The following is a 121,896-nucleotide window of genomic DNA, read 5'->3' as shown; positions in this document are numbered from 1 at the left end:
GGTCGCCCTGTTGTTTGTGGAAGGAAAATAATACCTAGTAGAAGACTGGGCAGTCATGTAGTCACACTAGGCCAAGCTCCAAGAGCCTTGGCTGGTATGAGCCTCACTGTGGTGCCCTGTCTGTCTCTGGGCCTCCAAAAAAATTGCAAACTAGTAAAAAAAAAATCACACTCTAAAAAATAACATAGGCACTTTGAAAACAACTTCCTACACATCCATGAAAGGAGGCAGGAACTGCTCCAGAAAGGCTCCCGTTCCCACCTCAAGATTTGAGACAGACAGACAGACAGACAGACATCAGGCTCTCATATGAGTGGAGCTTCACATATCAAGCCTTTCTGTGCTGTCTTAAAATATTTTGATATCATTTTTATGATAAGTTATTATCCAAGAATTAATGATGACCTGTCAAGAGGGCTCTGGTTACAAACACACACACACACAAATACACACACAGATGAGAGATGTGAGACATGAGTGATGGGTAGATAAACAGGATGTGTGTGTGTGTGTGTGTGTGTGTGCATTACCATAGGTGAAAGATAGATTATAGATATCTGATAAATTATAGATGACCAATTTATATAAGCAATAGAGATTACATGTGATAGATGGCCAGAGATAGATAGATAGATGATAGATAGATAGATAGATGATAAATAGATAGATAGATAGATAGATAGATAGATAGATAGATGATAAATAGATAGATTCAATCAAAATATGTCCTGTACCTTGTTGCTATTATGGAACTTTCTAGAATGTCACTTTTGATACACATCTCTAAAATCCTCTGTGACACAACTCAGCCCACAGTCTCCCTCAGATGGGGGAATAAAAGAAAGCAGTGCTATCATCAGAGAGTCGGGGAGCCACCTCATAAGCAAGATCAGAACTGCAGAATGCTTTAGAAAAGATGAGCTCTTGAGTGGCAAACACTTTCCCCTTCAGTGTGCTCCTTTTTTCATCATAAATCCAACATTTAGGAGAAGGGCTTTGCTTCACATTGGTCGGATGGAACCCAAGACCTTGCTCGTGCCAAACACTCTCCAGCTAAACTAGACCCCCAGCCCAGCTTATTTTTATTTTTATTTTTAGGCAGGGACTCACCAAGTTACCCATGCTGGCCCAGAACTTTCCACCCACTTGCTTCAGCCTCCCCAGTAGCTAGGATGATGGGCCTCTGCCCCCAGGCCCAGCAGGGAGCAGAAGCTAAAGAAGCCAAGAGTGTTCTATTGAAAGCCAACCAGTGCCTCTGAGGGGGGCTTCAAGCACAGCCACCACAGCTTCTGCCCTTCCCAGGATACAACAGGAAGGAGAGTGACCTAGAGGAGAGTCATAAGGAGTAAGAAAGGGCAGGACTCCTGTAGCTGTTGCACCCTACCTCACCAGACCACATCTAGAACAGGATGGGACCCCAGTTGTAAGATGAGAAAACACGTGCAAACATCGTGCTCTCCAGTCCACCTGTGGGGAAACTTCTAAATTACAAAGGCTTGGGGGAATATGGGAAAGCACCAGTTCCAACGGGCACGTGGCTATGAAGGCATGTGCACACTACCCTGTTTTGCTTAAATATGAATTTAATGAATCAGAACACTGTGTCAGGCTGTGCGGGTAGTGCAGGGAAGTGGCCTCACATCTGGGAAGCCGCCTCCAGCAGCAATAGCCTGGGAGACACTGATAGCAATAACTTAACATTCATGATTGCAGGAACGTCCAGACATCCTGAGGGGAGGAGTCAAGCAGGGAGGATTTCAACGGTGGCCAGTCCTCGCAAGGCAGTGAGGAACTCTTGTCAACAAACCACGTGCGACACACAAATAGATGAGGTGGGGAGGGGTGTGTGTAGAAAGGCTGTGTACACAAACAGTGGGCTGTCTTTGAGACCATCAACACAACTGCTGAGTCTCCCTGCAAGGCCAGTCAGATCCGTGCTGTAGTCATTTCAGCAGATAGCCAGTGACAGGAGCTGAAGAGGACTGGCGCTCTGCAGGCTGCAGGCTCCTGTCCCCTGCCCTGTGTGTTTGCAGATGTCTGCTTGCAAGCCTGTGAGATGCTGGCTGGTGGTCACTGGTGAGGAAGGGATGAGGGATGCTAGGTTTTCTTTTCTGTGGGCGTCTCAGACTCGGGGGCCTTCACCGGCGTGGAGTTTGTCTGAGCCCTGCCTTTCCCGAGGATTGTTTTCTTGGGCTTCTGGCTGCTGTTTTGAAGGGATTTCAGCCCCAGCATTTTACAGTACTTGTTACACTGGTGCAGCGCTCTAAACTGATCGATGAAGGTCATGGAACAGTTGCCCTTAAATCCTTTGTACCTGTAAGAGGGTGTAAAAAGAAGTTTGTTTTTTTTTTCTTAAAAAGAAGATGTTTTTACCAGTTTCAAAAGAAATATTTGAAAGAGAAACTAAGGGTGCATGGAAAAAAACATTTATTCTTATTTTTGGTAAAAAAAAAAAAAGTCACATGGCTGGCAATAAGAAAATTAAAAAAAAAAAAGAGTGTAGAATTCAATAGAAACAGAGAGTCATTGGCAGACACGGTACATACAAATCTCCTCTCAGCTGTAATAATGAGTGTGGCTGTACTTGCAAGGCACCAGCTGTGGTTTGAGTCTGACAGGTCCCCATGGGCTTATGGGTGTGTGATCCCCTCCCACTTCCTGTCTTACTCTGCTTCCTGGTCGGCCATGGTGTGAACAGCCTCTGCCACACACTCCAGCTGCCGTGATCTGAGTTGCTCCGCCATTGCCTTTCCCATCAGGGTTGGAAACTCAGAAACTTCAAGCCAAAAATAAGCCTCTGCTTTCTGTTCATATTGGGTATTTTGTTACAGTGTCATGAAAACCAATTCCTAGACTATCCTATCCCACTCACAGATTCTGAATAAAGAACACTAGAACTTCAGAAACTGGGATAAATTATTTAGTATAGACCCTTTTATTTGTAATTGAAAGGATTCAGTCTGCGAGATGAAAGGCCCGAGGAAACAAAGCCGTATGATGCAGAAGGCAAGATGCAAAGGCAGTTCTCTGGGTCCTCCTCACAGGACGGATCTCACTCCCATGACCTCCCACCTGTCCTCGGAGGAGAGGAGCCAGTCCTCCTGGGCTTTTGTCTTCAGCTGGCTGTAGGAAGAGCCATCTGATGCCTTTCCCAGGAGGACTCTTGGGAGGTACTATTTTGGGTTGGGACAATTAGGACTTGAACTGTAACTGACTATGGTTTACCATGCTAAACTTGGCAGGTCAGTGTGCCCCTCAAATGGCATAAGCATAGGCCCCAAAATGTCCCTGTCCACTTGTTGATGAATAAGACTCATCAAGAAAACCGCTTGTAAGGTTGGGGATGTAGCTCAGTGGTAGAGCACGTGCCTAGCATGCATGAACCCTAATTTCAATGCCGAGGACTGACTACTAAGGGAAAAAGAAAGACACTGACCTGAGACTGACTTGACTTTGGACTGGGGTTATGACCCCGGCAGTAAAGTTCCTGCCACCTAAGTGTGAGGACATGAGTTCAGATCTGTACAACTCTGTAAAAAGCTACAGGGTAGCACAAATCTGTGACTCCAGTGCTGGGCAGTGGGATGAAGTTAGCTGGATCCCCAGAGCTTGCTTGGCCAGCCAGCCTAGCCAATCAGGAAGCACCAGACTCAGGGAGAGACCCTGTCTCAAAATATAAGGCGACAAGTGATACAGCACAACAGACATCAACCTCTAGCCTCTGCACATGTGCACATGTACACACACATACACAAGCACATATACACTATATAAACACATATGCACACAAAAAGGAAGGAAAGAATACGGTCATGGGTTCTTTTGGGCTCTTTTGGGTAGGAAGGTGCACTCTTTGATACCAATTTTGTAGCTAAAAAAATGATCCTGCAGATCTTTCATTAAGCCACCCCAACACTCCAAGTTCCATGTACCGACTCAATTTCCATTCCTTAGAAGTATTGCTGAGCCAAGAATAGTACATTCAGCAGTCATGAATAGCCCCCAAGATTGGCATACAGGCTTGTGTGTGTGTATGTATGTGTGTGTCTGTCTGTGTCTGAGTGTTAGGAAGAGACAGTCCAGGGCATGCCTGTGTAGACACAATACAAATTCAACTAGAGTTTATCTGGTTGTGGCTAGGGTGTCTAACATAGGCATGGTAAATGCAGCCTTGCACAGCCTGGGACATGTTTCTCAGCTCCTGGGCTCTGCAAGATCAGGCTGAGGGCAGAGTCCCTGGAACCTACTGAGCATTTTCCACAGTGTGAGAATGAATTCCCCCCACTCCTGTCTCTGTATCTTCCTGATGACCTGATCCACATTTAGACATAGGAGTCTATAGCCATATCTCTCCACAGGTGTCATCTCTCCCGAGACAATGTTTTATTTCCAGGATTCCTGTCCAGAGGAGGCTTTTAGTACGAATGTTCAAAGAACAAGTAAATAGATACCAACCCCACCAGCAGGGCTCTTTGATCTTAGCCCAGATGGGTTCCCACACCACATTTCTGAGTTGCTTGTTCTGTTTGCTTTTATAATAACAAAATACTCAATGCTACCCAGATGTAATTTAGAAAGAAAAGGGCTTTATTTGACTCATAATTCTGGTGGCTAGAGATTCCAAATGTGACCTCCACATCCTGGTGAGAGCCCTCGGCTATACTGCACTATGGTAGCGTAATGGTCAAGTACAGAAGGCGTCAGTACAGAAGGGGCCAAGTGTGTGCTGTAGCCTTGTCTTGTAGGCCCTCATTCCATGAGACCAACATCAACCCTTTCCTGTTGCTCTCCCCATAATCTGCCTTCCACCAGGCCTTAGCCTCTTCCTCTTATTAGAGACCAAGCTTTAAGCATACAACCCTCCAGAGGGCATACTCAAACCAGAACACACTTTGAAGCTAAACCCAGGCAATGCTGAACCCTGGCATCTGACCCGCTTTTCCAGATTCATGTGTTTTTTTTTAGGTTCTGCACCTGGTATCTACAGAATGAAGATTCCTCCTCTCTAAATTTGTGCTACGTCTCAACGAGGATCAGGCATTGCCCTGTTGTTCTCTCAAACTGGCATCGATTACCATGAAATGGGTTTTGTATGGGAAGAAAAACAAGGCGGCATCCATATGTTTCTAGACCAATTAGCCACAGATGCATTCAAAGGACGTGAGTGTAATTCTACCAAGCTGTCATCTGTCCAAGTAATGGGAAACAGTCCTCAGCTTGCAACCTGATTTGCAAGCCATATACCATCTGCTGCCCTCGGGCTGGGTGGAGACCACGGATCTAGACTTTCGTGACATCGTTTCAATGTGAAAAACCACTGTGGAAACTCACCACTATGTTTCTTGTTGGTTAGACATACAGACTTGCATAGTAACTCCAAAACTCTGTCCTTCCAGGAAGCCCAGCATGTGATATTATTTTTAAATAACGGCCACTGTAGATCCAATGACTTAAGATGAGATCCTATTGGAGCAAGGATGCACCTTTGATCCCAATATTCCTGATATTTATGTATGAAGAGAGAAAAGACACAGGCACACAGGGATGCTACTTGATATCTGAGGCAGAGTTCTACTGAGGTATCACAAGTCAAAAACCAGCAAGGATTACAGTCAACCACCAAAAGGTAGGGGACAAGCATGGCACAGACTCCAGAAGGAAACTGACCCAGCTGTGACAACTAATCTTGATCGTCAACTTGATGCTATCTAGAATCACATAGGAGAAGGGCCTCCCAGCAAGCTTCTGTGGAGTTATTTTAACTTAAATTGAGGTTGGGAGGTCACCCACCATGGAAGGCACCAGTCCCCGGGCTGGGATCCTAACCGTGCATGCGATGTGGACAGCTGCTTCAATGTCAATCGATTTGCTTCTGCATCATGATGGGCTCTACCCGTGAAGTATGAGCCCCAATAAGGCTTGGCTTCTTGCACAGCCTTGGTCATACTTTTGTTTGTTTTTAAGTCACAGCAACAGGAAAACAAAAAACAAAACAAACTAAAATACCTGTGGGCACCTTTCAGGCTTATAGCTTTCAGAACTATGAAACTATAAATTTTTATTATTTGAGGCATTTACCTTGGTGGTAATTCTTAATGGTCAGCCTAAGAATCTAGCATAATGGGATAAAGAATGTTGAATTTGCCACTTTTTTTTCACGTATTTTTAGTTTTAGGAATCTTAGCCATGCTAGATCTAACTTACTGGATCTTTGGTCTTTAATCCTCAGTTATGATGATTTCCCAGTTAACATTATATCACCTGGCCTTCTACTCAAAATGTGCAAAAGTACAATAACTGATGGACAGAAGGGAACACTACCCAGTGTGTCTATTAACAAATACCACCCCACCCCAATGGGCGTGGCCTGTGTAAGTTGCATGGGAACTTGCTAAAATGCTGATCTTGGCTCATCGTATTTGGATAGGGGCTGAAGTTCTGCATTTACTAATATGTTTTTGAGTAACCCAAACCACTCTGTTCAGAATCTCTAATTCCCACATAGCTTTAGAAAAGTCTTCATATTTAAGTGGAGATATAGTGTGAAATTGATTCTTGAAGCCCGTGTTCAACAACATGATAAAACCACAGTGCGTTTATACCCCAGGAAGGAGCCGGAAGCTGTTTCTACAGTCTTGCCCTCACTCCACTAAGATGTGACACTCACTGTGTGTCGAAAACAGTGCGAGGTTGATTTCTTACTTCAAAGGAATCCCTGTCTCCTCCCATCAGGATCAGACATGGCTGAGACCTTTAGACTCACACGAATAGCAGCAGGTGACAGCGGGCAGCTTCTAGAGTTCTTTCTTCACAGCCTCCCTGTGTGAGCTACTGCCTCCAAACTCACCCGGAGAAGGGGGCTGGTAGAGCAAACCTGCAGAAACCTCCAGCTCTGCCTGGGCTACAGCCACACAAGGGACTGTTTAAGGAACACTGGGTAAGATCAGAAAAAAAACCTAAAGAGCTGTTTCCTCACATGTTGGTAATCCCTGTAGAAGCAAACTAGAAGCCATCTATGGTTCTTATAGCTTTATATCACTTTTGGAAAAAGTATTCATGGCTACAAGGATGAGAAAATCAACTTGAGGTCCTAGTCTTAGGTGTGTGTGTGTGTGTGTGTACACATGCATGCACATGTGTGCTACGATTTAGATCTAGAATGTCTTCAAAAGGCCCATGTAGTAAAGGCTTGGCCTTCATGATGGGCCTAGTGAAGAAAGTTTACTGACCAGTTGGGTATCTTTGAGGGATACCCTACCTTCTGCCATGAGGTTTTGTATTTTCCTCTGTCATTTATTCAAGCTGTGAACTATTGACTCATCATAGGCTCGGATGAGGGCATTGATGGAAACTATGAGCCAAAACATCTCTCTCTCTCTCTCTCTCTCTCTCTCTCTCTCTCTCTCTCTCTCTGTGTGTGTGTGTGTGTGTGTGTGTGTGTGTGTGTGTGTGTGTGTGTGTGAAAACAAAGCCTGGATTTGCTCATTAGTTGGTCTGGCTGAGTCTATTTGCTGGCCTTCTGTTTGGACAGGTGACTATCAAGCAGCCAATCTCCACGAATCCAGCCACCCCTTCCCAGGACTGCTGAGGTCTCACTTCCCACCCAGTCCAGACTATCTCGTCTCTCACATGCACGCCAAGTGTGAGTCACATGGTCAAGCAAGCACTCTAATATCTCAGTTTCCTTAGAACAAAGTCAACCTTTCCTCTCTCTAACTCCTGTCCTCACCACCCAGTCCCTCCACTGCCTCCATGCAAGTCATTCCTGTTTCTTCCCTGACAGCAATTCCAGCTGGAGGAAAAACACTATATGCATTCTCCCTTTGCCCTGTGTGGCCTGCCGTCCCACACTGCACTTGGTTTAGACTTTCCTGAAGGCACTGAAAGCGTCCTTCTGGACAGCTCAGGCCTGGTCTCGGTCCACTCCTGCTCTGCTCAGGTTCTCTGTGGCCCTCCTGCTAGCCTTGAATCCCTGTCTCTCTCCTGTTTCTAGCCACTGGCAGGAGATGAACAGGAGTCCACCAGCCTTTTCTTTAGGAATGTTTTTGCTTTCAGAATTGTCCATGGGGCCAGATAACCACTGACCAGGACTTTACCCTGGAGTTCCCGGGATCCTGTAAATGATCAGGGTTTTGATCAAGGAGGAACTCTAGACAGGAGTGAGAAGACGGCCATGATTCCCTACTCAAGTCATTTCAACAGAGCTGTTTTTTAATAAGATTTCTAGGCAGGGGCCAGAAGAACTCCATGCTGTTTCTACCTGGTAGAGAGATGTGTTCTGTCTGGCTTTGCTGGGCCTTGGAGACCCAAGCACACACGTAGTTCACTGCTATAATGTCAGTCTTGCCAAAACAGTAAGATGATCTCTACTTCCTCGAAAATCTCCAAGCAGCCTCAGTGATAAGGACTGGTCAGATATATCAACTAACTCTATGGCAATGTGGCTTGATCAAATAAAACTGGAAGGCAGGCCACCTTCCAAGGTAGGTGACAATGACAGCAATCTGGAGTAGATATTCAGGGTGTTAAGGTACCAGTGTATTAGGCCTATGAAGTCTCAGAGGCCTGGTGTTGCTGAGACATCTCAACTATTTGGAATTGTACAGTGGCATATAGGTCCTTCTGTAGGTACATTCAAAAGATGCTGGCCAAGTTTGATCTAAGTCTCTTTGTTTCTGTCCCTGCCAGCAGAGCTGTGTATTGCTTTAAGTAGTGTGGCCAGTGTTACATACAAACCTTTCTGGGGTGTGGTACTGATGAGGAGAGTCTATCCCTTCCCATATTTAAGTCACTGTTGATGGTTCCTCTCCATGGGCGCTCGTGTGTGACACTGGACTGGGTTAAGTGTCCAGGTAGCCCTTGTCCCTTCTGCCAGTGGACACATGAGGGCTCCGTAGGGTACTCCTCCTGATTCCAAGGGAGGAGCCTTTTCTCTCAGAGTAGCTGAGCAGACCTGGCAGGCAAGCAAACTCCGGGCCAGGCAGTGAAAGCAACTACCCTCAGCTACATCTGCCCTTCCCGCTGCACTTCGGCCCTTTTCAGGGAACAAGTCTGAGTCTCTTACATGTGCTTTCCATGGCAGAAACACCTGAGAGCCCTTGTTCTTCCTTCCAAAGGTAGAAAGGACGGCCATGTTGGGCAGTCAGGGTGACCCTGGTAGCTACTCACAAGGATCTTATTTTGGCACAGCAGTTACTGATAGCTGACTGGAAGATCTGCTCAGAGTGCCTCTTTGTTTTAATCTGAACTAGCCATGAATCCTTTTTTTCTTTAAGAGAGAGAGAGAGAGAGAGAGAGAGAGAGAGAGAGAGAGAGAGAGAGAGAACAAAGCATTGCCTCTGCTGCCCTCTAGTGGCTAAGTCACAACCTCCACTACTACTAACAAGATGCTTGCAGAGCCCGAGGTAATAAGTATAGCTCTGTTGCGCCCACCTACATGCCTTGGTTAAATTTCCAAATCTCCATTTATAAGATTGAGTATCTTTCCTTGTCTCTCTCGGAGAACTCAAGGTGGCTGAGGAACTCAATTCAGAAATGTGATTCAAGAACCAGTTCAGATCTGCAGTCTACCTGGAGGGCAGATGACACTAAAGGCCCAGGAGCCGTATGACTCAGGAAAGTCTAAAGGACCACGCCAAATAAAGTTAAGATAAGCATAATGGCTCCTTATCTTTATGAGATAATGAATAGATTATTTATTCCCCAAATAGAATCTCAATCTTCATTTGAATATCTCTAGCTTAATTGGAGAACCAGACAGGTTGCATTTATTGGGTGTGAGATATATATATATATATGGTGCAGATTGAGACATAGGGAATATATATATATGCCTGCATGTGTGTGGGCATGGAGGACAGAGGACAGCCTCATTGTTATTCTTCATGTGTTGGCCACTTTTGCTTTGGAAAAGCAACCGAGGGCTTGGATTTCTTTTTGAATTAGGAGGGTAGTACTATTTGGAGCCCTCTGGTTCCTGGAAGCTGTTTGTTTGTTTGTTTGTGTTTGTTTTTGAGACAAGGTCACTCAAGGGCCTGGAACTGACCAAACAGAACAGATCTTCTTGTCTCTGCCCCCTCCATCCCCTCACCCCCAACACTGGGATTTCAAGTGCCAGCCACCATGCCTGACTTCAGAAACAAACAAGCAAACAAACACATGAATCCTCAGAAGGAGCTTAACTCTTCATGCTTGTACATACAGTAAGCCCTTTACCAAGTTTGCTTCTCTCCTTCACCCCTTCATCCTGGAGATATTTTTAAGTGATGCAGAGGCCTGCTTTACACAATGCTGTCCTCTACAGCCAGGCGCTGCCAGCATCAGCCTTTCATAGAATTCACTGGTCTCCCTGTCCATCATGAATAAGCTCGGCCTGCTACGAATAAGAGAGCATGTGTAATGGATCACCCACGCCCACACCCACGCCCACACCCACTCCTGTACTCTGAAAGTCTGTCACTCTCCTCTTTCCTTCTCCTGTTCTGTGGCACTCAGTGTGAATGCGTTCCATCCTATCTGTTGTTGCACCACGTGTGAACATGTCTGTCCCATCTGCGTGGCTCCCTGTGTGACCACGTTCCCTCCTATCTGCAGATCACCTTTGAGCGTGAACTCTTCCCCAGTTCGCCGACATTATTCACACTCCTTCACCCCTTCACCCCTTCATCCTGGAGATATTTTTAAGTTTTTAAGTTTGTAGCTCTGGCTTTGAGGGAAACATTTCTTCAATCAAATCTTGCTTTCTACCATTGGAGATCTACCCCAGCACATCAAGGGTTCTTAGCCTACCTCCCCCTCCCCCACCCCCATCCCCACCCCTGCCCCTGTGCACCCTCCTTTATGCAGACAATGCTGCTGACCCTCCCCTTCACACCCCCTCCCCTGCGTCATTGCTGGCTCTGCCCCAGCTCCAGGGTGGGGGGGAAGGGAGGGGATGGGGAGGGGAGAGGAAGGGGAAGGGAGTGGAGAGGGAAGGGGAGGGGAGTGGGAGGGAAGGGGAGGGGAGAGGAAGGGGGAAGGAGAGGGGGAAGCCTGGACAGTGGGCAAGGTTGTCACAGTTCACTCTGAGAATAAGGATTTGTAAGGAAGGGCAAACTCCCTCACCCTCTGAGAGGGTCTACTTTTATCAATTTTTCTAATCAAGCTTCTAATGCAAAGCTGAAAGAAAGAAAGAAAGAAAGAAAGAAAGAAAGAAAGAAAGAAAGAAAGAAAGAAAGAAAGAAAGAAAGAAAGAAAGAAAGAAAGAAAGAAAAGAAAAGAAAAGGAAGGAAGGAAGGAAGGAAGGAAGGAAGGAAGGAAGGAAGGAAGAAAGAGTGACTTTTCTTTACACTTCTAAAGCAAACTTTAAAACCTGGACACGATGATCTGTGTCTTCTCAGAGCTCTCACACACTGCACAATTCCCTTCTCACTTCTCCTTGGGTGGGAAAGCAGGCACAAGTAACAACACTCCACAGGCGGGGCTTCGCCCTTGGCTCCTCCAGCCTCTCTTCTAATGGGTCTTGGGCAGCTGTCCCAGGCTTGAAAAGCAACATTAAAGCTGAGAACAAACCCGAGGGCTTGGATTTCTTTTTAAATTAGGAGGGCTGGTGCCATTTGGAGCCCTCTGGTTCCTGGAAGCTGTTGACATGCTTCTAAAGATGTCGTAAATCACCACGCACTTACACATAACTTGGTAAGGGCTTCTTGGGCAGCTTTGACTTAGTTGAAGGTTTTTCCAAGTCAGCAGTTCTCAACTGCAGGTTGCGACCCCTTTGGGGGTTGAAGGACCCTTTCCTAGGGGGTCCCATATCAGATATCCTGCATCAGATATTTGTATTATGATTCATAGCAGTAGCAAAATTACAGTTGTGACGTAGCAACAAAATAATTCTATGGTGGGGGGGGGGGGGTCACCATAGCATGAGAAACGGTATTACAGGGTCCCAGCATTAGGAAGGCTGAGAACCACTGATGTAAGTTATGCTGTGGAATTTTGCATCTTCTGGCATTAGGCTGAGGCGAGGAAAGGGAACTTCGTACAGCTCACACCCAGTGGCAGGGGCTCGAAGTCGACGATGGGGGGGGGGGGGTAACTCAGGAACTCACAGGAACTCTGGATGGGACTCTGGGAAGCCAAACCAGGTCCTGCTGAAATATAATCTCAAATATAATTTGTCTTGTTCTACAGAAAACAGGGAGTCGTAACAGAGGACCCCATTTGGAACACTGCTCTGACAATCAAAGGTCTTCGTAAGTAGGTTACCACAGGTTAACGGAAATATTCATCCTGGACAGCTGCTAAAGAGATTGGCTTTTAAGGACCTCTGGCATAAAATAGCACCAATAGGAGGAAGCTGAGCCCACCACTCACTGGACAAATGGCACCATGAAGCAAGCTACTGCCAGGAGAAACAGGTAAATGACCTCGCCCAGATTTGGACCAAGCCTCCCGAAAGCTCCTGCCTCTCCCCCCTCCCCCCAGTAACACCATAACCCCTCTGACACATTCTATTTGCGACCCCAGTGTCATGCCCAAATGACACAGCCATCAGGGCTCTGGTCAGTGCCGTGAAGTGAGTGTGAGAGACGATTGCAATGTAAGATTTTATCATCGCAGAACAGGTTTTCAAAAGGAAGAGAGCAGGGGAAGATATCCAAACCGCATCTTGGCTCTCATGTGACATGGAGACAGCTGGGCTATCACGGGTCCATGAATCAAACCTATGGCCTTCCACTACTTTGCTCAGTACTATAGCAAAATTCTTGACAAAAGCAACTTACAGAAGGAAAGGGTTATTTTGGCTCACGGTTGACAGGTACAGCCCATCATGAAGGGTCCCTGGGGAAGGTGGCAGAAGGGTAAAGCTGTTGGCCACATTGCATCCACAGGCAGGAAGCAGAGAGATGAATGTGGGAGCTCAGGTTATATTCTCCTTTTTAATCTGCATAGAAAGGCACCTCCCACCTTCTGGATAGGTATCCCACCTCCACATGGGAACTTTGGCTGGATGTTTGTACATAAACACATGCACTCTCTCGCGCGCGCACACACACATATACATTCACTCACAGAAAAGAAAATATGTTTTAAAACAACAAAGAGGTCATGAATAGCCACTTTTTCTTCAAAGGGGCTCAAGCGAAGCAGCAAAATGGGACGATTTGTTAGCAGCTTGGTAAATGGTCAGCCGAGCAAACCATCATTCTTGCGCTCAACCAGAGAAACAGAATCAACAACAGCAATGAGAAGTAACCAGTTCTAAGTATTTGATTTTTGTTTTTTGAGACAGGGTTTCTCTGTGTAGCTCTGGCCGTCCTAGAACTTACTATGTAGGCCAGGCTGACCTCGAACTCACAGAGTTCCACCCGCCTCTGCCTTCCAAGTGCTGGGATTAAAGGTGTGCACTACCACCAGCAGCCTGAAATAGATATTTTTATGACTCTTGTAATAATCTCTTGTACCTGTGAGTCACACAAAGGAGGTTTTGGGTTGTTTTGTTGTTGTTGTTTGGTTGGATTTTTTTTTGTTGTTGTTGTTGTTGTTTGTTTTTGTTTGGGGGGGGACAATGAACTGAAATATGTATGTGTAATTATTGTACCCAACTGCAAAAGACAAAACAACAAAAACTTCAATAAAGGAGACGCTAAATGTAGAAACTGGGGGTTTGGAGCCGAAAGGCATCTCAATGGTGCCAGAATATTCTCTTCCCACGACACTCCTGTGAGTGGCTACTCTGGAAAAGTGTTTGCCAGCATTCTTGTTTGCTTCAGAGTTAGGAAGCAAACGTGTTCCCCTCTGAGAACAAAGTCCATAAATATTTTATGTAAGTGAAGGAAATGAATTGGATTCATCTCTAGGTCATTTGTCTACAGCAAAGACAAGAAATCCACTCTGTCCGGCAGTAGCCGGCAGCCTTTGCCAGAAGCCCAACATGAGATGACACCATTTCATTTTTTTCCTACTTACCCTCTAGCTAGTGTTGCTATGCCAACGTCGGTTAACTTCATTCCCACACCTGCGGAAGAAGAGAGCAAAGACAGAAGTTTGAGTTGCTAGGTGAAGCATGAAAGGATTGGTCAGATACTCTCCCAGACTGCTGCTTATTGTCTTTCTGGGTCCATGGGGACTTTCTTCCCCCAGAGCCTCAGGAGACTCACACTCACACCTGTGTCTGTAGAAGGGGTTAAGGAGGGAGGCGGGCAGACCTGTGGCTTGGGCAGTGGTACCAAGTCAGGCCTCCTTCAGGTTTATCCTTGCCTCAATTTGAATCTTGGCACATTCCCCATGAGCTTTCTCCCACAAAATGCTGTCTCTTGGATTTAGGTTTGGTCCCCTGCTTCTCACTGAAGCCCTCAAATAGAAGGAAACATGGCCAAGGACTGCCTTGGTCAACAGCAAGCAAAGGTAAGAAAGGTCAGGGCAACGTGTTCAAAGCCAAACTCCACCTGTGCAATTTCTCATTTCCGCAAAGAATTTCCAGATTCTAGGAAACATTCATAAGTTTATGGGTAGACTTTTGGCCATTGGCCTGGGAACAGTAACATTTAGAATCCATGACCTGGCCATTTAAGATTTTTAATACCGTGGGAGCCCTACTGGAGTTGGGAAGAACCGAACCCAAAATGATAAAAGAGCTACGGAGCGTTCGACTCTGGTTCAGTGAAAAGCCAGAGGTCCTTGCTAAAAATCCAGGCACACAGGACCCTGTCCTCTTTGCTACTGTCCTCCCAGGAAGGGCAGCTGGAAAGTGGTTAGGGATCCAGAGGTGTAAGGGAAATAGACCGCCTACTGTCTTCCGGCATGAGGAAGATGAGCATCCTGCTACAGTTAAGGACCACCCACTCTCCCCCTCCCCCAGGCTCAGCCATTATCCTTAACCACTCCAGTGCTAGCAGTTGAGAAGAGCACCAGTTCTCATGCCCAGAGTGTGGAGATCCCCAGGCCATTGTAGCATCTTCTTGCTCTATCCCTGTATTCTTTCTGCTTCTGACTTTCTACAGTGGCGCCTCTGGGCACTCACCCTACCTCAGGGCATCCAACAGTGACCCGTTGGTCCCCTGTGACATACCTCTGACTCTGGGATCTGTATAAGCTAGGCTGTAAGCAGTGATATCTCTGCCAACAGGCAGGTAACTTGGCCATAGAGCAGCGAGGTAGGTGATGATAGAGGGTATGGAAGAAGGTTCCAGTTCTCTCTAAAGCCAACTCTGGAATAGGATTGAATGCTAACCTGGTCCCATGACTCTCCATCCCAGAGACCCAGGGGAGGCAAGCTGAACACCGAACACGCTGGCTCAGTAGTGTTCACCCAGAGCGTGGCAAAAATGCCACATTGTTGCCATTGGGACTGGCGAGTCACCCAGAAGCAATGGGCTCAGCTTTCGTGTGTGCACCTGTGAGCGAAGCATGGTTCTTTGAAGATCCCAGGGAACGGTTTTAAAAGCTGAGTCATCACATTCATCCAAAACTACTAATAACTCGAATGTACAAAGGCCTGCTGTGTATTCACTTTGTTGTAGGAAGTACAATAATTTTTTAAAAGATGTCCAATTGCAAAGGCCCCTTTGGACATCTATTTTCATGGAAAGTCCTGTCTAAACACTACAGCTCTAAGTTCTGGTAACGTTCAGTTTTCAAAAGTCGTGTGGCAACGGGTGCTTGAACTTGGGCAGAGCCGCCCCTTGCTCTCAGGTGACAGCTACTATGTTGGTTTGGAAAAGTAGAATGCCAAGATTGGGGGCAAACATAGGGATGTCTGCAGTGTGCAAGCATGAGGAAGGACAGAAGGCGTGTGTGTGTGTGTGTGTGTGTGTGTGTGTGTGTGTGTGATCTCAGAGCACCTCTGGGGAAATGGGAGGCAGAGATGGAGCATTTCCCAGAGACTTAGCTCATTTGGATTTTTTGTCAGCAAGTCAACAAAGGTTTTCAACAGTCACTGGAGGGGCAGTACTCCTCGATCTGATGCGTGCCTGGCCAAGTGAGGTGAGGCTAAGAGTGGCCTATGGGTTGGTTCTGACAGGAGGAAGAGCAGGAGTCTATTCTCAGAATCTCAGTTTATGGATGATTCCTTAGAAAGCCTGGTGGTCTCGACGGGTCTCAGGTCTTAGTTCCAAATCACAGACCCACCTCTGACCCCACAAACCTGAAGTCTCACTGAACCTCTCAGCAAACAAAGGCACCCACGAGAAAGGGGACAATCAATCGCATCTGGTTTTAGTTCTCTCATCGTTAATCCCAGTGCGGACAAAGTGGAGGCGTTACTTAAAGAGTGATGTGTGTGAGAGCTTCTGCCACAATGGAGACAGCAGTGAAGAGGCTTCCCCAGCAGCAGACGGTAAATAGACACTGTTGTGAAGCACGGTGCCAACACATTTAAGCACACACATCATTTACAGAGAGATGTGATATTCCATTGCAGCGGTTTACTGGTGCCTGGAAGCAAAACTAACTGTGTGCGAAGCTCCAGGGTGCTGTTTTTCAGTAGACAAAATATATTTAATGCAGAATCAACTCTGAGGGTAAGTACTTGGGGGGTGGGGGGAACAATTGTACAGCCAGAATCCAAACAGAAAAAATAGCTCTCTGTTCAGAATGGTGTGTGTGTGTGTGTGTGTGTGTGTGTGTGTGTGTGTGTGATTCCTGGGAGGGGACAGGCATTGCTGCCTCTGCAGACCGGCTCATCTGTAAGACAGAAGTCTTTTCTGACCCAGCTGACTCACAGGTGTCCCTCAGAGCCCTGTAGAAGATATTCACCCATCAGAAGCTTTTAACATCAGAGGAGCCTTGAAAACACTGGGAAGTAAGTCTACTACAAGGTTTTAGTTTGTCAATCTTGTGCAGGGAGTGCGATATCCAGAGACTGAAAATGTAGGTGGAGTCTTGGCCCATCGACAGCCATTGAGGGCAGGCGCTACACCGCGGCCCCTGCCCCTCTGTTCTCTCATCTGGAATATGGGGAGCGTCATATACTGTACACAGACTGAACGAAAATCATAGAAAAGTGAATGCACGCCAAAGGTGGAGAGACCTAGTCCCTCCTGTAGTCTAGCCACTCTGGTGGATCTGTGTTCATCTTCTTGCTATAATAATGTGCAACAGGTCTGTGAAATGAGGTTATTAAACAAAGCTCCGTAAAGACTACGTGGGCACTTCTCTGTACATTTGTATAAATTCTGTTTCTGTGTGTCTCTGTCTCTCTGGCTGTTTCTGTGTGTCTCTGTCTCCCTGCCTGTCTCTGTGTGTTTCTGTCTCTCTGCCTGTCTCTGTGTGTCTCTGTCTCTCTGCCTGTCTCTGTGTGTCTCTGTCTCTCTGCCTGTCTCTGTGTGTCTCTGAGCACCCAGCCTCAAGCACTGAGGAGCACCTGGTTCCCAGCCCTTAGGTGTGAGACAACTGTTGTACTATTTTAACACAGGCTGATTTAATAAATTCTAATATATACATGTATATGCATGTATATAATTTAATAAGTTCTAATATATATCTTGAGTACACAAAGCTCATTTGGGAGAGAAGCCAAAAAACAGGAGAAAAAAAACAAAAGATTGAGTGAGTGCACACAGTCAGTAGCACACGGATGAAGACCCAGCTACTGCCACGGGCTACTGTGCTGTGCTGGAAGCCTACACTGAGCGTGCTTCCCAGAATTCCCTGCCCATGGACGGAGGGAGCAGGGCCGTCCTGCCCATGGACGGAGGGAGCAGGGCTGTGAGCACCCACAGCTCCCATCAGCACCAGGCAAATGCTGCTCATGGTGGGAGCACTGACTCCCCTGTACAGGCCTCTTGCTACACAGGCAAAGCATAAAGAAAGTTTTTAGGCAATTTGATACCGGCAGGTGAAACCAGGCAGAAAGGGCAAGGGTGAGTTACCTCAGCTTCCGTGCACATATCTCCCGGCTCCTTTTTATTTCCAAATAACTATACTGCTCAGAAAAATCTCAAGTCTGCCAATCGATGACTATTAGGCATTGTCTCATACTAAACTCTAGTGGTGACCTCTAGGATTCCATCCCCAGCACCATCATTCCCTAGAGGTCAGTCTTTGGGTGAGGAAGTCACCTCCCCAAGCCTCATTTGCAATGGGACATGAATAACATCTTGGGGAGAAGATGCTTATTGGTACCTAAGAGACCCCTCCTCCTCCTCACTTCCCCTCCTTTTTTCCTCCTAACCTTAGGAACACCCCAGGCCCACAGCCCCTGCAGAGCTGGGCCGTCTGTCCCGCTCACCCTGCATGTCCGTGACCAGGAGACAGCCACTTGTTTTCTGGTATACCCAGTGCTGGAAGGTGCAACACTTCTGACCAGCCTCCGAATCTCGTCTGAGGAAGTTGATTTCCTTCCCGTCTCGGATGGAATACTTCACGAATTCTCCAATCAGCTCCTCTTCCACTGTGGCATAAGGGATGTTGTTCTCAGGCCGACGGATAAGGAAAATAGGAATGATCCTGTCAGGGAGGAGGACATGATCTCGCATCAGGATTTCACACAGTGTCTGGGCATTCCAGTCACCTGGAGCAGCAGGGCACATGGTCAATTCAGAGCCCACTCTGCATTTTATCTTATGTTTTGCAGTGCCCTCAGCTATGATGTAATGAACCAGAAGATTCATTTCTGCTTTTGTTCTAGAATTGGTTTGAAACTCATCCTCCTCATTACTTTTAATATCGTTTGGTTTTGTTTTCTTTGAGACATTGTCTTACTATCAGCCCTGGTGTATGGATGGGTGGATGGGTGAATGGGTGAATGGGTGGATGGAAAGATGGATGGATGGATGGATGGATGGGTAGAGAACTGGGTGGGTGAATGGATGGATGGATGGTAGAGAGCTGTGTGGATGGATGGATGGATGGATGGGGAGATGGGTGATGGATGGATGGGTGGATGGAGAGCTGGGTGGGTAAATGAATGAATGGATGAATGGATGAATGGATAGGTAGTTGGGTAGATGAATCTACCCACCCAGCTCTCCACCCACCTACCCACCCATCCATCCATCTCCCACCCATCCATCCATTCATCCACCCACCCAGCTCTCTACCCATCCATCCATCCATCCATCCATCCATCCATCCATCTACCCATCCACCTATTCACCTGCTCAGCCACCACATCTATCCCTCCCTCCCTTTTTCTCTCCCTCCCTTCCTCCCTCTTTTCCTCCTTCCATCCCTTCCTACCCATCCTTCTTTCAGTCAGCAAACACTCATCTTCAGTGTCCTCTCTGTGCTAACACTCCCCAGACACTCGTTCACAAACAGCAGTAAAGAGAAGAGAGGCTCTGCCTCTTCCCATGTGAATCTTACATATAAATGGAGGTAACACACAGAGGGTAACTACATGGAGCTAAGTGGCAGGCAGAAGTCTAATGCAGTGGCTGGCGAGGAGATTGCGCTGTGGTGGTGAAGGACCTGTTATTTCATTTGAAGAGCTCAGAAGCCCTTGCTTATTAATAAAGGTCATCTGAGTGAGACCTGCAGGGAGCTGAGGGGTGGTCACAAGGATATCTTAGGAGAGAACCTTCCAGGTGGATGGAGGAACCATTGAAAGGCTCTTAAAGCAGCTCCACCCCCCCCCATGATGGCTTCTGCATTGTGTTACAGAGATATCTGGGGGGGGGGGCAGTCAGAAGGGAGAGGCCCATGGAGCTGTGCCCTGCTGCACACCCCTAAAACATAGGCTGGCCATCAATCTTTTGTCTGCCTGTCATGCTTTGTCACATCTGCAAGACTCAGAGGATCTGCTGAAGACTCCAATGAGCCAATCTCGCACTGTAGGAGTTCAAGGTTTGTCTGGGTTCTCATTAATTCTGTAGCCTTTGGGGAATGGGGAGCCAGAATGTAGTCTGGGCATCATTCACAATCTCATTAGCCTGGTCTCTGCCTAGCTGGAGTCATTTGCATAGACAACATGACGCCATTGATATTCATGAATTCGAAAACAAAAACTACAGGGAGTATTTTCTCTTCAAGATCCCAAAAGTTCCCAAAAAGAAAACTGCCTCAGGGGCCTATTTCTGGAAGGAAACATGGAGTGTGTGTGTGTGTGTGTGTGTGTGTGTGTGTGTGTGTACATGCACACTCATGCAGGGGTAGTGGGGTGGAATAGTACCCACTGTGGGTCTACTGCCCCCAGGTCCTAGCACGATGGAATTCCCTGGAAGGCTAGAAGTGTGCAGGGCCAACCCAGGGCACACATGCATGCATCCTGAGGCAGACTTCTCAGATTTAGGTCTAGCCTCGACTTCCTTCAGAGAACACTTACTTGCATATGCTATAATCACTCATGTGGTCACAAAGTCTCCCATTTTATGGAATTAAAACCCGTGTCTGATAGAAAAAAAAAAGTCTTCAAATATCTTTAGAGTTGTGGCTTGTTTGCTGGATATGGAGGGAGCCAATTATGTTTCACTCCCTCCTTGGCACCGCCCTTTTAACTCCTTAGCCCCTTCTCCATGTTCATTATGCATTCTTTTCCTTTAAAAGGGCCCCGGCTGGGCAGTGGTAGCCTGTGATCCCAGCACTCTGGGAGGCAGAGGCAGGCAGATTTCAGAGTTCGAGGCCAGCCTGGTCTACAGAGTGAGTTCCAGGACAGCCAGGCTATACAGAGAAACCCTGTCTTGAAAAAAACCAAACTCAAAAAAAACAACAAAAATAAAAATAAAAAAATAAAAAATAAAAAAATAAAAGGGCCCTGAGCCATACTAGAGTCAAGTTGCACACAACGAGCGTCTGCCCTGCTGGAGGACATCACAGCTCGACATGTGCTAGATGAGTTACTGCTTTATGACAGGCACTTAGAAACTACTTTTGAGGGTCAGTGAGATGGCTCACTGGGTAAAGGTGCTTGCCACCAAACCTGATGACCCGAGTTCAAACCCCAGGACCATCATGGTTAAAGGAGAGCACTGTTTCCTATAAGATACCCTCTGACCTCCACACACTCACTGTAACACACACACACACACACACACACACACACACACACTACATTAAAACGTAGTGAATGAATAAAAAGGACCTGCTTTGATCGAAAGCCTTGATCCTTCATTTGGGACAAGGTAACCCAAAGCAGACTGAAAGCAGCTCTGCCTCCATTTTGTCTCCTCCTCCTTTCTTCTGGGCCAGACTCTTGCTTGATTTTGCCTAGGCATGTTAAACGCTCCAGGAGTGTCTGCCTACCGGACCTCTTCCATCCCTGCTTCAAGGCTGAAGTCACAGAGATAACCCACCCCCCTAACACTTGGATTCCAGAAACAGCAAAACCTCCCAAGACAGACCACTCCCCAGATAGGTCAAGTATCCATCAGGACAAGGCTGCACCCTAGAGCAGCAGGGGGAAACAGATCGTGTCCTCAGGGTGACAGCAATAACAACTCGGGCTCATCTTGCAGAAGCAGAAGAGAGCGTTGTTTAATCATGCATACCCCAGCCCTCTTCATTGCTTAGTTATCCGTACTTTTGCACATCTAGTTCCCGTTAGCACCCCAAGGATGAACTAGGAATCACTGAATCCCTTTCCAACCCTCTTCCCAATGCATGAATTCAAGCTCTTTCCACTGGTTTTCACCATCACTGATCCTACTGGGACAGGTGTCCATGCCTAGCCTGTTGCAATTGCCAGAATGTGGCCTTTTGCCCTAAAACTTTGTTATGGTTTCTACTTTTCCTGCCTTAACGCAGGTGAACGTAAGAGAACAAAGGCTGGAAGAAGAGAGAATGAGAAAGATAACAGGAAGGTTCCTACAGTATGAAACTGACGTCATGCCAACTGCCGTCTTCCTGTTTAACAGGAAAGCGTTGCATCTTTGCCCTGTGCAGCACCTTGGTTTTGCTAAAGTTGCTGCGGAGTCTTCTTGTACTAGACACTCGTGTGGCATGCTTCTCGGCAGAGAGCAGGAAGTTCTGGACGTCCTACTGTATCACACCAACCAAGGGAAAGGTTTCTGAGTGAACAGGAGCTCACAGACAAGAACTGCTTCCTTCTTCGCCCTCTTCTTTCGCTAATGGACAAAGGCTGCTGTTTCTGCATTCCGGCGAGTCCTGATTTAGCCCTTTCTCTTTTGCATGCTTTCTCCTACTTAGCATGCAAATATGACCTTATTATACAAACAGCTAATAAACACAGGCTCCAGACTCTCAGAAATTTGCTGAGGCCCAAGATACTTTCCATCCAGAGGATCATGGGAAGTAGATTCTGTTTCAATGTTCCTGATCTTCCCTACTGTGTCCACCCTTTCCTACTGTGTCACAATAGCGTATGCTTCTCAGGTTAGTTGTATTATGATGGCCTTAATTCCCTTGTATTTGTTTATTTCTTTAACAAGGCACCACAGGTGAAATCTATAAGAGGGGATATATCCGATTTTCTATTTAACTTGGTAGATACCATAGAATCTATTAATGTGATAGCATCCATTAATCCATTCACATGTATATTTACTTAGTAAGTATCAGGGCTGGTGAGGTGGCCAAGCAGGTAAAGGCACTTACTCTGTAAGTCTGATGACCCGAGTTCAATCCCTGGAACCTACATAAAACTGTAATGATAACCAACTCTGCAGAGTTGACCTCTGACCGCCACTGTGTGTGCCTCGGCACACAAGCCTCACTGTGTATATGTATGCACTTTCACAATAATAATAATAAACTTTTTAAAATAACGTGGTTTTGCTTTATGTGTATGCGTGTTTTACCTGTGTGTGTCTCTGCATCACAGCCATGCAGTGCCTTTGGAGGCCAGAAGAGGACGTCCAGTCCTCTGGAACTGAGTTAAGGATGTTGTGATTCACCACATGGATGCTGAGAATTTAATCTGGGTGTCTGGAAGAGCAGCAAGTGCTCTTAACCCCTGAGCCATCTCCACAGCAGCACAATAATTTTTTTTTTAAAAAAATGATTTATCAAGGGACAGAAGAAATGGCTCAGTGACTAAGAACACTTACTCTTCTTTCAAGGGTCCCTAGTTTTGTCCCCAGTACCAACGTCTGGTGGCCCAGCATCTGGTGGCTCATAAACAACTATAACTGCAGCTCCAGGAGAAAGATAGATGCCCTTCTCTGAAGTCTGCATCTGCCCTCACATGCCCACATTCCCTCACAAAGATGCACACAGGTGCACATAGTTACATTTTAAAAATGAACATATTTTTGGTACAGGTATTATGCCTGCATAAGTACCTGTGCACCTCATACATTCCATGCCCACAGACGCCAAAAGCAGGCATCAGAGTGACAGACCAAAGGGCTGGAGTGACAGACAGTTGTGAGCCACCACATGAGCTGAACTGAGCCCAGGTCCTCTGGAACAGCTGCCAGTGTTCTTAGCTGCTGAGCCATCTTTCCAGCCCCACATAATTTTTAAAAAAATTAAAAATATAATATTTATCAAGCATTCCTTTACACCTCTGGAGATCAAACAAGAACAAGACAGAGGCCAAGTGATCCCTCACAGAGTTTATAGTCAGATGACATCAAACACTTGACCCTTCTCACCCTCGCACTCGCATCCATAACAAATCAGAGTTAGCAACACATGGAAGCCTCCACAAACTTACTCCGGCACCTCCCCGAAGCCTTCCAGAGGCTGCGCTTCAGCGGCATAGATCTTGGCGTAGTATCTGGCGGTATTCTGAACGTAGCATTCCTGTATCAACCAAAAAAGAAAAAAAAAAGAAGGTAAATCCGAGTGATTGGAATTCAGAGCATTGCTTAGCAAGGTGATTCATATTTCTAGGATTGCTCAGATAAATAGATCTCTGGGCTCATCATGGCTGGCTGCCATCACAGAAGCATCTTTTCCGTTTGCTTGTTTCAGTGCTGGGGACCCTGACCAGGACTTTGTGAGTTGGGTTAGGTGCACGTCCTGCCATTAAACTACACCCCAGGAACAAAACTTACAATGTGGAACTGGCCAGCGATAAAGGTGCGTTGAGACCTGAGTCACAGAACCAACGTCAGACAAACGGCCTCTCAGGCACAGTGTCTGGGATCTATAATATTTCGAGAAGCAGCATGGAAGCAGGTTGTCCCTGATCGAAAGAGACAGGCCCTTCAGCGTGATGTCAGACAATGGTTGGTAGGAGTAGGACTGGTATTTCCCAAGATCTTCTGCAATTCCCTTTCAGAGGTATAATTTGAATAGTAAATAGTGAACATTTGATAGGATTCCTCCTGAGGAAAAGCCAAATGAATTGATTGTGCTTTCTGTAAATCCTGCTGACCAGAAATAGGGATGCTGTGGGGACCGTCCGTGACCAGGTCGCACTTGAGAGGAAAGAAGGTAAAGGGAGGACAGGGAGAAAGGAGGGAAAGAAAAGAAGAGGTTGGCTTTCGGGTGGGGGGGGGGGGGGAAGCAACACAAGTAGAAAGCTCTGTCTCACTCGGAGTGCAGGAGTTGCCCTTATCAGCACACAGTGCCACGGGACATTTCCACCCTTGACCTGGGTGGTCCGTGCTTGATGGGACACGAGAGCCTCACCAAGTCCTGCCTACTAATTCCATGGGCACACTGGGAAAGTTCTTGACCTGACTCTAGCAGCTTGGCCACCGCTGGTGACAAGGTGAATCACAGGGTCAAGGCTCAGGTAGGGAGAAGGAGCTGCTCCTCGCTCCGTGAACCCCTCCCCTTCGTCTGTCTTTTCTCTTGTTTTAGAGAGAGGGAATCTAGCTCGTTTGCTCGACCTCCTTTTAGAGTTTATAGGCAGACTTTGAACAAACCCAAGAAAGCAAGAAACAAGATGGCTCCTGACCTTTCTGAATGTCAGTTCCCTGTCAGTTCCCCTTCCCCACTTCTCCTCGCATTCTTTTTTTTTTAATTTTCTATATTCTTTGTTTACATTCTAAAAGTTTTCCCCTTTCCCAGTCCCCCTCCCCCATATGTCCCATAAGTCCTCTTCTCTCCATCCATTCTCCTATCTTTCCCCCTCCCTTTTCTCTGTCCTGGTACTCCACTACAATGCTGGATCAAGCCTTTCCAGGATTAGGGCCCTCTTCTTCCTTCTTCATGGGAATCATTTGATATGATAATTGTATCTTCAGTGTTCAGAGCTTCAGGGCTAATTAACATCCACTTTGTCAGCATGCAGGAGAATGCGAATTGATCCATTCTTATCTCCTTGTACTAAGCTCAACTCCAAGTGGATCAAGGACCTCCACATAAAACCAGACACACTGAAACTAATAGAAAAGAAACTGGGGAAAACCCTTAAGGACATAGGCACAGGGGAAAAGTTCCTGAACAGAACACCAATAGCTTATGCTCTAAGATCAAGAATTGACAAATGGGATCTCATAAAATTACAAAGTTTCTGTAAGGCAAAGGACACCGTCAAAAGCACAAAACGGCAGCCAACAAATTGGGAAAAGATCTTCACCAACCCTACATCCGATAGAGGGCTAATATCCAATATATACAAAGAACTCAAGAAGTTAGACCCCAGGGAACCAAATAACCCTATTAAAAATGGGGTACAGACCTAAACAAAGAATTTTCGCCTGAAGAAATTCGGATGGCCGAGAAGCACCTTAAGAAATGCTCAACATCATTAGCCATTAGGGAAATGCAGATCAAAACAACCCTGAGATTTCACCTCACACCAGTCAGAATGGATAAGGTTAAAAACTCAGGAGACAGCAGGTATTGGCGAGGATGTGGAGAAAGAGGAACAACACTCTTTCACTGCTGGTGGGATTGTAAGATGGTACAACCACTCTGGAAATCAGTCTGGCAGTTCCTAAGAAAACTGGACATGACACTTCCGGAGGACCCTGCTATACCTCTCCTGGGCATATACCCAGAGGATTCCCCAGCATGCAATAAGGACACATGCTCCTCTATGTTCATAGCAGCCCTATTTATAATAGCCAGAAGCTGGAAAGAACTCAGATATCCCTCAATGAAGGAATGGATACAGAAAATGTGGTATATATACACAATGGAGTACTATTCAGCAATTAAAAACAACGAATTCATGAATTTTTTAGGCAAATGGATGGAACTGGAAAATATCATCCTAAGCGAGGTAACACAATCTCCTCACATTCCAATGCTGGTTTTATCTGTGCTCAGGGATCCCAGCATCTACTGTCACTTAGAACCCCTCCCTTTATGTCACCCCTTGTTTAAGTGCACCAACATGACCCCAGCCCAGTGAACCCCAGGTAAAAAAAAAGGAAAGGTGTCTCTGGGCTAAGCCTCAACTTCTTATGAGAAATGAGGACCTCCAATCAGTTAGCTTAAATTACACTCTGGAAAAAAAGTCAAATGTCCTTGTAGAAATACTCTGACTCAACTCTGAGTCTTATTTTCCTCTCATGTCATGTGTCAGTCTCCCACCCACAGAGACACCCAAGGGCTCACCGACCCACCTGGGCAGCGAGTTTATAGTTCCTCTGCACAAGTTCGTCATTGTTTCTGGTCCCATGGGCGACAGCATTGTGCACCTTGAGTACGCATGCGTGGCCGGGCTGGAAGACGGGCATGAGGCCCTGCATCACCGTGCTACGGAAAGCTTTGCGGTGCACCCCTTCACCAAAGTGAAACTCCTCGGTGGAGATCTGGCCGCGTAGGTGGTCCCCGAAGTAGCTGTCATTGAAAACATCTTCTTTGAAGATAAGCTGGCTGAATTCAATCTCTTCACATCCTAAAACACAGTACAGCTTTCAGTGAAAGGAGTCATTTCTAGCCCTGGCCTTTGAGTAGCTACTTTCCCTTTATAAGGATAAAGACAGAAGAGACCTGTAGAACCCAGAGAGACAGATCAGGCTAAATGCCCCACAGAGACACAGCTAGCAGGAAGTGGGAGTGAGGGGGGGTGAGGAGAAAGGCCGAAAGCAACTCTAAAAGATGGGTAAAGCAGGAGAGGGAGGCGCACCGTTGAGAAGACCCAACAGCACGTACTCAATTGTCTCTCCTTACGGCTTTTCCAGGGAGCTTTTTTTTCTAGCTGTTTCATTTCTAAGTGCATTCACGTGTACATGCGTGCACACATACACATGCACACACTGCACACACACAAATATATTAACATACCCTACGTGTTTATATACAAGAAGAGCAAAATTTCTCATCTTGCGTTATACTGCTTCCACCAAGAAAGGATCACGCATGCACAAACACACACACACACACACCACATACAGCAGGCAAGAGCTGAGGTGGCTTCCACAAGAATGTCTTGAATACCTGGTCTCCAGTTGGTGCAAAAATCCCATCTCATGATTTTATACAGAAATATTTTCTTGGTGGAATATTTTCAAATCACAGCTTTAAAAGCAACCCAGGGGGCTGGAGGGACAACTCTGTGGGTGGACGTGGTCACTGCATAAACATGACTTGAATTGTGATTCCCAGCACCCATGTTAAAAAAAAAAAAAAAGACAGGCACGGTGGTGTGTGCCTTCAGTTCTAGCACTGGGAGGGGGTGGGTGGTGGAGAAAACAACATTCCTACGACTTGCCAGTCAGTCTAGCAGAAATGGTGAAGGTTCTGTGAGAAGCCTTGTTCCAGAACACTAGAAGAAGACACCCATTGCCAGCCTCTGGCCGACATTCAATGAAGCACCTCCTCACACATACACGTGAACACACACACACACATACACACACACATGCATGCATGTACAAGCAGCCTATGACTCAAACTAGGTATTAAGACTGTGAAGAGACAGGGTTATTCTAGAAGATTATAGTCAGAAAGCAAAAACAGCAGGCAGGGGTGGGGTGGGGGGTGGGATCTTCAGACTGAAGAAGCAGGTAAGCAGCTGAAAGCTGCCAAGGGAAGAGGAGAGGCAGACAGGGAAGAGGAGAGGCAGACAGGGAAGAGGAGAGGCAGACAGGGAAGAGGAGAGGCAGACAGGGAAGAGGAGAGGCAGACAGACGCTCCAGAAGGCCAGAGCCAGAGAAGAATGTGCGGTCTCATTAACAACAAGGACCGCGGAGCTGAACCCAGCCAAGACACCGCAGACTGGGGCAGGACCAGTCTGGTCAGCAGCAGGCCATGCACTCTGTCTCCAGCACTGCCCACAAGCAAGGCGACTTGGAGAAAACTCATCAAATGGAGTAAAGGGGACATTGCCTGCAGAGCAGTTCTCTGTGGGATATTAACAATCCTGACGGGCTGGAGAGATGGCTCAGCGGTTAAGAGCACCGACTGCTCTTCCGAAGGTTTTGAGTTCAAATCACAGCAACCACATGGTGGCTCACAACCATTCGTAATGGGATCTGATGCCCTCTTCTGGAGTATCTGAAGACAGCTACAGTGTACTCACATATAATAAATAAATACATCTTTTAAAAAACAAAAGCAACAAAACAATCCTGACTATAAGGTCTAACGGGAATGTCACTTTAATGAGGATATAACCATGAGAGGGGAAATTAAAGATCTGAGGAGTGGCTGCAGTCTCTTGAAATGCTCTAGAGGGAAAGAGCTAGCATCTGTTGGAATTGCCTCCTCTGTGAAGACACCAAAAAAATGCCCTCTACAGTGACACACCTTAGCAGATGAATTGTTTCAGTCGGATCTTGCTCAAAGTGGGAGCTGGCAAAACTTTCACTTTGACTCGGGTAGCAGTAGCAGAGACATGGGGACTTTGGGGACCCTCAGGAGAGACAAGAATACAGGGCACAGGTCACGGGCTGGGACGAAGCTGCAGTTTTCTCCAAAGCCTGGAAAAGGCCAACAGCGTTCCGTCCGACTCATGCTCTGAGCTGCCTCAACTACCTAAAGGGTGGTTCCTTGCTGGGAACAGCGCGGCAGTGGACCAACCATGAGACTAGTGTGTAGACTTTAGATTCCCTCACCTGGTTCTTGCTACAGAGAAACTGTGTGGCTGCCCAGCAGCCAGGACTGCTGTGAGGTGAAGAAAAGCAGTCCTGAGTGTATTAATAAATTTTTATAACATTGGGCCTGTAAGGATGGCCCACCAGGCAAAGGTGCTAGCCTCAGGCCTGAACAGCCTTGGATTCCTGAGACCCACATGATGGAAGGAGAGGACCAATTCCCAGAAGCTACACACACACACACACACACACACTTTAATTTGTGCTACTTTGTGTTTTATTTGGCGTGCCATTTGTTTTAGATTTTCTCATGAGTTTAGTTCCTTTAAATTAGAGGCCAATTTATAAAATATTATTTGTTCCCCATAGCAAGAATTAAATGAATAAAATTTTTAAAAATAAATAAAGAGAGATTCTCCTGTGTAAAGCGAGTGCTGCTCAAGTTTTTCACCTGAAGGTCCAGGTTAGGACAGGTGCTGGTAGCCCTGCACCTTCATGTGGATTTGCAAAACTGGGGTCTCCTGTTGTAGCGGGGCAGCAGGAGATGCCCGCGAGGTCCAGACCCAGACTCTGGCTGGGATCACTGGACTGGTTCTTGACTGCTGAGAAGCTGCAACTGTGGCCTCATCTGTCCAGAGCGGCCTGTCGCTTAATAAGTCACTTATTAGAGACTTTTCACTAAAGTTTCGTTCATGTCTGGAAAAAAGAACCTTAAGAGACGAATCCATGCAAACTTAATTATTAAAGTCAGCAAGCATCCGAGATGTGGACAGCGACCAATGGTAGGAGGCGGACAGAGGACAGCTGCTGTAATACATGTGAGACAGTAGAGGGCAGTGTGTGCACGTTGAGAGACGTGGGCCAGACACAGGGATAAAGATTTCAGATTTCAGATCTCCGCACAGGAACATTTCAGAGTGAAGACGTATATGTAGTATTGGAATGGAGTCCCAAGAAACTTCCATTGAGTGTATTACTGTTTTTAGAGATACATACATACATACATACATACATACATACATACATGTGTGTATACATATATACATATGTGTATTTATACATATACACACACATAGATATTTTTTCTCCTCTCTCCCTTCCTTCCTTCCTTCCTCCCTCCCCCCACCACTCCTTGACAATCATGCTATGTGTCCAAGCTGGCATGGAATTCACAATCCTTCTGCCTCAGCCTCCTAAGTACTCTTGTTATATTTGGTAACTTCACAGAGTTTGCTAGACCATTTCCGAATCATGATTCTAGGGATTTTGTTCTTGTTGTTGTTTTGTTTTGTCATCTTTTGAGACAGAGTCTCGTGTGACCAGGCTGGCCTCAAACTACTGACTATGTCTCTCTGTCTCTGTCTCTCTGTCTCTCTGCCTATCTCTCATGCACACACATACACACACACACACACACACACACACGTACACACGTACACACGTACACGCGCACACACACCAGAGCTAGGGTCACAGATGAGGCCCTCACACCCAGAACATCCTCAGCCTCCTGTTTGCTGTGTACTAGATTGAGAGCATCTTGACTCTCTGTATTGTCTGGTTTCCCAGAAATCTCAGCTACTTTGTTTGCTTTAAAGACCATGAAGCACACCTTCTAGATGCTCATCCAATATAACCACCAGTGCACGACTCTCCTGAAATTGGCCAAGGATGCTATGCTGTGGAAGGGTTGCCTGAGCGTGTGGTGATAAAGGGCTGGTGGCAAGGGTGTGTAGAATGGCCTTGTTGCTGTGGGCAGTTCTTCCCGGTGCCACATCTTGTTAAAAAGTGGCTGTGTGGCGGGGGTAATTTAGATCACAAGAATTGGGAGACTCCATAGCCAAGAGCCTCCCCACTCTCCTAGAACAATGGGTAGGGGTGGGTGGGGCAGGTGGACAAGTCATTTTCCTTAAGAGGGAATAACAGAAAACATAGCAAGCTCAGACCGTGCCAGGTTGTGGAACCTCAATGCATAACCTCACTGTTGCATGAATGGCTAAGAACTGCAGCTGTTATACTATAGAACGCCATATGTACCAAAAGGCAGCTCACATCAATCAAATGAAGTCATATGTTGCTCAGCTAGTCAAACTGAAGAGGATATCGGAAAATCAAAACGTAAGCATCAATGGCTAGAGAGCCCCATGCATTTATGTCTAAAGAAAGTCAAGTCCAAATTCCCCTGCACAATTTCCCAAGACTGCATGACTGCCGTTCAACCTTCTCCACAAATGATACACTTCTAGGTATTTGCAATCTACTGGAATTCTAGCCGGGGCAATGGCCCTTCCAGCCTCACGGAAACAGATCCTGAATCAGCACACACTCCCAAAGCCCTTCCTGGGTGATCCTCTACTTGGTTGCAAGAGGGCACGGAACAGTGAGCGTTCTTCAAGGAGCTGTTTCGTGATTGGGTGGGGAGCCCAGTTCCGGACAGGCTGGCTCGTGTCACTTACCTCTGTATTCCGTGTGACTTGAAAGCTGTTTGAGAACTGGAAGGAAACAAAGAGAATGTGGTCAGGACAGGCGTCCCTTCGGGCTGGCAGGGGCCCAGGGCTTTGACGAGCAGAGCAGCCGAGAAGCCGAGGTTTACCTTCAGCTGTGAGGTTAAACTCAGCAGTGACTTTTCCATAACTGTTCTTGATGCAGCAGTAATAGAGGCCCTGGTCCTTCTGACCAGCTTGGACGATGGCCAAGGAAACACTGGAGTTGTCCCCTGCGCTGGAATAGGGGACATTAACATTCACGTGTTTTGTCATTCGGAAGTTCTAACGCTCTCGAGAAGGAAGGAGTTAATGTCTTCCTGCCTTGTTCTTTTGGCCAACAGGCTGGGCTGGCTGGTATATAGACTAGAATTCCCCCAATCAGCTGATTTAAACAATGGATTCACACATAGAAAGGATTACTGCCTTGCGGTTTCACACTCTTACTCTGACACACAACATGAATACGCAGAAACATTCTGAAGGGTTAATTGGCATCTGGAAAGCCAGGAGCCTTCAGAAGCTTCTGGAAGCTGCTGTTAGCATAATCCAGAATTACACTGATGATCCAGGTATCCTGTGCATGAGGGAAATCAATGACTTTCAACCCAAATCTAAACGTAGATACAGTGAGAAGCAAAAGAAAGAGGCTCCGACCTTTATGTAAGGATTCAGAACTTAGGGCTCCCATCTGGCAGGTGATTTTGTTATGAGATGGAGATCTTACTATATTGGCCTCGAATTCCAGACCCCAAGCAACCCTCTTGTCCTAGTCTCCCTATCAATATGTTCAAGGCCCTTTAAATAATGTACACTTTAGTGAATGCGTCTACCCCTCCATCGCCCTGCCCAATATTACTAAGTACTATGAATACAGTAACTGACGGTATGGCGGGTAAAAACAATGAAGATGACCACAGCTACAGCAATGGCTAACCTGCGTGCTTGCTATGTATCAGGCACACACGAACTCATCATCACATCATCCTCAGAACAACTTAAGAGATCTATAATTACTGTACCCAGTCCACAGATGGGGGAGCTGAGACACTAAGACATCTAGGCTGGACCTTAGACTGACCCCTCAGGTAGCTTCTGATTCCTGACCTTAAGATGGAGATAGTTATGTCAATGTTTAGGGCTGCACTCATTATTCAAAAATTGGTAAGAATATACATTGCTGCAAAACTAGACAAAAGTCCCACTGCAATTGTGTCCTTATATGACGACTGTGTAAATGTGCACTTTCCTTTGAGTTTGTCTTGGTTTGACAACAAGCATCCACTGATGTTGGCTTGTCTCAGTGCAAGGCTTTGTTGTTGGCTGGTTACTTTTTTTTTTTTTTTTTTTTTTTTTTTTGCCAACAGACTTCAAATCTTTGATTTATTCTGCCTCCTCGGGAATTAGACCAACGGTCTAAAACAAGGTTCACTAAACCATACCAGTTCCTCCACTGTTTGGGACTCTAATCGTTATTCTGATAAAAGATTAACTCCAGACATGAACAGGTTCACATCTAAGGGGAGCATTTCCTGGCAGAGTAAATGCCAAGTGAGTCCCAGAGAGTGGTAAGGTGTCCTGCTCTAGGGATACAGAGACCAGCACAGGAAGAGTCATAGAAAGCGGTGTTAAGATTCCCCCAAAAAAACTGGAGCCAAAATCAAGGAAATTATCTCGTGAGCATCTTCCCTGGGATTCAGTAATTCTCTGATTCTCCGTTCAGATTCAGGAAAACCCCATCCGTCTGTCTTGCTGCCCTCTCTTCATTTCCCCAGTTCCTTCAGAGAAAAAAGATTGGAAAGTCAGAAGGTCCTAGACTCCTGTGCTGCAGAGAGGGTCGGACATGTTGCTTAGCTATGCCCTCGCTTTCCAGAAAAAGCAAGGTTGCTTATGGACTGCAATGTGAGGAACGGCAGACAGCAGGCACCTGAGTCGTGCATGAGGCACAAAAGGTCTCACCTTGTGAATGCCCATAAGCCTGAAAGGTGGGGTTCGATAGTGTCAGCGGCTCTCTCCATAAAAGAAAACTATGTCTTTATGTCCTCAAAAGGGCTGTTACATGTTAACTCAAGAGGATTCAGGGATGGGAAAGAAAAGTAATCATTCAGCCAGAAGATGCAACAATGTTACTATGGAAAGTCAACGAGGATCCTGCATCTTGAGTTCCTATCCTATTACTCTGTAAGTTAGGAATCGCTCTATCTTTAGGACAGTACGGCTAAGTGTGGGCAAGGCTGAACACAGCGAGATGCTTAACTGCGAAACTGCGTCAACCAACCCCAAAGCTGAGGAACCAGGGACAGCTGGCAGCATCCACTCAGCACCCAAGGTGGGTTGAACAGACCTTGGTTTTTCCTCCCCATGATCATTCAATGGGAATTTATCTTCAGCAGCAAGCAGCTCCTTCTTGTCTAGAGCCTGGCAGTAAGACCTTGCCCAGCTATCAGCTGGACCACTCCGTGTGCACAATACTTCTTTCAAAAGATCATGCTGCTCCAAAGTGCCTATTTTTCCAGAGAGGAGAGTCGATTCCTAGTGGCCAAAAAAATTTGGATGGCTGCAATAGCCTTAGAGGTTGCCAACTTGAAAGCTCCCCAGAACCAAGACATAACACCACACACACACACTGCATGCCAATGCATTCTTCTTTGTAGACTCTCTGGAGAAAGTCTACAAGTCTTGCTCTGGACACAAGACAGCATTTTGACTTCTAACTTCCAAACTGTAGCTTGTTAAGGAAATTACCTAAAACTCAGAGGTGATGGCATGTCCCTGGTAGGGTCACCTCTTAACAGGCTCACCAAAAGGTTACTTTGCTTATAATAAAGGACTGCCCCAATGCTTGATTCTGCTGTTTATTGTCTAAAATAGAACACATCCAGCTCTACGTAGTGGTGAATGCCTGTACTGCCGACTATGAGGAAGGTTGAAACAGAAGGAGTACAAGTTCGGGGCCAGGCTGGGTGACTCATAAAACAACAACAATCAATGCAACGACCCATGCAGACAGTTTTGAGTCATGTATTAACTTGAAGCTTTCTGTGCAGAAGAAAAGACAACACCCGAGTTTAGTGCCTGCTAACCATAAGCTGGTTTTTATATGTATTTGAAAACACATTTTACATATCCCTTTGCCTATTTCAAGTGCCCATTTGAACAGTTTACCATCTAACTGATTTCTTTCTCAGCTATCGGGTTTAAGACCTTCGCTACATGTTCCTAATCACCTTTGAGGGAGTTCAGCTCTTTAAAATCTATATCTTAGCAAGTGCTATAGTTTGGGTGTTGGTTATCCCCCCACCCACAAAGTACATAGGCTACAGATTTGTCCCCAGGTGGTGCTAGTGGGTCCTTCAGGCAGTGGCACATAGAAGTTGGTCTTTAAGTTATCTATGGCATGTCCTCAAGGTGGGTTGTGACACCTGGGCTTCTACTCCCCAGTTCTGAGGTCAGCATCTCCCTCTAATACAGACCGCTCTCGTTGGCATCTGAAGCCCCCACCGCAGACCCAAGGTGACAGGTCTGCCAAGTCACAGATGACTCACTTAAATGGTGAGAAACTAGGCTCCCTGTGAGTTAGTCATCTCGGGTTATTTCCCTACAATGACTGAAAGCCAGCTGGCACAAGGCACTGAGCTACTTCAGGTCGGGACACATGAAATGAAGTACTTTCATGGAAGGAAGGGTGAGAGGAGTTTGAAAAGGAGAGGAATTTGAAAAGCCATGGGGGGGGGTGGAAAGATGGCTCAGAGGTTAAGAGCACTGATTGCTCTTCCAGAGGTCCTGAGTTCAAATCCCAGGAACCACATGGTGGTTCACAGCCATCTATAAATGGCATTGGATTCCCTCTTCTGGTGTGTCTGAAGACCGCAACAGTGTACTCACATACATTAAATAAATATTAAAAATAAAAAAAGCTGGGCAGTGGTGGCACATGCCTTTAATCCCAGCACTTGGGAGGCAGAGGCAGACAGATTTCTGAGTTCAAGGCCAGCCTGGTCTACAGAGTGAGTTCCAGGACAGCTAGGGCTACACAGAGAAACCCTGTCTTGGAAAAGCCGAAAGAAAGAAAGAAAGAAAGAAAGAAAGGAAGAAAGGAAGAAAGAAAGGAAGGAAGGAAGGAAGGAAGGAAGGAAGGAAGGAAGGAAGGAAGAAAGGAAGAAAGGAAGAAAGAAAGGTCATCTGAAATCATGCAAATGAGCCATCTACAGACAAAAAAGTTGTGACTTAGAAACTTTCTCAAGCATCAGTAAGAAGAAATCAAACTGGTCTGGGACCAAGTCATTTCTAAGATGAAACAAGCAAATGTTACAAAGACATTAAAGGTCTAGAGAGCTTCCTAGTGACATGTGGTCCTTGGAGGGAGGTTGGGTTTGGGGAAATACTCCTCAGATGCAAAAAGACCTGGAAAGTGCAATCACTAACCTCCGATTAGAACAAGAAAAAAAAATCATCAATCATACATTGCTGGAAGTGCTAGTTAATTGTTCTGAAATGACAGTTTCAGAAAAATAATAAAAATCAATGAGTACTTTTAAAATAAAGCTCTAGGGAGATGCCTCGATTTAAAAGTGAGAGTGCTTCTTCACTCTTATAATCATTTTTAAACCATGCACAAGGCAAGCAGGGTAATGGAAACCTATCTAGCCAAGTGGTTAGTGAGCAATTGTGTTTAGATTTTTCTGGAGTAATTCTGATAGACCAGAGACTGCAGCTCAAGTCTTCATGAGTACCCTTAAGAGATCATCTCCAGACATTTGTTTCAAGCAGGAGTATTTGACTGAATAGAGGAGCTTCTATTTCCCACTTTTCCAGCCTATTTTCATTAAGATTACAACGATGGAAATACCTCCAAGAACTCGGGGAGCTGGCTGGCCTAAGACCTCTCTGGGTAGAAACAAGTTTCTGGGAGATGCTTAAGTTACGGTGATCTCCACTGATTTGTTCCGAGGGCTGGTCAGTGAACCAGGACTTCACCTGTTTTCTTGAACATTCGTTACTGGAGCTGATTTGGGGAGCTGAGTGGGTTGTCTCCCATGTGCCGTTTTCCAATGATTCTTGTGCTCGCTCACCTCTGACTCTGATTCCTCCAACACCTTACGTACCCAGATTAATGTGCTCTTTCCATCTTAAGTGATGTCATTTGTTTTCCTCGAAAGCTTTACTTTTCTGTGACCCTGGGACTTTCCCCCTGTTGAGTCTCCTTAGTTCTGTTTGATCTTTGTTAGATTAACTGGGGAGCAGGGGAGATATTGAATCAGAAAATACCTACAAGTTCCAGAGAGTTTTCAAACCTTAGGCCCCCACAGCTTAGAATATTATTCACTCTGTATCCTGACTTTAAAAACTGATTTTAACCAGAGAGCCTGCCCTTCCTAGGAACACATAACTCAGAGGTATCAGACTGAAGCAAGAACTAGTCACCATATGCCCCGTCCAGACAGCTGGGTTCCATCCTTTCTCTTTTTGGATACTGTGTTAGTCTTTCTTCACCACGACAAAAATATCTAACACTGACTATTGAAAAGGAAGGAGGACTTACTTTGGCTCATGGTTTCAGCCTATGGCCAGTTCAGTCTGTGTTTCTGGGCTTATATCATGGAAGAAGGACATAGAGGCTGAAACTCCTCACTTCCTGGCAGCCAGGAAACAGGCAGCCAGGAGCCAGAGCCAAGACACGCCCTTCAAAGCACACCCCAGTTAACCCACTTCAGCCAGGCCCACATCCCAATTTCCACCGCCTTTTAGTAATGTCACCAAGTTATAAAGCCATCAGTAGATTGACCTGTTAAGTCAGAGCCCTCACATCCTCGTGTTCTCATTGGTTCCCTGAAGTCCATCCATCATCTGTCAATCAAACAGTAAGCCCATGAGCCTTTGGGGTTGGGGTGTTGGGCACTTTGTATCCAAGCCTTAACAGACATTGGATATGAAATCTCTGCTTCTACTTGCTTCTCGTTTCTTATTATTTCTTATTTTATTTGACAATTACACTAAGAAGCAAACCAATAAATGATAAAAAGTAGCATCCCACCTTTTCTTGACCTGGGCTATCGACTTTGAATCTTTCGTCCAGCAAACGGTAGAGTCTTCATGAATTTCTGAAAACTGGCAGCTCAACTTTATATTTCCAGAGTGCTTGGGAGCCATCTCAGCCTCGATCTTCTTCAGTAATACGGGAGCTAGAGACAGATGTGCAGGTTAGCGTCAGCAAAAGGTCATCTCAGTCACTGATCCGCAGCAGTCACGAAAGACAAGGAGAACGTTCCTAACTCATGAATGAAGCAGCTAAAGAGCCTGAGAGGAGATGCGGCAGGCTCAAATGTAACAGTGGGGAAAGAAATGAACCGATCCTGCTCTTGCTGAGTGCTGGCGTTGGAGGACCCTCCTTGCTGCAGATTTACCAACAGCATGAATCAAGAAAAGTTAGCCAAACTTCAAGTTCAGGTCCAGATAGGGGGCAAGGGGACAGCTCGCAGGAAGAAGGTGGTACACAGGACAACTTCTGCTGGTGACGAAAAGCTTCAGAGTTCACTAAAGAAACTGGCTGTGAACAATACAGCTGGTATTGAAGAGGTGAACATGATTAAAGACAGTGGAACAGTTCTTCATTCCAACGATCCTGAAGTCCAAGCGTCCCTCTATGCTAACACCTTTGCAATTACTGGTCACGCAGAAGCCAAACCAGTCACAGAAATGCTCCCTGGGATATTAAGTCAGCTTGGTGCTGACAGCTTACCGAGCCTTAGAGAGTGAGCAGAACGGTTCCCATGTCAAGTATTGGACAGTAAAGCGCCCAGACCAGAGGACACTGATAAAGAGGATGATGATGTTCCAGATCTTGTAGGAAGTTTTGATGAAGGAATGAAATTGAGGCTAACTAAAATCCTCTGGGTTTGGGAGCTGGCGTGGACTAGATTTAACAATCAGCTCTGCTGTTCTGAAGTTTTACAGACACAGAGAATGTCACCTGTTATTGGTTCAGTAATATAAATATTTTTATATTAATGATACCATTTGCTCAGCATTTCTCAGTCATTTGATTTTGCATTTTGCACTTCTTCCCAGGATCTATTCTTTTGGTCAAAATATGAAGTATTGGTACAGTGTGAGGGTGTTTTTTGTTTTGGGGGGGGGACTTTTAGTGTGTATGTATATGTATGTCTGTGTACACAGTGGACAGCAGTACACAGATTGGATCACAATTATATCTATCCTATTCTTTCCCTCAATAGAAATAAAAGAAATCTTTATATTTGAAAAAAAGAAAAAAATGAACCGTTCTAATAAAACAAAACAAACAAACAACACTTGTTTTCATTATGTAAATTCTAAAGGTTTATAAAGCTCCTGGAAAAACAGAACTCAAATAATTTTGATTGTTTATTTAGATTTATGTACATGCACCATGGTTTTGCCTGGTGTCTGCAAAGGTGAGAATTGGGAATCAAATATTTTAGACTGGGGGTACAAGTGGTTGTGGGCCTCCACGTGGGTGCTGAGATCTGAACCTGGGTGCTTCCTTGGCAAGAGCAGCAAGTGCTCTAGATTGCAGATCTCTCTCTCTCTCTCTCTCTCTCTCTCTCTCTCCAAATGTTTGTTCTTTAAAGGAAGAAAGTTTTAGCAACTATAGAGGCCTTGTCCGTAAGATTTGGGTCGAGTAAGATGCTGTTATAGAATCACCTAATCAAAACAAGAGCTGGTGAGCGGGGGTAGAATAAAATCTGCATTGTTCAGGTAACTGAGCTTACGTTCTCCAAATGTAAAGGACAATTCAAATGAATTGTTTGTTGAATGAAGTCCACACACACACGGTGCAGTTGTCCTTGTGAAGGTGGTCTGGTGGACTGGAGTAACGTGTCTTACATCCATCCCACTGACAAGAGTGATGTGAGTATGAAAGAAATCCGCATGGTGAGGAAATTACCCCCATGGGTTGGTCTGTCTGTGATTTGAGGTTGCCTCTTGAGTTTAACCAGAGATCAGGGCCTTATGAGCAAGTGTGTAATTGGCCAGAGCAGCCACCAGGTGACAGTATAGGCATTAGAACAATAGGAGGCCAGAGCCCAGTCTTATGGGAGAAATGTGGTCAGCTTATTACAGCCCAGGTGGTAACACAAAAGAACACATTATCATAGGATGCTGTCTAATCCACAGGCGAGCCAGAAGTACCAATTCAGGGTTTTATTCACTCGGATGCCTCAAACTTCTCTACACTGAATGCATTGTGTTAATGGCGTTCCAATGTTTCTTTGACTCCACAGATAATAAGATAGCAGAATAAAATATAAAATCGGACTTGGGCCCCAGGAAGTGGCAATGGGCTGGTTGAGTCACAAATCCTTCAACCAGAGTCTTGCAGAGGTTTCTGTCAATATTATGGGTGCCAATTGCATCGCGGGATGAAGAGAAGAGCTTAAAGCAGGTGCAGAGCGCAATGGTGGATTCTGGGAAATGTGCAGTCGGCCAAGACCCAGTTCATGTGGCGGGGAAGTAGAAACGCCGCTTATGAGCAAAGGCGTGGGAGTGCCGCTGGGTTTATCTTCTGCCCAGCCTGGTTGAGGGAAGATTTAGGAAAAGAAAAAAATCCTCTGCTACAGAGTCCCAGCTTGGTGGGTAAGGGCACTTGCTGCCAAGCCTGGGCCCTGAGTTCAATCCCCGAGACCCACCCGGTGAAAGAAAGCTTTGGAAGCCAAAGAAAGAACACTCAGCGTCCGTTTCATTTCTCCCAGGATCACCTGATCACGTTCTCTTGATGCCCATGCCGCCATGACACGGGAGGAGGGCATTGAATCTGGGCTGCTAGTAAGGACAGCAGCAGGCGGCTGGGTCCACGCAGACAAAGCGGAACCTGGAATCACGTGACCCACCCATTCTAGAGAGAAGGAGCCGAGCCTCACAAAGCTCACCCTGCCACCCCACTCCACCCCACCCCCAGCAGGAGTAAGCACTTCTAGATTGTATTTTTCTAATGGTCATGTTAAAACAGCAAGGAACCAGAAAGAGGGAATGCTGCAGAGCTAAACAAAGAGCTTTCTGAACGCTCACTGGTGAAGTAGATTCTTAAAGCTATCAGTCTCTGGTAGAAGCGCATGCGTGTTAATTAGAAATAACTAGTTACAAGGAAAAGGCCGGCGCTTGTCCAGGGCAGAGCCTATGAGCGCAGACATCCCATAATAGTAAACCATTTTCCAGGTCACTGATCCTCATCTGTGTGTTGGCTCATTAGTGTCAAGAGTAGGTGCTTACTAAGGAAACACACACTAATTATCACAAGTAATTGGGGTCGACCTATAAAAACAACTGTTCCTTTAGGAAACCAAGGGTCAGGCGGTCAGCCAAACCAGGGAAGGGCCTGGGGCTGATATGAAGGTAGAGCAAGGAGCTGTGAGCCTAAACCAGTGAGAGCTTGAGTTTCTGTCTCCTTCTCTTCAAAGGAAATTGCTGCTCAAGAGGAGAGAGGCTGGTGTAGTGCTGTCTTCTCCCCAGCTGCGAAAGACCAGCCAGGTAAAGACCAGTTCAGACCCGGGCAAATCTTCTTGAAACTTCCTCCTAACTGAGGACTCCAGAGGCGGTCAGGTGAGAGTCTCTGGTTCTCTGGACCCCGATGGCTCCACCCTCCTGTAAGGACCACATTCTTTAGGGATCAGATAAGAACCACTCTGCCTTCTAATTTTAGCTTGGCATCGACCCTGTGGTGTCAGTGACCTGGGGCTTGAACTGAGTTCTCCATCCCTGTGCTAGGTGATTCCCATTGTGCTGTTAGCACCTCCAATCTACAAGTGAAATGCAGTCCCTCACACAACAACACTGTGTTGCTGTTTCTTCTGAATTGAAGTCAATGAAATTTAAGGTAAACTCACAAGTCTGGGAAGCTTCTAGGGCCTTTGAGATGCTCAGGCCCCATCTCAAGGTTACATAAGCAGCAACGGTTGCTGGGGAAGTCCCAAGTCAGCCCGGACCTCCCTCCCAAGACTCAGCCTTCAGAGCTTTGAGACGTCTGTGTGTTTGTGAGTAACCCCTTGTCCCCTTGTCCCCTTGTCCCCTTGTTCCTTGTCTTGTAATTCCAGTCCACTTGTTGGATCGCCAGACTTGAGTCAAATCATTTCTTGGGTGTGTCACTGATGTGCTGCCTGGGGTGAATACATGTTTATTCTTGTGCCCCTAGGAAAAGTCACACAGCAAACTCCCCTAGAAAATCTTAATCCTGAATCTGCCTCTCGATGGCTTTCATGGTCCTGACTGCTGCCCTGAGCTGCCCTAGCTTGGAAAAGCCTTGTTTGCCACCATCTGGAGGCCTCAGGGGAGGCTGTCTCGGGACATGGCTGAGCCTAGGTATTTGCGAACCATCCAGAGTGCACCCCACCTTTCCCCCTCCCTCTCTCTCCCCTCCCTCTCTCCTTCTCTCTTTCCCCTCCCTCCCCTCCCCCTGTCCCTCTCCCCTCCTTTTTCCCTCTTCCCCCCTCTGTCTTCCCCTTTCCCTTTTCCTCTTCCCTCACTCTTCTCCCCATCTCCCTCTTCCCTCCTCTCCTCATCTCCCTCTTCCCCTCCTCCTTTCCCTCTTCCCCTCCCCCTCTCCTCCCTCCCTCTCTGCAGCTTTTGTACTTGAGGAGGTTGCACTGAGCTTGGTCTAAACTTACCCACAGCAGCGGCACTCAGAACAGTCCCTTTCCCACGTGTAACGTTATGGATGAGAACACCCACTGTATTATTTATGGACTGAAACATTTTGTTGTTGTTTTGAAGCAGTCTCATTATGTAGTCCAGGCTAGCCTTCAACTCACAAGCTTACCTCAAACTCACCATCCCTCTTCCTTAGCCTCCCAGGCGCTGGGATTGCAGGTGTGTGCTACCACACCTGGCTCTGAACCCACTTCTGAGACCCTTTAACACATTTCTCTATAAATATGTTTAAATTAGCATATATGGACAAGGGATTAGGCCAACAGAGTTCATGCCTGGCAGGCACTAAATCCTGGGTTCTATTCCAAGTACCATATAAATGGGCTGTGATGGTGCATCCTGGGATACACAGACCCTGGATGTATGCACGTACTAAAAACTTGGTACTTCCATACTCTGGTGAGTGACAATTTATCTATAACCCTTTCTGTAATAGGGGTTAAAGGCCGCGCATAGGAAACCCCTTTCCAGCCTCCAGATCAGGTACTTGGTTAAGACTGGAGAAAGCTCCCCTGCTCTGTTCTCAGTGGAGTGAGAACCTTCTGCTCTAGACACAGGATCCCTGTGCCTTCTCTCAGAGACTTCTGCAGGGCAGCGAGGGAGAAGATAACTTGGAAAGAATGTCACTTCTGTGAGGCCCTTGGGGGAGCAGGGCTGAAGAGGTCCACTTAGCCCAACAGAAGGAATAATGCCAAAGTCTTTGATGCCTAAAAGGACTGAAAACCTGAAGCAGGTTCAGGTACCTGGAAGAAATTTTGCACATTTAAAACTGAAAACGAAAACAAGGATCCCTTAACGCACACTTAATGAAGGGGGAAAACAGCAACACTTAAAGACCATCTCAAACTGTGCCCAAATATTTTTTATGTGCCCTGCTCCGCACGTGCTCAGTTTAGTTTTCCAGATTAGCTACATCAGTGACTCTGCTCATCTGTTAGAGGAAAAATTTTTTAAGATGGGAATTAAACTGAAAAGCGTCTTTGCCAGACCCCCTCCATCAAAGAGCAGCAGGCCCCTGAGATGAGGGGTGCTCAGGTGTTTGTGTATCCGGCCAAGCCACCTGGGAACTGGGTACAAGTGTGGATTCTTGAGGACGCCCTGCCGCCGCGCCCCCCTATCAGAAACTCCGCTCAGAAACCTGCATTTGTACAAGCTTGCCCGTGAGTGAGCCGAGCCTGCTTACGTTTGAGAACCACGGGGTGCTGGGCATCCACACTCGCCTGATGCTCACCTGAACTGACAAGGACTCAAAGGGACACAGGAGCTTTGTGCTTAGCCCTTCAACGATGCTAGAGGCTCACCTTTCCCTTCGGCTTTGCAAGGGGGCCTTTTGGGGTCTCTTTTCTCATCGGTTCGGGACAAGGACCTTTCGAACTTAGGAGTCTTCTTCCCAATGGCGTTCTTCCTCACGTTTTCCTTTTCCTCAAGCCGCAGCCTCAGGGCTGCCACCCTGGATAGGATTTTCTTCTTTATCCCTGAAGTCAAGTGTCCACTCCCGGAAGCCTCTTGCTTCCTCTTGTCCTCCTCCAACCCAGCCAGTGCTGATGGGTCCCCAGGTGCCTTGGGGATCTGGGACACCACAGGCCTCCGCTGTTCCTCTCTGGACTTCTTCCCGCTCTCCAGGGCAGAGCCCTTTGGACATGGGTCCCTAAGGAACGAGCTCTCGGGGTCTTTCTCTGACTCACATTGTCCTGAAATGAGAGCCGAGGTCATTGTTGGGGAGGCAGAGGAGTTGAGGGGTTTGGTTTCTGCAATTTGAAGCTCCCCTGATTTCAGTTCCTCCATGTCACGGCTTGTTGACAAGCGTGTGACATTTCCTTTGGGAGATGAAGTACAAGATGTGTCTGTGAGATCGTCTGAAGAGGACACATGTTTCCTACACTTGTTTTCGAAAGTTCCCTTTTTCTTCTTCATAGGAATTACACTTTGGTGGGTTCTGGGCTCAGATCTGCCGTAACTGTGGCCTGTGGAGTTGTGGGTATCAGCCTTGACAGATGTACTCGTCATTCCTGTGAGACAGCTAGAAAGAGGAGACACAGGAGAAATGACCTCAGTCTCATCCTTTCCCCTTTGCCCAGCCTCTCCTAGGCTTCTGTCGCCACCATCTTGTGTTTGACTCATGAGGTATACGCTTGGAATTCCTTGTCTCTCTTCACCAGGACCGTGGGCTTGCCAAATGGCAGCGTTTGCTTCTGCTTCTGCTTCTGCTTCATTATGCTGACTGGCTTTGGCATCTACCCGCTCTCCGTCTACATGATTTTGGTTGGTTGTGTGTTCGTTTGGAATGATTTCCCCGCTGTCCTGGGGATGTGGGATCTGTAGGTTAGCAGGTTGGATGTCTACCTTCTGACACATGTTTCCAGCAATGGATTCATCTCCTTCTTTGTTGGAGTCAGAGGTCTCTGGCTTCTCAGGCCAAATACCCTCCATCTCACCCCTGTCATCATCAATGGGGTCCACAGAGGATTCCAGAATCCTAGGGGAGTTCATAGACAGGTTAACAAAGGCGGGGTGACTCAGTGTCTGCTGGGTTTCCTCCTGTTCCTCATTCATTGTCTCAGGCATTTCTGTCTCTTCTGTTTTGGGAACCTCTAATGGAGAGTCCATGACATCTAACTCTCTTTCCTCCACAGGGTCTACAGATGACTCCAGGAGTCGGGGTTGGCCCAGACACTGGGAAGACAGATTGGTGCAATATGCTTGTCTGTCTGGTGTAGTACCTACACGGGTGTCCCTGTTAGCTCCAAGGCCCCCGAGAGCATCGGCTTGGGGGCTGGGAACCCATGTTACTACTCCCAAAGCACCTGACTCAGGCCTGGTGGCACCCGCTCTGAGGATGTCAGACAGAGCCCAGCTCCTACCAGGAGCTACGAGACCAACTTCTGCCTCCTTGTACCCAGAATGTGTCACTAGTTCCGGTGGCCAGATTTCGAAGACGGGAGCTTCTAGAGTTATGATCTTCACTTTGCTGCCCACAGGCCAACCTTCTAGGCCAACGTCATCTTTCTCTCCAAGGAGGATGTCAGGGAGAGCTGGGACACTGCTGACCAAGTGACTGTCATCTCCCACAGTCTTCTCAGCCACCCCCAAGACACTGGTCCTCGGGTCTGAGCTACACTCAATTTCTTCCCTGGAATCTGCTAGGGAGTGCTCCAAAGGTTGCACATTGGCCTCCTGCTGCATGGCAGGTATGGAGGGCAAAGTTTCTTGGAAATCATTTGCAGAAGGAGAACCCCCGTGGGATGTGCTCTGTGGCCGGATGCAGTGCTTTGTCCCACTTCCCTTTTCTTGGAAGTCCTCTTCAAGACCTCCGCTGCGCGCTCCCTCCACAGCCTGGCTCTGACACCCAGGCTGATTATCAATCTGAAGAGACCTGCTACACAAACCCTGTCCCTCAAGTAGTGAGAAGTGACCATGAGCTCCTGCATTTCTGGGTGCTGGGACAAGAGTCTCCCCACTTGCTTCCCCTGTGGAGCTACTTAATGAATGAAGACATTGGGACTTAGCTTCATCTCGTGCGTCACATGAGACCTGGTCAGCACCAACATCAAAGTCGCTGTCCCGGGGAACAGAAATGGAGTGGCATTTGATGTCGTGGACTTGAGTGACATCAGTTAATACACCCTCAGTCTCCCTGGTCACTTGGTGACAGTCCACGTTAGCAGTTGATTCCGCTGACTGCTCTTTTGAGCACGCCCTGATTGAACTGTAGCTGGCAATCGTGTCTGTGGCAATCGGGATGCTGAGATTGGAACTTCCATAGCCTCCCTCATTACCGTTTACAAAGGAGGTAGTCTCAGAACAAAGGGGCTGAGTCTCCCCAAGCCCCCTTTCATGGTAGGGTAGTGTAGAAGAGAAGATGGAGAGAGAATTCCCCACATCAGCTGCTGTCTCCCCCACAGCATCTTCGCTGGCCTCTTGTGCCGTGTTCCAGGTGAAGGTACTGTTAAAAAGAGGGCCCTCGGCTGACTCGCCAGGCTGACTGCGCTTGTGTGTGGACTGTGGAGACTCAGAACCTTGTGTTTGTAGAACAGCCAGTATCTTGTCAGGAGAACATAAATCACATACTTCTTCGCTTTGACCTTCCGTCAGCTCCAAGTTCTCGGGGCAAATTTCTTGAGGCAAATATTTATCAGCTGGTGCTCCAACAGGGAGATCCATGGTAGCATAACATGTTTCTTGGTCACCAGCTTCCAAACACCCCATCCCACATGCAGCTTCTCTGACCCTTGACCCACTGCCCACATTTTCCAAGGGGAGGGAGGGAACAGCGGGCTGAGAGAAAGCATCAGAGAGAGCCTCTGGCTCCCTGCAGTGGACATCATCACCCTGAGGGAGAGCCACTGAGGCTGGAGCCTGGGACACTTCTTCCCCATTGTCTTCTAGGGGACTCAGTTCATGTGCTGCTGATTCAGCCCAGAGAGCACCGGACATGTCTTCTTCTCTGTTCTGTCCTGCTTCCTGCTGGGGGCGTTGAAGACAGCTTTCCAGCCCCAGGTATTGGGCCAATGAGGAATTTTCCCTGTTGATCTCACTCAAGTTGGAGGCAAAATGTGTTGTGGCTGTGGAAAGGGCTGGCATCTGGTGGTGATTACTCCTCTCCCCAATGGTTTCCTGAATTTGCATCTAGAAAAAAAAATGAAAGATGATATGAATAAATTGTTCCCAGGAGAGGCCACAATAGGACTTATCTGCAATCCCAGGGGTGCTAATCCTTGACAACTTTAATGAGGGACAAGGACCATAGCTGTAGCTGAAATGACTGAAATCTGAACATGAATCCCCAAACTCACTCGGGCTATTAGAGACTTCCTGGGGAAGCTGTGAATTTCAATCTCTCTGTGTTCCAGGGGACTCAGTGCCTAATCTCATCATTATCTGCAAAAAGCTTCCTGGCAGTCCTCACCCATTTAATGATACTCCCTCCTCTCTTCAAGGACAAGAGATGGAAACAAAGTGAATGGTAAACTCATTTCTGAACAAATCAGTCCCCGCAAGACCTATGGACAGCTCTCTGCACCAAGGACTGTTACATTGTCATGACAAATGAATTAAACACGGCTTGCAAAGTGGCAAAGGGCAACTTTTATCCTCCAAATATTATGGCCTACTGGTTAATAATGTCACTGAAAGGCAGAGAGAAAGAGAGTCAGATGTGGTGTCTGCCTGTTATGTTAGCTCTCCGGGGGCCAAGGTACAAGGCTTGCCTGAATTAAAAAACAACCCAGGTGACATAGTGAGATTTCAGCTAACTAACTAACTAACTAACTAACTAACTAACTAACTAACTAACAGATAGATAAATTATATATGTACATATATTTGTTATTATATATATATGCACACACACACACATACATACACACACACACACACACACAAGAGAAGGTGAGAAAAATATGTTCTACTTCTAAATGATTTAAGCTTAGAATTCCTTCTTTCCCCCAGAACTTCAGAAAACACAGCTGGGAAAGGGCAGAGCTAGGCCTGTCTTTCAAGCCTGTCTCCAACACGGTAAGAGAAATCGGACTGGCCACCAGAATTGCCAATCATTTCTGACTCAGAACAGATAAAAATTCTGGATTTTTCAATGAGACTCTGGGACAAAAGCCACCTTCCCAAGAAGTAGGAGATTATTATGTTGCTTGGAGAAAAGGAAGGGAAAGGGAAGAAGGGGGAGGGAAGGAGGGAGGGAGGGAGAAACCCTGGGGTCTGCAAACTGAGCCCATCTCAGCACTGAATCCTGGGTGGTGTTGGGTAGTAGTTCAGGAGAAAGGAAACTCCTTGACTGTCTTCTTGTCTCTTGAAACTTTTAGCCAACAGCTGTTTCAAAACAAAACCATGTTCAGCCAAGAAGAGTAGAGGTAAAACTTCAGTAAGCCATGCCATCTTTGACCCCAGGACTCTTGTCCCAAAGAGCTCAACCCCAGTGCGCAGGGGACCAAGAGCTAAGGAGGTTGCTGTCACTCTTCCAGCCTATAACAAGATGGACCTGCAAGGCTTGTACTCCTGGGAAGCTCCTGTCCAGAGTCTTACCTCCACAGATTCCATATGAGAACAGATCTTCTACCTCAGGGTTCATCCCTGCACCTACCGCCAGCAGGAAGTGGGGACCAAGGTCACCTACGACTCCTTCACGTGCTCTCAGGATGCTTGCTGCCTGCCAGCCATTTCTCTGTCATCTTCCTTTAAGTGTCTCTCATGTCCACTGAACTTGGATTTCATTGGCATAAAAGTACAAACTGAACTCCGCATGGACGCAGACAATTTACTGATTCAACCAATGGCCACTGAGCTCCTCCAACACACTAGGAAGTGATGCAGACGAGGAGAGGTGACAGGCAAGGGCTACTTAGAAGAGTTTGAGGCCAGATTGAGCCACATGCCAGGCTGTCGCCCAGAGGGAGAAAGGTGGGCCAGGAGGCTCTAACCACAGGCATCGTTTGATCAAATACTGATGTTTCCAAAAAGAAAGCTATTCCTCCTCCTTCAAGTTGTGACAATACACACTGGTTGGTAGGATACGCTGAAGGATGTATTTGCCCTTTTTTCTAAATCCTTTTATAAAAATCATCATAGTAAGAGAGAAAATTGAAAACAACAAAAATAACTCAGAGGAAGTGAAGAACAAGGTTTTTATAAAGTGTGCAAAAGTTTCACAACAGATGAAATACTTGTGAAATAGCTATGAGCAATCTTGGTCCCACAAACCCACTGGGATGGTTGGCTCCCTGGGCCTGAGTACCTGCAAATATGTGGAGAGTATTCTTTTCATATGCCCCTTTGATTCAGATTTTTATAAAGAACTACAGTATACACTATTAAGCACAGAAGGTATGGCAGCTTCTGGCCAGGAATGAGAACTTTAGACACTGCCCAGTGAAAATACCACACCCCCGCTCTCAGGGCTCTATTCTACCTGAACTCCCATGACCCATGCGCTCACCACCCATGTCTCTTCCCACATACATCTCCCCAATTCATGTCCACTCCACCCATGTCCTTTCTCACCCACATCTCTAGATCCATCTTCCTCCATGTCCCTGACCCCCAACCACCACCCACGGGCCACATCCATGCCCCACCCATGCCCCACCCATGCCCCACCCAGCAATAGTCCTTCATCGTAAGGTTTTGCTACCATCACAGTATCATTAGCACCAAGGGACATTCTAGAAGTAGCTGCTGCGGGAAGAACTCGTTGCCCGACACTCTGCCATTTCTTCCAAGGGGCTCCATTTATATGGATTGTTTATTCCTGCCTTCACCTGTACAACTCTTACATCAACAGAGCAATGGGCTTACTCTAAAATGAAACTAACACATGGATCTGACCTGCTGGAACAGGCCTGCGATCCAAGCTACAAAGGAGACTGAGGCAGAAAGATCACAAGTTCAGTACCAGCCTAGGCTACATAGTAAAGTTAAGGCCTGGGTAACTTAGTTAGCTCTACTCAAATCAAAAGGTAAAAGATAGCCTGGATATACTGTGGTGGGACCAGGAGTTCAGTCCCCAGGATTTCGTCAACAACCCCATGTCTCAGAGAATGGGACAGGGATATTCCAGTTCACACAGCTCTGATCATAACCTGTGTCATGGCACACTTTGACGTTTAAAGTAGTTAGTCCTGTGGCAATGTACTCATTCCTTCTATGTCCTGCTTTTAAAATAAAATCCCACACATACACACACACAGACACACAGACACACACACACACACACACACACACACTTCCACAAGTGAAGAGCACTTCCAGAGGACCCCAAGGTCAGTTCCTAGCTCCCATATCAGATGGTTCACAATGGACTGTAATTCCACCTCCAAGGTATCTGATGCCCTCTTCTGACCTCTGCAGGTACTCACACACATAGGGCATACATGCATACGTACATATACATACACACATACATGCACACACACATACATACACACATACACACACACAGACACAGACACACACACACAGACACACACACACACACACACACATACACGCACGCACGCACGCACGCACGCGCGCGCATAAATAAACACAGGTACATAAACAACAATAAATCTTAGGGCTAGAGAGACGGCCATGAGCTAAGAGTGCTTGCTGCTCTTGCAAAGGACCCAGGTTCAGTTCCCAGCACCCATATCAGGGGGGTCACAGTCACCTGTAACTCTAGTTTCAGGGGATCTAACACCTTCTTCTGGCCTCTGCAAGTATCTGCACACACAGGGTTCACACATGTGAAAATAATAAATAAATATAAATAAATAAATAAGTTTATTTTTAAAATCTTTTTTTTTAAATCTTACTTTAATGCCCCCGTTCTAGCAAAGCACTACATATGATGACAGAAGGTAAGACTTTGTGTAAATTCATCATCTGAGGATGACATAGTAGGCACCTAATGAACCCACATGTCCTAAGAACCTTAGTGGACACATAAAATGTCTGGACTTCAGAAGTTAACTCCAGGCAGCAAACTGTATGATGCAATCAGATGCGAGGTCCTATAAGGATCTCTCCAGTCCTTGAGGATGAACGTCTCAACAGAGCCATGGCCATCTTGAGTTGTGTCTGGCAGTGCAGACCTGTCGTCCCTGCTGTGAAGGAGGCGGGAACTCACAAGGTTCTTCTCAGATTGGAATATATACATACATACATACATACATACATACATACATACATACATTACATATTTTAATATAATTATTTTATTAAATGCACTGGTATTTTATCTGCATGCATGTCTGTGAGAAGGTGTCAGATTCCCAGGAACTGGAGTATAGACAGCTAGGGGCTGCCATGAGGGAGCTGGGAATTGAACACAAGGTCTTCTAGAAGAGTAACAACCGGTGCTCTTAACCCCCGAGCCATCTCTCTAGCCCCTCAGAGTGGAACCTTAACATCTCACTCCCAATGTCTTTGAAGGTGTATAGCGTCAGCTCAGAGAGAAAGAGGGCCCCATCTCAGTCAGAGGTCAGTTCTGAGGGAGGGAGACCAGAAGCTCATGCCTCTCAGTGAGTCAGACTTTTCCTAGTTGTGTCATGATGGAAAAGGTCCAACAAATGGGTATCTGTTGCTAGCTGGCTGAACCATCATCAAGTGAAACTCTGGGGTAGAGAGGGAGAGTTGTCATGTAGTAAACTTGTTCTCATTTGGATGAAAATGAAGAGTGTTCATGGCTGTAGGAAGAAGCTCACCATCACTGTGCTATGTAGACAGGTTGCCTGGCAACCTGAGTTAGCCTTCACATAATCCACTGTGATACACAGGACCCCAGGTAACCACTGCAGCCACTCTGACCCACTGTCTCCTCCTCTAAGACTAACCACATACACGTCAGCCCAGAAGACATTGACATCAGTTTCCCTTGTTCTGAGTGAGGAAAAAAAAAGTAGCTGAAGCAGAGAGGAAATGGAACAGCCCTGGTGAGCAGAGCCCTGGGCCTTACAAAGGGCTCCTCACTTGACCTGAAAATAAACGTGAAGAAGAGATGCTACCACTTCTTTTAATTGGTGGGTGAGTAGCCTGCCCCTGCCCCCCAGGAGATAGAGCCATACAGTGGGCTCTGGAGAGGAAGTATGGTATAAAGGGCTCATAGCTAGGATGCAGGACCACTGTAGGATGAAAGAAAACTTTCTGGTGTCCCAGCACGAAGGATGTAATAGAAGAGAAGCCTGGGTGGGAGACAGGCCAAGGTGGAGATGGTCAGGCCACCAGATAACACAGACGTTCATTGGATTAGTCAGGCCAGCGCTGCAATGGAATTGCTGGGCAACAACAAAAATGTCTTCCAAGTTCAGGCAGGGACTAGGGATCCTGTGCGGTGATGCGCAGGAGTCCTAGCACTGGTGAGGGTGGAGACTGAGGCCTCAGACTGGGCGGGGGTCATGTGTAGCAAGTGGGGAATCTTCAGAAGGATCAGTCGACCTGTGTATACTAGCCTACACATATAGGCTACACATACATGCATACACATACGCATACACATACACATACGCATACACATGTGCATACACATATATATGCATAACTGTGCATGAGCCCTGGGGACACCATGTCACCAGGTGTTGTCACATGCACGAGGCCTTTTTAATGGACCATTTAAGGCCCCAGCTCCCTAACAGAGCAGGCTGAGGGAAGGTCATCAGCAGGCTAACCACAGTTGTGGATGGACCAGGTCCGGGAGCCATATTCACAGCTAGGCAGACTCTGATGACCACACACCACGTCATCTCTAACCGCTCATGTAGAATGGCATCTCCTTCTCCCTCCACTGCTTCATCTGTGCCGAGAAAGCCTAAGGCTGCGCTCACTTAAAGGAGGTGATGGAATTTCACTACCATAGACCATAGAATGAAGGATACATTCAGAGCTGAGAGGTACCGGGACTGCAGCGAGCTCGGCAATGCTCAGGCATCAGAGGGCTCCCCCGGGTCCCAGTCAATGGTGTCGCCCTGATCTAAAGCCCTGTGTATCTGGACACTGAGCCGTCTCCAACCCAGATCTGCTCTTCCTTCAGTGATGGCAATCAAACCCAGAACCTCACGTGTGCTTCACCTTCAGCCCCCAACAACTCTCCTTTCCCTCTCCTCTCTTCTCTCCTCCCCCTCCTTTCCCCTCCCCTCCTTTCCTCTCCTCTCCCCTCCCCTTCTCTCTCCTCCTCTCCTCCCCTCCCTTCTCATCTCCTCCCCTCTCCTCTCTCCTCCCCTCCTCTACCCTCCCCTCCCCTCTTCTCTCCCCTCCCTCTCCCCTCCTTCTCCTCTCCTTTTCCCTCCCCTCCCCTCTCTTCTCCTCCCCTCTTCTCTCCCCTCCTTCTCCCCTCCCCTCCCCTCTCCTCTCCTTTCCTCTCACCTCTCCTCTCCTCCCCTCTTCTTTCCTCTCCTCTCACCTCTCCTCTCCTCTCCTCCCCTCTTCTCTCCTCTCCTTCTCCCCTCCCCTCTCCCCTCTCCCCTCCTCTCCCCTCCCCTCTCCTCTCCCCTCCTTTCCCCTCCTTTCCTCTCCCCTCCTCTCCTCTCCCCTCCTTTTCTCTCCCCTCCTCTCCTCTCCCCTCCTTTCCTCTCCCCTCCTCTCCTCTCCCCTCCTTTCCTCTCCCCTCTCCTCTCCTTCTCCCCTCCCCTCTTCCTCTCCCCTCTCCTACCCTCCCTTCTCCTCTCTCCTCTCCTCTCCCCTCTCCTCCCCTCTCCTCTCCTCTCTCCCCTCCTCCCCTCTCTTCTCCTCTCTTCTCCCCTCCTCTCTCATCTCCTCCCCTTCTCCTCCTCCTCTCCTCTCCCGATCTCCCCTCTCATCTCCTGTCCTACACCCCCTTCTCCCTCCCATCTTCTCTCCTGCCATTATCTCCCCTCTCTTCCCCTCCCCTCCCCTCTCTTCCTCACTCTTTTCTTTTGCTTTCTTGCTTTAATACAGAATCCCTTCATACCCAGGCTGATGTTGGACTTGCTATACTGCTGAAGAGGGCCTTAAACTCCTAATCGTCCTGCCTCTTCCTCCCAAGAGTTGAGATTACAGGTGTGCACCACCAGGCCTGGATAAACCCAGATATTCTTATTACAGACTTAGACCAAGCTGAACCATACCACAAGCTGGACATTTCCCTTCATATAAACCAGAGCTTCTGAGTTCTGAGACTTAGACACCACAATAGTCCTCCCTGCATGGAACATGGCCAGATTTGTCTTCCTCTCCACAGGGAAGAGCATGGACTCTTGTTAGCCATTTCTGAGTCTCCAGAGCCTCGCCTATAGAAGGTACTTAAGCAGTATTGCTGAATGAACGAACAGATGATTCCATATAAGGAGAGAAGAGCAGTAAACTAAAATTAGAAACAGTTCCAACCCCCTTTTTTGAAAGCAGAAATAAGCTTGAAAACTTCGAGCGCTTTTCATGGGAAACTCCTAACAAACACATTATTTTCCCTTGTCTGCGTCACCCAAATGCTGCCTCCTAAGTAAGCCTGCTGTGGCTCTCAAGGGACAGGTGCTGCCTCTCTGTCCACGCCATGATGTCCCAGGCTGTGTTCCCCATCATTAAGGACACTGTTCTGGATGACAGCAAAGGGCAAGATGCTAATTTGAGTCCCCAACAACAGAAGGTATGAGGTAAGATCCCTGCTCTCAGATAGCTTATAAACAGAGACACAAGATGGATGGGAAAAGACAATGTCTCTTGGCAAGTTAAGTTGATGGCAAACTGGATGGACCCTCATGCTGCGGGACGGAGCCTTGAACTCTCCTCTAGTGATGTGATTCCTACAGTGCAAGTAGCAGGGGCTGTGCTGGGGTGCCGCATGCATCTATTCTGAGAAAAACTCCTTCACACTTCACACAAGTATCTGCCCTTGGAAGGCTCTTCGGTCTTGATCCGTGGGGGGTTATGGTAACTGCAGCTGACTAATGTCACAATACCCACAATCCCTTTCTCTCTTGCTACTTCCAACTGGTGGAGACAGGGAAGCCATGTTACCCACCCAACCACCCCAGACTCCTACATTGCCAGACAGGACCAAGGGGTCAGTCTGTCTAACTGGATTTGGTGGAGAATCTCACCAAAGGGCTTGTATAAGGTATTATGTTAATCTGTTATCTATGGCCATAAAAAAAAAATACTTAGGACTGGTCGTTTATGAAGAAGCCTGATTTGGCTTCTGGTTCTGGAGTCTGGGAAGATCAAGAGTGTGTGGTAGCAACATCTACTCAGAACCTAATGAGAGACTTCTTGTGCATCGGAACAGGACAGGGGGTATCACATCATTGAGATGTAGCAAGCGCATCTCTTTCTACTCTCTTCAAGTCACAAATGTACATTCTCAAGATCTCACCCATTATAATTACCTCCCAAAGGCCCTACCTCCATATATTCCAACAAATGAATTTGAGGATTAACTTTCCAAGTCGTGAACTTTGGGGGACACATCTAAATCACAACAGTTACAAACTCAGGTAGGAACCTTGTTTCTTTCTCTCCTTTCTTTAATTAAAATGTGAAACCTATCGCCCCCACCCATCGATGGTCTTCCAGTCCTGGGGTGACCAGAAGGAAAAGTTATGACTGTCAGGTGGGGCAAGAAGAAAGAACTTGGGGCTTCTGGACTGGAGCAACATGAATACCCTTTGCTCCTGGACGTCTTGTAATAAACAAGGGTTCTTACGTTTAGGTCGCTATTATTCTGTTAACAGCTAAAGCCTCCTGATGGGTGTGAGGATGGCATCTTATGGAGGGATGAAGGTGGCATGTGAGATTCACCCGTAGTACTCCAGAGGCTCCGGGCAGCCCCTGGTAGAGATTAGCTGGAAGGATGGAGTCACAAAGGGCAAGGGGTGTGGCTCCCAGGAAGGGAACTCAAGGGCCTGGTAGAACTGCCAAGGGATCAAAAGGGCCCGAGGCAAGGTGAACTTGAGGTGGAGTCAGGCAGGAGGAATGGAGAAATATGAGAAGGTGGATCATCTTGGTTCTGAGAGCCAGATACACCTCACAAGGCCAAAGAACCAAGCCCCTAGGGCACTTGCTTAACCCAGGCGACACTGTGAAGTGCCAGCACGTCCTACAGTGCCGTGATGGTCTCCCCCAACTCCTTTTTCATTCTTCTCTTAGCGTGCTTTTACCCTTCTGTCCTTACCTGGACAAGGCCCAAATAGCACTCTGTCCTCCAGGGCTGTCTACACGCCATCCACTTCTCCAGTGGTTCCAGGAATCGCTAAATGAGACTATCCCCAATCCCCCCGCCCCCAACATAACCAGGCTACTGTGGCCTCAAGACTGGCTCGATGTCATTAGGCCATTTGTCATATGATAGATCAAATCCATACCACCTAGGGCTGCAAAACTGAAAATAGACAGCCCAGTCCCTAGCCAAAGAAAGCTTAAAGGCAAACCAGAATGTTTCAGGACCTTGAGTTTATTTTTAGGTGTTGCCTGTTTGCCCAGAGAGAGGCTTCACTTAAAGGCTTTGAATACTGAAGTAGTGCACAGAGAAGTGGAGACCGCTGTCTTGTCTTATGTGATGCTGTCAAAACCCTCAGTTCCGAAACCAGATCCCAAACACTCCTGTCCCTTCCATGGCTATTCTGTCCTCCTCTCCCCCAGAGAGACAAAGCTGCGGCCACTTGGTGTTTACTATTCCTGTCTTGACTTCTTGGGAAAGTTATAGAGTTTATGAAATACCAGTCTGGTCTCTTGTTGGGAGAGGATGGGAGTTCCATGACTCACATGCATGTCCTCACAGTAAGGTCTTTACCTGTTAATGTAGTGTGGGCATAAGGGACTGGAGCACAAGCCAGCATCTGTCTGTGTTCACTATGCTTCTTACATGAAATGTGAGTGGCGTTGGGACCACTTGTACTGCTGGTCACTAAGCCATGTGCAGCCCTCAACACATGCTAGTTTTCTGCTAAGTAGCTTAAATCCAGATGATGCTGATAAAAATGGTACCTAGGGTAGGAGTTGAGGGCTTTGGGATATGGATTGTCAGAAGACTCCTATACTTTTCCCTACAGAGAGGATGGCATACTAATTGACAGTCTCACTTAAGATGGGAAAGTATCCGTCAGGGCTGGAGAGGTGAGTATAGTGTTCTCATGAAATCGAGAAGCCCAGAGTTCAAATGCCCATCACCCACATAAAAGCCAAGTGAGCACTGAGTCTTGCCTACAATCCCAGAACTCGGAAAATGCAGACAGGGGAATCCCAGGAGCAAGCTGGTCATTATCCAGTTTGATGAGTGAGGTCTTGCTTCAGGGAGAAACTCTGTCACGGTAAATATAATGGAGAGTGCCTGAGAAAGACACGCAGAGTCATTCTCTGGCCTCCTTACCTGATTTCACATGGGCATGCACATCCATGCATTCGTAGGCCCGCATACACGCATGTACATACACATGACAGAATGCAAGAGAAGAAAAACCATTGTCTCTCTTGATTATCCTGCATCTGGAGTTCACTATAAGACAAAAGGAGCTGGGCGGTGGTGGCTTATACTTTAATGCCAGCACTCGGGAGCAGAGGCAAGTGGATCTCTGAGTTCAAGGCCACCGTGGTCTACAGAGTGAGTTCCAGGACAGCCAGGGGCTACAGGACAAAACTCTGTTTTGAGGGGAGAGGGAAAGAGAGAGAGAGAGATGGAGAGAGAGAGAGGGAGAGAGAGAGAGAGATGGAGAGGGAGAGAGAGAGAGAGAGAGAGAGAGAGAGAGAGAGAGAGAGAGAGAGAGAGAGAGAGAGAGGGAGAGGGAGAGGGAGAGGGAGAGGGAGAGGAAGAGAGAGAGATTGCCTTCCTCAAAGCACAAGCACAATTGTGATGCACTCGAGCCTGCGGGAAGATGGTGCTAACTCCACTCTGCACCTCTGAATAGTCTGAATAGTTGGAATCCCTGTTTGCTCTGTTTTTCTTCTGTCTGGACCGGATTGGGACTTGATGAAGAGGTAACAGGAAAGTGGAGTAAGGGAATGGAAAAAGGATTGGAGTTCAGAACCCCCCATCTTGTTCTGGACCCGCTGACACATGGAAAGATGCACATGATCTCAGTCTATTTTTCCTCTTGGTGACAGCAGTTTTGGTGCCCTGAACCCTGCTGGTAAACAAACAACAAAATGAACTCGAGCTTTCTTTGCTTCTAGCCCTCATTTCCTTTTGCAACTACAAGGGCTGTAACACGTTACCATACATGGATCCATCCAAGTATGAGCAACTGGAGTCCAGGGCTGTACCGAGGGCTACAACAGGAGTGAGTTCCAGGCATGCACCCTGTGATTTCCACTTCTGCCTCTCACCTCTGCTTCTCTGCATGCATCTGCTAGCCCCAGCTCATCGCTAATCTGCACTGTTTGGGCAGAGTCTTAATGCTGGCCCTGCTATGTTCTAGAGACTGCAGGTCCAGAGGCAGTAAAAACTACCACAGTTGCAGAATAGAAGATCAATAGCCAGGGCCCAGTTTCATTTACTCTTTGTGGAGGTGCAGACTGCTTTGAAAAGCTCAGGAAAGTTAGGGCTTGTCAGAAACTTTGACTTTAATGAGGTAGCCCCATGCTTTCTCAGAGGCCTTAAGACCTTGTTGGCCCGCACAGAGCCTCAGAAAGAATCCCACCTATAGGCTTCCTAGCCTGGGTGAGTAGAACAGCAGTGTTTACTTCCCACAGGCCAAAACTTCACTGCAGATAAGATACTGGATAACAAGTGGAAAAACTAAATCTTATTCAAGTTCAAGGAGAATGTTTCCAAATCAATACCTCTTTACAGTTTCTAGAGTCTGAGCAAAATCAAAACCGAAGCAGAGACTATTACCGTACTACACCGACAACACCTCGTACAAAGCAAATTCTTGTAAACTTCAGAAACAGGAAATAGTTGTCACAGTTACTATGCGTGGTCCGCTTTGCCTACTCAGCGTGGGCTTCAAAGTGTACAGTACAGATGGCATCCGGCCCTTGGAAAATCTGAACACAAACACAAATATTAGATAGGTTGCCTGCCCCATGAGAGGAGCTTGCTTTGCACGCTCAACCTTAAAGCAGTCTCCATGTGTCTCCTTCGGTAGGTCAACGAGAGAGTCGTATGTCCTCAAGTGTGGTTGTCTGACAAACACTGGGTCTCCATAGGACAGTCACAACAGGGTAGGTCCTGAACAGGCAGTGATGAGCCTGAGGAGATTTTGAGGTAGTTTTATCCAGCAGAGTTAGTTCCTAGGTCACCGAGTCCCTGGGGAAGGAGGACAGAGCTTGGTGTGGAACGCATGGTAGGTGCTAGAGAATGAATCCACATGGGAGAATGTGTCTAGTTTGACCTGGGCCCAGGGTTTCTTTGCTGACAGAAAGAGCAAGGCTTGGCTTTTCTGCTCTGTTCACTCTTTCACGAATTCTCTTTGTGTGTGTGTGTGTGTGTGTGTGTGTGTGTTTTCATCTCTCTATCTCTCTGTTGAGTCCCTGTTGAGATGTTGATCTCCCTCTTGGAAAAAATTCCCCCCTGGGTTGCATGCTTTGATCAAAACTCTTCATAGATGCTAATATATATGAACCCTGCCTAAACAAACAAACGTTTAAGTGTTTTAACCCTAACTCTCTAGCTGCGTCTTGCAACTCTGCAAATCCATGCCCATCATGACACCAAGATTAGCTCTGGGTTCTTCTGGTCCCCGGAGACCCAAGCTGAAGCTTGTACTTTCTTTTGAGTAGAGAGCCAGGGACATGCTGTATGGCTCTCTTGGTCTTGGGAAGCACTAGGGACTCCTGAGGCTGCCAACATGTAGCACCCAGAAGACATCACAATAGGAGTGCCAAGCACTGAGGGTGGCTGTCTTGGTGTCGTGATGGGCATGGATTTGCAGAGTTGCAAGACACAGCTAGAGAGTTAGGGTTAAAACACTTAAACGTTTGTTTGTTTAGGCAGGGTTCATATATATTAGGGTAGCCTTATACCCACCGTGTAGCCAAGGATGACCTTGAACTCATCATCCGGACACCTCTTTCTGAGTGCTGGCACAAGCCGTCATGTCTGTTTTATTTAGTGTTAGAGACTGACCCAAGGTCTGGTGCATGCTAAACAAACGCCACATCCCCAGAGAGGACCAGAGAGGAGGTAACACTAAGAATTTAGAGTTTCTTTAGGTAAATTTATCCACACAAACTGCCCCTTTGTAGAGGGAAAAACAGATTAATGATTCACAAAGAAGCTTCTGGAAATCTGGTAGGTGGGGAAATGCTTTGGAACAAAGAAGAAAAAAAGTCCCTAGGACTCAGTGGTGCCTTGTGCCAAAATCGCAGTGAACAGTTGTTTGCATGTGATAACTTGAACGCCCTCACCCTCAGAGGAATGCATCCATGTGAGTCCTTGATTCTATCTCTGGAACCAACCTTGTCTTTATCAAAGGCCCCAATCCCATGCAGGGATTTGGTGCATGCCTGGAGAATAACAAAATTTCCCTCTAATTAAGCCTCCTTCTGATCACTCCCTCGAACATCCTGAGGGACCATTTCCACCCTCTTACATACTATTCCTGGGCTCACCCCCCCAAGAGCTGGGAGCTGGTAAACATGTGGCTAGCTCCTGCGGCTCAAAAAGGAAGTAAGGGCAATTCTCCTGGCGCCACGGATTCCCTTAGCCTGTGCTGACAAGTCTGATACTAAGAAAAATAAAGTCAGCACCCTAGAGCCTGTCTGACCCGGACTCTGTCCGCTCCCTCCTCCTAGCATATTCAAGGTGAGGGCCACCGTCTAGTCAGATCTTTCCCCCTACCCCACTTCCTGAGAAGTAAGACCTTCTGAGCTACCAAAAAAAAAAAAATGAATGAATGAATGAATGAATAAAAGGAAACAAGCAAGCAAGCTCAGCTGGAGAGAGTATTGTCCTTCTTAACAAAGCCAAAGCCAAAACTCAGGTTGTTTTGTTTGTTTTTTCTTTTTGTTTTTTTTAGGTTTGTTTTGTCGTCATCATCGTCGTCGTTGTCGTTTTGCCACTTTGCTTTCTGTAGTGTCACCTCATCATCAATCCTTTCCCTGTGATACTCCAATTGCCATTTCCTACTCTTTCTATGGTGCCTTTAATCTCCCATGCTGCACTAGAAGAAGGTTCTAGAGGCAAAATTGGGGGTGGGGAGGCGGATCTAACCATGACCTCTTCACACCATTAGCAACTATTATGTCCTCTAAAGCTGCCGTAACAAGTGACCACAGCACGGTACTCTAAACATTTGTTCTCTCTCTTCTGGCGGCCAAGTCTAGACACCCAGAGTCCCCGTGCTCCCTCTGAAGGTGCCGTGTAAAGGCTCTCCTTGATCCTCTGCCCTCTGTGGCTCCCACAGTCTTTCATTGCTCCAAGCACTGCCTCTGTCTTCACAGTATGTTCTTTTTATTTTCTCTGTGTCTCCTCCTATTCTTAAAACGATACAGTTCCCAGATGAAGGCTCACCCTGACCCAGTATGGCCTCACCTTGACTAAGTATAACTGCAAAGGCCTTAGTATTAGTTCCTTTTAAGATTCTAGGTAGACATAAGCTTCCAGTGGACACTTCAACCCACTACCCTTCTCTTCACAGTCAGCCTGCCCAACTGTATCTCGCCCCACACCCATTTATCCATCCCCACCCAGTGAGTAAATTTGAGAAGATCCCAGAATGATATTCTAGTGGCTACTCTGCTCTAGAGGCTAGGCCTGTGTCTATAGAGAGTGAAGCCTGTCTTGAAAGTGGAATCCAATGGACCAGGAGTCACCATCTGGTCACACTTGTCACCATCTTTGCCACTAGCATAGCCCTGCAGCTATGCAATCAGAAACAGACACTCCCCGGGTTCTTATAAAGTACCGCTAACACCCGTGCTGACCGCTCCTGGCTGCCAAGGGAGACGGAGAGCTTCTGAAGTTTGTTTTCTGATTTCAATCCCAAGGTAGGAATTGAAGAGAAGAAACTCTAAGATGATGATTCTTTTCCTGTTCGGCCCTATTGAATGGGAGATATGAAAGCACTTGTTTTTAAACCATCCCTTTAAAAAAAAAAAGCCCCAAATCTCAAGACAGTATCAAAATACCTGTGCTGACTCAGAAAGATAAATTTTCAAACATCAGCAGAAAGGGGAACTTACAGAATTTGCAATTTCACCTCCTACCCCAACTCTTAGCCTCCCCTCAGCCTGACAGATGTGGCGGCAGCAGTCAATTGGAGGGGGGTGGGGACATGGCTTTTCATGTTCCTGTCTTGACTCTTTAGCTGGGTTTGGCTCAAGTCAACCCATCTGTCTAGACCCTTCAAAGATGAATCAGACTCATTGTCTGTCTCCGCATAGTTCACAGAAAAACATCCCGGCTGAGGGAACACTTGACTGTCCTGTACAGTAAATGCTTCGTGGAGACAGAAATGACACAGTGTGGGGAAAATTCATCCTAGTTCTGGAAAAAAATAAAAGGAGGAAATGCATCAAGTGTGTGGAGAAAATGCAGAAACAGATTAGTCTCCTGCCTGTGCATCTCCATGTACTAATCCCTTCACCTCACGATGAACCTCTGTGTGCTCCAGGCATTGCCAGAGTATATCAGCTGTTTTTCCTGTTGCTGAGGCAAAACAGAAGCAACTAAAGAAAAGAAGAGTTTGTTCTGGCCCGCAGTTTGAGGGTGCAGTCTATCGTGGGGAAGTCGAGGCAGGCATTTGAGGCAGCTGGTCAGACTGCATCCAGAGTTAGGAAGAAGACAACAACAAATGCTTGTGCTCAGCTATTCTCCTTTTTGTTTTTGTACATAGTACAGGATCAAAGCCCAGGAGATGAAACCACCCTCCTTTAGGGTGGCATTTTCACCTCAACATAATCAAGAGAATCCTTCTCAGCCATGATCAGAAGCTAACCTAATCAAATCGTACCTCCCAGGTGTGCCTGGACCCGGTGTATCTCCTAGGTGATTTTAGAACCAGGTTGACGGTCAGTGCTAACCATCTCTCCTGGGGAATGAACAGCACCAGGAAAAATCTATATTCTTGGAACTCACACTCTATCTTAGGAAGGTGGTCAAGATGTAGGGTTAGAGTTGTCCTCCATATACAGAAGAATGATGAAAAGGAAAGCTACTTCAGGGCCCGGATAGAGTTTAAGTACACTGGTCGCTGGGGACACAGAGTGGACTGAACCACAGTCCCCAGAAGGATGTGTTCAAGTCCTTACCCCTAGCATCCCTGAGCATGATCTGATTTGGAAATGCAGTCTTGCAGATGTAATCAAGTGAGGCTAAGGTCAGGCCGGAGTAGGTTGGTCCCTAATCCGATGACTGGTGTCGTAAGAAGAAAGAGATCTGCTCTCAGAGGTTTATGGGAGAAAGGGGGCCATGTAAGGCTGGGGTCAGACTGTGGCATGGTGCAGCTATGAGTGGGAGAGCATCAAGGACTCCAGCAACCAAAAGAAGCCAGGAGGCAGGAGTTCTCAGTGCTTCCGAAAGGAACCGAGTCTGCCAACACCTTGATTGCAGACATTCGTCTTAAGATATCAGGAGAAGACCTGTCTCTTGTTCTAAGAAACCCTGTTTGCTGTAACTTTATAACAAATATAGACCAGAGATTCAAGCTCAGGAGATGCTCTGTGGGGAGGATGATAGGACTGGAGCCTCGTTAAGACCAGTAGTGCATCAAGGCTCACTCTGGAATCGGCTCAGAAGGATTGGTTATAAAGCACTCTCTGGAGGACTGAGGTTTGGTTCTTGGTGTACTGTTACCTTTGGGACTGTGAGGGAAGCACTGGACAAGTCAGTCCTTGCCCCCAAGTGCTACACGGTACAGCTAGTAAAACCAGAAGTTGCTCTTACCAGGAGATACCTAGTTCTAAGAGAAGAAAATGGACTCTTTTCTGTCTTGGCTTGGAGGGTTCCCAGGAAGTACACTGGCTGTGTCATCACTATGGGATAGGATGAACTTCAGGGTCCATTTTGCTCTCTGTCACCATACGCTCTATGCTGAACTCTGTTTCTGAAGCCAAGACCATTATACACTAGCATATCTGAGTAGATATTCAAAACTGGTGTGGCATTGCCCCTTCCCAGCTGCATGCCAACCTTGTGTTCCTAGTGGTACAGCATCCCCAGCTTCTGAATCACCTAAGGATCCTGCCTGAGGTCAACAGGACCAGCATCTCTGCTCCTTCATGTCAGCCACAGGTACCTTCCATCTTCAGCGGCTCAGCAAAGTGAGCATCAGTCAGCCTTACTTATCTAGTCAGTCAACAGGTACAAACCACACTCGATACACACTAAGAGGGTGGTGCTACCCTTCCCGTGTCTTCTTGGCCTTCTCTGGTCCTTGTCCCTTTGACAAAATATCTGGGATGAGGACTTGGCACCCAGAGTAGCAGTATCTCCTGCTGTTTTGAATTTTGACTTTCTCTTAGCTCAAATCTATTTATATTTCACAAGCTAATCCGGTGAGCCTCTGGGTCCCCATAAAGGTAGAACACACCAAGGCACACGATTAGCTTATTCAGGAACTCCAGGACTTTATCGTCCATCAAACTTTGTGTTATATCACTTCCACTACTGAGAGTCCTCCTACAGGCAAGATGGCTCCCATAGAATCACCATGCACAAGTCTGAGCAAGGGGTGGGGGGATATGGGGATTTAAGGAACAGTGAGAGACTACAGAAAGTGTGACACAACTTTTACACACCCATGTTGAACGATGTTATGCCCTGGTCTCTCTCCTTGGCTTTCCTTTTCATTCTGTCTCTATTCAAGAAGATAGGGAAGTTATTTCTTATCATCGGAGATAAAGATTGGAAGAAAATCAGCCTGCATTCCAGGCTCTCAGCTCTGGGGCCAATTTAGAAGAACTTAAAATTCTTTCCAAGATTAGAGCTTCAAGATGCCAGACACCCTTCCTAAAGAGCAGTCCCCCACCCCACCCCCACCCCCCACAACCTCTGCTGCTTCTCCTGCTTTGTCAGCATTTGCAGTGTGCATCCTGAGCTGCTGCTACAGGACACCCCTGTGTCCATAAAGCCTCTCTCTCCCATGATTAGGACTTGGTTTTGCATACTGTTGCATGCCTACCACACACAACCAGCTCTAACCCTATCAGGTAGCCAATAAGTTGGATGAGCACAAGAAGAACCATTTTGTCCAGAGACTTGAAGGAAGAGAGAAATCACCATCCCTGGGAGGAAGGAGGACCTCCCACTGGTAGAGAAACCACTGGCCTGACAATGAAGGAGAAGAAAGCAGATGCCTGCCTCTACTCCAGCTTCTCTGTGATTGCCATTTGAGGACAAGGCTGCACAGTGTCTTGAAAGATGGGACAACAGGCTGCTCACATTGAAAGAACAGGATGTCGGACGGTGGTGGTGCACGCCTGTAATCCCAGCACTCTGGAAGGCAGGGGCAAGCAGATTTCTAAGTTAGAAGCCAGCCTGGTCTACAGAGTGAGTTCCAGGACAGCCAGGGCTACACAGAGAAACCCTGTCTCGAAAAAACATAATCCAAAAAACACAGAAAGAGCCGGAGCCAGACCTGAGGACACAGGGGTCAAGACAGCAGCCACCTCTCATCAGTGACCTAGGCATACCAACAGCTCAGGGGCAGTGCTTACGCATCTTGTCATACTCTGTGCGTGTGAGGATCTAGAATAAACTCAGGTGATTTTCCTCCCTGCAGTCTGCAAAGGGTACAGCTCCAACGGTCCTTCGACCTACTGTAATAGTTCTCATTCATACCTGAGTGTCACTCAAAGTTTTTGTTTTGTTTTGTTTGTTTTTCCAGTAACTTCTGTGTGGTTTACTGTATAGGCACCTAAATTCCCTTTGCCAACTACTTAACTGCACCTAGAGGAACTAGGTAGGACCATAGGATGCTGTGCACACGTGGACTTTGGGGCTGGTGTCTTCCCACACTTTAGATCACTGAGGCCCTGCCAGCTTCTTCCCTACCTTGTGTTATTATCTCTAGGCACATCATGTTTCAGCTATTTGGCCTTTGCCTTCCCCTAAATATCTCTAACGTGGGCATTCTCTATAGATACAGCTAATTCCATCAGGAGTTTATCTGTTTGGTAAATACCGGTCTATGGCAGAAGCTGTCCTTATAAACTCTGCTTAGCAATTAGGTCTGAATAGTGTGTGGATCGGGAAGTGATGACCCACCACTGTTTTTAGAATTTGTGTTCAAATTCACGTTTTAACAATCGCAGCAGACAGCTTAGGTTAATGAAATGGTATGGAGGTTTGAGTCACATCTGGGTAGCCACAATGCCCTAATGCAAATTTCTTGTCTTGTATGGTTTTATCCTCCTTATTAATATGCAGTATGCAAACGATGAGCAGTGTATAATTAGGACCCAGGGCGGAGCTGCCTGACAGGCAGAAGTTATCACACTTGGCCACAAACAGCTCTGTTTACCAACATTACCCACTCATTTAACTGTTACTATAGAGGCCTCCTACTCACTGAAACTCCTCTCCAACAAGGTGGTGTTGTCATTTCTGTCATGTGTCAGCTGGTGGGGAATAGGAGACTGGCCTTGTGAGGTAGTGGCCAGGGAGGGGCCTCTTTCATCACCCCTGCCCTGAGTACTTGCCCTGGGAACAGATCCAGCCATTGGATTGTGATTGTGAGCATTGTAAGCTTGGTGTTTCTTTGTTCCTTTGTTTTGTTATTATTTTTTTGAACCCAATCAGATATACTCAAATGAGTACTATACACTGTTATCATTTGCAGCTGAAATGTCCCTTACAGGCTCATGTTTTGAAAGCGTGTTCCTTAGTGGATGGCAATATTTTGGAGGCCTGTGGGTGCTTTAGAAGGTGGGCCCTGGCTGGTGCAAACAGATCACTAGAAACAGGCCTTTGAAGGTTTAGCCTAACCCCTGATTCTGGACTTTTTCCCACTTCCTGGTCCATGAATCATCCCTGGGATTTTTTTCCTCCACTGTTAATTTCTCCCTGCCTTCTCCATCACGATGGACTGAAATCTTACTAACCCATGAGTCAAAACAAGCCTTTCCTCCTTATATATTTTATTTGTGAAGTACATTATTACAGTAATGCAAAAGCCAATAGCGTGTTTCTCATCCCCTGCACCTGTCCATTACAATATAGCATCTAGTGAAAGAATACAAGGTGGTAACTACGTGCCCTCTTAGTCCTCCTTCAGAGACGACCAAATGTATGGATGGGTTTTAACTTCCAAAGAGAGTCAAGGAAGTCAGACCTAAAATGAAATTAGGGATGTTCCTCAAGCCAGTGGGAGAATGGGAAGGCATCTGGCGGACTCTGCTCAAAGCAAGAGCCCTATGGCAGATGTGGAGAAGGATGGGGTTTATCTGGAGGGGCAGTTTGAGAGGCAGGAATGAGCTCACCCAAACAGAGGGCTTAGCACAGTGCCCAGCACATATGTGCACCCACATTGTGTGGAGCTCTGATTAGTGACTGGGCAATTGGGTGGGATGGAGGAAGCCGGGGACTGGAAGAGGAAGATCAGGCTAAATACTTTCTGGGGAAAGCCCTAAGCCCTTGTTACTCAAGACACAGTCACTGGAAATCCCTGGGAGTTTGTTAGAAACACACCCCAGGCCTCCCCAGACCTGCTGAGGCAGATGCCGCGTGGTGACATAGCCCTTGGGAGAAGAGGAAGTCTCCTGCATGATCCCCAGAAACTACAGATCCCTGCCCAGTGAGAGAGGGACACAAGGCTGCTGTTCTTTGCCTCTACACATCACTTGGCATGATTTAAAAAAACAACAACAACAAAAAAAAAACCCACAGTACAAAAAACGGTATCCTCAACCCTAAACCCATGCCTCTCCTGCTCTTCCATATCTGACTCCTCAAACCCGATAACCTGCGACCTCAAAGTCCACGGGGAAGGTGTCCTCCTTTGTCCTGCGGATTACGGGTAACCCGATAGACAGCCCTAGGGCAGGGTGGCATGTTGTTTTTTTTAAATGACATAAGAGACACACTGGAGCTTGCCCAACGAGCTGCAGGGCTGCCAGGATGCCAACTGGGATGCCTAAGCCTTGGCAGCAAGGACTGCCATAGTCAGTGCTGGTCACTACAAATAAGGTCAAGACCGAGGGCTAGGAGACCCGGGGCGGCTCGGGGCCCACGCTGCTGCTGCGTGACATTTGCATAAAACCAGTAGGCGTGGCTAAGAATGCATAGCACAAAGGAAACAGTCCTTTAGAACAGAAGCACTAATCAGAGTGGTGGCTACGGCTATTGCACATTTGCTGTGCCCATTTGCTTGTGTCACATCAAGAGTGAGCCCTTCAGGGAAGTGGTGGTGCACTCTCTTAATCCCAGCACTCAGGAGGCAGATGGAGGCAGATCCCTGAATACAATATGAGGTCTAGGAAAGTGAGGGCTACCCAGAGAAGCCCTGTCTTAAAAATCAAATATATCAATCAAAAATCAAATAATAATAATAATAATAATAATAACAATAATAAAGTATGTCCTGAGGAACATTGGGAACTGTGAACCCTGGATGGCAGTGGTAAGGCTTCTGGGGTGGGAGATGGAGGGTTACTGCTGTCCAGGGATGCTGCCTGACGTTTTACAATTTATTATTTTAGAATCCTAGCAATCTGAAATCTATCACGGGTGAGCTGAAGTCCAGGGGCCCACAAGGCTGTGTTCTTTCCAGGGGAAACATTCTTTTCTTTCTCCAACCTCTAAGGAGAACTGGCAATCCGTCATTGGTTTGTGGCACCTTCTTTACCTTCAAAGTTAGCAAAACAGCATCTCCAAATCTCTCTCTGACCCTTTCTCTCATTTTCACTTCCAATTACAAGGACGGTAGTGATTGCATAGACCCACCCCAAAGTTCAAAATAATCTCAAACTCAACTACCGCAACCTCATTCCTCTTTCTAGCATAGTGACACCTTCATAGCCTGTGAGGCCTGGAGATGCCTTTGAGGAGGACTGCAGATGCCTTTGAGGAGGACTGCAGATGCCTTTGAGGAGGACTGCAGATGCCTTTGAGGAGGACTGCAGATGCCTTTGAGGAGGAGTGCAGATGTCTTTGAGGAGGACTGCAGATGCCTTTGAGGAGGACTGCAGAGGCCTTTGAGGAGGACTGCAGATGCCTTTGAGGAGGACTGCAGATGCCTTTGAGGAGGAGTGCAGATGTCTTTGAGGAGGACTGCAGATGCCTTTGAGGAGGACTGCAGATGTCTTTGAGGAGGACTGTAGATGCCTTTGAGGAGGACTGCAGAGGCCTTTGAGGAGGACTGCAGAGGCCTTTGAGGAGGACTGCAGATGCCTTTGAGGAGGACTGCAGAGGCCTTTGAGGAGGACTGAAGATGTCTTTGAGGAGGACTGCAGATGTCTTTGAGGAGGACTGCAGATGCCTTTGAGGAGGACTGCAGAGGCCTTTGAGGAGGACTGCAGAGGCCTTTGAGGAGGACTGCAGAGGCCTTTGAGGAGGACTGCAGAGGCCTTTGAGGAGGACTGCAGAGGCCTTTGAGGAAGACTGCAGATGCCTTTGAGGGCACCATGCAGCTACCACAGAAGTAAAGTGGGTCTGGACAATCAGCTGGTGGGTCTCTTAGCTGCACTCTGCAGCTTTCATTTCATACAGAAAAAGAATCCAGAGTTTTTGTTTTTCTAGAGTTGAAGAATTCACTCAGTGGTAGCTTGAATGAGATTGGCCCCTTCAGGCTCAGATATTTAAATGTTTAGTCAACAGGGAGTTGAAAGGATTAGAAGGATAAGGAGGTGTGGCCTTGTTGAAGGAAGTGTGTCACTGTGGGAAGGTTTTGAAGTTTCAAAAGCCTCTGCCAGGCACAGTCCATATCTGTCTGTCTCTGCCTCTGTCTCTGTCTCTGTCTGTCTGTTTCTGTCTGTCTCTGTGTGTTTCTATCTACCTGTCTGTCTGTCTGTCTATCTATCTATGCCTACAGATCAGTATGAACCTACCTGTCAGCTCCTTCTCCAGCACCATTACTGCCTGTATGCTGTCACGCTCCCCACCATGATGCTAATGGACTGATCCTCTAAAACTGTAGGCAAGCCCCCAGTCAAATAGAGTTACCTTGGTCATGGTGTCTTTTAATAGCAATAGAACAGTGACTAAGTCCCTCTCTGCAATCTGAGTTTTGAGGAACTTACCTACTGACTTTTCAGGTTCTAATTCTCAGTGAAGTCATGCCCTAGAGTGGTCTAAGTAGTTTATAAAGCACTCTTATCATACTTATGCCTCTTTCTAGTTTAAAATAAATGAATATGATTCTGATGCTTATTTTGGTGGTGTTTTTTTTTTTTCAAAGGTTCTGAAACTGATGTCACAGCCTTTTACCATGTTGACAAAATAGATCCCACGGTGATTTTCAGCACAATATTTACCCATCTCTCCTCACTGACAGGTACTGGTTGTGCCCAATAAACCCCAACTCTTACTCACAAGGAATTTACAATCCATCTGGGACACAACCCAGCATACTGTCATGGGGGGAGGGATTTACTGCAAAGACTCCAAAGTCAGGAAAAAGAAGCTATAAAAGAGGCAGGAGGCTATAAATAACAGCTACACAGTCATATGGGAGATTAGAATATCAAAATGGTTGTGAAATAAGGAACACTGGACATTAGACATGCATGAGTGGGCCAGCATCCTTCAAGGTCAACCCTTTGAAGGGAACACACTCATGGGACTATGAAGGATGTAGCTCAGTTGACACCCAAAATACACGGATCTGTGGGCACCATGCAGGATAGTAACACACGCCTGCAATTGTAGTGCCCAGGATGTAGAGATAGGAGGATCAGGAGGTCAGGGTCATCTTCAGTTATACAATGAATTGGAGGCAATCTAGTCTACAGGAAACCCCATCACAAAGAAAGGAAGACCCCACCCCCAGTCTTCTGGGCTATGGGAGATTCAGCCCTCATGAAAGAGTTTAGGAAGTCTTCCTTAGAATCCCTTTCCAGCAAAACACATCCTGATATAAGAAATTAGATGTCGTTTGTTTGGGAGTTGATCCTAGTAAACAGGGGGCATCAGAGTGTGAGACAGAAAAACAAATACAGCTGGTACATGGTCATGAATGAGTATGCCACTAGGGAGGGCAGAGGGAAGAGTGGGCATTGCCTTAGAATCATTCCCTGAACAGGGGGGAGGGGCTAAGATATTATCTAATGATTCATACTCTTCCTTGGTTAAGAATTTTCCTGACTTCCAAACGTACTGGTCAGTGTGGGCAAGCAACCTCCAGATCACAAAGGCTCTTGGGCAGTGGGGAGCTGTCAGCTGCTGGCACTGCAGTGGATCAGGAACTATGGGGCAGGCATTATCCTCAGCACTAGAAATAACTAAGTCGCTTCCTAAATGGGCCAGGCAATAGGATCTTTTTACTTGAATGATACTGTTCTCTCTCAGTCATAATACATCAGGGCTATGATCAATCCCAGACTCTACTCTCTGTGGTCTATGATTACCTGACTTTCTTATAGAACTTGAATTCCAGTTTTGCCACTTAAAATGCATACATTCTGGTCATGTCAATTACACTCTTTAAGGCTAGGGCCATACAAAGATTATGCCCTGCATATTTTTGTGCGGTTGATAACAATACTTGTACTTTCATCTTCAGTGCAAACTCTGACCAGGTATAGAAACTGGGAAATCATTTCAACCCCACCCTCTTTCCCTCCTCCAAGAAAGAAAAAATTATGTGTAGAAAGCATTTTTAAAAAATAAAGTAAGAGACATTGTTTGGGATGCTGTTGTCACAGAGCCTCTTAACCATACAAACAACAGGACATCTGACTTACTGCTTGGTTCTAGTAAATACACTTATTTCAGAAAGATACTTATTCAGTTGCCATTTAAATGTCATGCCAGGAACACAGTTTTAATATTTCCATCCATAAGAACTTAGGGCTGCTAAGACTAACTCTGCTACAAACTAGATGCATATGAAACTCTTAGAGGTTGTTTGTCTGATAATTTTATTTGGCTTATTACTGAGCCACCATTCACATTTTAAGGATATTGATAAAACTTGCCTCTTTGCCAGACAGAAAAGGCATGCCAATATGTACACCCACCAGTAGGGCATTAGAAAACCTGTCTGCTCATGGGCTTTTTGGGCTGCCATAGCTTTCAGAATAATCTCTGAAAACTGAAAAAAAGGAACAAGGGACAAAGGGAAGAAGGGAGAAGGAAAGAGATTGGCAAATTTACATATCTTTTCATGAACTGCTTGGGAATTGTGGTGGTTTGTAAAAGCTTGACCCATGGGAAGTGGCACTATTAAGAGGTGTGGCCTTGTTGGAGGAGGTGTGTCGCCGTGTAGGAAGGCTTCAAGGTCTCCTAGTGCTCAAGTTCCACCCAGTGCAGAGGACAAACCATCCTTCTGGATCCCTGAAGAAGACAGTCTCCTTCTAATTGTCTTCAGATCAAGATGTAGAACTCTCAGCTCCTTCTCCAGCACCATACCTACCTGGACTCTGCCATGCTTCCTGCCATGACAATGAACTGAACCTCTGAAACTATAAGCCAGCCATAATTAAATGTTGTTCCTTATAAGAGTTGTTTTGGTCATGGTGTCTCTTCGCAGCAACAAAACACTAAGACAGTCACTTCGTCCATTTTTAATTTTTGTTAGGATTTATTATTTTATGTGTGCTTTGCCTTCATATATGTATGCGCACTACCTGTATGCAATGCCCTTGGAGGACAGATAGGGTGCTGGATCCCCTGGAGCTAGAGTTATAAACAGTTATAAGCCAAGAGCAAGGTTAGGCCCAGGTGTAGTAGAAATAGTAATTTCAGAATGGGGTCCCACTCAGCTAGCGTGTCATCCGTGTTTAACAGAGGCAGGCAGATCTCTTAATTCTTTTGCGATGTTAAAAGAAAATGTATGCTTGCTGTCTTCTAAGAATTAAGGGGATGGGGTCAGAGGATGCTGATTCATAGGGTAATCAAAAGGAAACCTGGAGTAAATGACTGGATTGATATGGAAAATAAAAAAAAAAAAAGCTTTTGATCTGCAAGAGATGAACTATCCAGAGAATTTTTTAGAATAGCCAGAGAGAACTGCTTGAAGAATGGGCATGAGCAGAAGAGAGGGTGGGAGTGGACACTGCTGTCTGGAGGTCTACAGAAAAAGCAGAAGAGAGAAGAAGGAGTCTGGAATGCTGTCCCCAGCAGCTTGGACCCACGATCTGACTTCAAGTCGTCTGGTTTTGCCACTCCCAGATCACAGAACCCCCTCTCCAAGCCAAGGCTGGTCCTTGGAAGCTGAAAATGACTTTTTTTCCTGATCTTCCCACCTTTACCTGTGAAGCAGTAGGATTACACCCAGTAAATCACTCTACATGCTTGGCTTTTGTTGCTAGATGTAGGCTGTGTCGGGGTTTGTGCAAAATGTTTACATCTTTGCATTTCCCCATTGTTTCCCTCAGAAAGGTTTGCTCTTTCCTCCACTTTCTTTGATAGTCACTTTGGCAACAAAATCAGGAAATTCTTGAGATTTGGTGCCATGGAAATTAGAGATATTTATGTTTTGTTTCCTCCACTGAGGAAAAAGGGGCAAGCTACTCAAGGCTGTGCTTGCTCACCAGAAATAACAGCTCCAACAAACATTTTCAGCTCAGAGTTTTTTCCCTTTCTAAAGAAAGAAGAGAAGGAAGGAAAGGAAGAAAAGAAGGAAGGAAGGAAGGAGGAAGGAAGGAAGGAGGAAGGAGGAAGGAATTTCTAGCTCCAAGTTTTGTTTCCTTAAAGAAAATCTGAGCATAGTGGAACAACCCAACCCTTTAATCCTGGTAGTTATGAGACAAAAACAAAAAGGTTCAAACTCAACTTTGTGAGTTCAAGAACAGCATCATCTATTTAGTAAACTCTAGGCAAGTAAGATCAACATAGAGAAAATTTCTAAAAAAACATTTAATTCCATCTCATTAAAATATTAAAGCATTATTAATACTTTATCTATCATTGTATACTTACATCCTTCCCAAGAGTAATCACATCTGTCTTTGGGTTCATACCCAGTTGTCTTAGTTAGGGCTTCATTGCTGTGAGCAGACAACATGACCAAAGCAGCTCTTATAAAGGACAACATTTAACATTTAACATTTAACATTTAGCATTTAGCATTTAGCATTTAGCATTTAGCATTTAGCATTTAACATTTAACACTTAACATTTAACATTTAACATTTAACATTTAGCATTTAACATTTCACATTTCACATTTCACATTTCACATTTCACATTTCACATTTCACATTTAACATTTAACATTTAACATTTAGCATTTAGCATTTCACATTTCACATTTCACATTTCACATTTCACATTTCACATTTAACATTTAACATTTGACATTTGACATTTAACATTTAACCTTTAACCTTTAACATTTAACCTGGCTGGCTCAGGTTCAGAAGTGCAAGCATGGCAGTGTCCAGGCAGGCATGGCACTGGAGGAGCCAAGAGTTCTATATCTTGATTTGAAGGCAGCCAGGAGGAGACTCTGATTCCACACTGGGCACAGCTTGAGCCTAGGAGACCTCAACCCCCCCCCCCCACACACACACACAGTGACACACTTCCTCCAACAAGGCCACACCCACTCCAACAAGGCCACACCTCCTAATGCTATTCCCTGTGGCAAGCATTGAAACACATGAATCTATGGGGGCCAAACCTATTCAAACCACCACACCAGGACTGTATAGCTGGGTCACATGCAGTTCTATTGTTAGTTTTTAAAGGAACCACATTGATTTCCATAGTGGCTATACCCGTTGATATTTCTACCAGAAGTATATAGGGATTTCTTGATCCTACCCACCCCCAGCACTTATTTATACTTGGAATATAATCCAATGAGAGATTGACTTTGGAATATAAGCTGTACCATGTGATATGTATTAGTTTGCAATGTGCCTATGTTAAATTGTTATATATCCATCATTTAAATGGTCTATAGGTACTCTGTTTAGACATTTCTCTCAACATTGCTTTTGGGGCATATCTAACCTGTGGCCCACACATATTGCTGTATGAAGCTTAAAGCCATTATGAATGTGACCAAACATTAAATCCTAAACTTATTTAAAACAGTATGAGATGTTTTGTGATCTATTATTTGTTTTGTAGCTGAGTCACAGTTCTTGATCATGAACTTTGCACATAATGGCATCGTGTCAGAATAACAAAAACTTGGACACGCCTGCTGTAGATTCTGGAAAGTGAAATTGCTCCATCATAGGCAACAGTTTTCTTACCCTTAAAACAAGATGTGAAATTACACAGCAGCTGCTATATGCCTACATACCAATATCTCAACCTTATTTGATTTTTTTCTCTGTCCCTGTCTGTCTCTGTCCCTCTGTCTTTCTCCATGTCTGAAGTGACTGTGCCTATGTCTGTGTCTGTCTGTCTATCCATATCTCCTCCTCTCCCCCCACCATGTGTGTATGTATGTGTGATTTTTGTCTCTGTCCCTGTCTGTCTCTGTCCCTCTGTCTTTCTCCATGTCTGTCTGTGTCTGTCTGTCTGCCCCCCCCTCTCTCTCTCTGTCTCTCTCTCTCTCTCTCTCTCTCTCTCTCTGTCTCTCTCTCTCTCTCTCTCTCTCTCGTGTGTGTGTATGTGTGTGTGTGTGTATTCCACATGTATGCAGAGGCCAGAAGAAGGTGTTAGAACCCCTGGAGCTAGAATTGTGAACTACCTGATATGGGTGCTAGAAACTGGACTTCAGTCTGCTGGAAGAAGAGCAAGTACCCTTAACTACCAAGCTATCTCTCTAGCCCCATAATTTTTTATTTATTTTATCTGATGGGTAAAAAAAAAAAAAAAGCTTTTCAAAGTTTGTATATTCCTAGTTGCCAGGAACCATAGTATCTCCTCCTGCTTAAAGATCATAGGTCTTTTCTATAATCTGTGCAGTTATCTTTAAAAAAAAAAATGTATAGTTTGGTGTCCACTGGGAGGTGTTGCTGTTTCCCCGTATGACGCCTAGTTGCCAGCGTTGAGTATGTTGATATCTCCTAAAAGTTGAAAGGCTGCTTTTATTGTAAACCCACTTTCAGTGCAGGGCCTGAGTCTATCTTCTCTACGCATATCAACTCATCAATGCTTTGGTGGTGGCTGGCACACTGCTCTGATTGCCACACATTTATCACCTCTCTATTTGTGATCGATTAATTGAATGTCCTTATCCCAATCTTGCTTTAAATATGCAAGCTCAACTTCACTCACAAAAAAACCCCAAAAAAGCCAATAAAGCTTATTTCTGGCATCTAGTTCCAACCAAAGGCAGCAGTGAAAGATGAGTTATGGGGACCCTCGAGGCCCAATGACCCTTCTCTTACCAGCTTCTCCTGCTGCCAGCCCAATCCCTGTTACTGTACTTCTCAAAATAAACTCAGCTGCAAGTGGCACACCTGTTCTGGATTAGTTACAATAAACCAGGCACTGTGTTTATTTCAGTCGCACAGACAGGTGAGGGGCTCTTACTCCTCCGGGGGTGAAAGATTAAACTTTACAAGCCCCAGTCTTCCCGTTGTTATCTCCATACTGGACAGTTTTCACAGAAACAGCCCAGACTGCAGTAGTCACCCTGGATCTGACTACTTGAGCACATGGTTTCTAAACAACACTGCTCTCAAGAGCCTCTCAGGGAACTTACTAAAAATGCAGCTCTGATTATGCAGAGGGAGAATCTAAATCTGGGGTCTCCATCAGGTCCCTCCCCTCAGAGATAGGGGAACCCTGTAGAAGGGGGCAAGGAAAGATTCTAGGAGTCAGAGAGGGTGGAGGACTTTAGAACGTGGCTCACCAAATCAGCAGAGCAGGACTCATATGGGCTCACAGACACTGAAAGGACAAACGTGGGGCTTGCATGCATCTGTGTACCTGTCATGGCTGTTAGCTTGGTGTTTTTGTGGGACTCCTAGTAGCAGGAGTGGGTGTCTCTCTGACTCTTTTGGGACAATTTTCCTATTTGATTGCATCGTCCAGCCTCAGTATGAGAGCTTTTGCCTTGTCTTGTTGTATCTTATTTTGTCCTGTCTTTTAGAGGCCTGCTCTAAGTGAACAATCTGATTACCATCATTAGAAAAGTGGTGTTAAATAATCTATCCTTCAGGTCTCCATACCTCTGCTCAGCAGAATTGAACTTGGAGTCCCCAGAATGACCCTGGCATCCACTCCACGAGGGCTCGAAGACTTTCTTTCCAGGATGTGTCTTAAGCTAGCTGAGTTTCCATAAGGGCGCCCATGCCCAAGCCCTACCATGGGACTAGTGCGCTACCATCAGAATCTCTGGGACATGACTTGGACCTCTTTATTCAGAAGGTACCCCACACAGTTCTGCAGCACAGCTTGACTCTTGCACCTTAGAGATTGAAGAATCAACTGAAAGCTTTAATAACTCTCAAAACCCAAGCTTCACTGCAGACCTGATGACAGTGGACTCTCTGATGGTAGAATACAAGGAACCCACAGAAGATTCCATGAATATTGAGGACAATGTTTTAAGATATTCTTTCATTCATTCATTTTTGCCATGTTGGGAATGAAAGCCAGGGCCTCCAGCATGATGGGCAAGCATTCAACCACTGTGCTTCATCCAGCCCCCTTAAAATCTTTTTAATCTAGATGCTGTGCTCTGCCAATCATGGCTTCTGGACCCTCAGAGTCCACAGGAATCTTCTAGAGAACACGGTTAAATGGAAATCTGTCTCAGAAGGAAAGGCACAAGGTTTGGAAAGCCTGAACATCTAACCCGATGACCCACAGACCTCACAGAGCTACAAACCTGTAAGCATTAATTTTGTTTGGTTGCTTACACCTTGAACAGTGAAAGCAGGGAGCCTGAACAGGACCTTGCCCATCCAGATGGTGAATGGTGTTTGGCAAAAGCAACTCAATGGCTTTGAGATTAAAAACAAAACAAACATTTGTGTTCCTCTCTGGGTCTGCCTTGGTGTAGTGTTGACAAGAGGCTCAACTACCACGCGCTATGAGAGATGAGCCAGGGTAGCCTCTGCCCTTCCTGTCATTGTCACCAGAGTGAGAGCCACTGTTTAACAGTTGTTATGAGTATGGCAACCTGTATGGCAAGAAGGTTTGAGTGTCTGCTTTCATTTCTCCTACCCTCCCAGCCCTCAGAGTTATTTGCTAGAGACTTACAATGCACCCTTCCTGTGGCAGGTTAGTTATTACAGATCTCAAACTTAGATATGCCCGTTTCTTGCACTGCCTCCCAAGCACTCAGACATACAGTGAGTTTCATGCCTACCTCAGGGGTTCAAATCTGCCCAGCACAGGAAACAAATGGCTGAAGTGCAAGACAGCTGGGAACCAGCTGGGGAAGGAGGCGGTTGGCAGACAGAAATCTTTTACTTAGTGGGAACTGCATTATGTAAACTTTAAAGTTTGTGTCTCTATGTGTCTATCATAGTGGTTCTCAACCTTCCTACTGCTGTGACTTTTAATTCAGTTCCTCATGTTGTGATAAGGCCCCCAACCCCAATCATGAAAATATTTTTGTTGCTACTTCATAACTGTAATTTTGCTACAGTTATGAATTGTATTGTAAATATCCATGTTTTCCAATGGTCTTAGGTGAACCCTGTGAAAGGGTCATCAAGCCCAAAAGGATCAAGACTCACAGGCTGAGAACGGTTCAATTGGCATTTTCTTTTAGTTTTGGTTTGGGGGTTTGTTGGGACTTCCTTTTTTTTTTAAGATTTACTTCTTATTATATGTAAGTACACTGTAGCTGTCTTCAGACACACCAGAAGAGGGTGTCTGATCTCATTACAGATGGTTGTGAGCCACCATGAAGTTGCTGGGACTTGAACTCAGGACCTTGGGAATTGTTGGGACTTTCTAAGACAGGGGTTTTATATGTTCGCACCATCCTTGACTTTACCACCTAACTAGCCCACTGTGGTGCGGAATTTTCCATCTTCCTGGCTCAGCCCACGGTGGGCAGCACCATTCCCTAGGAAGGGGTGCGGAATTGTGTGAGAGCCGAGAAATGGAGCTGAGCATAGGAGAGCAAGCAAGCGAGCTGCCCATGCTCACTGCCTCTTGCCTGTGGATGTGATAGACTAACTGCTCTAAGCGTGACTTCCCTGTGATGTAGCATTGCGAATTGAAGCAACCCCTTCTCCCCTAAGCTGCTTTTTGTCCAAGTATTTTATACAGGATCAGGAATGAAAGCAGAGCACCAGCACTGATCTCAGAGAGATAAGAACTTAATAAATGTGGTACTCATGACAACAAAACAGTAGAAATCAACCCAAATGTTCTTTAGCCAGTACGTCATTAAGCAAATCCCAGGACTCACAAACCTCACACAAGACTACTTAGCAAGAAAAGGCATGGACTTCTGATATACACAACTTGGATGGATCCCTGGGAGTTGTGCTAAAGGAATGACTTCCCAGGAGATTACTACTTTCTGATTCAATCTGTATAGGATTTTAGGATTTGAAGACAGATCAGCAGTCACCTGGGGATGGAGAAGGAAAGGGCAGCCGGGGAATGTGGGTACAGTTAGGTAGATCATGGAGACCAAGCGCTCTTTATGATGAAGCTATTCTGAACCATTTCTTATGTAGATATACAGTTGTCTCAAAAAAACCCAATAAATGCCAAATATGAAACATTTGTAGCTTGCCCTCAAGAAGTAAGGCAAGCATTATGAATGACGATGTAGTTCAGTGGTAGTTTGCTTACTGTATGCAAAGCCTTAGATTCAATCCTTAGCATGGTCAAAATCTAACAACAAAAGCAAAGAAAGGAGATAAATAATACAATAAAAGTAGTACTATCATTACTTATTAATTGTGTTGGGCACATAACATATAATCTTGGATCCTTCAGACATTATTAAAATTTTTGTTTGTATTTTTTAATTTTGTTTTGGTTTTTGAGACAAGCCTCCAAACCTATAGCCTTGGCTGGCCTGGAACTCACTATGTGAACCAGATTGGTCCTGAACTTATAGAGATATGCAGATCATTTAAAAAATTCTTCATTTTTATTATTTTATGTGTATGTCTTAGTACCTACATATATGCATGTGCAGTATGTGTGCCTGGACCTTGAGGGGGCCAGAGGAGGGTGTTGGAGTTTCTGGAGCAGGAGTTACAGTGATATTATCACTGTTTGTTTTACAGATGAGAAAACAGAAGCTGAAAGAGTTTATATCATCATAGAAAATAGCAGGACAGTGAACACATCCAGTGCTCAAGCCTATACTCTGTCCCCCTTACCAATGGGAGACACATCTAGGTGGGTGTCTGCAGCTGCGGAGGGCCTGCCCACCACCTGACAATACCCATATTGCTTGGGTGCTACTCCCTTCTCAGGAGTTCCTGAGGTTAAGAAGGCAGACTGCAGAGAAATACCAGCTGGCATACCTATTCCTTAGGCTCCTGCTGGCTTAGCAGGACCTGCTAAGGATTTGGAGGTCCCACCCATTGAGTCAGTAACTGCACAGGGAAGAGGCATCTTCTGCAGTCTGTGCTACTGCCTGAAGCTACTGCTGAAGCCTCAGCCCAGTATCCACCAGGACGGAGAACCCCACCCCACATGTTGGTGGAGAAACCCCACTTCCAAGGTTACAGCTCCTCCACCTGGCACAAGACCACCAGTGGGTCACAAAGCGGCCTCTTCCCTGCCGGAAGGACACCTAGAGACATGCTCTCTCCAGGGGTTGAGTCCATTTCCACCAGCAATTAGAGGCCCACTTCCCCAAGGAATGTGCCCACCAATACACTAAAAGCCAAAGTTGCACTTTGATCACTAGTGTTCACAAGGGAATCCACGTGCAAACTGTGGAAGCTCCAGAACAGGGCTTCTTAAGCTTTTTGCTCTCCCAACTCCTTTTTAGCACGAGAGATCGTATATAATCATATATACATACATATATATGCATATATGTATGTATATATGTATGTATAATACACACACATAAAATTTGTATGTATATGTCAGTAAATGCTTGATTTGTATACTTGTTTTATGTGCATATATAGATATATATATAAAATATGCACATATATACACATATATGCACATAAAACAAGTATACAAATCAAGCTATTGATAGTACACAATAAAGAAAAATATTTTGCATCAATCCTTTGACAAATATACAGTGTTACCCTCATTATGAAGCAATTTACATACTAAGGGGATGGCTATGCCTTTTTTTTAACCTAGAATGAAATATTGATTGGGTGTTTGATGCTACAAGATGGAGAGCAACCTGAATGTTCTTCAAAGCTAGTGGATATTCTGATTTTATACTTGTCAAGGCTGAGACTGCCACTTTCCGTACATATGTAATACAAGGTGACAAAATTCTGTTTAGGACTCTTCCTGGAAAAGAAAATCTATGTCCCAACCCTAAACTAAAGTTTATTTAAGGTTTTGTGTGTATATATATGTTCCTATGGTGGAGAGATGTGTGTGCATGTATGGAGTTCAAAGCCAACATCTGGTTATCTTCCTCAGTCACTGTCTATCTAAATATTCTGATTCATTTTAATTATTGCTAAATTATCTGTACGAATGCAAGATGGGTGTGGAGGATATGTGTGTGAGTTCAGGTGCCTGCAGGGGCTAACGACATGGGATCTCCCAGGAGCTGTGAGCCACCTTGAACCCATGTCCTCTGCAAGAGCAGTATATGCTCTTAACCACTGGGCCACCTCTCTGGCGCTGCACTTATTTTTTTTTTTTTTTGAGAAATCTCTCATTGAACCTAGAGCTTGCTGATTCAGTTGTACTAGTTGGCCAGTGAGACCCAAGGAGATTTCTGTCTCTACCTCACCAGTGCTAGAATTACAGGGACCCAAAGCCTTGACACAGTGTCTGGGGATCAAACTCTGGTTCTCATGTTTGCGCAAGAAGCGCTTTACTGATGGGCCATCTCCTTAGTCCCCCATTGTTTGTTTGTTTGTTTGTTTTGTTTTGTTTTATGAAACTCAAGTCAAAGCCGGGCGGTGGTGGCACACACCTGTAATCCCAGCACTCTGGGAGGCAGAGGCAGGCGGATTTCTGAGTTTGAGGCCAACCTGGTCTACAGAGTAAGTTCCAGGACAGCCAGGGCTATACAGAGAAACCCTGTCTCGGAAAAAAAAAACAAATCCAAAAAACAAACAAAAAAAGAAAGAAAGAAAGAAAGAAAGAAAGAAAGAAAGAAAGAAAGAAAGAAACTCAAGTCAATAAGACCGAACGTTGTAGCACAATACTATCCAACAACACACTAATTTGATACATTAATGCTGAAAAAATACAGACTATGAAAAGTCGTGATCTCCATATTTATTCTTATTTCTATACAAGCAGAAAACTGTATGTGTGTGGTAAATACACGGAAGTTCCTAAGCTACGAAAGCCTCCATCTGAGCTGAGGGGCTTTGTGCTGCAACATTTGTTGGCGCTGTGTGGTGTGTGTGGTGCTGTGTGGGGTGTTGGCATGCCCAGCATAACACTGCACATGTGTGTTCCCGCCCAGTGCTACAGTGATATCCCACAATGTAACTTGATCCAATTGCACTGTTACAGTGATAAACACCCCTGATTTATGTATCAGAGTATATATATATATATATATATATATATATATATATAATGTAATTATATGATATATATTATCATGTATTTATATTAATGTACTTAATGTAATTAATGTATTTGATTTTTAACTGATTGTTGGCTGTTGCATACTCAGTAACCTTTTTCCATTGCTAAACTTTACCTGACCCCCACATTCACTGTTGGGTCACGACCCACAGTTTATGGGGCTGAACTGTGGAATAAACCAACCCATTACCAGGACTAGAAGAGTCCACAGAAGTGCATCCTGTTTGGGGAAGGCTGACAGCAGTGTCTTATATTGAAGTAAGGGAAGAACATACTCAGGAAAGTAAAGACAGTGAGGTAATCAATAATCAGAATCCAACCTAACCAGACAGTTAATCTCCTCCTTGCCCACTTTATGGTTGAGTGCCTATTACTTGGCTGGCTAGACTCATGGTACAAGGTACACTGAACAAATGCAGCTCCCCACCATGCAGCTAGCTCACTTTCTATGATTAGTGCTGATTCCTCGTCAGCAAGATTCTTCACTCCTAGGACCTGAGACTACACATGCATACTGTACACTGGTAGTCTCGGGACCCTCAAAAAGAAATGCCCACCCCTCAACACAGCACTTTTGAATTTAAGGCGTGGGTAGCTCACTCCAGTGTGGCTGGGGGAAGGAACTTAAGATGGACAGATTTTCAGGCCGTGGCTTAAGAGCATGAGCTCAAAACCAAGACGAAGAGCAGGCAGCATGACCCTTGATGAGGATTCAAGTTAGCCTGGGGTACCCTTCTCTATTTTCCACTCCCAAACTGGAAGGAGCTTTGGAACCTTCCATAATTGTAGAGAAACTGGGGCCTTTCCAATCCTACCCTGGATCAGTAACTATTTCAAGACAACACCTAACAGGATGGCTTTGCATCGTGAAAGAGACGAGGGAAGACAGAAAGTAAAGTCACCTGGGCACTCATGTGTCAGAAAAGCAATATTCTGCAAGAGGCCCTTACAGAATAACACAGGCAATTAGAAACATGGAATTTTCCTTAGAACTCTAAACCTGACTTACAGATGAAGACAAAATACTGATAAGCTGCCATTCACATCCTACCAAAAACACAGCTCAAGGTAAGTCTAGGCTCGAGGGTGGGAAAAGTTATTAATATGAATCCTGAGACAAGATTTTAAATCATTCAAAAAATCCTTAGGTGTATAAGCCTCAAGAGTCAGAGAATATTTAAAAATTCTCTGGACTTAATTATGGAAAAGAGCTATTTTTCCCTGTACCATATTATCTGAGGTTTCATATAATTCCCAGTGACTTCCATATTTCTGCATCAAATTGCTGTAATAATTAGCCATTGCTATCTGTTGGCCATGTTTTATAGTTTTAAATATATATACATATCTCTTATAATTAAATAGGGACTTCTCACATGGCTAAAAGAATATGCATTCTTACATACGCCAATCCTAGAAGGGAAAATCTTCTGGCTTTAATCTAAAGAGAAGAAATATCACTGACACAAGCATCCCACTTTTGCTGCAGGCTGCACAGAACTGCTCATTAGGGACCAGTTTCCATTTGAGATTCTAGCTGTCCCCCTGAGTGAAAAATCAGCTTTGTGACTGACCAGTGCAAGGTGAGGCCAGGCCCACGACCTACAGAAAATGCAAATTCTTCGATCGGCGTTTGAAACAAGAAAGTCATGATATTCATTAATCGCCTTATCCCAGTGTAATCCAGCAGTCAAGGTCGGGCAAACACTGATGCACGGAGAGCTCTGACAGACTGTCCACGGTGGGTTCAGCCCCAAAAACTATGCATTTTGTTTAGCTGCAGTTTCAGTAAAGCAGTGAACTTGCTGAATAGTTCATCTGTAGTTCAGGTCAGGGCACAAACCTGAGGAAAGCAGGGGTCCCTTCCCTCTTCTCCACAGTTAACAGGGGCTACTGCCTATTCACAGGGATGAGTCTAAAGCCGACATTGTTAGGGACCCCCTTCCCTTCCTCTGCTTCCTCCACGTGAGCCAGCTTGTGGTGCCCACATCCTCAAAAGAAAAAGGTAATCCATAAGGAAACATGGTCTAACTTCACAGACCACTGTGCTCAGCTGGAAAACATGGGGCACTTGAGGTTAACACTGACACTTTAAGACTAACCCTTGTTTAAGCAGGTTCCAGCAATAGATTCCCATACAGAATGTGAGCTTCTCTGCAAACTTAGGGGGAAGCAACAACAAAAGGTATATAAAAAGGGTAATAATAGTAGGAGTGGAGATGGATGGATGGATGGATATCTAGATAGATAGATAGATAGATAGATAGATAGATAGATAGATAGGTGAATGCATACAAGCATACAAACATACATTTTTAAAGACATTTGTTTCCAAAGTCAAATCTTGACTACAATACACAATCAGGCCAAAATTCATCTGGAACCTGTTATAAAGTATATAACAATTAAAAATTCAAGTGGTAAATGAAACCTAGTATTCTCCATGCATTAATTATTCCTATAATTTTGTCTCTTTCAAATCAACACTAATATCATACCCAAATTATTATTAGGGGATAATACATTTTCCTTTCGGCATTTCCTTAGCCTCTTTTATACTCTGTGGGCTAAGGAAAGCAAAATAAAGCAGACATCTAATCCAAAGCCTCCTATCATACAAGATCGACTTTGCCTACTTTCTCCAGCATGGCAAGTGGATTCTGTAGGCTTTTTCAGTCCCACCAGAATCCTGCCACTAGCAGGCATTATAAGTTCTGACTAAAGCAGAAGTCAACTGTTTTCAAAGCCTGAAAAAAAAAAAAAGCCAAAAAGAATGGGTCCCCCACCTCCCTTTAAAGGTTACACCTTTACTTTTACTTTGGAAGGTTTGAGAGTGGTGAGCCCAACCCACCCAGTAAAACACATGAAGCAGGCAAAATATCGGGTTTCTTTTTCCAGCTGTCCAGAATCCCATTAGAGCCTCTCACCCCTACCACTCGAATGCTATAATTAGGATGGCTTAGGGTTTATCTGGGCCTTTTTTCTAAGCCAGATTTCCTTCCTCACTGCAGAAACAGCAGCTGTCTTTCGCAAGTACCCCGACAGCACTGGAACTTGTATTTTGATTTACATGATTATATAAGAATTACGAGTGTGGCATGAAGAAAACACACACACCACCTTTTCTCTCATAGTTTTTCAAATGCAGGTCTTACCTGAAGATGGTCAGTCTGGTCTGGAATCTGGCTTGCTTCAAATAATTTACTAAGCAGTGCCTCACCTCCCTCGAAGCTGCTGTCCTCTGCCTTTGAAAGTGGGTCTGCTGGTGGTCGAGGGATTTTGGAGTCTTGCTCTGCAGGAAGTGGGATACACACTTCTGCGTGGAGGTGGGAATCCCAGCCAGGAGCTCCCGCTTCCGTGCGTGTGGGCTCTTGTCCATAGTTCTCCTTTAAGAGTTGTCTAGTCGGTTCCTTGGAGAGGGGATCAAGAGTGCCTTTTGGGGCAGTGTCTTTTAGCAGCTGCTTCTTGGCAGTTGCCTTCATCCCGGGCCGCCTCACCCTGGTGGGTCTCAGGGCTGCCTTCCTGCTGCCTGTGTACTTTTCGTCTGTGAGGTCCCCAGCCAGGCTTTCCAAACCCTGCTTCCCCTCTGACTTATCTGAGCCCCTAGACAAGGGCTTCACCGATGCCTCCGTCTCTGCCTTATCCATGGTCTGTAGATTATCACTGGAGAATTCCTCTCCTGCTTCAGTGTTGTCTCTGGTTTCTCCCCGAATTCCTGAACAATCATTTTCAACAGCCACGGAAGTGGCAGGGAGCAGAGCTCTGCTGGGTTCTGTCATCTTAGCTGTTCCATCTTGGTGAGATCCCAGGGGAAAAGTCATTTCAGAATGCAGGGGTAACGGGCTATGCCTGGAGGTTCCGCTGCTCCTGACCCCCTCTTCCTGGGGTTGTGAGTTATAACTACAGAAGTCAGTGGCGACATTCATAGACCACATGCCACCTGACACCTGAGGTCCACAACCCATTTCACTGAAGAAATGCTCACACCCACTCCGACCACACTCATTGAATTCCATCTCTTCGTCATCGCTTTCTAATAAAAAAACTCGGTCAGTTCCCTGCAGGGTCCTTTGCCAAACCGCATTAGAGTAATCCGTCATAACATCGGAACATTCCAGATACTCCAAGTCATCATCCGAAAACTCCTCCGTGTAGGTTAGGGTTATCTCTGGGCAAAGTTCATAGTCACTGTCAGAGTCTTCGCTGGAAACCTGGGGTCCCGGCTGCATGTTGGTGGAGTTGCTGTCACCTGGGTAAGGACTCAGGGTTGTCTCCGGCAGCGGAAGACTGAAACTTATGTATTTTTGTACTTTGGGGGTTTGATGACTAGGGGTGACACTCTCATTAGATTCTTCGTGTCCTAGGCCATCGCTAATTAACCCTGGCACAGTGACATGTTCTGTCCTGAGCTGGGATACATCTTGCTTTTCAATAGTGTTATTTGAATTAAAGAAATTTTCTTGCGTGTCATTTGAATTGTAAGGCTCTGTCCTTTGTCTTGTCTCTTTAACATATTGGGGATTCTCAGAATTGGAAGCACCAGAGTCGCTACTGGGCACTATCTGGAGTGAACTCAAATGGTTAAATTTGTCGGGCGAGGAATCAGTTGACACACAAGTCCCTGGAGCCGGACTTTCTTCTTTCTTACAAGGATTCTGGTCTGTGTGGTTTATGCTGTCATCTTCACATATTCCTGTCTCACGCTCGCCAGGCACGTCTCTGCCGCCTCCTGGATCAGGAGAGACCTGTGGATCCTGAAGACACTGGACCTCAAGGGATGCGGAACAGCAGATCATCCCCACGCAGTTTCTGGCCGAAACCTGGTAAACAGCAGCGTCGCTCTGCGTACAGCTAGGAAGAGGATGGACAGGTAAGTAAAGGCTTGTGCACCAACATTTGTCACATCTTGTTGTTGGAGAAAATGGCCAGCTCAAAGAATACTAAGGAGGATTTTATATATATATATATCCTACCTTTTTATCTGGCTGTTTAAGCTAGCTTTAGTGCTCGAGAATTTCAAAAAGCATTGTGCATGTAAATTTCAAAGACATTATATACTAGTAATAAAAGCATTCTACCACAACATTCTAAAAACAGAACTGAAAACAGGGGTTCTTTTTAAAGACTATACTGAGAAGGCACACAGCTTTAAAAAAATAATAGCGTCTTACTTTTTTGAGACTAATATTATGTCATTTCCCCTTCCATTCTTCCCTCTAAGAAGTGGTGTTTCTTGGCAAGAAACTAAAACAACATCACAGTGGGGTTGTGTGTAGGAAGGTCGGTGCCGTTTCCTCCTTAATATGACTAAATGACCTAACTCACAGTCATGAACTTCACTGGCTGGAAACCTGTGTCCGCAAGTCACCTTGATTAACAGATCAAGTCAGGTGTCCTGTTTTGGCCCAACAGGGAGGAACTCTGAATCAAACTGAGCTTGTATGCCCTGTCCCAAGAGGGACAGCACTCCTGTGACTCTTTTCTGTGTTGACTAGAACCACATGGAGCCTGCATCTGACATGTCTCCCTGACTCATTTCCTGCGTGGATCCTTCTGAAGGCCTTGCAGTCCCAATGATAGCTTGGTACAGTTGTATAAGGCAAATTCTTACTGATTCCATTTGGCTGCATTAGGATGCAACTGACTTTGCAGTATGTACCATTCAGCTTAGAAACCACATGCTCAGAAAGTGAGAGCTGGTGTGTCTAGCCTGGGCTTGGATGAAATGCTAAGACTTTTCACCAAATGTTTCCTATATAAAAGATGTATAGTTATCTAACTCCAGAGGGGTAAGTTACATGGTTAGATATAGTCTGGAAACTGTAGTCTGAGTCTTTCTTCACCCTCTCTGAGGGAAGACCTTTGCCTCCTCACCCAACACGTGTTCACGAGCCTTCAGTCATGGGGGCCTTGAGGGAAGGCTTGCGCACCCAGTCAAAGAACTTCAAGGATGCCTTGTTTGGATGGTAACCAGCTTCTAGATGGGTCAGTCTTGGCTATGACCTATACTCTGCCTGGGATGACAGTTTGGGGAGGTGAGCTTTAGGCCACAGCCTATTTCACACACTTGCCCAGGCCTGGATGAAGCAGAAACTCTTTGCCACAATGTTCTTCAAGAATGTGGAATGTCAAGCCCAAGTTGCTTTCAGTTCCCCGGAAGTATACAGGGGCATCCTGGCACCCTGCCACCCATGGTGGTTCACACTTGTGACTCTAGCAGTGGGGAGGTTGAGACGGCAAGATGGCAGAAAGTTCAAAGCCACACTGGGCTGTAGAGTACGAGCCCATTTCAAACAAACAAACAAAAAAAGAGGAAGGCGGAGGGGTCCTGAGAACTCCACTGAAAACTCTCTTAAGAGATAGCTTCAGTGGCTAGTAATACAGTCAGCAGTCTGCTCTTCCAGAGGACCCAAGTTCGATCCCCAGCACCCACATGGTGGCTCACAACAATCTGGAGTGGGAACTCCAGTCCCAGGGGATCTGAGGCCCTCTTTTTTTTTTTTTTTTTTTTTGTCTCTGCAGACACCAAACACACACAAGGTGCATAGTTGCACATGGAAACAAAACATCTGTACATATAAGACAAAAAAGTAAAATTACTTTAAAAGAATTGACTTTCATAAATCACTGTACTGACTCTGTGTGTGTGTGTGTGTGTGTGTGTATGAACTTGACACAAACTAGAGTTATTACAGAAAAAGGAGCTTCAGTTGAGGAAATGCCTCCATGACATGCAACTGTAAGGTATTTTCTCAATTGGTGATCAAGGTGAGATGGGCCCATTGTGGGTGGTGCCATCCCTGGCCTGGTATTCTTGGGTTCTATAAGAGAGAAGGCTGAGCAAGCCAGGGGAAGCAAGCCAGTAAGAAACATCCCTCCATGGCCTCTGCATCAGCTCCTGCTTCCTGGCCTGCTTGAGTTCCAGTCCTGACTTCCTTTCGTGATGAACAGCAGTGTGGAAGTGTAAGCTGAATAAACCCTTTCCTCCCCAAAGTGCTTCTTGGTCATGATGTTTTGCACAGAAATAGAAACCCTGGCTGAGACAATCACCATTTCTAGATGGAGGAATTAAAATATCTTTTCAAATATAGGCATCCTTCTGATGTGAGCCCACCCACTGCTCCCCTTCCTTGCCCTCATCAGTTAGGCTCAAGTCTCTCCAGCTAAAACCAAACTTTCACCTGATAAAAAGTGGCCTTCACAGTTGCTTTATGTTACACCCATCATTTCCTTCCTGGACCTCTGCAATTAATTCCTGGAGATCGGTCCTCCATTACCAGTTTACAAGAAGCATCAGAGAACATTGTGGACGACAGGAAAATCCTGGGTCATTCATATGCTCTGACCTGCTGGTGCCAGAAAAACCCTGAAGGTACCAGGACCAGTGTGGAAAGAAGTCAGAAGAAGTCAAGGCCGGAGGCACATAAAACCATGTGAGAACAAAAATGAGTCTCGAGACCCAAGGAGAATCGGGTGTGGCGACACACACGTATAATTCTAGCATTTGGGAGGCTGAGGCAGGCAGACTGCAGATTGAAAGCCACTCTGGGCTTCATAGCAAGGTTTTGTCTAAAAATATATGTATGCATTAAGGAGAGAAAAGAAATACAAATTTTTTAAATGGGGACAGTAATTGTATTAAAAATAAGTTATTAACTGAATTAAATATATCAGATTGTCATGATTTAGCTGAAAATAATTTTACAGCACATATTTTAATTGATATAAAATCTCCACTTCTCCCTCCATTTGGTGAGTGAAAACAGGAAAGTTATTGGATCAACAGAACCAACTTTCCACTGGCTAACTAATGCTTTGAGTTTTGCTTTGTGGTTGATGTATCCTTGATCTTTATCTTTAAGCACCCCACAAAAAAGGAGAACACTGGACAAAATACTAGTGTCTGTTGGATGCTTCTATGTTAAAACAGTTTAGTGATAACCCACATGCAAACGCATGTCATTCCTCCAAAATGGTGAGGGGAAGAAACCACAGAGCGGGAATAAACCAGCAGAGCCTTCAGACTCTCATAGGTCTGTATATGCTTTGAGAAAACTGAGGAGACAGTGGGGAAGGGGAAACATTGTATCAATGAAGCATTTCAATCCAAATCCTTCACCCTAACTGGTCATTTAGCAATCAGGTATGTGTTGATACCTGGCACTATGTTAAGAACTGAAGAGAACTGAGGAGATGTGAGACATCTCATGTCCATCCCTGGCCACCTCAGAGAGGTGCAAGGCTGTACCATGCATTCTGGAACGGGAAAAGAAGCTCAAAGAAAGGGTATCAGTGTTAGTCAGCTAAAAGTCACGTAAGGCTAGTGGGGATGTAGAAACTTCTCAAGGCGCTGGCAGAAAGGCCTGTGGGCCCCGCAGTGCTTCCTATGTAAAAAGCCAAAAAGGAATTCCCTGAGCAATTCATTGATTGAGTTCCATCCTGTGGGTCCTGCCTTTTGGCTAAGGGCGGCAGTAGTGATCTTCCACCCTGTTAGAAAGTTTTCTTTTTCTTTTTGGTTTTTTTTTTTTTTTTTTTTTTGAGACAGGGTTTTTCTGAGTGGCAGTCGATATCTTGAAACTCACTCTGTAGACCAAGCTGACCTCAAATTCACAGAGATCCACGTGCCTCCGCCTCCCAAGTGCTGGGATTAACAGTGTGCACCACAATTGCTGGGCTTGTTGCAGTCTTGACTTGAATTCTCTAGGCTCTTTCTAAATGAATCATTTCCTTATTAAAGAAAAGAGGTCCAGATTACTGTAACTAGATGGGGCTTCTGGGTTTGTAGCCCCAGAATTGTACCATAGTATAAATGGTGGAACCATGTTGGTATCAGGACTCCTTTATACATTTCAAATCAACTGAGGATCTCAAAGTTAACTTGTTAATGTGGCTTATGTCTGTCAACATTACATTAAAACAAAAAGACAAAATTCAAATATTTATCTACTTAATCCAAAATTAATCCATCATACCTTAGCATATACAGAATGTTTATTTAAAAAAAAACTAAGCATATTTTCCAAGACAAAGTGAAATTTTAGGAAGGACATTGTTTTACACATTCCCAGGTATCTTTAACACGAGGCTTAAGAGGAAACAGCTGGAGATTTGGCTCTGGGTCTGCAGCCAGTGTGATGCAATGCACTGTTTTAGTAGGTGAAGAGAATCCAGCCTCACACAGGTGCACAGGAGAAGAACACGGGGGTTGGGGGTGGGGGGGGGAGACAGAGACAGAGAGCAGAGAGAGACAGAGAGACAGAGAGAGAGCTCAGGAGGCAAGAATATCTGAGGAGGCCAGAATGTTCTGTTTCAGAAAGTTGCTGAATACTGAGTAGGAAGGCTTGGATCTCTCTCACCAGTCACAGACACTTTCAGCTTTCCTTGAAGCACTAGGTTTACTTTGCCAATTTTTTTTCCCTGAGGAAATATCTGCCAGACATCATTTGTCTATTTCTTGGGGTTTTGTTTGTTTGTTTGTTTGTTTATTTGTTTCAAGACAGGGTTTCTCCGTGTAGCCCTGGCTGTCCTGGAACTCACTCTGTAGACCAGGCTGGCCTCGAACTCAGAAATCCGCCTGCCTCTGCCTCCCAAGTGCTGGGATTACAGGTGTGCACCACCACTGCCTGGCCATTTGTCTATTTCTTGAAGTGCACATGTGCTTGTGTGTGTGGTATCGGTGTGTAGAGGTCAGGGGAATCCCTCGTCTTCCACATTGTTTGAAACAGGGTCTCTTGTTGATCATTGTGGCATAGGCTAGCTCGCCTGCAGGCTTCCAGAGATGCCTGAGCCCACCACCCGGTTCAGTAGGCCTACTGGGGTTAGATGTGGGTTACCCTGCTCAGCTTCATGCAGATGCTAAGGACCTGGAGCCAGGTCGTCACACTTGCACTAGTGTTTAATCCACTGAGCTACCCATAACCCCAGCCTGTGGCTAATTTTTTTTAAGTAAAAATCAAAACTCTATAAAAACAAGTGGTTAGTTTAGCTTGCAGGTTAGATAATAAAACATATGCTTTTGGTCATTGCCTGAGGAGTCCGGCAGTAGTTTTGTGAATATGAATTCTGTCTGTTAACATAGCTATTAAGGGGGTTCTTACTGAGTTATTAAGATCTAACAAAATTAGTCAGGTTTTTTTTTAAGATTTATTTATTTATTTGTTTGTTTGTTTATTTATTTATTTATTTATTTATTGTATATGAGTACACTGTAGCTGTCTTCAGACACACCAGAAGAGGGCATCGGTCTGATGTGATAGAATTGGGGAGGCTGCCTGCTTCAATGGGATGGACTTAGTGAGGAAACCACTCCTGGGAAATTCCTTGGGATTATTATTGCTATGATGAGACACCATGACCAGAAGCAGGTTAAAGAGGACAGGGTTTATTTGGCTTATGCTTCCCCATCACTGCTCATCACTGAAGGCTGTCAGGACAGAACTTAGGCAGGGCAGGGACCTGGGGACAGGAGCTGATGCAGACGCCATGGAGGGCGTCTTTGTTCACTCTGCTGTCTTAAACAATTCAAGACCACTAGCGCAGGGATGGCATCGTCTACAATGAGCTGGACCCTCCTCCATTGATTATTTATAAGAAAATACCCTACAGGCTTGACTACAGCCCAATCTTGTGGACACATTTTCTCAGTTGAGGTTCCCTCCTTTCCAATGATGCTAGCTCATGTCAAGTTGAATCAAAAATGAGCTATCGAATTGGGCTGTGCACACCTATAATTCTAATCCTTGGAGGTAAAGGGAAGAAGATCAAAAGTCAAGGTCATCTCAAATTCATAGCAAGTTTGAGACCAGCCTGGGGCACATGGTCTGAAACACACAGGGTCAGGCCAGAAATCCCCATGCAGGTTGAAAATCGAGTTATTCCAGCCACAGCTGCTGCTCTCTTTCCTTAGTGTCCATGCTGAGACCATTTGCCAGATGCTAAGTCATCCTCTCAGTCACAGGGATTGTGCCTGAGATCAAACTGTGCCTCCTGGCTAGAGGTAAAACGTAGACTTTTTCTAGACTTTTCCAGAGTATGAGCCATCACCCTGGGCCATGGCCATTCCACGTCACTGTGAGCCCTGCTTCCCAGTGGAGGAGAGCAAGAGCTGGGAAGGAAACATCTGCGGGGTCTTCACGCTGCAGCCAGGCTGTGGATTGTCTGAGCCTTGCCTAGGCATGCCACCAGCAGAGAAGAGAGAAGATAGCTCAATAAATAACTGCAGGATGACATCTGTGTCCTTGTTTTGTCACAGAACCAGGTTAAGGTCATCCTACTTTCTTAGGCTGAGAGTCTTGTGTTTTACTACCTGGCTCCTTGTGGTTGTCAGTGATCTTCTTTGGGTTATTAAGAATAGATAAAGAAAGAAGACAAAATTGGGAGATTATTTCCTCCTGCTCCTCTTCCTCCTGCTGCTCCTCCTTTTTTTGTCCTCCTGCTCCTCCTCCTCCTGATCCTCCTCTTTCTTCTCCTCCTGCTCCTCCTCCTCCTCCTGCTCCTCCTCCTCCTCTTTCTTCTCCTCCTGTTCCTCCTCCTCCCGCTCCTAGATAAAACCTGATAGGAAATATCTATATACATACTGGCTGTGTGTTAGTTATTTCTGTTGCTGTGATAAAACACCATGACCAAAGTGACTCACAGAAAACGTTTATTTGGGCTTACTGCTCCAGAGGGATAAAAGTCCATGATGGCAGAATGGACACACACTGGTTAGAGCTGAAAGCTGGGAGCTCACATCTTGAACTGAAACCAGGAAGCAAAAGGCAAACTGGGAATGGCGTGTGGCTTTTAAACATTAAAGCCTGCCGGCAGTGACATACTTCCTCTAAGAAAGTCTCACCTCCTATGTCTACCCAAACAGCATCACCCACTGGGGAACAAGTGTTCAAACATCTGAGCTTAGGGGGACATTTTCATTCAAACCACTACAGTGTGTGTCTTAGTCGGGGTTCCTATTCCTGCACAAAACATCATGACCAAGAAGCAAGTTGGGGAAGAAAGAATTTATTCAGCTTATACTTCCACGCTGCTGTTCATCACCACAGAACGTCAGGACTGGAACTCAAGCAGGTCAGGAAGCAGGAGCTGATGCAGAGGCCATGGAGGGATGTTTCTTACTGGCTTGCTTCCCCTGCCTTGCTCAGCTTGCTCTCTTATAGAACCCAAGACTACCAGCCCAGGGATGGCACCACCCTCAATGGGCCCTCCCCCTTGATCACTAATTGAGAAAATGCTTTACAGCTGGATCTCATGGAGGCATTTCCTCAATGGAGGCTCAGTTCTCTGTGATAACTCCAGCTTCTGTCAAATTGACACACAAAACCAGCCAGTACAGTGTGTTATCTACTAAGTGAAAGGGGCTGGAAGATATTTAATTCTTAGGCAATTTTTATGAGACCTACCTTCCCATCTACTAAGAAAAAATAAAATATTTATACAAATAGCTCCAATATAGGACAGTGCCTACTAAGGGCCACTAAAAAAAAAAAAGGCAAGCCAAGTACATGGGTTCTGGATGCTAGGCAGGAAAGAGAGAGAGTGAAGGTTTCCAGTGTAACTTAGCAGCTGAAGCAGACCCAGGAAATGTATAGTCTGATTTTGACAGGAAAGATGGCATTTCCCTGGGACTGGGAGAGTAGAGTGATTCCTCCAGACAGGAGGAAAAACTTAGAGGAAACATCCAGGTACTCACAGGAAACATTTGACTATGTTCCGGGGACAGGGCTAGGTAGGCATATAGGGAAATCCCACTATTTATTATTTAATTGGGATACTTTATTTTCTTGTGTGTGTGTGTGTGTGTTTATTTGTGTGTGTGTTTGGTATTTTTTTGAGACAGGGTTTCTCTGTGTAGCCCTGGCTGTCCTGGAACTCACTCTAGAGACCAGGCTGGCCTCAAACTCAGAAATCTGCCTGCCTCTGCCTCCCAGAGTGCTAGGATTACAGGTGTGTGCCACCACCGCCCGGCTGGGATACTTTATTTTAATCAGTGTGTGTGCATGAGCATGTGTGTGTGTGTGTGTGTGTGTGTATGTGTGTGTGTATGTGTGTGTGTATGTGTGTGTGTGTATGTGAATGTGAATGTGAATGTATGCATGTGTATGTGCACATGCAGGGTGCATGCACATGTGTGTGGAGATCAGAGGTCAACCTTGGGTGTTAGTACTCAGGAGATGTCCACCTTGTTTTTTGAGACATGGTCTCTTACTGACTCACTGGAGTTTACTGATAAGGCTAGACTAGCTGGGTAGAGAGCTCTAGAGTCCTCTGTCTCCACCTCCCCAGGACTGGCATCACAAATGTATGGCACCTTGTCCAACTTTTTTTAAAAAACAAGGATTCTAGGGATCAAAAACTCAGGTCTGCTTTTGAGATTGCTCTCAGGTTACATTAAAGTTTGAAAAGTGATCTTCTTAACACCCCCAAATAACAGACAGACAGAGATGGTTAACCATGCTGGAAAAACCTAAAGCCGACCCAGATGAATCAAGAAATATGGTCGCCTGCCAAGAAATGGTGGAGCCAAGTTGGGGAAACGTTTTCCATCCCACACTGAGGGGTTTAGACCCCAGTTCACTGAAAAGCAGATTCGGGCCAGAATGAAAGACAATTCTGTGAGATATTCTACTGCACTGTACACCAGTGATTAGAGGTGGGGAGGGAAGGCTTTTGCTATGTAATAAGACCTGTGGCCCTGATTGAACAGGAACATGCTATTCTCCCATATAACCATCACTACAGTGCCAGCCCATGCCATGGGACTTGATAATGGAAATTAAAAAAAAAAAAAAAATTACCGTAAGATTTAGCTGTTCCCCTAGGGTAGCTGAGCTACGACTTCAGGAATGAAATAAGATGACAGGACGTGATTTACAACCTCAAGTGTCATCAAATTCCAAAAGGCATGATGAGGCCTCTGGTGGTTAGCAGGGGAGAGGTCAGGGCGGCCTGGTTCTTCAGGGCATGGAGCCAGCACAAGGAACTCAAACCCGGTGGGGAAGGATTAAACTTAGGTTGTGTGGGAAAGAAGGGAAGGTATTCTGGGCAGGTGTTCCAGAGCAGTAAGGTGGTCAGATCATGTGTGAAGGTCTGCGAAACAATGCACTGCGTGCGGTGGCAGTCCCAGAAGACAGGGGCGGCTGCAGGAGGCACAGAGGAGACTTCAGGGGCCATGCAAGAGCGCATGGCAGGATCGGCTTGCTTTTTCTCTTCACAGCGTGCACCTGCGGCTAAGGGACACCGGCATGTGTGCCTGGGGTCACGATCACAGGTAACCATGTGCTGGGTGACACTGGATAAGCTTCTTAACAGTTCTAGATAAGAACTGACTCGTGCTTAAAGGAAGAGAAGCTTCATGGGTGCGCACATGCATATGGAGGCCAGAAGTCAACCTCAGGTGTCATTCTTTAGGAATAATCTACTCCTTTAAAAAAAAACAAAAGCAAAATACAGGATCTGTCTCTGGGACCTGGTGCTTGCTAATAATGCTAAGACGGCCAATGGTCTGACTTGTCCTCAGCTTCCAGCTTCTGTCCTTGCTGGTCACCCTCATGATCATGTTCTCCCCTCAAATGATACCCACAACACCTCCTCCTTTCTCCTCCACCTTTCTACTCCTCTACTCCACACACAATCAAAGAGACCTCCTTCCCCAGCCTGCCTTCCCTCTGCCTGCCTTCTTAGGTTTGTTTTTTTTTTTAAACCTGATACACTGTATACTTTCTGGCTTGTTAAGTGTCTGACTCCTCATATTATCCCTATCCCAAAAGATCAGGGACTCTAGTGTACATTGGTGTATCACCAGTCTCTAGAATAGTCCCTGGAACATTGTAGATATTTAGTGAGTCCTTCCATCTGGAGGAAGTCCTGCTATCAGTTCAGTTGTGCTATGTTCCAGCAAGCATGTTAGTAGACTATTTTGCAGAAAGCCCTGAGAGGTTGTGCTTTGGTGAACCATGTCTCATGGACACCCCCCTGTCCTAGGAAGTAGCTCCAGTTCTGGCTTTGATTCTAATTAGCTTTGTTACTTTGTATGGGTCCTGTGATATCTCTGGTCCTGGGCTGAGTTATAAAGTATATCAAGGTGAAGACTGGAGAGATACAAGTGGATACTAGTGGATACAAGTGTTTTTTTTTTTTTTTTCACAAACCTGAATGACCTGAGTTTGGATCCCCAGAACCCACATAAAGGCTAGACACAGTAACAAAAATGTCTGAAATCCTAGCATACTACTACAGGAAGATGGAAAACAGAGGGGGTAAGGAATCTCTAGAAGCTTATGGGATATCCTACCTGCCTAATGCATTGTCTCAAGGTGGAAAGTTGAGGTCCCATGCATACCCACATTCATGAACAATACACATGTAGACTTACACATATCACACACACATACATACACATGCACACACACAGGTGGGGGAGTACAGTGTAGCAAGTAGCCCTGACCAGTTGGATTTGACCAACAAAACGTAATTGGGGAGTGGACGGGGCTAAGCATCAGTGTGGTTTGGCCTCCCAGTACTGTGGCTAGCCAGGAGTTGGACAATTCTCAAGCTTAGCCATTCTAATAAATCCCCCAAGGTCTTATTAAAGTTCAGGCATGGATTGGCTAGGTCTAGAGTTGGTGATGGGTTTCTGCCATGGTAACTGGTCCCTAGGGATGCTTGATGCTGATGGTCTGAAATCAATCAGCAAAGTCAAGAGTCACTCCCAGCTCTGTTGACACCATGAGCTGAAGAAAGGCGAAAGTCCCCTGGTTAAATTTTCAGAAAACTGCCAGCTGTCACTTGGCTAAGTTGGGCCGAATTCCCAGTCAGCGCCTGCCAGCTATCACCACGTATAAAGAACTCCGTGGCGGCTCAGAATCAGTGTTGCTTTAAAGAGCAAAGAAATAAATATCAAAACTAATTACTGGATCTGGGAAAGAAGAAGGAGCAAAATCAGAACGTGTAACTCTCTCATTTCATAAACGGGCTTAATTCACATATGGGGCCCTAAGTTCCATCCCCAGCACCACTAATAATGATGATGACCTCCATGATGACAAGGTAAGGCCATAGACAGCCAGCTCAGACCTGTTCTGAGCAGGGAGGAAATCAATCCCAATCTAATCGCTTGTCCCTTCCTGCTGCTCTTTAGGGGCCTGCTGTGACCAGTTATAATTTCCTAACCAAGCATCTCAGGTGTCAACCTTGCTGTCATCTCTGGTACCCACTAGACAAATGAGGGCAAAGCAGCAACTGTCAGGCAGAGACAAACAGTGGGGAGAGTATGGCAGCTGGCAGGCTAGATGGGGGATAACCAGCAATTCTTAATTGGAGGAAGACCGTCCACCTGCTGGGGCAGAAGCCCGAGGTATGCAGGATGACAAGAACAGACAGGACAGCCATAGAATGGCTGGGGGGGGGGGGGCGCATTATCTTGCTGCTCAAATGATGACAACAGTGGCTAACATGGTGATGCTCAGTGTCTATAGCAGGGGCCCTTTTAAAATGGCTTGGCCATCATAATACCTTTAAGTGGCATCTTTCCATATACTGACAGCCACCATAACTCAATCATCTCCCCAGACCTGGGTAGCTTTGTATGGAATAGCTCCTGCGTCTAAAGATCAGAGTAAAACACTGGATGCAACTGTAACCAGTCCACAAAACTTTATTAGTTGCTAGTTAAGAGACACTGCAGCTGTTGGTGCTGGAACAGATGGGACAAGTCTTATTTCCCATGACACTTCCATTCCATGTGCATCCCATACCAGTAGGCAGAAAGTCACAATAAACAAAGTTGCAGATAAATACGTATCATTACTGGGAATGACCCAAATGTCCATGAGCAGGTGAGGAGACTAACTAAAACACAGTGGTACCCCTAGACACTGGAGTGTGGAGACACAGCAAAAGGAATGAACACGCCAAACATGGATGATGCTTGAGATAATTATGGGGGAAGTGGGGGAATTCAAATTAGAGAGAATACAGCCTACAATTCATTTACAGAAAATTCTGCAAAGTATGAATGCATCTATGGGGACAGGACTTTTGAAGGATGGTTGGGAAGAGAGGGTAGGGAAGGTAGGGTTGTAAAGTAGAAGAAGAAATCTCCTGTGGCTCCTGGAGCCTTGATCATGGCCATGGTTCCATTGGACTCATGCATGTGCTAGCATTTGTCAAACCGAACACTTTAAATATACCTGCTTGTTAGATGTCAATACATGCACATGTATAGATGCAGTGTGTACGTAGAGTATGCCATGAGTATATTTAGGCAACACACACACACACACACACAGGGTATCATGTGCTACATGAAAACAAAAGGAAGCCATGAAAGGTATTCCAGGCTAGGGGCAGGCAGTGCTGTTTTAAATGGTTGCTTAGGGTAGGATAAGTGATTGAGTAAATTTTTTAATGAAACTGAAGCTGTATTGAGAGAGAACATTCATGGGAGGAGGAAGAGCATGGGTCAAGAGTCAAGGCCATAAGGTAGGAATATTCTACAAGACCTCATTTATATCTGTAAGCTCCGTAACAGCTCAGAACTCAGTTAATGCTCCCAAGGCTTGGACTATTTTGTTGCTCCCACACCCACCCACACTCCTTCAGTGCATGAGTCCTACCCAAGGAGACCCCTATATTCCTGGCCTCCGCCTGGGTTCCTAGCACCCACAGAAGGAGGAGTTGCTCTTTACCAGCTATACAGACCACCCCAAGATTCCTGTCAAACATTGGGAGACTTATTTTGTTCCATCTTTTCTGAAATGCTTTGGCCAGGAAGCCAGGTTTCACATTCTCGTGACCAAGAGTGACTCTGTGTGTGTGTGTGTGTGTGTGTGTGTGTACATGTGCATGTCTTATAGCACTCAGGAGACCTCAGAGTAAGGAAGTACCATTTACTCAGCTTTTGCTAAGTGGCCTGCACTGTTCAAAAGCCTTCCCCATGTAGATTACCTTGCTTAATCTTTATTCACTCCTGCAAGGTAGGCACTATTATTATTTCCACTTTACAGATATGGAAACTGAGGCAGATTAAAGTTTATAAACAGCCTTCCCAAGTATGAAGTGGGGCAAATATTTGAACTTGGCCATCTGATACAGAGTGGCCTCATAGGTTTCCAATAGGGCATCAGAGAAGGCTTCAAATCTCTAACTCTGAAACAAGGAGTCCCTATCTACACTTTCTAACCTATTTTATAGCTTGTCCCTGAATACGACCGAGATCAGCTTTTGTATTTGGCACAGTGATGCCTACTGAATTATGTGTACTATGTCAAATCCATAGTCTGCAGCTTTAAACCTCAGTATTGTATTTAAAGATGGAAGTGATTAGTTTAGATAAGTTCACAAAGCTGGGCCCCTTGTGACAGGATTAGCACCCTTACAGGAAGAAACAGAAGAATTATGCGTTCTGTCTCTCCCAGTGAGAAGGTAGATTTCTGCAATCCAGGAAGAAGATCATCACCACACTGAGACCTTGATTATAGCACACACTAATCTTGGACATCCAAACCTCCAGAATGATAAGAAATGCATTTGTATGTTTAAGCCACTCCACCTATGGAATTCTGTTGGGCAGCTCAAGCTGATTAAGATAGGCAGAATCAGTCAGATCTTTCCATATTCAAATCCTTCTCACAAGCCATCTCATCTCCAGGTTTATGTGTGGCATGTTCTAGAGTGGGTTCTGAAAAGTTCCCAGAGCTCTGGCCTTCCTATTCAGCAGGAGTCCAGCTGATCCTAGCCTGATGTCCCAAGGTAGGAGGTTGACAACTGACCCAATATCATAGGACTCAGAGACAAGGGGGCCAGAACAAGGGAGAGGGCAAGGCAGGAAGTGAAGGTGACAAAGCCCAGAGGTAAACTAAATAGGGGCACAGGTGCACGCTGAAATAACTCACAGATGGCTCTACCACAAAGTGAGTCACAAGCCAGAAGAGGCCAGGAGAAACTTCTAGGCTCTGATGTACAACAGAGAAGGACTACAGGCTTTGGTGAGATGCCCTTAGCTGTATGTGTGCCAGGGAGAAACAATGGCTAAAGCTGGTCATTGTTGCTACTTTGTTTCCAACCCAATTACCCGGTAAAAGAAATCTCAACTCAATCAGTAACAATACAAGTTATAAGCCTAGATTGGGCGACCTCCCAGTACACTACTCTATTCCTGTCTATATCATCCCATATAACTTGGGGTTTTCCAGGCCAAAAGCTTCTCTCTCTGAAGCCTGTCCTATCCCTCGTGGCTCCTCCCCCTTCCCAGGGGTCTTTTTCTCCTCCCCCAAACTCTCAACTCCTCCCCCTTCCTCCTACCCAATTATTGGTTCAAGTCTTTATTTGAAAAGTTAAGGTGGGGAGAAGGTTCACAAGGCAACTCCTCATCTGCAGCCCCTCTGAGGAGTGGAATTAGCATCAAAATACAAGCCCGGGACTATCCACAACAGGTCATCACGCAGACACATGTTGAAAAGTGGACTGCAGCCTCCATCTTGTCTCAGTCCTCATAGTCCTGTACGCCCTCATAACGTGTCCTCAGTCCCGTCGCAGCCTCTATGGTCCTGCCAAATCATAGGCCTGATTTGGTTCCAGCTCTGCCACAATTGTGCCATCCACTCTTACTAGGAGTCTTGGAGGGTGTTGGCCAAACACTCTTAAGTGCTAGAATGCTGTGGTTTCTACATCAGTGAGACTCCATCTTTTCAATCTTCAGCAGCTCTGGACTGTGACTCTGATTACCATGGGGCGGACCAAGAAAGCTCCTAACACTCCTGGTCCACTCTCAGACCTCAGGAGATGTTGACTGAGGGAACTTGTAAGAGTCAGCACATTTCCAGTGTCAACTGATGAGTAAGCCTTTCCCTGGCTGTTCCAACATCTGGAGAGGGGTTCTCAGACCAATCTGTCACCTACACCCAAGACTCACATGATCTGTTCTGAAGGGTTGGCACCATCATGAGAACAACTACCAAATGCCTGTCTCTGGGGAACGGTGAGTAAATGTTCTAAGGGCTGGCTTATGACCATTCTCTGAGATATTCACCTACTGAAGTCACAACCGGGAAGTGGTGATGGACAGGGAATTCTCGGGAGGGATCCATCAGCAGAGACTAAATGGGAGGTTCTCGTCAGACCCTCAGAACCCATTCAAGTAGGCATCTCGGCATGGCGAGAGTAAGAGGATATGAGGCACACCTGAATTCATTCAGGAAGAATGTCAGGGAAGCCCCATGCCCGGAAGAGAGGCTCTTTAGGTGCTGGAGAGCTCTTGCAGTCATCCTTAAGACTTGTTACACCTACTTAAGCACACAGAACGCCGAGTTCACAAAATGCTTTCCAGTCTTGGATGAAAACCATCAGCACTTAGCCAAGACATAATGAGGTTCGGTCATCTGTATTTCTACCCACTGAGGTCTTGATCAAGCACGTCAGCGGTATTTTATCACCAACAAGAAAAGAGCCAAGAAGAAAGGTGCTGCTGCTCCAAACTAGCTGTCTTTCTTATCCCTAAAATGCCAGTTTTAATCTGTCCCAAAAGTGTTCTCTTGGTGTGGCACCTTTAGTCCCAGAACTCAGAAGGCAGAGACAGAGACAGAGACAAAAGAATCTCTACGTGTTCAAGGCCAGTCTGGTCTACATAGAGAGTTCCAGGCCACCCAGGACTACACAGTGAGATCCTCTCTCCAAAAACAAACAAACAAAACAAAATATTTTTGAGACAGCTTGAGATGGCAATGTGAGGAGTTGGCCTCAGATTTTTCTCTTAATGTAGGAAATAAAACCCTGTCTTCTGTAGAAGGTTGACTTACAACAATTCTAATGTTAGCTGGGTGTGTGTTTTGAGACATTTCCTTTGGAATAAGAATGTCTTTAACTGAGTCATAGATCCCTCCCAACATAATTCATAGTTAGACTCTCAGGGCTTTGGGGTACCTGAGAGGGTTGAGATGTTCTTGGGTGATTGTGAATAGGAAGGAACTGATGTGTCTCTCAGAGATTGGACAAAGTGATGGGCATAGACAACAAGTTCTGATGCCGAACTCTCAGACCAGAGTAGCCTAAGGAACATGTCCCGTGTCCCAAGGCTCATGGGGTCTGTCTGTTCAGGCTGGAGAGATGCTTGCTGTGCAAGCATGGGGACCTGAGTTCATGTTCTCAGCGCCCACATAAAAAGTGGTTACTTATAACCATAGTGTTACCAAGGTAGAGACAGTAGACTTCCCTGCAGCTTGCTGCCAGCCAATCTAGACCAATCTATGAGCTCTAGGTTCAGTGAGAAAGCTATCTAAAAGACTTGAGGTGGAGAACTAATTAGAGAAGGATGCTAGGATCTTGGGTCTCCACATGCATGTGTACATGCACACACATGTGGACATGTACAAACAACTATACATACCCATACCTAAACACACACACACACACAGAAAGAGAAAATAATTGACATAGCTGATAAATTACCAAAGTCTCAGATTTACCTTTAAAACAAACTTTCAAATACAGTTATGATATAAAAACATATAATAATAAAACCCAGTGTCTGTAGCATAATAAATAATATAGTTTTTCTTTTAATAAATACTCATTTTAATGTCTAATGTCTAAAATTACTTATTTTAATGTCTGTTTCCCACAATAGAATGTGACATCATGAAAGACTCAGCACTCCTTTACCTGATCTAGGGCTAAAACATATTAAGCACTCTTTTTGTTGAAAAAAATGAACGGATTAAGAATTGATTGCCAAGCAGCGGTGGCACACACATGTAATCCCAGCACTCTGGGAGGCAGAGGCAGACAGATTTCTGAGTTCGGGGCCAGCCTGGTCTACAGATGAGTTCCAGGACAGCCAGAGCTATACAGAGAAACCCTGTCTCAAAAAAACCAAATCCAAAAACAAAACAAAAGAAACAACAACAACAAAAAAGAATTGATTAAAAGTATTCCACAGAAAAGGGTAGTCATAGGGAGTGAAGGTTCTGGTTGGTTAGTTTTGTTTTACATGAAACAGGGACATGTGGAGATAGAAATTTATAAAGATCCACTAAATTGTCCATGCATGGAGAATGTAATAGAATATACAATTTGACTATGGCAGGTCTGGAAAGATGTCTCAGAGACTGAGAGTATGTATTGCTTTTCCAAAGGACCACATCAGGTGGCTCACAGCTGACTGTAACTCCAGATCCAGGACACCCAATGCCCTCTTCTGGCTTCCATGTGTACCTCACATGACACACCCACATATAAACACTTTTTTCTCAAAAATATTTGGCCATTAATTTCCCAATCTGAGTATGTGTACCTTGCTGGCATATGGCTTTATTACTTTATTCTTCAGAAGAGTGTTCTGTATTCTTGTCTTTAATTTGAGGTGTCCTGGGGTCTGTCTTTGGTCACAATTATGTGGTGGTTTGGGGTGTTAGAGTGAGCACCAGAGGCCCTGTAGTTCTGGTACATGTCCTGAAAGTCAGGTGTTGCCTCCCAGAGGACGGGAGTCAATGTAGAGGAGACACCTAGCAATATCAGCTACCAGACACAGGGGTAAAAGTATCTTGGATCTTTTAGGTCAACCAGTCCTCACACTGACTCCAACTTCATGAATGAGCGTGAGGAACCAAATAGGAGATACTGGGGAAGGCCTTTGGGTATTGGGAACACGCCCTTAAAGTGAGGTATAGTGTTCCAGGTGCTTCCTCTCTCCCCTTGTGCCCCTTGGGCATGAGGTGTATGGATGCTACATCATGATATACCGCCTCTCCACCCGTCATGAGCCAGACCCTCTAAAGCTGTGAACCAAAATGTTCTCACCTTATAAATTGGTTGTCTTTGGTATCTTCACAGTGACAGAAAGGTGGTACAATGTCCAATTTGGGGCATGGTTGGAAAATATCCCTTTACTTGACCTGCAAATGACTCCCAGGTTACCTGGACAAACCTTGGATATGTTCAGGGAGCCAATTCTATGTTATAAGAAGCTGCTGCCCTGTGTCCAGATAGACTAAGGTCGGCATTCCTCTTGGTTGACAGCTCAGATACACCATGTATGTGTTTCCTAGAACTGTTGGAACAAATTTCCACAAACCAGGGGACATAAACAATAGAATTTTATTCTTTCAAGCATCTGGAGAATTGAAATGTACATCTGGTGTACTTCTGGAAGTCCAAGGTCAACGTGCCATCAAAGTCAAACTTCCAGCTGGGCAGTGGTGGCACACATCTTTAATCCCAGTACTTGGGAGGCAGAGGCAGGTGGATTTCTGAGTTCGAGGCCAGCCTGGTTTACAAAGTGAGTTCCAGGACAGCCAGGGCTACACAGAGAAACCCTGTCTCAAAAAAAAAAAAAATCAAACTTCCCCTGAAGGCTCTGGGGAGGATCATCCTTTACGGTTGCTTGCTCGCCATCTTGGGCAATCCTTACCTTGTAGCTGCTTCTCCCTCTTTCTCAGCATCCATCTCCTTTGGCTGTTCTCCTAGCTGTGTCTCTGATTTCCCTTTCTCTATGGACAGTAGTCATCAGTTTAGAGTTTACTCTAATCCTGTTTAAGCTCAATTATGACTGCAAAGACATTATTTCCAAATGAGGTTCTAGTCCAAAGACTAGATGTATATAGATATGGGGGGATGATAGTCATCTGCATATCCTATGGAAACATTGGCTTGTTGAGTTGGTGTAAGCAGCACCCGCCTCCATGGCCTCTGCATCAGTTCCTGCCTCCAGTTCTTACCCTGTTTGAGTTCTTGTCCTGACTTCCTTCAATAATGAACAGTGATGTGCAAAAGTAAGCCAAATAAACCTTATCCTCCCCGGTTGCCTTTGGTCACGGTATTTCATTACCACAATGAAACTCTTAACTAGAAGAGGATCTTTCTCTCTAGGTGTTGGTCCTGAACATATTTTTATCTTTAAATTATATTCATAAAAGGTCACATGGTTTCCCATTTGTACACACGTTGGTGCTATTTGTTTTCACTGTGAGGTAGAAAACATTCATTAGTGTTTTCCTCCACCCCTCCCAATTCCTATATCTTTAAGGTGAAAAAAACAACATATTTTCAAGATGTATGCAGGTGTGAATGTTATGACTGATGTTTCTCTCTTGGATACTTTTTCGGCTTCCGGTCTCTCTTCCCTGGCAAGCACTATATAGGCACTGATACATCTCTCCCAGAAAGAGACCTTGAGGTGAAAAGGGGGTGTGGGCAGAGGAGTCCCACCAGGTACTAAAAAGAGGGAAAAACCAGTAAACCCAGCAGCAGAGTGGATGCTCCTGATATGGTTTTGGTCTGAATGTTCACCACACATGTTTGAACATACAGTGAGGCTGTGTTAGAGGTTGTGGTGTTGGGATGGAGGAAGGGGGAGTCACTGAGAACTGGCTTTTGAAGATTATATGTCCTTCCCTGGTCCTACTCTCTCTTTCCTGATCTATCAAGATGTGAGAACTGGTGTGAGCTACAACTTCTCCCTACTTCAGACCAAGTCCCTCCATCAAGCTTTCTCCTCCGCAATGGGCTGTGTCCTCTGAAAATGGTAAGTCCCTGCTCTCTTGTTTCCACCTGGTATTCCATCACAGCCATGGAAAAAGTAACTAAAACCACCACAGAGCAGAACTACAGATTGGAACTTCCAAATTCCCCAGAGTCCTTGAGAGGCAGGTGCCTCTGAAGACCCAGCAATCACTTTTAATGGTCCCAAGTCCAAATTCAGGTAGCCTATGAGGTGATCCAATGGATTACCATGCATTAATGGCAAAATACTTTGAGGCTAATATTAGAACAATTAACTTGTGATCTTTGAAAGGCATACATATAAATTATCATTTATTTTCCTAAGTGCTATCTGTGTGAAACGAAGAGAGTGCCTGGGATCTATGAGACCCACAATCTAATGAACATCAGTCCTGATGGATGCAATTAACAAGCATCCATAGGGAGGCCTGTGTAGTAAGTTCAAAGGAGGAGAGGGTGCTTAAAGCTGGAAAGAGGTGTAAGTTCCTGGTGGACTCAAGGAGTGTAGTAAAGCCTTCATGTCTGGATTAAGGTGAAATGTTCCAGAAAAGCCTTCCCTATGTTTGAGTCAATAGCAGAGGACGAGAAATTGCTTTGAGGCTGTTTGAACCTTGAAGAAATGTCTCTCTGGATAGTCTGCACTTGATGCTACACGGGAGCTTGCAGCTTCACCAACCTTGGTCCTAAGACACTCCTGGCAAACCTGGAGTTCTTACTTTTGATTATGGCTAGCCATGGTCAAAAGAGACTGAGATGTGTGTGGGTTGTCTGCTCTCATGGGCAGTAAGAGTAGGATAACTTTGGTAGCTGCAACCTCTCCCAGCCCCAATGAACCTAATATAATGTTTGAATAAAGTAACTGGAATGAACTAGCTGGGTATTAATCTTTTCCAAGGCTGACCCTCTCTGCTCCTTTGGGAAATGAAGGCTTAACATCTTGGTGAGCTTCTCTCTCTCTACTGTGTCACCTACAACCATCATCAATCAATAGATAGGCATTGGCCAGATTGGAATGGAGAAGCCTAAAAGTCCAAGCCCTGCTCAAGGGGCACAAATGACAAATTGGCTGCCTGCTAGATACTTTTGATGTGAAGAACAGCTCTGTTTGGTTACTGACTGTCCTCCATGCTGGAGTAAGTGTTTTGTGAGAATATAGACAGTGTTTGTTATTTACCTCCATCTTTAGCATTAGGTACAAGGCCTGCTGTATTGTCGAATGAATGGCAGCCTTTGGTAGTCTGTAATCCACAAGAACTTGGCATGGTAAGAGGACATTTGCCCTTAAACAAAAAGGTGCATGGGTGATGAGAAAGCTGGTGGAGAGATAGCTCTGCTGGTAAAGATGCCTGTTGACCTGAGATCCGTCCCACATGTTACAAGGAGAGAACTTACTCCTATAGGCCATTCCCTGGCTTCTACCTGCACGCCATGATATGGAGCATATAAAATAAATAGGAATAAGATTAAGACATACACAAAAAAAGGAAGCTAATGACTGCCTCTGTCTGCTATATGAAAATTTATAAGCAGCAAAATATTTAGATCTCTTAGTCATACTTTTATTATTTTTTTTTTTTTGCAGACAAAGAAAATGAGAGGTTAAGCAACTGAGCAAGGACTCAGAGCAAGATGATTAATAACATAGAATTCAAACTCAAGGCTCACTTTCTTTTTCCCTCAGACTCAGGCCTGCTGGCTCACACCCATGCCTACCAGTCATTTCTCTGCTTTGCCGTACTGCCAGCTCCCTTAAAGATGCCCTAGGGCATTGCAACTGATTCAGTAACAATGGGGAAAGTTGATGTATGAGTGTAAAGTGTCTCCCATAGGTTCATGTGTTTGAAAGTGTTGTCCCCATTTTGGTGGAAGGTTACAGAACCTAGAAAGAGTGTCCCTTGATGGAAGAAATGGATCCCTGGAGATGAGCCTGAGGTTTCATCACTCAGCACCACTTCCTGTGGACTCTCTACTTCTCGACTGCAGATAGAATGTAACTAGCAGACTCCTTAATTCCTACATGCCTTGCCCACTATGATAAAATGTATCCCCTCAAATAATAATCCAGAATAAATCCTTCCTTGCTTAGGTTTCTTCTCATCAAATCTTATCACACCAATGAGAAAGGTAGCTTATACCAGCACCACAAGTGCAGACTCCCTAACAGCTTCAAACAGAGCAGTTCACATCTTCTCTACATATCCAGCCTCAGCATTGCAGGTAATCACATATCCTCTCCTGAGGAAACAAAAAGATCTAGAAACTACTGTGCTGAAGTGTCACTACTTTTTTTTGGAGGAGAGCAGGATCTCACATAGCTCAAGCTGACCTTGACCTCCTGATCCTCCTGTCTCTACCTCTGAAAAATAAAGTCTGAGAATTGGTTTCTATCCTTAATTCCCTTACACACTTGCTGTGGGTTCTGGTCAGCCACTTCTGTTTCCTTCATCCAATATGGACGATTGGATAACAGCGCTGAAGTCTCACGTGTTTTCTTGACTTTCCAGAGAGAACAAGGTGAGACCAAAAAACAACAAAAAACAAACAAAAACAAAACAACAACAACAACAAAAACCCTTGGAATTCTAGATACAGTTTAATCTAATCTGTCAATATCAAACTAGAAAAGGCCAAATAGTTACTTAGTTCAATAAATATAGTCACTCTTCATTATCCTAGGGAGATCTTAGTTCCAGGATAGCCAACCCTGAGGATGCTCAAGTCTCTCTCCTATATAACATAACACACTATTTGTACAAATCACCCCCCATGTTAATTATAATGCCTTAAGACAACATGAATTATATGTAAATTACTAGTGTGCAGTATTGTCCGGGGAGTAAAGATGACCATGCCCAGTCCTAATACAATTTTTAAAAATATTTCAACCTCATGTTTGATTAAAGCTTCAGGTAATCTACTGATACAGAGGGAGCACTTTAGTCAGTCCTGGCTGCTTTGACTGTTGCCTCACAGTAACATCTAAGACCAGGGCTTCTGAGGCAGACATGAGCCTGATCTTGTAATAACCAGCACAGCACGGAAGACAGAATTTTAGTGAACAATACACAGGAGCCAAGCCACTTACCATGAGAGATGCAGCAAATGAATGTACTGGTTTTCAAAGAACTCATAACTGGACACAGTGCCTCCCGAATCTATGGCTTGACCATTCTTATACCAAGTCACCTCTGGCTTGGGCTGACCTGATGATAAAAAAAAAAAAAATCAAATGCTAATGAAATATAGAATAAAAAATGCTGTCTCTAAGAAACTATTTTCTAAATTATCCAAAATAAAATAATCCTCCAGAATTATGGTGGCTCTGCAGATAAAGGCACTTGCCACTGAAGTCTGATGGCCTGGGTTTGGTTCCTGGATTCTGCATGATTGAAGGAGAAAACTGACTCTCATGTTGTTGAAAATCCTTTTAAATTTTCAAAATTTTTATTCCTCTGATCTCTCATCTCCAAACTCATTCTGTGGTATACATGTACACAACACACACACACACAAAATATATGATCAGTAACGAAGGTCGATGTTTTAAAAAATATCTAGAAGGCAAAGATGTGATTGGTATTTGATTTTCAGTGTCACATGGAGTCAGAGCCACAGCCAAGATCCTTGACCTTGGAAAATGAGTTTGTTTCACTCCATACTAGAACGGATTAAAATTCCTAGATTTGGCAAACTTATGTCATCTTGTAAGTTTTATCCAACAGAGATGCAAATAATACCTGTCTAGTGGAAAATATAACACTGTAAGGTTTTGTTGATCTGCAGGATATTAACTGGTATTGCACCCAGCCCATGTATGTTCTCCTAACTTTGTTAAATTCCTTTTAAATACATAGTGTGTCAGGCTTAGAAGTCCCAAGTTTTTTTTAACTCATTAGGGGATTGAACAAAACCTTTGATGGCTAATCTCACATCTGCACAGAGATCACTTTAACTTTTGTTTCTTTTAAATAAATTTGTCCTTATTTTCCATTATATGTTTGTACCTGACCCTGTACGCATGAGTGTTTGTGGCTGAGGAAGTCAGAGGGATTCCCCTGGAGCTCTGTTAAAGTTGTGAGCCAGCCAGCATCCTCTGGGAACCAAGCTTAAGCAACAGCAGTATGCATTCTTAGCTTCTGAGACAGTGCCTCTCAACCTTCCTAATGCTGTGACCCTTAAATACAGTTCCTTATGCTGTGGTGACCCCCAACCATACCATACTTGCTACTTCATAATTGTAATTTTGCTACTGTTATGAATTATAATGCAAATAACTGTGTTTTCCAACAGTCTTGGGTGATCCCTGTGAAAGCCCCCCTAAAAGGGTCACAACCACTGTTCTAAGCCATCTCTTGAGACCTTCACCCTACCTTTTTGAAAATTACATTTTTGTGTGTAGTGATGGATCCTGAATGTATCATAAGTGCTGACTAGTTTTATGTCAACTTGACAAAGCTAGAATCATTTAGGAAAAAGGAACTTTAGGTGATTGGCCTTTGGGCACGTCTGAGAGCATTTTCTTAATTGGTGATTGATGTGGGAGGTCCTAGGCCATTGTGAGTGGTGCCATCCCTGGACTGATGGTCCTGGGTGCTATAAGAAAACAGGCTGAACAATTACGCTGATACCAAAGCCACACAAAGATCCAACAAAGAAAGAGAACTTCAGACCAATTTCCCTTATGAACATCGATGCAAAAATACTGAATAAAATTCTTGCCAACCGAATCCAAGAACACATCAAAACGATCATCCACCATGATCAAGTAGGCTTTATCCCAGGAATGCAGGGTTGGTTCAATATACGGAAATCCATCAATACAATCCACTACATAAACAAACTCAAAGAACAAAACCACATGGTCATTTCATTGGATGCTGAAAAAGCATTTGACAAAATTCAGCATCCCTTCATGCTTAAAGTCTTGGAGAGAACAGGAATTCAAGGCCCATACCTAAACATAGTAAAAGCAATATACAGCAAACCGGTAGCCAGCATCAAACTAAATGGAGAGAAACTTGAAGCAATCCCACTGAAATCAGGGACCAGACAAGGCTGCCCCCTTTCTCCTTATCTTTTCAATATTGTACTTGAGGTACTAGCTCGGGCAATTCGACAACATAAGGAGGTCAAAGGGATACAAATTGGAAAGGAAGAAGTCAAACTATCATTATTTGCAGACGACATGATTGTCTACCTAAGTGACCCAAAGAACTCCACTAGAGAGCTCCTACAGCTGATAAACAACTTCAGCAAAGTGGCAGGTTATAAAGTCAACTCAAGCAAATCAGTGGCCTTCCTATACTCAAAGGATAAGCAGGCTGAGAAAGAAATTAGGGAAATGACCCCCTTCACAATAGCCACAAACAGTATAAAGTATCTTGGGGTGACTCTTACCAAACATGTGAAAGATCTGTATGACAAGAACTTCAAGACTCTGAAGAAGGAAATGGAAGAAGACCTCAAAAAATGGGAAAACCTCCCATGCTCATGGATCGGCAGAATCAATATAGTTAAAATGGCCATTTTGCCTAAAGCACTATACAGATTCAATGCAATACCCATCAAAATCCCAACTCAATTCTTCACAGAGCTAGAAAGAGCAATTATCAAATTCATCTGGAACAACAAAAAACCCAGGATAGCTAAAACTATTCTCAGCAACAAAAGGAAATCTGGGGGAATCAGTATCCCTGACCTCAAGCAATACTACAGAGCAATAGTGTTAAAAACTGCATGGTATTGGTACAGTGACAGAAAGGAGGATCAATGGAACAGGATTGAAGATCCAGAAATGAACCCACACACCTATGGCCACTTGATCCTCGACAAAGAGGCTGAAAACATCCAATGGAAAAAAGATAGCCTTTTCAACAAATGGTGCTGGTTCAACTGGAGGTCAGCATGCAGAAGAATGCGAATTGATCCATCCTTGTCTCCTTGTACTAAGCTCAAATCCAAATGGATCAAGGACCTCTACATAAAGCCAGACACTCTGAAGCTAATAGAAAAAAAACTGGGGAAGACCCTTGAGGACATCGGTACAGGGAGAAAGTTTCTGAACAGAACACCAATAGCGTATGCTCTAAGAGCAAGAATTGACAAATGGGACCTCATAAAATTACAAAGTTTCTGTAAGGCAAAGGACACCATCAAGAGGACAGATCGGCAACCAACAAATTGGGAAAAGATCTTCACCAATCCTACATCAGATAGAGGGCTAATATCCAATATATATAAAGAACTCAAGAAGTTAGACTCCAGAAAACCGAACAATCCTATTAAAAAATGGGGTACAGAGTTAAACAAAGAATTCTCACCTGAAGAACTTCGAATGGCAGAGAAGCATCTTAAAAAATGCTCAACTTCATTAGTCATTAGGGAAATGCAAATCAAAACAACCCTAAGATTTCATCTTACACCAGTCAGAATGGCTAAGATTAAAAATTCAGGAGACAGCAGGTGTTGGAGAGGGTGTGGAGAAAGAGGAACACTCCTCCACTGCTGGTGGGGTTGCAAATTGGTACAACCACTCTGGAAATCAGTCTGGCGGTTCCTCCGAAAACTGGGCACCTTACTTCCAGAAGATCCTGCTATACCACTCCTGGGCATATACCCAGAAGACTCCCCACCATGTAATAAGGATACATGTTCTACTATGTTCATAGCAGCCCTATTTGTAATTGCCAGATGCTGGAAAGAACCCAGGTATCCCTCAACAGAAGAGTGGATGCAAAAAATGTGGTATATCTACACAATGGAGTACTATTCAGCCATTAGAAACAATGAATTCATGAAATTCTTAGGCAAATGGATGGAGCTAGAGAATATCATACTAAGTGAGGTAACCCAGACTCAAAAGGTGAATCATGGTATGCACTCACTAATAAGTGGATATTAACCTAGAAAACTGGAATACCCAAAACATAATCCACACATCAAATGAGGTACAAGAAGAAAGGAGGAGTGGCCCCTGGTTCTGGAAAGACTCAGTGAAACAGTATTCAGCAAAACCAGAACGGGGAAGTGGGAAGGGGTGGGTGGGAGGACAGGGGAAGAGAAGGGGGCTTGCGGGACTTTCGGGGAGTGGGGGGGCTAGAAAAGGGGAAATCATTTGAAATGTAAATAAATTATATCGGAAAAAAAAAAAAAAAAAGAAAGAAAACAGGCTGAGAAAGCCATGAGGAGCAAGCCAGTAAGCAGCACCCCTCCGTGGGCCTCCTCTGCTTCAGTCTCACCTCCAAGGTCCTGCTCTGCCCAAGTTCCTGTCCTGACCTCCCTCAGTGAGACTGACCAACCAACCATGACTTCAGAATTGTTAAGGTGAAGTACATCCTTTCCTCTTCACGATACTTTTGAATCATGTTTTATTACAGCAATGGAAACCCTAACTGACACACCAGGCAAGGATCCTACCACTTAACTACAATCCAAGTCCACTGGAAATTATGCTTAATAGTGCTTAAACCTGACCTAAAAGAACAAAGTGGGTTTTTAAAACAAATGTTTTTATGAAGCCTACAAAGTGGCTCAATGAGTAAAGGCACTTGTCACCAAGCCATATATATATATATACACCATATATATACACCATATATATACACCATATATATATATACCATATATATATGCCATATATATACACCATATATATACACCATATATATATATATACCATATATATATATGCCATATATATACCATATATATACCACATATATACCATATATATACCACATATATACCACATATATACCATATATATACCACATATATATACCATATATATATATATATATATATACCATATATACCATATATATATATACATACCATATATATATATACCATATATATACACCATATATATACATATATATGTATATGTGTATGTATGTGTATGTGTATATGTGTATATGTGTATATGTGAATGTATGTATATGTGTATATATGTATATGTGTACATGTATATATATGTATACACACACACACACTTATACAGAGAGAGAAAGAGGAGAGAGGGGTGGGAGACAGAGAGAGAGAGAGAGAGATAGAGAGAGATAGAGAATGGAATGAGAAACTGTTATCTATGGGCATTTTCTATGATGTCTATAGTCATGCCACTGTGAACACGCTCCATCTCCTCTGATGTCAGAAGCTAAGTAGGGTTGATCCTGGTTAGCTCCTTGAACGGAACAAGAACAAAAATGCCATTTTCTTGCTAAAGAAGAAGTCTGGAGTATCAGTCTTCTAGGCAGGACTAGGAATGATATTATCACAGAAACTGACACACTCACACTTCTTCCCTTAGGAGGAGGGCTCATTCCTCTCTGGTGATCTATTAGTAACTGAGTGTGCTGCTGATGGGCCAATGGGGGAAGTTAACCCACACAATAGGGATTTTTTTTCTTTCCTGTTACTAGGCAAGAAAGTTTCCGGTGTGCCCCAAAGAGCTTTCTCGGCACCCTCCGTGTCACCAAGAATTATCAAATGAGCTGAGAGTTCTGGAAGCAAAGCTCAGTATTGGAAAACAGGTCTATACAGGAACGGTCTTGGGGTTTGTTTCTTTCTTATGTCATTTTTGGCAAGCAACCCAGAGGGCCCCAAAGAAGTCCCTATTCTTCTAAGGCTGTAGAAAAGGCTAGGGAGAAGGGGGGTAAGGATGGTAAAAGCCAAAAGACCTAGACCATAGCAGGGCCTGAGAACACTCAGGGCCCAGCTCCTTGTTGCAAGGCTGAAGTGTGCACATCCCACAGCAATGGGGTTTTCCTACCTTCTCCTCCAGGTAGGTGCCTGAGCAGCCGCTCCCCCAAGACTAAGACCAGAGACGCCCACATGTAAGGGTATTTCCCTCTCTCAGCAGCTAATGCCTCCACTTCCTACAGGTAGATGGAAACAGTCCAGAGGAACATCCCGAAAACCACCAGAAGAAGAGGCCAGCAGGCTTCACTTCTGCCTGCTCTTCCCCGTCTCCTAGCTCCACCTCCAAGCTAGCTTTCTCCAGCCCCTGCCTAGGAATCACTGAGTTCTTCTTCTTGTGTGTTTGAGGGTCTTTTCCTGGAGAGAGCATGTAAAATATGTGGGAGCTGGCCCCTACCACACTTTCACCTCACATGGATCATTCTCCCTGACTAGGACTGGTTTTGCTTTTTCCACTTTCCAGGTTGCTACCGGGTGTTTCCCTGTGCAGAGTCTGAGCATGAACCATCAGCCTGAAATGAGACATGCATAGGGAAGTGGTATCTTGTACCATGTGGAAGGTTCTCTTTTTCTCCTGGAAACCTCACCTAAAACTTCTCCTTCCTCTCTGTTTTCCAGTGCTAAGAATGGAACTTGGAGTCTTGCTAGGCAAACAGTCTACCACTGAACCATCCTCCCACACCTGGGCCATCCTTCCCACCCCAGCCCTCCTCCCGCTGTGCTTCTAAGCCTCTCTGTAAGTCGCTGACTGATTCACTCAGAATGATCTAGCTACTATTTATGAGGCCAGAGGCCAAGTCTAGGATCTGTCAAAACACACGGGGTCCTCTGACAGGACTAAGGATTAGCTTGAGTTTCTCCTTCTGTCTGAAGGATCGTCAAAGATCACAGAGTGTGGATGGGTACCCCGAACTCCAGACCAAAGACAGGCTTTAGCTTGACTTCCGCTAACTAAGGATAGTCATCTCTCTGGCCACCACTCCTCCTTTGAGTTAGGAAGAGAAGATGAGGGCTGGCGCTTTCATGTCTTCAAAGAAATACAATCTAAGAAATAAGAGACTCATATCCACATAGATAAAATACCACTTCTCTGTGAAATTACTGTGTTTTTCTTCTTTATTTCTGTGTGCCTGTGTGTGTGTATCTCCCAACCTCTCTGATTTTATATATATTATATATAGTATATATAGTATATATATTATATATATATTATATGTTATATATTATATATTATATATTATATATTATATATTATATATTATATATTATATATTATATATTATATATTATATATTATATATTATATATTATATATTATATATTATATATTATATATTATATATTATATATATATCTTTCTGTCTGTGTATCTGTCTTTCTCTGACTCTTTCTTCTCTCTCTGTCTCTCTTTCTTTCTGTGTGTGTGTGTACACATGTTCACATGTGCATGCACACACACACACACACACACACTGAGAATGCCACAGCATGTTTGTGGAAGTCAGAGGACAACTTTCATGAGTCACTTCTCACCTTCAGCTATGGGACTCAGATCAAACTCTGACTATCAGGTTTATACTACAAGTACTTTTATCATCTGAGCCATCTCTCTGCTCCTTAACTTTCTTTTAATGAACTCCTTTTACTATTGGGTCATTAAGGCCCGATCATCAACTCTGAGTGATCCAATCCAATCCAGGGATAGTTCCCATTTTGGCCTTACCTCTTCTGGATACCTCTTGCTTTAATTTTAAGTTGTTCATTTGCTAGCATGTTTGAGAATGGTGGCAGTGGGTGACAAATTTAGCCAGCCTGGGAACATTGCTTAAAATCGAACAGAAGAGCTCAATTTTATTTTGTGTATATGAGTACACTGTAGCTGTCTTCAGATACACCAGAAGAGAGCACAGAATCCCATTACAGATGGTTGTTAGCCACCATATAGTTGCTGGGATTTGAACTCAGGACCTTTGAAAGAGCAGTCGGTGCTCTTAACCACTGAGCCATCTCTCCAGCCCAAAGAGCTAAATTTTATGAAATGAAATTATTCAAGCCATTCCTAGAGGCCACAACAAGCAAAGAGTAGAGTGTCTGAAAATTAACCAGTGGGAGGGTTGCCTAACAAAGAGCCAGGAGGTGAGGAAAACCACTCAGTATCCAGCATATCACTTGAAAAACGTCATAGAGGGTTTGGTTGCTTAATCAATTACTCAGAATGAGTTTCCAAGATAAATTTCCAGAATGCTGTTTTCATTGTCTTTGAGCCAAGAAACTTGGTCCGCAGAGAGGCATGAAGCTGTATGTACCCAGTCTAGGCTGGACAGCAGAAAGGCTGGGATGAGCAGCAGATAGTCTTGACTGGGTGCTAGTCTAGCGTGCATAGTGATTAGTCTTAGGGTCGTTACCAGCTATCATGCATCGAAGCACGACGTCAGTCTTCTCCGGAACCTTCTGGGAAAGTAATGTTGATAAGAAACATAGTGTGGGCCTCTGGGGGCAGCCTGGATCTGTCATCCTTTCATGCCACGTGATCTGAAACACAAACAAGGCCACCGTCACTGTATGTTCTGTGATTACTCTGATCTCCTTTAGAATCCCAGAAGCCATGTGATATGGCTCTGCTGCTCAGCCTCAGTTGGGCCAGGAGGCGATTGGAGGATCCTCAACAGCCTTCCTGGAATACAGAGCTACTGGGATAGTGCGTCAAGGGGCCACCTTATCCCTCTCAAAACAGTTTGTAGTCTTCCTGATCTCCACTCACTAGAAGCCTAGCATTCCACATCCTCCCGTGGCAATGTAAAGTGTCCCTCGAGGTACAGTTGGGCAACCCTACCTGAAAGCCACTAATCTAGCAGTGCTGGGCTTATCCCAAAGCTATAAGAGCACACACTGAGGGAGAATGAGCCCACAAATCGACAATTCTAGTTCTCTCTTCTTGCTACGTAGGCTGGGAATGAGGCTCGGTTGAGACAATGCTTTCCTGGCATGCACAAAGTCCTGAGTTCCCTCCCTAATATCACATAACGAGTCTGTAATCCTCAAATTCTGGAGGTGTGGTCAGGAAAGTCAGAATTCAAGGTCACCCTAGGATTACACAGTAGGTTTAAAGCCAGTGTAGGCTGGATGAGATCTTGTCTCAAAAACAAGCAAACAAACAAAATATCATTTATTTATAATCACCCCCAAAAAGAATCTTTATAAGTGAGATATGAAGCCGGGAGTGGAGGGGTGGGGGATGGGGGGATAGGGGGTGGGGGTGGCACCTGCCTGTAAGCCCAGTACTCTGGGAGGCAGAGGCAGGCGGATTTCTGAGTTCAAGGCCAGCCTGGTCTACAGAGTGTGTTCCAGGACAGCCAGGGCTATACAGAGAAACCCTGTCTCGAAAAAAAAACCAAATCCAAAAAAAAAAAAAAGTGAGATATGTTGAAATTTAGAAACTACTGACCCTTCTGAACACTAGTCAGGCACCCAGGGGAGGGACTGGACTTGTGCTCTTGAACATACATGCCTTCTTTGGTAGTCACATACTTCTTAGCCATCAGGTAATGTCAGTTCACTTAAGCTATCTTAAATTAACTAAGAGTAGTTTTGATGCCTCTTCTATATGAGGAATATGATGCTCAGGGAGTTTCCTCAAGCAGCTGATGATAGCACAGCAAGTGGCTGCTACCCTGAGGCTGCCTGTCTTCAGGACTGTGCAGGCAAACACTGAAATGACAGCAGTCACAGCTTGTACAGATCTGAGAATGCAGGTGAGTCCAAAGGACTTGTTCTTCCTACTCTACCAACAGACATGTCAGTGTCTCCCACCAAAGTCATCCTTCACAAAGTCCCGAGCTTTGAAATCATAACTAAGTCTATCCAAACAGTCGGAAGCTGCTTCTGCTTTCAACACCACAGAGCTCAGAAAGAGGGCAAGAACCACAGTAGTGTGGTAAGCAAGAATGGAGAAGAGGGGATTAGAAAATGTAAATGGTCAGTCTAGGGGTGCTGGGTGCCATAAGATAGCCTGGATGTCAGCCATTCACACCCAGGCCCCACCCTTATGTGGTCTGGATGCCAACCCTTTAACCATTCACACCCAGTTCCCACCCTTCCCTCTTAGTTTTCCAGAGTGTCTAGTACCCAGAGTGATGGCTGCCAAAGAGAAGTTCCCTGGAATTAGTTGAAAATCTCACTGGGACCCACACAGTTGGTGAGGGGTAGTAGCAAGAAAGGAAAGCTAGTACAAAGAAAGAAACTTCACAGTGTGGAAGAACTTCGGCCTCAGTAACAAGACCCAGCTCTGGAAGACCAAGGGGCTTCCTGTTCAAGTTGAACCAGAATGTGTGGTGGCGGCAGAATCTCAAGCTACAAAGACCCTTTCTGCTTTGTCAAAAAGACGTAGATCTATGCCCCTGTGCAGTCCTACCTAACAGACACACTTCCTAGAAAATTCCACTAGTAAGTGCTGAACATTCCCTGACTAGAGAATGCTATCTAAGGTCTCTCTAGCTATTGCCGGAGTTTGCAACATCTCCTTCACTTCAAAATGTTCTCTTTAGTTTAGGATAAGATGAGGAGTCCTCGATCAAGCTGTCTTGCATGGGACACCTGCACACTCGTCACATCCAGGTAAAGGTGCTCATTTAAGAGAACTCACTGCCGTCTTCCCTCCATCGCAGGAAGCAAGACTGTGCATAAGCCTGAGGCTCCACTGACACATTTGATGGGTAGAAAAGGCTGCAGAGCTGACGGTGGTACATGTCAGCATCAAAAAGCAAGAAAATTCATAAACACTGGTTTGTCATCTGGAAAAGAAGATTCACATGCCCCATGGCTGCTAGAACCTGTTGAGGGAAACAGAAAAGACTGAAAGAAGGCTACTTTCAAAGCATGAGTCCTTTGAGGATGTGGAACTGCATTTCCAATACTTTTGGTTACAGGACTTCTATAAACACAGATAGAGTCTGAAGTACCCAAAGCCCCTAAGTGACTCATTATATTTAACTCATATAAGAGTCAGGCGAGCCTGTCTCAGGGTAGATGGTGAATTAGTTGCATGGGACAGGAAGCTAATTCCCCTGCAATTCCATTCTGGAGTAGCTCACAAGCACACTCAGTGGCTGAAGATAGTTGGGAAGATGGCCTCCTTATGCTACTTCAAAGACCTACCTTTGCAGAACAGGCAGAAGAAGAGTTAGTCTTCAACAGCACCATAGTTGGTTGCCCCTCGCTAGAAAGACTCAAAGATGGTCATGGAATCCAGAGCTATCTATTTGGTCTGAGGCTTGTTTGATAAATTTGAATGTGTCTTTAAGATTTTAAAGTCGATATTACTCAGTATTTCTGAGAAGATGAATTTAGAGTTAGAGGTACACATAAGGCAGAGAGAACAAATCTAAGTCATTTTTGGTTTTTCATCTTGCATTTCATTGTGAGGTGCTGAAGGTCAAACCCAGGGCCTGAATATGTTAGGCAAGTCCTCTACTATTGGTGTACACTCCCAGGACCCAGTTTTTTAATGGTATTTTACAATAGTGTAGAAAATCCCATGCATGTGTTCGTCCATTCTCCATGGCACAGGGGAGGGGCAAGAGTTGGCAAAACCTATGGACTTGTGATTTCAAGTTGGAAATGCCACCTCCTGTGACTTATTGACCAATGTTATTTAATGTAATGTAAATATATATGTCTGTGATGAGATAATTAACATACCACATACCTCACCCACTGAAAAGCTATGACTCCCTGACTTTCATTATAACTAGCTTGTGCAACCAGCATCCCCACAATCGCTTTCAGAACGTGCCATCACCCCCAAAGGAAGCCCCACTTGCCTCCCATTTCATTATTCCCATGCCCAGTCAGTCCCTGTCCACACAGCCTTGTAACCACCAAGCCACGATCCAGTTCCGTGAATTTGCTTCTTCCAGACACTTCGTACGAGCAGACTCTTCCTCTTAGCGTAATGTTGTCAAGTTTGTCTGCATTGTCATGCCTGCTGATGACATCACCTACAAAACTTGTTGGGTAGCAGTGTTGGCGAGAAAGATGACTACCTTGGCTCTCCACATTCCTGCAGACTTATTCAATGAGTTCTGGGAGGAATCTCACAGCTGGAAGATGCTCTCCTGTGCAAGAGACATCCTAGGCTTATGGACCAAACCCAGGCTGCCAGGAGCAATTGCAGGTCTGCCATTTCTCTGGGCAAAGTATGGAGTCTCTTTCCTCCCATGTCGGCAGGGCAATGGAAACAGAATAAGGAACCCAGGAAACAGAACCCGAGTCAGCTGCCTCCTAAGACTCTGCTACGTGATTAGTTTGTGTGATAATAACCTGGAGGCTCTCAGGTAGGACTGCCTCTTCACAAGTTTCCTTTTCTGCTGTGGGTTACCACAGTGCTGTTGTTTTTAAGGTGATATTCCTATTAACGGGTAAACAGGTCTCCTAGAGTAACGCTCATCAAGAAAGTGATACACAAAGCAAGCTTCCTCCCACTCCGATTCCTAGGACCACGGCTGTGGGCTGGATGGAAAGAAAGGGTTCACAAAGCCAGGCTGGTGGTGAGGCCCTGTGCGTCAACTGCAACTCCTCCATGGGTGACCACTTCCTGTCAGTTCTGTCCCACACGTGAAACTCCTGACATGATAGTGTGGTTGACTCACGAGGTTGGGTTAGTTCCTGAGCATCTTAGCCATTGGGCACTGACTGTTCTCTGAAGGAAAAGGACAGT

At 45.4% G+C, this 121,896-nt stretch overlaps 2 protein-coding genes across 2 annotated transcripts; one reads left to right on the top strand and one right to left on the bottom strand.

Moving 5' to 3' along the window:
- Positions 1-1,576: 1,576 nt before the first annotated feature.
- Alpk2 (alpha kinase 2) lies at positions 1,577-117,702 on the bottom strand. The gene is made up of 12 exons (XM_052155850.1): positions 117,587-117,702; positions 109,567-109,684; positions 85,145-86,840; positions 43,228-46,552; positions 37,278-37,425; positions 31,354-31,481; positions 31,217-31,252; positions 26,346-26,620; positions 23,534-23,622; positions 18,209-18,426; positions 13,948-13,996; positions 1,577-2,314 (listed from the first exon to the last, which is right to left on the bottom strand). The coding sequence occupies exons 1-12, from the start codon at positions 117,693-117,695 to the stop codon at positions 2,098-2,100; spliced, it is 6,408 nt and encodes a 2,135-aa protein (XP_052011810.1). The 5' UTR covers positions 117,696-117,702; the 3' UTR covers positions 1,577-2,097.
- Positions 37,620-38,090, top strand: LOC127663992 (transcription factor BTF3 homolog 4-like). Its single transcript, XM_052155849.1, has 2 exons — positions 37,620-37,819; positions 38,022-38,090. The coding sequence occupies exons 1-2, from the start codon at positions 37,655-37,657 to the stop codon at positions 38,088-38,090; spliced, it is 234 nt and encodes a 77-aa protein (XP_052011809.1). The 5' UTR covers positions 37,620-37,654.
- Positions 117,703-121,896: the final 4,194 nt, after the last annotated feature.

Source organism: Apodemus sylvaticus, chromosome 13 (genome assembly GCF_947179515.1).
Source record: "Apodemus sylvaticus chromosome 13, mApoSyl1.1, whole genome shotgun sequence".
Taxonomy (NCBI): Eukaryota; Metazoa; Chordata; class Mammalia; order Rodentia; family Muridae; genus Apodemus; species Apodemus sylvaticus.
This window is presented reverse-complemented; position numbering and strand designations above follow the sequence as displayed.

Bases quoted from the DNA above. Each gene is read 5' to 3' on its own strand.
- LOC127663992 (XM_052155849.1), top strand. From the start codon at position 37,655: ATGAATCAAGAAAAGTTAGCCAAACTTCAAGTTCAGGTCCAGATAGGG. The intron at 37,820-38,021 runs GTGAACATGATT...TCCCATGTCAAG, and splicing joins ATACAGCTGGTATTGAAGAG to TATTGGACAGTAAAGCGCCC.
- Alpk2 (XM_052155850.1), bottom strand. From the start codon at position 117,695: ATGACAGATCCAGGCTGCCCCCAGAGGCCCACACTATGTTTCTTATCA. The intron at 86,841-109,566 runs GTAAGTGGCTTG...TCCTCTTCCTAG, and splicing joins CATTTGCTGCATCTCTCATG to CTGTACGCAGAGCGACGCTG. The intron at 46,553-85,144 runs GTAAGACCTGCA...TTTTTTTTCTAG, and splicing joins ACCAGACTGACCATCTTCAG to ATGCAAATTCAGGAAACCAT.